Raw genomic sequence first — 144,179 nt, 5'->3', positions numbered from 1 at the left:
TAGCGATACTATTACATTCATCCATCCTTTACATAGCTGTCAACCTGTTATTCCTAAAATACATGTTTGACCTTGTCATCTCCCCACACCATCTTCAAAATCATCAGTGGTTCCTTATATACTGTAGATAAATTTAAAGAAAATCTCCAACTTGGTATTTAAGGCTCTCCAAAATCTTGTTTCTACCTATTTTTCTAGTTTTATTTGCTATTAATCCACTTCACATGCCCTCCATTCCATTTCAGCCTCCTAGATGTTCTTCATGCCCTGAATTCTATTTCAGGCCTCCATACCTTTGCACAGGCAGTTCCCCAAGTCCAGGATGCACTCCTCTTCTTTACCTCCACTTCTTGGAATCCCTAACTTCCTTCAAGATATAGCTCGTACATAATTCCTTTCCAGGTATATCCCTCTCTCCAATTGTTAATGTTTTTATCTTTCTTTACATTAATTAGTATTACTTTGTATTTACTTCTCTGGGTACATATTGTGTCTCCCAAGTAGAATGTATATCCCTGCCCTGCAAGGCAGGGATCTGTATCCACAGTGCCTGACATATCACCACATTTAATACAGGAAGCCCATGATAATTTTTTAACATAATTGAATGAAAAGAATAAATATTGACAACTCATATTTTTATATTTTATCTGTATATCCCAGTGGTTTGTATGCTCTCTGGGTAAATCTGATGTAGGGGCTGTACTGAACTAGCTGGGATGGTCAGAGAGCCAATTGTTAAATTTTCAATGTGAGTATTTATACCTCAGAAATTACAAACACTACAAATCAGGGCTTTTGTTTTTGTTGTTTTGTTGATTTCTAGATTTAAAAAAGTAATAGAGAAATGTGAATAATGCAGATTAAGCTTAAAAGTCCATCATGTGTAATTTTTTAGGGGTGGGAAAGCTGGTTGTTGAATGATAACTAGCACACTCCTGCCTCTGGTGATAAAGAGTGGAAATTATTTAACAGAATCCCAGATAATAGAATGAAATGGTTGCAGAAAAATAAAGGGTACTATCATAGTTGGGTGGAACAAGAGAAAACAAACCTCAGAGCCTTTTAAAAAAAGAGAATGTTCTGAAAGCAAGGAGTTATTATAAAAGAAGGAATATGCAAAATTGTCTTCTTTGTAGAAGGATGAGCATAAAGTTTAATGGATGGTGTTGGTAATGAAATGCCCATTGGCAGGAGAGCAGATTTATCACTTTCTCTCTAAATCTCCTTTGGCTTGAAGATGTTTTTATAATATAAGGTGGAATGGAAAACTGAGACAATCAGATGAACTATCGCAGGTCAAAAGCAATTTCACCAAATTATATCCTCCAAATGGGGGCAAAATGGGCAGTCCTGAAAAATTTGTATAATTTAAAATTTTTCTAATCCTCATTCTTGTAGGGTTCCATAAAGAAGGTACAAACGCCCAAGGCATGTGAAGGCACATTTCAATCCTTCTTACATCTACTTGCCTTTATCACTTAGCTCTGCTGTTACCTCCTATAATAAAGCCTTTCCTGATCTTTTCAGATGGAAGGTTCTCTCTCTTCCAGTTTCACATGGAGCAAGGATATCTCCTTCATCACATTCTGTCTGATATTATTACTATTTGTCTTTAGGTTTTAACTTGTTTTTCAGGCTATAAACTAAATATAAATATATATATATATTTATAAATTATAAATTATATATATAAATTTATAAATTATATATATATTTATATATATAATATATATATTTATATTTATATATATGTATATATAAATATAATTCAGAGAAATATGAGAAAACTTCAATGAAATGGTGCAAAATGGATGAAGTAAGTAGAAAGAATACTAATTAACATGATGACCACAAGATTTAAGCAAAGACAACCCTAAAAGATAGCCGGTCTCTAATTACAAGGACCCTTCTTGCTCCCAGAGAAGAGATAATGAAACTCATCTCCTTTGTGTAGTGGGGAGGTATTGTTGTATACCTCTATGTATAATGTTGGATACACTGTCCAATATGGTAACCTTGTTGCTTTTGTTTGCTTTATTGTTTTTCTTTGTTATAAGGATATTCTTTTTTTGTTATAAGGATTTTCTTTGTTATAAGATTCAATTAAGGAGGAAATAGGTGTTAGAAAATGGCTATAACATAAAAACAAAAGGCATTAATAAAATTTTAAAAATATAGAAAACAAGAAAAGAAAAATGATTATTTAATTCAATTAGTTTGAAGAAATGTAGGGACTGAATGACTAAGGGGCATTTTGGGCCTTGGTTTCACATATCTTTGTTGTCATTGAATAAATCCATGAAAAAACAAGCATCATATGTAATGGGGATACATTAGGAGTTGTTCCCCCCCCCCCAATAAATGCAGGAGCAAAGCAATATTTCCCACTCTCCCAACTGAAGGAATTGTGGGAATTTAATGAATGATACTGAATCCATCTTGTGACTCAATTCTGGAGCTACCTCAGTTACCTTTCTATTCAATTATTGGTCTAGTCCAGGCCTGCACAACCTGCAACTTGCAGGCTGCTTATGGCCTTTGGGCCACTTGTGGCACACCAAAGGATTTCGGGATGTTTTCCTCTACATTTTTCGTGAAATCCTGAAATCCTTTGGAGTGCTGCAGGTTGTGCAGTCCTGGTCCAGTTAAATTTCTGTTTTGTGAGAAAGCTTTATTCAATTATGGGAGTTGTGAGAAAACTTTATTGCATTGTTTGAACCTAGCCCTACATGGCTAAGAAGTTGGACCTTAACTGAAGACCTAGGTTATGTTGACCAGAAACCCAATCAGGTCTGAATATTGATGCAAGGAGTTTTCTCACAATTGTATATCTCAGGAGCTTTCTTACAACTATATATCTCAAACAACCCATAAGTTTTATCCGAAAACTGGCCCCATACTGTCAGTCACTTATTGTTCCATTGTTCCTTTGATCAAATACAGGCACTTGGGTGGGGAAGAGTGGGATACCTCTTTTTCTGATTTCAGGGGCTTGAACCTCTTTGCTCTTCCCCTCCCAGCTTGGAAATTCCCTAATCTTTCTTCCAACTAGAATGTATTAAAATGTTACTGTATCATAAGAAATGACAACTATGAATACAGAGAAGCATGGAAAAACTTTCATGAACTAATGTGAAGTAAACTGAGTCAAGAAAACAATATATGCAATGAGTATAACAATATAAATGTAAAGAACAATAACCATAATCAAATACGAATGTTGCAAAATTACAAAAAACAAGCTCGGACACAAAAAAAGAGTATGAAGTAACCTACTATGTGGAGTTAGGGGATCCACACCACTATACATATTGTCAGTTTTTTTGAAAATATATTGATCATGCATTGTTGGTAGAGTAGTGAACTGATCTAACCATTCTGGAAAACAATTTGGAACTATGTCCAAAGGGCTATAAAACTGTGCATTATCCTTTGCTCTAGCAATGCTATTACTATGTCTATATCCCAAAAAGGAAAGAAGAAAGGAAGAAATAAATGAAAGAATAATGGAAAGAAGAAAGGACATAGGGAAGGCAAGGAGGAAGGAAGAAATTATCAAAGAAACAAATTGCACTATTCTAGAAAAACTGACTGAGTGTTAATTTTTTCCTCTAGTCACATCAAAATAGAGACTGAGAATCGCTGGTTCTATGAGGCAGTGGAAATGAAAACTGAATTATTAAATAAATAAAGGAATACGTGAGATAAAATTTTAAGATACCTGAGCAGTACTGAGTACATTGGATAGTTCCCTTATTTAAGGATGATGATAATACTAGCTAACATCTACATAGTACTTACTGTGTGCCAGGCACTGAACTAAACATTTCACAATTATTATCTTATTGATTCTCACAACAACCTTGGAAGGTAGATATTATTATTCCCACTTTATAGATAGTGAAACTGAGGCAGACAGAGTTTTAGTGATCTGCCCAGGATCACACAGCTAGTAAATATATGAGGCCAGATTTGAACTTGGGTCTTTCTTTCTGCTGGCCTGATGCTCAATCCACTGTGCCACCTAGCTGCTCTGGGCAAGAATTGTCACGATGAGAAGGCATGGAATGAGATTGTAATCTTCATGTTAGAGGGAGTACCTACATCAGTGAGGTAATGAAGTATTATTAATTCCAGCTTTCCTTTTACAAATGGAATATCATGCAATTATCATATCTGGGCTTTTTTGTTCATGTCCAGATGTCTTCAAGCGGTCCTTTGATTTTTTTTTTCAAAGCAAAACATTGTGTTTCTGCTAATGTGACACAGGGGTGGTGAAAAGTTTTGTGGATTGGGATGTGATTTCCTTATTCACTAAACATATTGTTTTCTTTGCAAATTGCCACCTGGAAATTTAAGAGGTGGAGGGGAAAAATGGAAGACTATTAAGAATCATTAAAATAATGTCTCTCTCTTCTCTGTTCTTGCTTAATCACTATTGACCTAGAAAATGATAGACATAGTGTAATAAATCTATCATACTCATAAAATTGAATGGGTTGAGAATCTGGACCACTATCATTAGGCTTGAATACTTCATCAGTTAGTTATCAAAGCAGTATTTTAGGAGGTTCCCATTGTGAAGCATAATTAAAAGGTTATAAATGAGCCAATTAAAGCTCAATTTACATGTTTGAGAATGTTGGTTGGCTTCTGTAAGAGATGAGATTAATTTTTAATATAGCGGTTACAAAAACTTTATACTTTACTTCATTAACATTGATATTTTTATCCTAATTCCCAAAGGATGTTTTAAATTAAAGCTGGCTTATTAGACATTCTACCAATTAAAAATCTTCATTACCTAGCACATTCTCACCAGAATGATTACTGATGCTTTCTTAAATATTCAAGTAGATCTGTGAATTCATCGATTTGGGTGGTCCTTCTAAAGATGTAGATCAAACCCCATCTATGATTGCCCATAATTTGGGATATTTCTCCTCATCCTCTTGAAAGTTTGCCTCAAGGGGTCCACCAATTGTGCTGCCTGGTTTCATCTGACATTATGAGAGTACCAGTGGAGCACTGGTTATCCACCTGTTATTCTTCACTATGGCCATATGACCAACCTGTCTTGTCTTTCTGCCATACAGATTCATGACAATATTCTTTACTTTTGTTCTTCTTTGGCATTTCAGGGCCTCTCCTGTCATCCTGATCTGTATCTTGCCACTGGACACAGATAGTTCTGGAGGAGAAAGTAAGGCTGGTGACTTTGCACACCCCTCCCTCACTTAAATCCTATTCATTTGCATGTCATGGCATGACCTTCCTGATGTCATGGTCCTCCTCTAAAATGAAGGACAAAACAACCTCTGTGAGTAATAGTAGGAGCTGCCCCGCTGGGGACTTAACTGGAACTGGCCAGTTGGGATACACAACTTTCTTTCTTCCTCCCTTTCTCTCTCTCTCTCTCTCCTTCCCTTCCCTCTACCCATATAGAGTATCCTGTGGGTGCTCTTTCCAAAGGAATGTAAATTTTGATCACTGAAACCTCACAAGATATCTTGATGTTTACAGGCTAGATTTCGTTCTTAAGGACCATGCCTAAAACCCGAATCACTGTGCCTCTCACTGATTGGCCAACAATAGCTCCCAGGCCAAGCCACATTTAGTCATTGTTTGGGCCCTGATTGACTCAGAGTGAATGTAAATAGCAATTGTTTCAGAAACTCTGAGGGTCTTCCCCTCACAGATTTTTTTTGACTAGGTAAAAGAGGCCATTCTTTGCTTTATATCTTACCTAGCCTCAATCGCTGAATGGGCATTGCCTCAGACAAACTGAAATATGTTAAAGATTTTAGCTTAAAAAGGCCATGGTCTCCCATTGCACCCCAACCCATCTCCACTTATCCTGATCTATATCTTGCCACTGGACCCAAATGGTTCCAGAGGAGAAAGTGAGGCTGGTGACTTTGCACACCATTTAAGTAAGCCCTCCTTCACTTAAATCCAATTTACTTGCATGTCATGGCATCACTTCCCTGAGGTCATGGTCCTCCTTGAGAATGAAGGACAAAACAACAACAATCTTTGGAATTCCTCCTTGGGTGTATGCCTGTAAGGGCAACCACACTGGCACACCCACGATGGTGGCTAGTGCAGATTCTTAGATCAGCTTTACTAAGGAAAGCAACTTCTTTAATTACATAGAAAAAAATACAAAGAGAAACAAAGACCAAGAGACAGGGCTCTACTGCCTGAATCAAAGCTTTACATCTACCACTGAATGGAGAGAGCCCTTACCTCTGAGGAGTCGGGAGCTCTAAACAGACAGCTACTCAGAGTGTCAACCATTTTTCTCCTAAGTGAGCCCCTGAAGCAAAAGCACACCTTCTAGAACATATACTCTTAAGGCTCAGTGCCTAATTAGAAATTAACAAAAGGTGTGTAAACCTTCCTACAAGCAAGCAAGCTTCCCTTAATGGGCTCCACATGAGGCCTATTAATGGGTGGGGAAGATCTTACACCCCACCCCCCTATTAACATTACATTGTCCCAGCCTGATCACATTTACCATGCACCTCTCCAGTAATCTCTAGGTGAGGCCCATTTTTAGCTATTTGGAAGAAATGGTGTTCTAGGTATGATAAAGGATAACTTTAGTAATTCATAAACATTTTGATTCCTCGACGTACTTAATTGCCTTTCTGATAACGCATCACAGTGTATAGCAGGAATAATGAATTTCAAGTCACATTTTTTTGGTCTACATCTTGCCATTGCTACTGCATGATCCTAAGTCAGTCATTTACTTTATCTGAGCCTCAGTTTCCTCATCTATAACTCATAATTAAAGGGTTAGGGTACATGACATTGAAGTCTCTTCCACCTATAAATTTGTTGATCTCTAATATGCATCCCTAGCTCTTAATTCTATGACTGTGTTTATTTTCTCTTCCCTCCTCTCCCCTCCTTTCCCCTCGGCTTCCCTTCTCTTCCCCTGCATTTATGTTTTAATCAGTGTATGGAATTCCTTGATGTTGATAAGCAAAGTTCTGTAATTTACAGTCTTAATTTTTGCTGATATATTTTCCAGCGTCTTATCCTGCCAGATGAACTTCAGAACCTTCATAAGACAATTCAAATGTAAGCAGTTCAATTTTCTGGCTTGGTGCTGGTAGACTGTCCGGGTTTCAAAGGCATACAACAATGAGGTCAGTACAATGGCTCTGTAGACCTTTGGTTTGGTAGTCAGTCTAATACCTCTTCTCTCCCACATATACTTTTGGAGCCTCCCAAATACTGAGCTAGCTCTGGCAATGTGCACATCAACCTCATCATCTTTGTATACATCCCTGCGAAGTATACCGTTCAAAATTTCTCCATTTGCTGTAACTGATGGTTCCATGTATGGATGATGTCATGATGGCTAGTGGAAAACCTCTGTTTTCTTGGTGTCAATTATTAGTCCAAAATTAGAACAAGTGGCAGAGAATCAATACTCTATTGTGTCTCAGGCTCAAAGGCTGCATTAAGTACACAATTATCTACCAACAAAGTAGGATTATATGTGAAATTCTGAATCCTTAGTTTTCATAGCTTGCTTTTAAGTATATACATATATCTGCACATAATATACATGTGTATAATATTATAATGTTGAAATATCGTACATGTAATAAAATGTGTATTAATCATACATATACATATGCAACATAACAAACTTTACAATAAACTCCAGCAGATTCTTTTTATCTCCAGGATCAAAAATAAACTCATGTAGGGACATTTCAAGCTTTTCACAACCTGGCCACTGATTGTCTTTCTAATTACTCACCACCATGCACCATACTGGCCTATTTCCTCGTATACCATATACCATCTCTCATCTCTGCCTTTTTAACAGTTGCCTTCCCATGCCTGGAATGTTCTGTCTCCTCTTTTTTTCACCTCATAGAATCTGTGACTTCTTATTCAGTTCCAGTACAACTTCCTATAGATGCCCTTTCCTGTTTCCCCAGCTGCTGATGCCTTCCTCTTTAAGGTTACTTTCTATTTACTCTATGTATATCGTACATACATCTATTTGCCCTTCTCTCTACACCACAGAAAGTAAGCTTCTTGAAGTAGGGCCCATTTTCCTTTTGTTTCCATAGTACTTAGCACGGTGCCTCACAAATAGTCAGTACTTAATAAATGCTTGTTGATTGGTTGATTAAATAATTAAAAGAAGGAAGCATTCACTGAAGTAATAAAAGTAGTTAAGTGGTGCATTTAGACACTTAATAGCTGTGACCCTGGGTGAGTCATTTAGCCTTGTTTGCCTTGGTTTCCTCATCTGTAAAATGAGCCAGAGAAGGAAATGGCAAACCACTCCAGTGTCTTTGCCGAGAGTTGGACAAGATTGAAAGTGACTCAGCAGCAACAACAACAAAGTGGTGCTCTGGAGGGTTGGGCCTGCAGTCAGGAAGAGCTGAAGTCAAATTTAGCTTGAGATGCTCACTATCGATATAGTCCTGGGCAAGCCACTTAACTTCTGCCGGCCTTAGTTTCCTCATCTGTAAAATGGAGATAATAAGATCATGTATCGTCCAGGCTTGTTGTGAGAATAAAATGAGGCGAAAATCTATGAAATGTTTTGCAAACCTTAAAGTGCCATATGAATCCTAACAATAATAAGAAATATTATTATTGTTAAGTGTGGGAATGAGTGGTGGCTTCAATGGCTACAATTGGACTGATTCCACAACGGACCAATCACAATATTGAACGTGCATTTGACACAAGCAAGATCGATATTTACTCTGATGCTGATTGGTTCAATGTAAATCTTATTTCCTTAGGTAGAACTTATGCAGACTCTAGTTGACTCAGACAGGCTGTACTGCTTGCATCATTGGATATTGACCCACCTCTGTATGATTAATCCAGTGCATAGAAACATAGCCTGAGGAGGAAGACTGTATTTTATGGGAGGGAGGGAATGAACATTTATATAGTACCTACTGGCTCCTGTATGGTGACACTGTAGTAAGCACTTCTTACAAACATTATCGCGGTTGAGCTTCCCAATAACCCTGCAAGGTAGGTGCCATTACTATCCTTTTTTTTTTTACAATTGAGGAAACTGAGGCAAAGAGAAAATTTTTTTTTAAAGTGATATGTCCAGGGTCACACAACTAGTAAGTGTCTGAGGTTGGATTTGAATTCAGGTTTTCCTGACTCCAGGCCCGGGGCTCTATCCACTGCACCATTAGCTGCCTCCTTGTTGGAACGTAGTTTGATTAAATTCAATTCATCAAGTTTTCATTATATACCAATGCAAGGCACTCTGTTATGTGCAAAGTATTTGGGATATGATCCCCAAAATGAAAAACATTACATTCTCTCAAGAAGCATATACTGCACTGGGGGAATATAAGGGTACACCAAGTACACAGGTTAATAAATATAACATAATTTGAGGAAGCAAAGGATACTAGCAGCTAAAGGGATAGAAAAAATTCATACGAGTGGCACCTTTGTTTTGATAAGGGTTCATCTCCCTTATTAAAGAAGAATACATAAATACATATAAACCACAAAAGTTTTTTCCCTTCAGTCTTTTGCAGAAGCCTGCTGTTAATGCTTTACCCCAATGTCCTTGGGGAATGAGATTTCCCAGTGATAGGTTGCCAAGGCTTTTTGGTCTTAAGAATGTGTTGAAAACAAATGGTGGCATTACTTGCTGATATGTTGCAACTTAAACCGACATTTGCTTTACTTAGCAAAATAAATTCAGTTATTCTAAATTTACTTGCTGAAAAGTGAATCTTCAATTCATTTTCAATTTTATTTCATTTCAATTTTATTCACACTTCTACTGTGAAACACTTTCGTTATATCAATATGCAGAGTCAGTGACATTCATGCAAAATGGTTCTCCCCTGGAGTGAGTCCTGGAGCAGCAGGAGTATGTTAGTAATACCTGTGTGAACCACCAGGTGGTGCTTGAAGTTTGTGTTACAACAGTTCAAACAACTTGGGCACACACCCACAGTGTACACTGCTTGAGGTCTCTTAATCTTTGGATAATCCCTAATGTTATGGGTTCATATTTATAAGGAAGGTTATGAATTAATTGCTCTTTAAAATCATAACTCTCTTTGACTTCTATTGCCCTCATCACCTGAAGTCCCCAAGCTTGCTTCTTTTAAATATAAGCTAAATATATTTTCTATGGTGAAATCAAATGTAAAATATAATAGTTTAAAAATCTAATTAGCATCTTTTTTTCTTCTGGTAAAGTCTAAATTTCCAATTCCTCTCTTCCTCTCTTCTGTCCTTTCTTGTGCAGTGTCTAGGGAGCACAGCATGTTTAGACTCACATTCTAATGGGGCAGAGTTAACACACCCCAATCCTCAAATAATTTTGTCTTTGAAAATATAATTGTTATTCATATGAAGGGCTTTTGATTACTCCCCCTAGAAAGAGAAAATTCTCTCACAATGAACTGGCATAGTAGGATTCTAGCCCTGTGCTATGAGAGGTCATTGTCTCCCATGTCGTTCCCAAAACTATCCCGAGCCCTCATGTCATGAACATAGGAACCCAAGGAAATGCAAAAGATGGGATTAACTGCAGGTGTTTATAATAAATAGTACTAGATTTTTCAGATATCATCTTCAATAAAGTAAAAAGTTTAGAAATGGATGTCAGTAGCACTCAGATAAAATAAAGGGGTCAAGGAGTATCAATTCTTTTCTGTTTTCTTTTTTTGTTTGTTTTTTCTTTCGTCAGTGCTCCAACCCTTTGAACTGGTGCTCGTGATTTAATTTAAAAAAAAGTTTTATACCACACTGTTTTCCCTTTAGCTTTCATTCTCTAGTCAACCAGAGGTGTGGGTCTTCTCATACCTCTTCCAGAGAAAGGGGCCTGCTGATGTTGCCACACCTGCTGCTCCATGCTCCATTTGGGTGGAAGCCTTACCACCTCCTGACTCTCAATGTGTTCTCTTTCCTTCTCTCTCTTGGGGTCTCCTTTTTTAGGCCTGATCCAGTTCCACATTTGTATGACTAATCTAGTGCGTCTATGTTTACTACTTAGAAATAGAAACATAGCCTGGGGTGGAAGACTGTATTTTTTGAGAGGAAGGTCCAGGCATGATTACTTACAATTCCCAGAAAACCAGGGACAGACAAAGTCAGGAAAAGAGACACGGAGACGGAGACACAAAAACAGCGACAAAGAAAGGTACAGAGACAGAGATAGAGACTGAGAGAGGAGAGACAAATTTAAACTAATTTTCTTTTTAAAAAGTTTTATTGCTGCCTTTTAAAATAATATTTTATTTTCCCCAAATTACATGTAAAAACAATTTTTAATATTCTGTTTTTTAAAAAAATTGAGTTACAAATTCTCTCCTTCCCTGTTTCTTCTTCCCCCTCCCTTTGTTAGTAAGGAATCAAATAGAAGTTATTACATATGTGATCATGTAAAACACACAGTGTTTTGTGGAAGAAAACTTGAACAACAAAAAAGAAAGAAAATTTAAAAAGTATGCTTTGATCTGCATTCAGATTCCATCGATTCTCTCTCTGAAGGTGGATAGCATTTTTCATCATGAGTCCTTCAGAATTATCTTGGATCATTGTATTGCTGAGAATAACTAAGTCATTCACAGTTATTCATCATATAATATTGCTGTTACTATGTATGATGTTCTCCTGGCTCTGCTCACCTCAATCTGCATCAGTTCATGCAAGTCTTTCAAAGTTTTTTTTTCTGAAATCTGTTTGTTTATCATTTCTTATAGCACAATAGTATTCCATTACAATCACATACCACAACTTGTTCAGCCAGTCCCCAATTGATGGGCATCCCCTCAATTTCCAAATCTTTGCCACCACGAAAAGAGCTACTATGCATATTTTGGTACAAATAGGTCTCTCCCCCCTTTTTATCTCTTTGGGATACAGATTTAGTAGTGATATTGCCACATCAAAGGGTGTGCAGTTTTATAGCTCTTTGGGCATAGTTCCAAATTACTCTCCAGAATGGTTGGATCAGTTAATAATTTCCTAAGCAAGTATTTCTTAGACTTTTTGAAGATTTAAAAAATATTTGTCATTCAAGGTAAGAAATGATTCAAATCAGCCTCCAAATAAGTACTGTCCTTAGTTCTCCTAGTCTGTTGTAAGTTCTCCCATCTGTAAAATAAAGATAGTGATAGAACCTACTTCTCATAGGTTGAGGTAGGCATCAAATGAGATATATAAAGTGTTTTATAAAACTTAGAGCATTATAAAAATGGTAATAATTATATTTTAACGTTAGGAAAGTTTTTTGTTCATAATTTTAATATCTTTGAAAGCTTCTCTCTGGCCTTTAGAATTTAAAGAAGGGACAAATATTGGTAGCTTTAGACAGCACATTTTAGTCCAGTAAAAGCATTTGTAAATCATAATGACAAAAAGTGTTAAATGATTTATTTCAAACATAGAGGAGCCCATCATTATTTCATTCTTAAATAGAAAGGCAACACTTTTCACTCAGTTTCAACCTCTTTTCATCTATCACGCCTGTCAGGGCCAGACAGCTGCCTGTAGCTAAGCCATCTAAAACATTTGTAGATGAGAACAGCAGGAGACCATGGAGACCATAATGTATTCTGAGATGATCAACAATTAAATGAACCTCTTGATCAAAACAAAAGGAAAACAGCAGCGTTGAGGTTCCATTCTCCAAAGCTTCTAAAATATTTTGTTTGTTTTTGTACTTAATTGGGAATGTTTGGTTATTTTTAAGGGATTCATTGATTACATTTTCCTCTGTGTTAAAGGAGAACACTTAATGTTTATTTTGAATTTGATTGCCTGCATTTTTGTTTTTATTGCAGCTAGAGGCCTTTGGAAAGTGACATTTATAATATTTTCTGTGGAGTCTTTTTTGAAGGGTTGTTGAAAACCATAATTTTCTTTAAGTTCTCAATGAGTTTCTAAGATCATTCCAGGACTAGGACATAAGACATGGGCAAGGTACCCATGAGTTGAAGTGATCTTTTGGTTGAACTTAGTTTGGCATTTATATGCTGTCAAAAAGAAGCTAAAGGTTTGAAAATGCTACCAAATATAGCAGTATTTGACAGGGGCATCTTCATATGTGAATGATGATTTGCAGAAGTTGAAATCTCTTGGAGTATTCAGAGAAGCTGAGGTATCTGTGACACCCCTGGAGTAAAGGTGTCGGGAGAGCTCAGAGTGACCCTGTGACAGCCACCTTGGGTAAGACACTCTTATACTGAGATCCTTTTTGGGATCACATTGTTATTTTTAAAGTTAAAGCTAAAAATGGTATTGTGTGTGAATGTGTGTGTTTATGTGTGAGTGTGTGTACAGATAGATACACACATATAGATATACACACATACATACACATACATATATATGCACACATGTACACATATGTGCATGTGTTCACATAAAATATGTGTATACACATATGTGTATATAACATTTTTGTTTATTATTTGGTTATATTTATCTAATTCTGAGAGAGATATATAGTTCTACTGTCTATAGCTTCACGTAACTCATTTAAATTTTCCTTTAAGAATTTAGATGCTATGCCATTTGGTACATGTATGTTTAGAATTAATATTAATTTATTACACATGGTATCTTTTAAAAATACAGCTTTCCTGTTTATCTCTTTTAATTGAGTCTATTTTGCTGTTGCTTTGTCTGAAATGATGATTACTACCCTTGCTTTTTTATTTTAGCTAAAGAATAATAGATTCAGCTTCATGCCTTATTTTAATACTTTCTCTATCTTTCTGTTTCAAGTGTGTTTCTTATCAACAACATATTGTTGGATTCTGGTTTCTAAACCATTTTGTTATCCTCTTCTGTTTTAGGTGTGAGTTCATTCCATTTACATTCACAGTTCTGAATGCTATGTATTTCCCTCTATGTTATTCTCCTATATTTTTCCTTCCTTCATGCTCTAATTTCTCTTTTAAAAAATTAACATTTTATTTTTCCCCAATTACATGTTAAAACAATTATTAACATCAAAAAGAGTTTTGAGTTCCAAATTATATCCTTTCCTCCTTTCTTCTCTTCCTAATCTGATATACTTACATTTCCTCTTTAAGAGATTGTTTTGCTTCTGAAAAATCTCTCCCTTAATTTACCTTTCCTTTTATTCTCCCCCTTTCCTCTAACTCTTTTTCCTTCTATTTCCCTGTTGGGTGACATGTATTTCGGTACTCAACTACATGTATGTGTATATATTTCCCCCCCTTTGACCAGTTCAGATCAAGTGTCATCTACTCACTACCACTCCCTCCTCTTTGCTGTATGGACTTCTACTTATAAATTCCATTTATGAGATAATTTCCCCCATTCTTTCTCTCCTATCTCCCCTCTCCTAATGTATTCTTTTTCCCCACCCATTCCATTCATCTTTTAAGATAATCAAAAACAACAGAATCACTGCTAGACCCTCTGTCTAATTAGACTCCCTCTAAGACCCCTGATGATAGAATTCTGAGGGGGTACATCTATCATCTCCCCATATAAGAAGGTAAAAAGTTTGACTTTAGTTAGAGTAGATATATAGATTTGGGAATTAGTTGCTTAGAGATTATAATTAAAATTATGAAAACAGATAATATCACTAAGGGAGATAGTAGAGGGAGAAGAGAAGAGAAGAGGCTCCAGGACAGAGCAAAGGAGACTGAGAAGGAGTGATAAGATATGAGGAAGATCAGAGCAGAACATTGTTGTGAGAACCTAGAGAGGGAAGAGTATCCAGGAGAAGAGGATGATCATCAGAGTCAAAGGCTGTAGACAGCTCAAGAAAGATATGAAGTGAGGAAACGTGATTGAATTTAGCCACTAAGAGATTGTTAATAATTTCAAAGTGGGTAGTTTCAGTTAAATGATGAAGTTGAAGGCCAGATGGCAGCTGGTTCAGAAGAGAGAACAGAAGAAGTGGAGGCACATAGTATAGATAAGTTCCTCAAGGAGTCTGGCCAAGAAAGGGAGAAGAGAGCCTGGAAGATAGCTAGTGGCGATGGTTGTATCAAGAGAAGGTTTTTTAAAGATAGAGAAGACACATGAGTGTTTATACACAGCAGAGAGGGAGCTAGTGGATAGGGAAAGAGTGAATATTATAGAGAGAATGGTAATGAAAATTAGGGCAATCTGCTAGAGAAGGTGAGAGGGGATGAAATGAAGGGCTCATGTAGAGGTATTGGCTTTGACATCTCTTTGTGTTAGGAGTGATGGAGGAGATAGTGGGGAAAGGCATTTAAGTGATGTGAGATTAGAAGTAGGGGAAAAGAGTGATCTCATGAAGAATGGCTTCACTGGGGAGGGGGGAAGAAGTAAGAGTTGAGGGTCCTCAGCATTGATATAGGGGTCCTTAACCAAGAGTCCATTAAGTTGCTTTTTTATATATTTTGATAACTTTATTTTAATTTCATTGGTTTCCTTTATAAAGTTATGTGTATTATTTTATGCATAAAAATATTATTCTGAGAAGGGGTCCATAAGCTCCACTAACCTGCCAAATGGGACCACAAAACTAGGTTAACAACCCTTGAGTGGAGAGTTGTGGAACAGCAGCTCAGTGAGAGCTTTGAGGAAGGATGTGATAGGCGAGATAGCGAATTAATTAGGATGGTCAATGCTTTGCTCCAGATTAATGAAATCTAAAGGGTATAAAGCTTAAAATAATGAATCTTAAATATTGTGCAGTTTAAAAATTTGTAATATTTACATATGGATAACATGTATATTCCCTCAATATTATAGTTTATTGGATTGAGATTATCACATTGCTAGCATGAAGAATTAGTTTAATTAGAATGCTATCAGATGGCTTGCATTGTTCTTACCATATCTCTATGAGCCAAGATACTAACAAATTCCCTTTGCTCTTCAGCTGACTTTCTCTTAACTACTGCTTGCATGTTCTTCACCTAAAGAATTTCAAACTTGATTTGAGAATGGCTTTCTTCCTACTATCTCTGGGCACCAAAATTGCTAGTTAAGACTATGCTATTGAGGTAGCTAATGTCTATATTACAGATAAATAAACTGAGGCTCAGAACTTGGGTAAATTGCCCAAGGTCATCAAACTAATAATGTGAAGAATAAGAAATGACAAAGTCTTTTTGATTACAATTTCAACAATCTTTCCACAAAAAATAAAAAAAAAACAGTTACCTTGAGAGGAGGATAAGGAAATTGACTGACTGGTTTGAAAGTAATGTATACTCCACCCATTTGCAACTGAATGAGTGAAGCTTGATCATGGCTGATAAATGCAAGGGGAAACAGATGGTACAGAGGAATGAAAGCTGGATATGGAGTCAGACAGCCTTCATTTAAAACTCAGTTTCCTGTCTCACCATGAGCAAGTCATTTAGACTCTCTGGTCTCAGTTACATAATCTGTAAAATGAAGGATTTGGACTAGAGAACCTCTACAAGTCTTTCCAGTTCGAAATCTACATGAACAGTGATAACAAAATGGCAGCATCTAGGAAAAGGAATGTTTAAAAAAAAAGTTAAATGTTATGGAGGTGGGGCAGAGCCAAGATGGTGGCAGGAAAGCAGGGACTTGCTTAGGCTCTCCCCCAAATCCCTTCCAACGCCTGTAAAAAATGTCTCTGAACAAATTCTAGAGCTACAGAATCCATGAAATAAGAGAGGAAAGCAGGTCTCCATCCCAAGAAGGCCAGATTGTCATTGGGAAGGGTCTATCACACTGTGCTGGGAGCAGAGCACAGCCCAGCAGGGGCTGCACCAGGACAGACCAGACCAGGAGTCTGGCAGAGCAGGTCATAGGGCCCTGAATCACTGAGCTATGGCAGTTACCAGACTTCTCATACACCAAAGACAACTTAGCAGGTCAGTGGGAAAACTTCTGGGTCAGGGTGAGAGGAGTTCACAGTCAGCCCCAGACCAGGGGGCAGAAGAGGTGGTGCAGTGTGGCGACTGCAGCAGCAGCTGCTGCTGCTTCCAGAGCTCCAGCTGCAGTTGCTTCTGGCAGGATTCCAGAGGAATCAAGCAGTGAATCAGAGAGGAAGTGCAAGGAGCACTTTGCTGACACAGAGGCAGTGTTCTCTTGCTTTGTCCTCTTTGGATCTGGGTTGTGGTCCTGATTGGCAGTTGTTCGGGGAGGAGGAACACCAGTGTGGCAGAGCTTGCCATGTAGAAGTAGCTCTGAAAACAGCAGCTTGAAGCTTGGGACAAAGCACTCGCCATTCTGAAGCCAGTCATACCCTGACAAAAAACCTCAAGCATCAAGTAGTTGGCTGGGAACATTGCCAGGCAGTGAAAGACTCAGACTATTAAATCTTTTTTTGGTGACAAAGAAGATCAAAACATACAGCCAGAAGAAGTCAACAAAGTCAAAGAGCCCATATCAAAAGCCTCCAAGAAAAATATGAACTGGTGTCAAACCATGGAAGAGCTCAAAAAGGATTAGGAAAGGCAAGTAAGAGAAGTGAAGGAAAAATTGGGAAGATAAATGAAATTGATGCAAGAAAACCATGAAAAACAAGTCAATGACTTGCTAAAGGAGACCCAAGAATACTGAAAAAAATAACACCTTAAAAATAGGCTAACCCAAATGGTAAAAGAGCTCCAAAAAGTCAATGAGGAGAAGAATGCCTTAAAAGACAGAATTAGCCAAATGGAAAAGGAGGTCCAAAAGACCACTGAAGAAAATACTACCTTAAAAATTAGAATGGAGCAAGTGGAAGCTAGTGACTTTATGAAAAATCAAGAAATTATAAAACAGAAACAAAAGAATGAAAAAATGGAAGACAATGTGAAATATCTCATTGGAAAAACCACTGACCTGGAGAATAGATCCAGGAGAGATAACTTAAAAATTATTGGACTCCCTGAAAGCCATGATCAAAAAGAGAGCCTAGACATCATCTTTCAAGAAATTCTCAAGGAAAACTTCCCTGATATTCTAGAACCAGAGGGTAAAATAGAATTGAAGGAATCCACTGATCACCTCTTGAAAAAGATTCCAAGAAGAAAACTCCTAGGAATATTGTCACCAAATTCCAGAGTTCCCAGATCAAGGAGAAAATTTTGCAAGCAGCCAGAAAGAAATAATCCTAGTATTGTGGAGACACAATCAGAATAATACAAGATTCAGCAGCTTCTACATTAAGGGATTTAAGGGCTTGGAATATGATATTCTGGAGGCAAAAGGAGCTAGTATTAAAACCAAGAATAACCTACCCAGCAAAAATGAGTATAACACTCTAGTACAAAATATGGATTTTCAATAAAATAGAGGACTTCCAAGCATTCTTGAAGAAGAAAAGACCATAGCTGAAGAAAAAGTTTGACTTTCAAAGAGAAATCATAAGAGACTTACTAAACTTGAACTCTTTTGATTACATTCCTACATGGAAAGAGGATATTTGTAACTCATGAAACCTTTCTCAGTATAAGGTAGTTGAAGGGAATATACATACATACATATGTACATATACATGTATACATAAGAAGAGAGAGAAAGAGAGAGAGAGAGAGAGAGAGAGAGAGAGAGAGAGAGAGAGAGAGAGAGAGACAAAGGGAAAAGGGTGAGTTGAATATGAAGGGATGATATCGAAAAACAAATAAGTACAATTAAGTGGTGAGAGAGAAATATATTGGGAGAAGGAGAAAGGGAGAGATAGAATGGAGTAAATTATCTCACATAAAAGTGGCAAGAAAAAGCAGTTCTATTGGAAGGGAAGAGGGGGCAGTCGAAAGGGAATAAATGAATCTTGCAGTCATCAGACTTGACTTAAGGAGGGAGTAACATACACACTCAATTGGGTATCTTACCCTACAGGAAAGTAGGGGGGAAGGGGATAAGAGAGAATGGATGACAGAAGGGAGGGCAGAGCTGGGAAGGAGGTAATCAAAAGCAAACACTTTTGAAAAGGGCCAGGGTCAAGGGGAAAAAATTGAATAAAGTGGAACAGGACAGGATGGAGGGAAATAGTCTTTCACAACATGACTGTTATGAAAGTGTTTTACATAATGATACATGTGTGGCCTATGTTGAATTGCTTGCCTTCTCAAGGGGGGTGGGTGGGGAGGGAAGAAGGGAGAAAATTTAGAACTCAAAGTTCTAAAAACACATGCTCAAAAAAGTGGGTTTTTTACATGCAACTGGGAAATAAGATATACAAATGATGGGGCATAGAAATCTATCTTGCCCTATGAGGAAGTAAGGTGAAAAGAGGTAAGGGGGGTGGGGTGACAGAAGGGAGGACAGACTGGGCAAAAGGGCAATCAGAATATATGCCATTTTGGGGGAGGATAGAAATGGGGAGAAAATTTGTAACTCAAAATCCTGTGGAAATCAATGTTGAAAACTAAAAAATATTAAATAAAGAAATAGAAAGAAAAAAAAAGTTATGAAGGAATAGGGCACTTAGATCCTCAAAACCTAGAGTACTTGGAAGTCCCTTTCAAATTACTATCAGTTCTTAGTTTTTTTTCCCCCTTTCTTTTCTTGACTTTAATCTTTATTACCTCAAGGACCATCATTCAAAATGGATAAAAATAGGATTCTTTACTGAATTTTCTTGTTTTCTGTTTTATTATTCATATTGTAGCATGCTGGAAAACTACTGTGCATAGGGTTTTAAAGTCTCTCGATATGTTCCATATGTTCAAATACATTTTATGATGCTTAAAAGCAAAAGGTGACTCCATGGAATGGCTTTTGGTTATTTTTTTTAAATTACAAAAAGATCATGATTTCAAGAGCTTTATTGGTTAAATAGACTTATGCAGACTTTCCTGGGAACCTAGTCACCATTTGTAACATTTATTCTATGGGAAAATGCACTCTGAGATCTAAACAACTGACTCACAAGTGAACTTTTGGAGCACAACCAATTCATAAGCTGGAGACTGTGTGTACATGCAGGAAGTGACAAACCACGTCTGCATAGCCTTCTCAAAGTACACATTCTGTATATGAGCTAAAGTTCTTTGCAACTCAAGAAGTAAAATTGGGTGATCAGTAAAATATAGTGAATAAATTTTTATAGTCATTAGAAAGACTTAATGTGTGGTATAATGGATGGAAAGCTGGGCATAGAGTTAGAAAGCCCCATGATGGAATCTTGTCTTAGACTTTTATGAGCCATGAGACTCTAGTTAAGTTGACCTAATGTCTTGGGCCTCAGTTTCTTCATCTCTTAGATGGAACACCTATCTTCCAAGAATGCTGTCAGACTCATATGAAATAATGCCAATAAAATGCTACCTATATTTTAGCTTGTTAAGAAATGTAATGACAAAGATTGATCATCAGATGAAGGCAGGAACATGAATACTGCCATCTTTCAACATGAAAGACAAAGATCATAGAATTTTTAAAGTATATAAGCATACTGCATGGAATTGTAAAGGGAGAAAGAAATAGAAAAATGATTATAGTGAGTCTTTGTCTTGGGGAAAAGGTAATTATTGAATTTGGAGTCAGGTGACTGATTTAAAGTCCTGGCTCTGATGCTTAATTGTAGTTGCTTTGGGTGAATTTTACCTTCATGGGTCCCAGTTTTTTCATCTGTAAAATGAGGGGGTTGGATTAAGTGGGCCCTGATGTTCTTTCTAGCTCTAAATTGAATATCCTACATACTTTGCTTTGTATATATTTCATATATGGTGGATGGGTTTCCTGTGTTCATTAATGAGAGCAATTAATTGATAAAAATGGCGGACTATCCACAAATAATTTATAATTAACATTCCATAGTTTTATATTTTTGTTTACATATGGATATATCTAATATTACTTATAACTTCAGACAGAATAATGAAACTGCCTCTACAAAGACCCAGACTTCCCATTCTCCCCTTGTTCAATTTGTTGTGACAGTTATTTTTCATTTTTGACCCCATTTGTGGTTTTCTTGGCAAAGACACTGGAGTGTTTGCCATTTCCTTCTCCAGCTCATTTTACAGATGAGGCAACTAAGGCAAACAGGGTTAAGTGACTTGTTCAGGGTCACACAGCTTATAACTGTCTAAGGCTGGATTTGAACTCAGGATGAAGAGTCTTCCTGACTCCAGGCCTGGCATTCTATCTACTGTGCCACTTAGCTGTCATGCTCAATACTTCCACAGACTCCACCATGTAAGAGACAGCTAGCACCACACTCTTAGACCCAAAGCAGCAACCAAAAGCAGAGTTGACCCATCCCTATGATTTGTGTGGGACACAACTTCCCAAGGGTAGGGAATTAAACACATACAATGCTTGGTTTTTAAAGTATTTCTTTCTAATCCCTGCTGGGTGAACATAAACAGATGTGCTCTTTATATTTAAAAAATGGTTTAAGATTAGGTGACAATGAGAATAAAGGCTTGAAAGCAAAATTCTACCTGGATGACCTATTATACAGGAAATATGCTCCCGGATTATTGACAGTCAACTGCTTTGAGCTGCTGGGAAGGTGTATGTCATATAAATGCAAATATGTTTTCACTTGTAAAAAAAACTATATAAAAACTGTTTTACATAGAATTTGAAGTGAACATTCCAGTTTTTCATCTGATTGAAACCATTGGCTATTTTTATTTACAGATGTTCTTTGGACTTACTACCATCTGCTGCTCATTGCTTGAGCATGCAGAATTCCTGAGATCATGTATCCTTCAGCAGATTTCTTTGTTATGGTTATTGCAGCCTGTTGGTTCAACTTTTCTTGGTAGTTATATAGATCTTCTTGCTGAGCTCTCTGTACTTTGGGTTGCACAACTTTAGCATAATCCGAACTAAAAATTCTAAGTTTCTAGAATTAAAATAATCCTCTAGCAATTATTATGGGTTAAAGGCCTCTGACCTTGACTGTCAGCACTAGTTTGTTTGCTTTTGTTAACAGGATTAGGTTTTCTTTGTTCCTCATCTAAGACTTATAATGTCTGTAGTATCAGAGTAGTATTGGCAAGTCCAGAGACGACTTTACTTAATGGCCAAAAAAGTTTGTGATGAGAAGGCATTAGTGTCCATTTGCTTAGATTATACCAGGCAAATGATGAATTGAGATGATACGTGGGCTGCATACTCCTCCCCCCGCACAATCAATCAATCAATCAATAAAAGAATTTGAGCTAAAACTTTTTTTGAAATGGCTATTAGAGTAGATTTAGCCAGAATTGTCTCAATATTCTATTTTGTACTGCCCTTGGGAAACTACATCCTAAACAACAGATTGTAAAGATATTTAGAATTTCTATAATAATCTGCAATTTCTTGGGTAGGGACTCTCTCCCCATTAATCTAGATTTCGGGCCATCTAAGTCTTCTTAACTTGTGCAAATCTGTTTCAGGTTTAACTGTAAATTCTCCATAGAGATTCCTACCAATTTACTGAAGGCTTCTGTCTTGTTCTTTTTCTGCCATGATTATACAAGAGTCCATTTGCTATTTCTCATTCTGGCTATATAACAAGCTCATTTTCCTTTCTGTTCCAACATAGCTTCAATAATATCTTTTACTCCTTTTTATGCATGAATTGTCATTGGTTATATGCTGAAATAATCTGCATTTTGATTGTTCATTGTGGCATTTGCAATTTTAGACCTTTGTAATAATTACATTATATGATTTGTATTCCTGTAGCATTGTTAAGATAATTGTGATGTTTAAAAGATGGGTTTTTGTAGCGACAGAGAGTTTGGGATCCTTCAAATCACTACAGTATTTTTCAAATGAATTCAACCTGGTTTCCTTTTCCTGTGTTTATAGATTTAGAGGTGCAGGCTATCTTTTCCAAGACCGAATTCATTCATTTTCCCTCCCACGTTACTCCATCCTTGGAGCTTCCTTTTTTCTTGGGATTGAACTGTCACCCCTCTCAATGACCCAAGCTCTCTCCTCTACCTCAACTCACTCTACATCCTTTCCTTTGTAAGTCCTGTGGATTTTATAGTTGATATGTTTTTTAAATCTGTTCCCTCTCTTTTAACTCACACTATACCAGGGAGGCTAGTGCAGGCCCTTATAATTTCTCTCTTTACCTATTCTAATGGCCTCCTGACTGGTCTCTCTGCCTCCAATCTTTCCCCTCTCTAGCCCATCTTTTACAGCAAAGAAGCTTTCTGAAGGTACACTCCATTCCCCTCCTCAATGGCAGCAGTATAAAATGCAGATTCTTTAGGAGAGTATTTAGTGCCCAGCTCAATCTTTCTATAATTTACCTTTCCAACATGATTTCCTGGTGCTTCTTTTCGAACTTATGAACTATAGACAAATTGGACTAGTTGACCTTCCCCGCACTCTCTTTTACTGTGCCTTTTTGAAAAAGCACTTATTAAGTGTTTACTATGGCAGCTAGCTGTTGTAGTGAATAGAGTGCTGGGCCTGGAATCAAGAGGACCTGAGTTCAAATTTGACCTCAGATACTAGCTGTGTGATCCTTGTCAAGACACTTAACTCTGTTTGCCTCTGTTTCCTCATGTGTAAAATGACTAGAGAAAGAAATGGCAAACCACTCCAGTATCTTTGCTAAGAAAACCTCAAATGGGGTCATGAAGGGTCAGACACAACTAATTAACTAAACAACAGCAAGAAGTGCTTACTATATGCTAGACACTGTATTAAACACTGAGAATACAAACATAAAGATAAAAACAATCCCTACCCTCATGAAGTTTACATTCTAACCAGCGAAGACACTAATCGAGAGGTAGTGGCCAGAGAAGTGTGTTTTGGTCTGCAAAGTCACAGCAATGGAGGGGGTGGGGCATACAGAAACTAATTTACTCATCTTTTCTAGTAATCATAGTATTTATGTGATTATTATTTCCAGAGTTAGTGGTAGAAAACTGAGGGGTGGGTAGAACAGGAAAGCATGCATGGGACAACATAATAAAAATATCTAACATTTTTATGGTGCTTTAGCGTTTGCAAAGTACTTTGCGTATGTTATTTCCATAACAATCTTGTGAGGAAGGTGCTAGTGTTACATCCATTTAAGCTGAGGCTGAGAGAGAGGTTAAATTATTTGGCCAAAGTCACATAGGGTCTAGGTAGAAGTTGAACTCAGATTTTCCTGACCCCTGATCAACACTCTATCTATTGTCTCAGCGGGCTGCCTATGTGGGTCATGAAGATGGCCAGAAAGCAGGTAGATGGGTCTGAGTCTAGGATAGATATGGAGAGCTTTCATCAATCAGGAGCCAAGGTGCCTAGGATGGGAGCTAGAGTTAGGGAATTGGAAGAAAGAGCCACTAGGCATGGCATATTGGTGGTGGAGAGCAGTGCTACATCATCTGTGTTGGTAATGAATTCTTCCCTTCTTCCCCATTGATTTCTACCTTTTGACCTCCTTCCCTGCTGTAGCCAGAATGGCCTTTGTTTTCTTTGAATGACTCAGCTTACCTCATTGAGCCTCTGGACACTGTGGCTTGCTCTTCCGGGGCAGGACCAGACAACTTCCTGTGTGATGAGTCATGGGGCTGGCTGAGGGGAGGTGTTAACGGCTACGCTGGGGGGAGGGGCCAAGTCAAGAACCAATCGGCCCTGGTCGTTCAGGCGGTGCTTGATGATGTCAAAAACTCTATAAGAGGGGAGAGGACAGCTTGAAGATCCTCTTTTCCTTTTCCGGTTGGAGCCAGAGACAGTTACAGCGACAGTTACAGCGACAGTTACAGTAACAGCCACAGCCACAGCCACAGCTGAAGCAGGAGCTGCCAGTAGCAGAGCTGACCTACGGGAGGAAGCTGAACAAAGACTTCAGTCCAGTGGGTAATCTTATTACCATAGAGGGGGAAACATGATTTTGCTTTACGCAATCATGCTTCTCTGTAGCCTCCTGGTTACTCTTTCAAGGCGTACTTATTGGGCCTGGAAGCTTTTGATCAATATATCAAAATGGGGTTGCTGGTTCATGGGTTGGTTACTGTGGAGCCTAAATAAATGTTTTGATTCTTCTGCCTTCTACTTTGAGAGTTTCTTATATCCGGCGGTTCCGAACGTTTCAGACATGTTTATGATCCTCTTTGAGATTATAAACTCTGCCCTCCTACTACATTTGGCGACGAGGATGGGATCGCTAGGTATAAGATCTCTATTTAGAAGCAGAACAATTCCAGAGGAAGAGATGAATATCCCAGGATGGGAGGATCCATTTTATTCCTCCCTAGCAAAAGAATTGGCTAAAAAAGCTGGACCCTGTGAAAACTGGGAACCAAGGCTACGGAGAGGAGATCCTAGGGATTTGGAAAAGTGTTTACGAGAAGTTGGGATTCAGTCAGGGGCATCACTATCTAGGCAAAGCTGGATAGTGTTATCAGCCTACCGGCTAGTATACGAAAGATTGAGATTAAGTGAAAGACATGGGGGCACTCCTACCCCACAGGAAGAAGAGGAATCTCAGATAGCAGGAGACCAAACTGACTCAAATGAGAACTTTTCTATTAATGTGGCTAAGAGCAACAGGAGACCAAAAAAGCCCAGAGTGCATTTCAACCCAGCCCAGAAAGAGCCTGACTGCCTGCTTCGTCCTAGCCATGGTGGCAGAGGAAGTGAGTGGGGGGAGAATGAGACAATGTTAGGGGCTGAGGCACAAAACACTACTGGGGTTCAGGATGTGCCTCACACAGAGAATAGGAGATGGTTAAATGATCAGACAAGGGCTCGACCCATACAAAGGAGGAAGACAGAAACCCGAGGTGAAGATTCAGTTACAAGGGAAATTCAGGAAGATTTCTCACCGCAAGAGGTCACAGATATTTTGAGTAGATTCAGCCAAGAATAGGAGAACCATTGGTATCTTGGATGGTAAGACTCAGTGATCAAGGGGCCAGTGGAATATCAGTAGATAGGACAGACTGCATGAGATTCATAGGTATCAGCCATGATCCTCTAGTTCAACAAGCTTTTAGGGAACATCATCAGCAAGGAGATGGTGATAGCAGGACTACTCTGTTGGCATTAGCCGCTGTGGGATGCAATAAGAGATATGCTACTGATTCTATGTGGCCCACTGAGCACAGACCCTGGTATTCACTTAGAGATTGTATCATGAGACTAAAGGAGGAGGTAATGAAGACTGCCATTATGATAGGAACTGCAGACAAATATTACAATGATCCAATGGAACTGCCTCATAGGAATTTAATAATTAGGACAGCTCCCCCTGCTTATAAACAACTAATTTTGAATTTATTACTTGGAGAAGTAGGGAGCCGTCTTACAACAGTGATAAATAAGATTTTACAGTTACATGACTTAGGTGACTGGGAAGGGATAGATCTCCTCGAGAGAGAAGGGTGAATAACCAGCAAACTTGGCGCCAAAGGAGAGTAACAAGGAAAGAAATGTTTACTGCTTTATTGAGAGCAGGGGTAGGTTTTGAAATGATAGATGGAATTCCAACCAATGAATTATACAGAATGTATAGAGGACTTGATAACACGAGAAATAGGGAAATAAGAACTGCTCCTGCAAGCCCACAAGCCACTCAGACTGAAGGTGACCTTGTGTGATTAACGGATGAAAACTTGTACATTTGGGGAAAGGCTGAGAGGACAATCTTAGTCTCTATCTAGGGTGGGATCCTCTTGGCTTCCTCATTATGTTCCTTTTGAAAAGAAACATTTCCCACCTGAGTTTGGCTCTGATGTTGGATCTTTGCATAACTGAAATCTCAACCAAACTTGAGATGATTTTATTTGAAGAATTATAGTCCATACTTGACTATTCTTTTTGTCCTTTGTTTTGGCTAACCTTGTTGCTAGTTTTGTTTCCTTCAGGCTTAAGCACCCTGCACTTTCCGGTGACTGCCTAAGCATGTAGCATTCTTGGAATTCCTGCCAGCTCGTTAAAGAAATGACCTCTGGAATGGGACTTTTTGGGGGCAGGGCCATCTCTACATCCAATTTCAGCATGAAGAAGCTATGGAAAATGAGACCTTCACCCCTCACCCCAAGATTTTGAGCCCCAATCGTTCAAGGGGGGTGGAAATGATGATAGTGTTCTGTTTACTTATTTTGTGTTATCCTTGCTGTGTTGTTTTATTGTTATGATATTATTGATCCTATGTAATGGATACAAGGATTTAGGGGTGGACATTTGAATTATTAATAATTATTTTGGGGATGATTGATTGAAGAGATTATCTTGCTGGGACCTAGGGGTGGATCACATTTGAATCGTAAACCAATATTTAGGAATGTCACCAAATGATATGTTTTGCTTTATAATGAATGATATGTTTTAGTTTCCTTTGTAATTGGATCACAATGTATGTTCTAGGATACATGGCTGATTAGATTATGTATCCTATAACAAGGGGTGGAGTGTAGCCAGAATGGCCTTTGTTTTCTTTGAATGACTCAGCTTACCTCATTGAGCCTCTGGACACTGTGGCTTGCTCTTCCGGGGCAGGACCAGACAACTTCCTGTGTGATGAGTCATGGGGCTGGCTGAGGGGAGGTGTTAACGGCTACGCTGGGGGGAGGGGCCAAGTCAAGAACCAATCGGCCCTGGTCGTTCAGGCGGTGCTTGATGATGTCAAAAACTCTATAAGAGGGGAGAGGACAGCTTGAAGATCCTCTTTTCCTTTTCCGGTTGGAGCCAGAGACAGTTACAGCGACAGTTACAGCGACAGTTACAGTAACAGCCACAGCCACAGCCACAGCTGAAGCAGGAGCTGCCAGTAGCAGAGCTGACCTACGGGAGGAAGCTGAACAAAGACTTCAGTCCAGTGGGTAATCTTATTACCATAGAGGGGGAAACATGATTTTGCTTTACGCAATCATGCTTCTCTGTAGCCTCCTGGTTACTCTTTCAAGGCGTACTTATTGGGCCTGGAAGCTTTTGATCAATATATCAAAATGGGGTTGCTGGTTCATGGGTTGGTTACTGTGGAGCCTAAATAAATGTTTTGATTCTTCTGCCTTCTACTTTGAGAGTTTCTTATATCCGGCGGTTCCGAACGTTTCAGACATGTTTATGATCCTCTTTGAGATTATAAACTCTGCCCTCCTACTACACCTGCCTGCAAGTCTAGCTCAAGCATTACCTCTTCTATTATAAAACTTCTCCCTTTCTCCTATTTGGCCACCCAGGATTGAGCCAGGAGTGACTCTTCTCCTTGTAAATCTCTTCAGCTACCTCATTTGACCTTTTCTAGGTACTTAATCATTTTATAATTTGAGTTGAATTATTTATGTTCATATCCCAACCTCCTGCTGCATTTTAAACTCCTTTAGAGTAAGTAGTCACTTCATCAGATTTTCATCTTTGTATTCCTATATACTAGTAAAGTATTTTTCACATAGAGGGATCTTAATGTTTGCTGAATTTTCATTTTAATTACCATAGACAAGTGATCATTGATAACAGCAATTTTGAAGTTCCTCAGACTTCTCCAAGGAATTAATCACTTATATTGTATCACACAGCTCTGAAATTAACAGATGAGTTATTCAGAGCAAAAAAAAGATGGATGGTGTTATTCACTCTGGAGATTTCTACACATTAATATTACCTGACTATTATTCATAACCATAGCCAAAGGACCTTGATAATAGAGGAAGCTAAATAATTACTAGTAATTATTAGCAGTGATAGAGTCCTGATCATATCCTTTGGTATTACATGTCATAACCTGACTGCATTCACAATGAAAGATCTTTTTCCAGTTCACATTCTAAAATTTTTAGGTCATTGCTCTTTGTTCTTCGGATGATAAAAAATTATCTTTATTGAAATACTTTCTAGATAGGGGAAAAGAAGCCTTTGCTAGGTGGTCTTTATTATGTTCAATTCAATGAAGGAAATATTTAGTAAGCATCTTTGTTATTATTCTGTTGTTTCAGTCATGTCCAACTCTTTGTAACCCCATTTGGGGTTTTCTTGGCAAAAATACCTGAGTGGTTTGCCATTTCCTTCTCTAGCTCATTTTAAAGATGAGGAATTGAGGCAAACAGGGGTTAACTGATTTGCCTAGGGTCACACAGCTAGGAAGTGTCTGAAGCCAGATTTGAACTCACAAAGGTGCCCTGCACTCTGTCCACTGTGCCACTTAAACGCCCTTATTAAGCATCTATATACCAAACTGCGCTAAGTGGTAGAGTTACAAGGAAAAAAAGAAACATTTCCTTGTCTTCAGGAAGCTTATGTTCTACTGAAAAGAAAATACATATACAAAGAAATAAATTTACATATATATACTACACACATGCACACCCACCCACAACCACACAAACACCACCACCCCCCAACACATACACACCATTTCAAAGGGATTCTAACAACTGGGGGAATCAAGAAAGGCATCTTGTAGGAGATGTTGCAATCTGAAATCTGGAAGGAAGCTAGGGATTCCAAGAGGCAGATGTGAGAAGAGAAGAGAAAACAACAGACACGGGGAACAAACATCTATGCAAAACAGAGACAGGAGATAGAATGTTATGTATGCAGAACAGGAAGTAGGTTGCTTTGGCTGAAACAAAGACTGTGCTGGGGGAGTACATGTTCCACTCCACACCTCCTTTCTCCCCCTGAATTAAGTTTGCCCCTCCCTTAATTTATCTGAGTTTGTAGCATCATCTTTTCCCCTGTTAATCAAGGTTTTTTTAGGCTAGGAGTGCAGAAACTTTTCCAAATTGAGTCACAATACCCATGGGAAGAGTCAGTCAAAAGTAATTCATGCTTACTTGTTGAAAGGGGAGGAAGGGAGGAACAAGGGAGAAGGAGAGACAGAGACAGAGACAGAGATAAACAGAGACACAGACAAGGAGACAGAGACAGATAGAGAAGGACACGACAGAGATAGACACACATGCAAACACACACACATACACAAAGAAAAAGACAAAAAGAGAAACAGAGACAGAGATAAATAGTGACACAGACAGGGAGACGGACAGAGAAAGACACGACAGAGACAGACACACGAGCAAACACACACATACACAAAGAGACAGAGGGAGCTAGAGAGAGAGAGAGAGAGAGAGAGAGAGAGACAGAGAGAGACAGAGACAGAGAGACAGAGAGAGAGACAGAGACAGAGAGAGAGGCTAATAGGTTGTCTATCTGATTTTAAAATTAAGTCCTTATTCAAATCGCTTCAATAAACTTAAGTAAGCTCCTACCATGTATAAAGAACTATGCTAGACACAGCTGGGGATACAAAGACAAAGACAGTTCCTGAAGACACAGTTGTTGTTATTCAGTCATGTCTGACTCTTCATGACCCCATGACCCCATGTACTGTTCATGGTGTTTTCTTGGCAAAGAAACTGGAGTGGTTTGCCATTTTCTTCTCCAATGGATTAAGGCAAACAGAAGTTAAGTGGCTTACCTAGGGGTCACACAGCTGGTAAGTATCTGAGGCCAGAATTGAACTCAGATCTTCCTGACTCCAAGCCCAATGCTCTGTCCACTGAACCACCTAGCTGCCTCCACAGCAGCCATCTTCAAATATTTGGAAAGACTATCATGTGGAAGAGGCTACCTACCCCACTTGGTCCCAGAAGGTAAATCTAAATTCAATAGATGGAATTACAAAGAGGCTGTAGATTGGATGCAGGGCAAAACTTCTCAAAGACCTTAGAAAGTTATGTTTCTTCCTCACTAGATAATAGGCTCATAGCTCTAGAGCTAGAAGGTCCTCAGAGCCCAACTCTCTCATTCTATAGATGAGGAATCTGAAGCCCAGGGAGGATAAGTGACTTGCCTAAAGCCACACATGTAGTAACCACAAAGGTGGGCTATGGGCTCAGGTCCTTTGACGCTGGAGCCAGGGCTCTTTTTCTTAGTTTTGTAATAACTCTTCCCTTTCCATTACAGTTTTAAATCTGACAAACTGGCTATCTATGCCTTTGTCCAAGGCAATGATAAAAGTGTCAAACAGAAGACCTTCAATCACTGAACCCCAGGGTACTCAATTAGATGTTTCCTTGCAAGCTGACATAGAAATAATAACGAACACTCTTTGAGTTTGGCCACGTAACCAATTCTGAATCCTCCTGGCTGTATTATTTTCTAGTCAATTTCTCCCTAGTTTTTCAACAGGAATAACAGGAAGGCCTTTTACATCATTTAAACAAGCATTTATTAAGCAGCTACAGTATGCATAGCTGCTTAATAAATGGTTAATAGTCTTCACCATTCTCCTTGGCAACTGTCAAAAAACGAAATAAACTTAGCTTTCAGCAGCATGTTCTTATTGAGGCCATGTTGGTTCCTTTTGATCACCACTTCTTTTAATCTATTTACTCATGTGTACTTTAACAATAGAGTCTAAAATTTTGGCAGGAATCATATATTTTTGCAAACTCCATTCATGCCCCTCTCTTTTTGAAAAGGAAAAAAAAGTTGTTATAAAGTCAACATAGGGTCATTAATCATAAAATCTGAGACCTAAAACGCACCTCAGAAATCATAGCTAGCATGTTAATAATAGCTAGTATTTAATTGGGACTTTTTGAAGTTTGCAAAATACGTTTAATATGCTATCCTATTTGAGCTTTACAACAATTCCATCTGTGTTGTAAATGCTATAGTTATCCCTGTTTTACAGATGAGGACACCAAGGCGAAGGGAGATTAAGTAAATTGCCCAGGGTCCTACAGCCAGTGTGTGATGCAAGAATAGAATGGAAGCCTTCTGGATTCCAAGCCTAACACTCTATCCACTTTGCCATCTAGCCACCATCTGTCTCCAACCTGTACCACAGCAAGAATTCTTTCTACCATGTTCACAGAAAGAGATAATTTCACCTTTATCCAAAGGCCTATAGAGGTCTAGAGTACACTGTCTCCCAAAGCAATCTATTTTGCTTTTGGAAAGCTTGAATTGTTAGGAAGTTTTTCCTTGTATCAAACTTAAATTGGCCTCTCTACCACATCCCTCCCCTCCCCCTATCTTCACCTCCCCTCCCCTCCTCTCTCTCTTCTCTTCTCTCCTCTCCATACATGGAAAGAGATCTGACAACTGCAATTTCAGCACTGTTTAATGAGCAGAAGACTACCTTACATTGACAGCTATAATAATACCACCTTGTCCTTTAAATGGTTTTCACTTAACTTTGGGCATTTTAAAATATTGCAATTTCTTATTTTTTTCTTTTACATAGCAGTGTTTGGAAATTTAAAAAAAAACCCATAGTCTAACCATTATATTCTCACTAGTCATCAGAACAGATTGAAGAAGTCAATTTCATTAGTTGAAGATATCCCTGTTTGTTTAGGAAACTTTGTCTCAAAGGGATACAGATGGCTTTTCTTAGTTTGGACTTGGCTTTTTGCCTAGACCAGAATTCAGAGGAACAAACTTATATTTACCTTTGAGAAAGGAATTTGTGACCTGACTTTTATTGGCCAGTTATGCATTAGTGAAATCCATAATGGCAAGTTTCCAGAATAGAAACAATCTCTTTGGCATACTTCCTTCAATACTTGAAAGCACTCATGACCTCTTCATTAATACTTTTTCTACCAAGGCAGATAGCCATCCATCCTTAGTAGATGGCTTCATAAATTGTCGTGCCTTCCCCTCACCTCCCACTCCGAAAATGTCACCTGGTAGCCACCCTGGTGATGAACCTTTGCAAACTTAATCAGCCCGCTCCTCAGACAACAAATACAGAGTCATCACAACACGTCACATGGTTCCTATTTGAACCTGATCAATCTTAGTTTGACCTGATGAGGTTTGAGCTCCACTGGTATAACATGGAAGTCATGTTCATGTCATGAATGTAAGCTCTTTGGAATCAAGCACTGTTTATTTTTGTCTGTTTCTCTAGTGCCTAGTATAGTGCCTGGCACATTGTGGTGCTTAATAAATTCATAATGAATTGATTTTAATTGAATGAGAGACAGCATGGTATAGTGCATAGAACACTGGACTTGTAGCTAAAAAGACCTGGGTTCAAATTCCTCTTCAGACATTTAGCAGCTATGGGATCGTATGTAAATCATTTAATCTTTTGGTGCCTCAGTTTCCTCATCTGAAAAAATGAGAAGCTCGGACTCGATAGATTCTAAGGTCTCTTCAATTTCTGCATCTTTGATCATACGAAAGTGCAATGACTTTACAGGAAGTATCTGTACATATTAGCAGAAATCATACATAGCATAGATTCAGAAGAAAGTTAACGGAATTGTGTCTGCCATGAGACTATTTTAAACAATGAGATGGTAATCACCACTTTTGGTAAAGGTACTCAGAAGATTAAAAGATTGTTAGGGGGATTGCAGTTGGTATAATTATATAACAAATGTAGAACAAAGAATACATGAAGAGTTTCTTAGGAAGGAGCACTGTGAGTGTGAAAGTACTTCATATTATTTGATAATAAAATCATTAAAATTGAGTAAGTAGTCCTTTAAAAGCTTTAATCACACTCAATTTTTTCATATAGTTGTAAAAATGGGGACACGATTTAGACACTCTTTCCAATCTCTCCCCAAAGGCCTGTTTACTCCAACAAGGAAAAAAACCCATCATCCACAGTGAAATATTTAATAGTTTGCTTTTGGAATAGTGGTGAATAGAGAGGGAGGAGAAATCTAGCCTCAAGAGTTGGAAAATCATTTAAAAGTTCTAAAAGCAATTTAATGATAACAGAGTCAGAATTCCCAAGAATAAACAAGTTTTCCCACTGCTAAGGAGAGGCCCAGCTGTGACTCCATACACTGAATCTATACATATCAAAACCATAGATTTTTCATTGTTGACTGGTGAATGTCTCCTGTAATGTGTAGACCCTTTTGATTGGTGAGGAATTGTCCCCAAAGACAAAATCACAGAAATTTAGAGTTGGAAGGGACCTCAGAGATCATGTAGTCTACTTTATACCTGACCAGGAGTCACTTCTATCACATTCCATGCAAGTGGCCTTTCAGCTACTGCTTAGAGACCTCCAACAAGGAAGAATCGATTTCCTCTAGAGGCAGCCCCATTCTCTTATGGTTCATTATGATAACAATTTGGAAATATTTCCTTACATTAAGCATAAATTCACCATCTTGTGATTATTGCCTATTTCTGCTAGTTTTGCCCTTGGGGCTGAACAGGGCAAATCTCCCTTCCAAGTCACAACCCTTCAGATCCTTAAATAGAGCTATTACACCTACTCCCTACCCCAAGTCTTTTCTTCTCCGGGAATATGCCAGGCACTATGCTAGGTGCTGAACACACATATTGAAGAAATGATACAATCCAGATTTGTAAGGAATTTGCATTCTCACTTTTGAGGAAACAAGGACATACATAAGTATAGATAGAATAAATATCAAAAAGAATAAATATAAAGTAAGTAAGAACAAGGCAGCTTGAGAGGGATGGCCCTTGCAGCTGAGGGCATTAGGAAAGATTTCACATAGAGGTCAATATTCAACTGGGCATGGTGGTGGTGCACATCTATAATACCTTCTACCAAGGATACTGAGGGTGGTTGATTGTTTCAGCTCAGGATTTCTGAACTTCAATGAGCTAAGCTGATCATTAAGTCTACATTAAGTCTAGTACCAATATGGTGAACCCCAAGGAGCAGGAATTAACTAGGGTGCCTAACAAGGGTGGAACAGTCTAGAAATGGAGACAGTCAAAGCTTTTGTACACATCAGTAACCCATAAGTGGTGACTATACTGTTGGCCTGTAAGTGACATAGGGAGAACCAGTCTCAAACAAAAGAACAACTGTACAGTTATTTCAAATAATGCTTATACAGCATGATCTTGAGGCTCTTCACTATCCTGATTGTTCTCCTCTGGATGTTCTCCAGATTCCCAATGTCCTTCTAAAATGAATTCCTTGGAACTGAGCACCATATTCCTGAAGCAATCTCACCAGGGAAGATAGCAATAGAACTATATATCACTTCTCTAGACCAGATACACCAAATGCTTTCAAATGTCTGTATAGAATCTTTATTTAAACTCCCCAAATATTATTACTGTGTGCTATTACTAGCCTTTCATAATATCACTCATTTCTCATTTGAAATTGTTTCTATACCTTACTCAATTATAGAATTAGTGCATTTTACCTCTTAGCCAGACGTGACTACTAAGTCAAATCAATTTGCTTCTCTGAAAAGCAAGCCCAGGCTTGTAAGAGAAGTTAGGGGATATCACTAGATGTGAAGAATTCCTTCTGCACCACTGACTAAACAGGAGAGATTACAGAGACAAGGTCCTCTCCTCTCTACCATCTTGTTAACCTACAGGCATCTTTTGGTACTTTTGCAAAAGCCTAGATCTCTGAGCTTCGTTTCCAAGAAGCAAGCTCTTAATTTCCTCTGACACGCACAATGAAACATATTAGAAGCAATTCAAACACTTATATGGATGAGATAATAAAATAGAGATGGCTTTTTAATTTAGTGGTTGCCCTCTGGGAAAATAGCGTTGAGGCCATCTGATGGATATTTAATTTTAAAAATTCTTAAATCTTTACTTCCTGGTCCCATATTCTAAGCTTGTAATATCATTTTTGTAAGTGGTTCCCACCATATATTTGAACAAATTGGACTAAATATGCCACCTTCCCATAGATCTCTTGCTATTTAAAAGTATGCATTCTCTTCCAGCATGAACTCATCCAGTTGATCTCTGCTGAGTTAAAAAAAATGACTGTAAATATAACTCCCACCTATTCAAATTAAGCTCTTTCAAGATATGGGAAGCTAGATCTGCCTGTAACTCAAAAATGCTAACAATGCTTGTGTAACTTTAGTTCCTCAACATCTGGAACTGATCATCCCGGTCCATTGGTTAAAAGGACTGGTATGATGAGTCCCAGATGTTTAAAAATGGCAATACTTTTCAGCCCAACTGGCCTGGGATAAGGGCTAAATGAAAGGTAAATGTTTAAATTTGAGGGGGCTAAGTGAGCTTTGGAGTAGGCAGCAGCAATGTTTGAGCACTGGCACAGTGGTAGGGTTCTCTCAAAGCTAATAATGAAGTTTTTAAGATCAAGCTACAAAGACAAGGGCTCACTTTTTTGCCACATTCTAGAAAAGCCATGCTTGCTCATTCTGGACCAACTCAGGAGTGCAATTCATCCTCACTGCCTATGACCTGTATTGAGAAAAGAAGACTCTCCATATAGAGTAAAAATATAGGTTGATAATTGCTCAAAAAGATGTTTTACAATATCACTACAAAGTGTGGTTATGCAGTAACAGCTAATGTGTACTGCCAGTATCATTATAATGGCAGAAAGATATTAATATCTGTACGGACTTTTTTATTATTTAGTGAGATCCCAGAAAAACACAGTAAATATTTTAGCTCCTCTTTCCCACAGTTTGATCATTCAAGTACTGGAATGTCTTTGACTTCTGTAACCCCCACCCCCACTTTTTTTTTTTCTTGGTCTCATGAAAGTTCTGTGATATGCCCAGACAAATTTCAGTGATATCCTGAGTTCAAAATGACTTTAGAAATCTTTTGGAAAGAAATATGTAGTTTTATTATACCCTTCAGTATTCATGAAATGGGCTCCATTTCCCTCAAGGAAAACTACTCATAATATGAAGAAGTGTGTATACAAAGAATCCAGAATGTCTAATGGGTAGTGATAGTAGCAATTCATTATCTTTTCCCCCAACCGACCCCTCTTCCCAGTGTTTCTGTTTCCCTAATTAAAATAACTCAGGGGTTTCATATCACATCCAGAAAATTGACAGAGATCACAAAAAATGGAAGTAGTGTGAGCGGAGAGGTTGTGCAAAGTCAGGTGTACTAATACATTGTTGGTGGAGCTATAAATTGGACAGAATTGTGATAAAAGGGACAAATCATTTTCCTATGCCCTTTAACTTGGAGATCCAACTGCTAGGTGTATACCCCAACAGGGTGAAAGAAAGAAATGTCCCACATATATCAAAATATTCATTGCATCACTTTTTTTAGGGTACCAAAGAACTAGAAACAAAGAATGTCGGCATTGACTGCTGAGTGGCTAAATAAATTATGGTATGCAAATATAATGGAATATTATTGTACCATAAGAAATGACATGTAAGGGCAATCAGTGAATGGGAAGATCTTCCCCGCCCATTTGAGTGGGCTTGGGGTGGGGGGGCTCTCAGGGTCCTGGGGGGAGTGGCTAGGACTGGAGCCAATGGAAGCCTGTGGTGCGAGGAGCTTGCTGAACGGTTGGAGCAGAGCTAAGAGGCAGTTGGAGAGGCAGTTAGTGAGGCAGTTGGTGAGAGCAGTTAAGAGCTGAAGGAGAGTGGAAGCAGTCAACTAGCTGGAACACAGCTTGGAGATTGTGGCGGAAGTGGTGGAAGCAGGAGCAACAGTGGCAGGCGCTACAAAAAAGCAGGACTGACCCTCATGGAGACCGGAGAGTGCTGAGCAGGCGCTCGAGGCCAGTGGGTGGTCTTCTTCCTGGAGGGCCCTGGCATTGGGGGGGGAAACACCAGTATGGCTTGGCTTGCTGCCATAATGTTTTCCTGTGGCCTCCTGGTCACTATTGTGAGATATACTGGTTTTGGAAGGTTCTTGCCAGGATGTTGAATTGGGGACACTGGTCTGTGGGACTGCTACTTTTGAGTTTCAATAAATGTTTTAACTCCTCTGCCTTCTACTTAGAGAATTCCTTATATCCTGTGATTCTGGACCATTCAGGCATATTCATTGTTATCTTTGAAGTCATGAATTCTGCTTTACTGATATGCAGGTATGAACAGTCAAAGAAACATGGGGAAGCACACATGAAATTGTGTCATCCAGTCATCTGCCATTCTTCTCATCAGTTGAAATAGCACCCTCTACACTGGACCTCCAGGTCCTAGAGAAATGAATCCTCTTGGCTTTAGAACTCTTACACTGGAGCTACCTTAGCGATGGTTTCATCAATCAAAAAGTGAGAGAATTAGTGAGGGAAAAATATATCCTAGGTCTGATTATTATCAACAGGGAAAAACTGGATGTGGAGGAGAAAATGATGGAAACCTTGGGGAGAAGTAAATCCCTTCCCCTAGGAGTTTTTAATGGTGGCCTTGTGGCAGGTTCCCCACCCCTACATTGGGGTAAAAGGAGAAGGGAATGACCTGTGTTTACCCATCTGGCTAGAGTGTAATATTCCTGAGAGTGGACCTTCTGAGTCTAAGAGAGGGTAACATCTGGAAAACTGATGGAATTCGAAGGATCTTATAGAAGCACATCATTGCCTGATGGCACAGGCTGATGAATTTTCTATCCTATATGACCTAAGAAGGGATCTCATAGATAATGCTGTTCCTGAATGTCTGTCTCCTAGTTATCAGGGAAGATTTCCTAGGAAGTATGGTGTTAAACATACTTTTAGCCTTCTAGCCAGAAGAGTGACAATTCTTGGACAGCTTTCAGGGTTGCCTTACCCATTTGAGACTTTAAGGATCTGACTTTCTAGTGATAGAAAGGTTGTTTCTAAGAACCATGTCCTTGAGGAAAGAAGAGGTTTGCACATGTGGTCCTTCAAAAATGAAAGAGCTGTAGGGAAGTAAATCCACAATATTGGGGAGCAGAGAACCTGTATGTTGCTCCCCAATATTACTGTCAAGTCAAATCAACAAGCATTTATTAAGCATATGCTTTGTCTTGGGCATTGAGTTAAACACTGGGAATACAAATATAAGCAAAAAGATAATCCTTACCCTCAAGGAACTTGCATTCTAATGGAGAAGACAACACTTAAAAAAAGCTGAAAAAAGGATGAGGGTAACTATAAGAGGGTATGGTGAAGAGATAAGTGTGGAGAATCAGGAGCAGAGCTTGGAGAGCAATGAGAACATGAACATATCTGGCATGGTCCCTTCCTTAAAATGGAGTTTCCAGGAGGGACTGGTCAATCAGAGAAAGGAGCTGTAGGGTCTGTGAGTTAAAGACTAGGTGGCTCTGTAGTGCTGGACTTGAAATGAGGAAGATCTGAGTTCAAATCTTGATTCATACACTTGTTAGCCATGTGACCCTAGACAAGTAACTTAACGTCTGCCAGTTTTTAACACTGTGTCTGGCACATAGTAGTGATTTAAAAAATGCTTGTTGACTGACTGAATCTGTCTGCCTTAGTCTCCTTACCTGTAAAATTGGAGTTATAATGATAATAATAATAAATACAGTAATTACTTCACAGGGTAGTTGTGAGAATAAAATGATAAAATATTTTAAAAGAACTTTACAAACCTTAAAGCACCATATAAATGACAGCTATTAATACTATTTGGAAAGTGCAGGTCTGATGGAAATGAAGTTAGTTACCTGTCCAATGGCCCCAAACAGTATTTCTTCTAGGGGAGTTCAAACCACTAGGTGGCAATATGATTCTTGGGAAGACTTTATGGAAGAGCTATGTTTCACTGGAATATCATGATTTTTCCTTGCTGGCTAACCCAAGTTCAGTTCCCTTCCAGGGGAGTCCAAAGCATGTGGTGTTATTGAGTCAAAAGGAATCTAAGATCTTAATCCAAAAGAGAGATGTGTCAGAGAGGAAAGAGAATTGTGTTGATTGCTTATGGGCTACTGTGTGTGTGTGTGTGTGTGTGTGTGTGTAGGTTAATATAAGTTTTTTTGAAGCTTCTTGAGCACAGGGATTGTTTCATTTTTGTCTTTGTATCCTCAGGACCTAGAATAGTTCTTTATATAGAGAATACATGTGGACCCTGTGATGTGCACAGTTTTGATACTCCTGTGAACAGACTAAGGAATATAATAATATAATAACTTGACTAATACTTTCCTTAGTACTGTTGATCATGTGATCATGTGTAAGCTTCTAAAGTCAAGGCCTTAACTCACTCTGGTGGTGGAATGTGGTGGGAGTAATATCCTAATTCCTACCCTCTTGCAAGTTAGGCTATTCTTTAAATTTAAAAAATAATAGCTAGCATTTATGTGACACTTACTATGTGCTAAGTGCTTTACAATTATTATCTCATTTGATCCTCACAGTAGCCTTGGGAGGTAGGAGCCATTATCATCTCCATTTTATAGGTGAGGAAACTGAGACAAACAGAGCTTAAGTGACTTGCTCAGAGTCACATAGCCAGTAAGTATTGAAATCATTCTCAAGATTTGGTTGGCTCAGGGGACTAAAGGCTTGTGCTGATGACATCACTTCCTGACTGTCTTACTACAAAAAAGGTAGAAGGAGTTCCAGTTCCTCTATGAAGCTTGACTGGTGGACCATGATGAGCAACCCAGGCAAGGAAGCATCGCTCAGCTGATTCAACTTGGCAAATCCTCAATATCCTCAATCCTTGGCATATTCTTACTAAATACCCTTCTTCTATGGCTAATTAAATCCCTTTTGTTACCTTCTGGATGATCTAATAACATCTCATTTCATTTTGGTACCTGAAAGAGCAAGGCAATAAACACAACATCCATAATAATCGTGAATATGCCTATGTAGTTCTGTATCGCAAAACGTGAAAGACTCTGTAGAAGAAGTAAAACATTTATTCAGACACCAGATAAACATATCCCATAACCAAAAAATCTGCTCCCACAACCAGTAAGCCCACTTTATCATAACAGCACGAAACTTTAAACACAATATCACAACATGGAGCCTCGCCATCCCATAACCTTCTGCCTCCCTGCTGGGACCTTGCCAAAAACTCACAGTACAGCTACCACAGTCTGCTCGGCTATCGCAGTTCTACTTTCTTTACCTCAGCTCTAATTATCATGAAGGCCATTAACAGCCATAACTGCTCTCAGCATTTCCTGTGACACACTTTCCTTTTCCTGTCAGGGAGCTCCTCCCACCACATGTGACTTAGGCTTCCTGTGACATAAGCAGGTCACATGGCCTATTAATGGGTGGGAAAGATCTTTGAATCTAAATTACTATTACGGTATCAAACCTCAACAACCAGGGGACTAGCCTGGGCTAGCTAGAACCTAGAACAATTGGTGTAGGTGTGCAGGGTTAGAACAGGATTATCTCAGTGAAGTGATGGATGGGCAGCTCAGAAGCAGGTAAGCTCAGATTGATCCTCATGCTTTTGGAGGTGTTTTTGGTGATGCCTTTAGACATAGTGGCTTCTTACCCTCAAGCACACCTACTGGGAGGTTAGAGAATAAACTGTCTGTGGTGATTCATTAAGGAGAGACAGATGTGAATGTGCTTGATGTCCTTAAGAACTCTACTTTGAAGATAATTGAAGTAAACCGTCTTTTAGGTCCAAAAGCTGTGTTATCCCTAAGTCTTCTAGTTCTACTAGGGAATTTCCATGAAACTCAGTTTACCTTCAAAGCAACTAGAAAGAGATTAGATTTTCTTTTTCTTTTTTAATCCCAAAAGTGACTTTCCCTTCACTAGAAAAGGATAGATGCAGAAGAATGAGGTATGCTTTGCTCTGGAATTGTGGATGCAGACAAATAATGCCAGTTGCACCCAAGTTAATTTTCTGAGAATAGGGAGGGGTGATCAATCAGTTTTAAAGTTTCTATTCTTACTCCTGAACTATGAATGGCAAACTATACTTTTCTCTCTGGCCTTTATGAACTGCAAAGATTTGACATAAATATGTACCTTATCATTTAAATTCAGGACCAAGTTCTTCTACAGTGTGTGTATGTGTATTTGTGGCAGAGGGGAGGGGGGGAGGGTGGTGGTGGGGGAGATGAGGAATGAAACCTGCGATTTTTGGTCTTTCTTATCTCATATTCAGTTACTTCTTCAAGGGGCTGTTAAATGGCTTTATTTTGTTTTTGCTACGTTTCTGTTTTAGTTTTTCTTTTCCACCTTCAGTGCTGCCCATATGTTTATTGAATCCTTGACATTGGGGTTGACCAGCAATGGCTCTAAAGTCTTGCAAGTGATGACAAGTCCTGAAGAAGACCTCAAGGACCTCACTACTGCATGGAGTGTGATTAAGAGCAATAGTGAAATCCCTGAGGCCATTTAATAAACAGAGTGCAAGTTAGGCTAGTTTTAATTTTTTCCCTTTCAAAGTGATTGAAATAATTTTCAAGATTTGATTGGCTTGGGGGACTAAAGTCTTAGGCTACTGACATCACTTCTCAGTTACCTGGGTATAAAATTTCTACTAGGAGCTCCAGATACCCTCTGATGCTTGGCACCCACAACAGGCAACTTAGGCAACTTTGCCCAGCTGAATCAATGTCCTCAATGCACATTCTTATTGAATACCCTTCTCTTGAAATGACTAAGTGAATCTCTTTTGGTTAACTATGGAATGACTTATTGTCTCATTTCATTTCAAAGTCAAGCAATAAATTACTCCAAGACTGGACTGATTCAGGCCCAGCCCAGGAGAGGGACCATTAACAAAGTAGTAGCAAACATACAATCAGGAATGTACTGGGGCTGCTTGCCTATCTGGTCACTGACAAGGATCTTGGACTTCCAACAACCTATTATGGTTAGTGGAATTGTCAGTCTGGTCAAGGAGTAGGTCTATGTCTCTTTTCCCTTTGATCTGACCTGGAACATCACTCTCTATTGTTGTTGTGGCATCCCTTTACTTCCTTTCTCATTCCTTTAGGCCAAAAATCCCTGGTGCTCCTTGTAGTAAAGATACTAGTGCCTCATATTTGATTAATAAATATCTTGTGTATACCTATGTATACATGCACATCTCTTTCTGCATTTATCCATCCATCTATTCATCTTTCTCTCTTTCTTTCCCTTTCTACCTTGTTTTCTTCTTTCTTTATTTCTTCTTTTCTTCCTTTTTTTGGTGAGGCAACTAGGATTAAGTGACTTGCCCAGGGTCACACATCTAGTTAGTGTCAAGTATCTGAAGTCACATTTGAACTCAGGTCCTTCTGACTCCTGGGCTAGATCTTTATTGACGACACCACCTAGCTGCCCCTGTTCTTTCCTTTCTTCTCTTTCCTTCTTATTTTTCTTTCTTCCTTTTTGTTTCTCATCATTTCTTTTCTTCCTTTCTTTTTTCTTTCTTTTTCTCTTCCTCCCCGTTCTTTCCTTTCCTTTCCTTTCCTTTCCTTTCCTTTCCTTTCCTTTCCTTTCCTTTCCTTTCCTTTCCTTTCCTTTCCTTTCCTTTCCTTTCCTTTCCTTTCCTTTCCTTTCCTTTCCTTTCCTTTCCTTTCCTTTCCTTTCCTTTCCTTTCCTTTCCTTTCCTTTCCTTTCCTTTCCTTTCCTTTCCTTTCCTTTCCTTTCCTTTCCATCTCCTCTATTAGAATATAAGTTCCTTGAGGACAGAAACTGTTTTGCTTTTTTCTTTAAATCCTGAATGCTTAGCATACTGCCATAGGGAACACAATTGTGAAGTAGAAAGCAATACTACACTTTTAATTGAAACTCCTATTATATGTTTTATAACATTGATATAACCTTGATCAGTTTCACATTTATCTCCTATTCCTTGTGACAATTCCTAAGCTATATGCTTATTATATAAATTTTTTCATGAAGTAACTTTATGTGAGGAAGATAATTTGAGTTTTTTTTTCAAAATTTTGTAACTTTTAAATAATACCCTGGTTTTATTTTATTGTGAAGTTAACTTAATAAATATTTGCCAGTTGATTGATTAAGTAAAGAATAGCTGCAGTCCCAGATGACATTACAAATTATTATGGGATAGAGACTGATGATTTCATTGATTTTGTTGGTATGCAGAAATCTTAAGTAAGTAAGCTTCTTCTACCAGTACCATTTGGCATCTTCTCTGGAATGTATAGTCTTAGAGAACCACCTGGAGTACTGAGGGAATAGGTCACCTGCCCATGGTCGCACAGCCAATGTACACCAGAGGAGAAACTTGAACCCAGATTGTCCTGGATTTGAGATATCTCACTATTCACTTACCCATACTGCCTCTCATTTCAAAATTACATCAAATGTACTTGTTTAAATGTTAAATTCCCCAACTAGAAAGTAGGACTGAAAACCCTAAAAGATCCTTTAAAAAGCAAAAACAAACTACAACAAAAACCAATACAATTTATCCTTTACTTTCACCCCCAACTAAATTTTCATAACAAGTATGGCTTAGATTTTTTTTCAAAATGTTCCAAAAAATAATCATTTTGAGCTGAGGAAAATCCTGGAAAGTTTCAATCCCAAACAAAATTTGGAAAGTTTTGAGTGAATGCAGGGAATGATAATGGAAACCATTGTGGAACTTAGCTATAGCATTTACAGCTGCAAACTCCATAAGAATAAGCTTCCTATGTTTATATATTCACCCATGGTTGTTATTGCCCCTGTTCTAGAATTCTTTATGTCTCTAGTCTTTTTCAGGCACTTCTGTTTTATGACAGGAAAGCTTTCTCTGTTACTCTTTCAGTGACTATGAAATAGCCTTTATACCTTCCTTTGAATTCCTGACTATTGTTTATCTGGTTTCTTTCTTCTGTTACAGTACAAATTCTAAATTTTCCTCTTTTGCTGTCTTCTTCTGGGTGAATAGTGGGCTGATTCAGTGTTTAAAGTGAGGGGGATGCAGAATGAATGATCACCTAGAAATGACCATTTGACTGGAATTCTTCATATTTTATGCCTCCACAAATTGGTTCCCATCCACCTTTCCCGATGTTTCATATTATTCTCCTTCATATATTCTGCATGTCATCTAAAACTAGTCTGTTAGCTCTTTCTAGAACTCATCATGTCATCTTTTATCTGTCACCCATACCTGAAATACCCTCTCTTCCTCTTAGAATCGCTATCTGCCTTCAAGTCTCAGGTCCAGTGAGTTCTAAGTTCTACAGGAAGCTTTTCTAGAGCCCTCCCTTGTTAGTGTACTTTTCCTACTGATGTTACTTTTTTATTTACTTGACTATGTCCCAATTATCACCCCCGCAGTGGAATATGCACTCCTGGAGTACAGGGATTATTCATTATATTTCCCATTGAGATTATATCCAATTTATTCTGTATATATCTTGATTGTGCCTAGTCGTTTACATGTGGGCTCCCTCATTAGACTGTAAACTCCTTCAGGGCAAGAACTTTATTTCTTTCTTTGTATTACCAGTGCTTAGCATAGTGCCTGGCACTAATAAATTCCTAATACGTGCTTGTTGACTTCACTTATCTTTTGTAACAACAATGTTACTTGCAGCTACTATGGATGTGTAAGGCCAAAAGCAAGACCAACAACACCAGCACACAGGAGAGCTACTAGCACAGTTCTTTGATCTGCTCTTCTAAGGAAAGCAACTTTAAGGGGTTTACAATCTCACTTTAATTAAATATATATTTATCATTCACTTAGTTCAGGGGAAAAAGTCAGCACCCTGAACTTCAGAGAAAACACAAACCAAAATTACAAGCAGAAACTACATAAACAGAGCAAAATAACACAAATCAGCAGACAAGCTTCTAGCTGTCTGTCCAAGACATTACATACATAGTTATCAGAGAGAGAAGCACCAACAACTGAGTTTTCAAAGTCAGGGCTCCTTAACGGCTACCCAGACTCTCCACACCAACATTCTTCCAATGAGTGAGCCCCAAACAAAATGCTAACCTCGGAATATAGTACACTTTTCAGGGTCAGATGTCTTCACCCCTCTCCAGGGCTTCATACCTCTTGTGACCTAATTAGAAAAAGGGTGTGGGTCTTCCTACAAAAGCAAGACTCAATTAAAGGCACTTGATTGCTTTAATTCTGAGAAGCACTCCAAAACAAAAGACAACAAAAAGTCCCACTTTGCTTGCCATTACATCTCTGTAAACTCAAATCTTAGTACAGTGCCAGTAGTATGACTGTGCACTAATATAGAACCAAATGATAGGCACTTAGTAAATAATTATTGAATTGGAATTAATTGTTAGAGACATTTTTATTTAGATTAATGAGTCCTTGGGAAATATTTCATATGTGTAATCAAATTTGTCTGAATTACTCTAAAAATACTTTTGCTGCTTTATTCTAGAGGAGTAGCTAAACAGTACAAAGGGATAAAGTCAGAGTGATTGGTATTCAAATCTAGCCTCAGACATTTACTAGTTATTTGACCCCAGACAAATTATTTAACCATTATCTGCCTCAGTTTCCTCATCTGTAAACTGGGGATAATAATAGCACTTACCTCCTAGGGTTGTTGTGAAGATCAAATGAGATGATATTTGTAAAGTGCTTTGCAAAATTTAAAATCCCATACAAATGTTAGCTAGTATTAACTGTCATTAAGTTATGGATATAGAATTTGAAGTGACCTTGAGGGTTCCCTCATTATTTTAGACATGGAGAAACTGAAGCAAGGAGATGTTAAGTATCTTGCCCAGGATTAGAGAAAGGAAATATCTGAGGTCTTTCTGACTTCCTACTCTTTCTTTTCATCATGCCTCTTGTCAGGTTGAGTGAGTCAGGACTAAGCAGAGATTCTGGTGTTACATGGACCCATCTACTACCTTTGGTGACTCATTTCCTTCATCTGAACACTGAAAGTGTTGGATTAGATTGTTTCTGACGTCAGTTTTAGATCTTAATAATTTCATTATTTCTATGTAATTAATAAGATGGAAAATGTTTGATAGATAATCAAAATACTTTTTTAAAAAGAACACTTGATTCACTTCAAGTATCGAGCTTTTTCAGAGATTGTTTTGATTTTCTGTACGAATGCCTCAGTTCTATTACTTTGCACATTGTAGAACCTTGCCTTCTTAGCAGTTTCTTTGCTATATTATTTAACTTAGTGTTTTTTGTTCCTCTGTCTAAAAAAAGAGAATTCATTAAACCCTAGACTAACGGTGCCTTGATTTGAAACTCTTTTTGTATCCAGAGAAGAGAACTCTACAGGTGTTCTCTCCTTTGAACTTTGGCAGTCTTGCTAGACACTAGATGGAAAAGTGGGTGGAGAATAGAGAGGATTGGATTTGCTGACATTCCCAGGTCTAAACTATGAGAGGCACCAAAATGAGGTCTCCCCATCTTTGATAGTTAGGAAAAAAGAATAAATAGATCCTTGTTTACATGATGTGTTGGGTGAGCTTTTGGTATATATTTGTTTTGTTTTAAAATGCCCTTTCCAAGTATACTGCAAAACATAGAAAAAATAATTTGAAAAGATGCTTGCAAAGTTTTCAAATGTTACAGGCCTTTCCAAATATTTAATACATTTAATAATGGAATTTTAGAAACAAAAGCTGTGGAACATTAAAGCAAAAAAAAAAATAAAGGTTACAACTTTATTTGAATAAACATTCAGGAGAAAATTTAAATTAAGCTAAAATAATTATCAACAGTTTAAGTAACTTAAGACCAACTCAAAGAAATTTAATCCATCATGGTAAAATAAATAATGTTAAAGATTACAAAGATACCAGAGTTGTTTATTCTTAATATGAATGAGACAAACTTTCTTTTTGGATGTTTCAGAGATAATATTGAGATTCATGATATAACCCAAATTGGAAAAAAAGCAAGGACATTAATTAAGTGCTCATGGCTTTTGGGCTTTTTTCTAGATCCAAGTTTTCTAACATCAGTACAGATTTTTATATACCAGAAATGACTAATAAAGAAGACTATTAAGAAGAGTTTATTTTACAGATGATCAATGTGTCCCTTAGTTAGTCTTAGTCATTTGGCTCATTTGAACTTGAATGTGGAAGACCTAGATTTGAAATCCAGTTCTGACACTTATTCCCTGTGTATCCTTGGACAAGTCCTTTTACTCCCTTGACTTTCAGTTTCCTGGTGCCATATTTTAGGAGAGATATTGACAAGCAGCCATTGGCATTGAGGCCCACTAGGGCAGGAAGGGAAATGGAGGCTAAGCCCTACAAGGATTGGTTCAAGACCTTAGGAATGTTTAACCTGGACAAAAGAATACTTAAGGGGGGGGCATGATAATTGTTCTGTGAGGGCTCCTTGAGAACAGTAATTGTCTTGCTTTTCTATTTGTGTGCTCAGAGCTTAACATTGCACTTTGTACCTAGTAAGCACTTAATATATGTTTTTCATTCATTTGTTGGAGATTGGGCATCTTAACTCCGGAATGAAAAAGTAAGGAGCAGTAGTGGAAGTTGCAAAGAGGCAGATTTAGACTAGATATGAAGGGGAAAAAAACATCCAAACTTTTTAACATTGAGTTTAGAACTGCCTCTTTGATCTTCCCAATTATCAGTGCTCGTTTTTTCTCAGATTATTTTGTTTTTACTTATCTGTGTACATGTTGCATCCTGTTGTTGTTCCCCAACCTCCAAGCCCCCAGTACTATCTTTTGGGGTATTTGTTTTGTTTCCCATCATCTACCATAATACCTTTCACCGAGTAGGTCAAAATGTTGACCTACCCAAATGTTTGTTTCATAAATGATTGTTGAATTAAATTGCATTACTCTTCATATTTAAAAATGGCTCTTCTTCACTTGGGTTCATAATCAGATAATTCAGAAGGTGCATATAGACTCAGTTTTTGCAAATAAAATCTTTCCTTTGAGAATGTTGATTATTGTATTTGCCTCCCGGCATTATGTTTTTTAAAAAGACTCATATTTTTCAACATAGTATCTTAGAATTTGGAGCTGGAGGGGATCCAACAATCATCTAGATGTACTTTCACCTGAGCAGCAATCTCCCAACATCCCTAATTGCTAATTTTAGTCAATGTGTGAACATCTCTAGTAAGGTGAGAACCGATACCTATGAAGGTAACCAAATCTAATTTTAATTTTTTTTCTTCTAGAAGTCCATCTGTGAAAGTGAGGAGACAGACTTAAAGGGTCAAATTGACAAAAAAAGAGGCAAAGGAAGATGGAGATGGAGAGGGGAAAGAGGAGAAGAAAAAAGGAAAGAAGTAGAAGTGGAGAGATGGGGAGGGAGAGAGAGACAGACAGACAGAGAGACACACAGACATAGAAAGGGAGAGAGAGAGGCACAAAGAAAGAGAAGGAGAGAGGGAGAAGGAGGGAGGGGGAAGGGGGTAGAGACAGACAGACAGACAGAGGGATAGACAGAAGGACAGACAGAGACAGAGAGAAACAGAGACAGAGAAAAAGAGAGAAAGACAGAGAGAGAGAGAGAGGAGAGAGAGAGAGAGAGGAGAGAGAGAGAGAGAGAGAGGAGAGAGAGAGAGACAGACAGACAGAGACAGAGAGAGACAGACACAGAGAGAGACAGAGAGAGCTATAGAGAGATTTTTTTAAATATGAGGAAACTTGAATATATTTTAGAACAGAGAAAAATCCATTGGCCCTTGGTGTCTTTGCTTATCTTTTCCATGAATTTTTACATGAACACATCTCTTTTGTTTTCTAAACACACTATTTAAGAACTCTTTTCTGAGGGTTAGCAATTCTTATTCTGATAGAATACTTTTCCCCCAAAATATATTGTTCTTTCTGTATTTCACTTCAAGAAAACCAAAGGCTTTCATTTTAGCTCTTATTAAGCTAAGCGTCCACTGAAAGATACTATGGGCCCTGGAGATTTGAGTTTCCATGTAAATATTAGACACAAATGGGTCAGCATTTGGTAATTCATTTGTAGCTCCCAAATGGCATTTATTTTCATCACAAATGCACGTATGGTAATCTTTTATAGAAAATGACACATCACAGCAGATAAATCATCTAGTTAGTCTTATAAACTTCTTTTGAAGGTGCTTTGCCAGATACTGTCAAAGGAAAAAGCTTTAATCATAACTCAGCTGTTCAATATGGAGGACATTGTGGTAAGGGAAAGACTCTCTATATTCCCTCCTTGCCACACCTCCCCACCCCAGACAAGAATGAAGAGAGTTGATTTGTTAAATTGAGATATCCAATGCACAAGAATCTCAGGAAGTGTCATATGAACATAGAGCTATTGGAGGTCAGGGTTGGGGTGTGAGGAGCAGTCTGCTAAATTGAATTATTTTGTAATTTGGCCATATCTTCAGATTGATTATACATGCCTTGGAACAGACCTGATATGATTGCCGTGCTCTCAGGCTGTGCTTGGATTGGCAGGGGCAATGGAAGCCAGAGAGATTATTCCACATTGCTGTTGCTCTGTTTTGGAAAGTACTATGCTAAGTCTTCACTAGTTTGGCCTGGCTGGGAGAAAGCCTACTGAATTCAGTGAAAAGTCTGAGTCGTGTATTAAAAAAAATTCAATGATTATTACTCTAAGGTTTATGTAGTAGCTCAGAATGGGTTGCCACATAGAATTCCACAAGGAATTGGCTTCAAAGAGCAGATAAAATGAACTATAATACCTTTATAATGTCAGCTATAAAGGCAATGTGATATAGTAGATTAAGAGTTGGGTTCAGGGTCAGGAAGATCTGTGTTCAAATCCTGCTTCTCATAAGCTGTTGGACTCTTGGTAAGTCACTTAACCTCTACATATTTCAGGCAATGGCCTAGGATAACATACTGAATCATGGATCAGTTTTGATCTGCACTGGTTGAAGGAATTTCCTACATCAAAGAAATAATAGATTCTTCAGTTATTTCTAAATTTCAATTGTGTGTGGCTCTGGATGCTTCTAAAATATTTGAGCCTATTTTCCTGATTTCTGTGGTCTGAGTTGACCTTCTGGTTGGTCCTCATTTGTGTCTCTCTATTTCTCCTTTCTGGGTCTTTACCCTAGCTGCCATCCATGCCTAGAATACCCTCCTTATTCACCTCTCCCTCAAAAAATAAAATCAACCACAGCCAAACTTCTTCCTTCCTTCAAGACTTTATTAGTCAATAAATACTAATTCAGTGCTTATATTGTGCTATGTGCTTGGGGAAAAAAATGAAAACTTCCTGAACTCTAGGAGCTTATATTGTAATGGAGAAAACAAGATATACATAAATATACATATGTAAAGCCCTTCCTGATCCCCGATTGTTACTTCCCTTGTATATATATTGTATTCATTCTTTATATTCCTATATACTATCTGGGTATTTTGTTTCTCCCAGTAGAATAAGATCCTTGAGGGCAGGTACTGTTTTTTTTTTTTTGTATCTTCCGCGGCTAGTATAGTGTCTAGAACAAGGCTGTCCAATCTTAGGTTTTATTTACATAATAGACAATATATCTTGATCTGCCATTTTAGTGAGAGCTCTGTAGTAGTTTGGCTTCCTTTACTAAAGCATTGATGTAAATTTCTATGCTTGTAGGCAGGCCGCATAAATCACACTGCAGGCCTCCTAGGGTCCCTGGCCCCATTTTGGACAACCCAGGTTTAGAATATGGTAGGGACTTAACAAATGTTCATTAATTGATTGATTGTCTGAAAGCAACTTCCCTGTTAAGTACTTCAAGTATCGCCTCCTCCCTTGTTTATGCTGTTTGTACAGTCTTTGAAGAAAGGATTTATCAAGAAGCAAAGTTTTACCTAGGTGGCACAGTGGATAGAGCACTTGGACTGCAGTTAGGAAGACTCCTCTTTTTGAATTCAAATCCAGCCTCAGACACTTACTAGCTATGTGACCCTGGTCAAGTTACTTAACCCTGTTTGCCTCAGTTTCCCCATCTGTAAAATCAGCCAGAGAAGGAATGGCAAACCACTCCAGTTTCTCTGCCAAGAAAACCCCCAATGGGGTCACAAAGAGAAAGACACAACTCAAAAATAATAAGAAAGTTTTACTTTGCTCATTTCCCAAAGCATAAAAAAAACTCTAATCAGTGGAGCCTGAAAAAAACTAACAAAAACAACTAGAACTATCTATACCAGAAACAGCTCGGCTTCATAAAAGTAGACATTTTAACATTTAATATACTTTTTGGAAATACTTTAAAATTTTTATTTTCTTAAAGGAAATTTTATTGATATATTTTTAAAAATCATTTTTACAACCCCTATATTTCTCAATATATCCCTTCTCTTATTCCCTCCCAGAGTCATTCCTTATAATAAAGAATAATAAGAGAGGAAGTTCAGCAAAAGTAATCAACATGCAAAAAAACGTTCTGATGTTATAGTGTTCCAAACTTATAGTTCTCTATCTTGGCGAATAAAGAAGGGGCTATGTAATCTCTTATCTCTTCTTTGGGATCAAGTTTGGTTATTATAAATTTTGTAGCTTTCAGTTTCTATTGGTTTGGCGGTACCCTTTCAATTGACATTGGTGTAGTCATTGTGTATATTGATTTCTTGTTTCTACTTACTTTGATTTGCATCATTTCATATAGCTTTTGATACTTTATTTTTTTCATTATTTCTTCAGTAATATTCTATGATACTTTTGTACTACATGTTTATCTACTCTCCAAATGGTAGGCATTTACTTCATCTCAATTCTTTGCTACTATGAAAAAAAATACTGTTTTGAATATTTTGGTGCATTGGTCTTTTTGTCACTGAGCTCTTTGGGTTGTAAGCCAAGAAGTGTGATCTCATGAAGGGCATGGATATTTTGGTTATTTTCTTCAAATAATTTCAAATTGTTTTACAAAATGGTTGGAAAAGTTCATAGCTTTGCCAAGAATGAATGAATGTGCTTGTCTTTCCACAACCCCTCCATCATCGACTACTTCCATCTTTTGTCATCTTTGCCAATTTGCTTGGTATAGTTTTAATGTGCATTTCTCTCTCTTTTTATTTTTAACATTTTTATCCAAACATTTCTTTTTTTTCCTTATTTTTATTAGGTTTTTTAATTTTTAGTTTGCAATACTCAGTTCCACAAGTTTTTGAGTTCCAAATTTTCTTCCCCTCCCTCTCCTCCCTGCTCCCCCACAAGGCAGTGTGGAATCTGATATGTGTTCTACATATACTTTTGCATTAAACTTATTTACACAATAGTCAAGTTGTAAAGAAGAATTGTGAGCAATGGAATGAATCATGAAAAAGAAGAAACAAAACCAAAAAAGAAGAGAAAAAAAGAGAGCAAATATTTTGCCTCAATCTGCATTCAGACTCTGTAGTTCTTTCTCTGGATGTAGATAACTCTTTCCATCATGAGTCCTTTGGAGCTGTCTTTGAATCTTGTATTGCTGAGAAGTGCCAAGTCTATCAAAGTTAGTCATCACAGAAGCAATATGACTGTGGTTGTGTACATTGTTCTCCTGGTTCTGCTCCCCTCATTCAGCATCAGTTCATGTAGGTCTTTCCAGGTTATTATGAAGTCCGTGTGTTTCCCATTTCTCACAGCACATTACATTCATATACCACAACTTGTTTAGCCATTCCCCAATTGATGGGCATCCCCAATACTTTGCTACCACAAAAAGAGTTGCTGTAAATATTTTTGTACATATGGGTCCCTTTCCACTTGTGTGATCTCTTTGGGATGCAGCCCTAGAGGTGGTATTGCTGGATCAAAGGGTATGCACATTTTTATAGCCCTTTGGGCATAGTTCCAAATTGCTCTCCAGAATGGCTGAATCTGTTCACAACTCCACCAACAATGTAACAGTGTTCCAATTTTCCTATATCCTCTCCAGCATTTATCATTTTCCTGTTTTGTCATGTTAGCCAATCTGACAGGAGAGATGTGGTACCTAAGAGTTGTTTTGATTTGCATTTCTGTAACCAACAGTGATTTAAAGCATTTTATCATATGCCTACAGATATCTTTAATTTCTTTCTCTGAAAACTGCATGTTCATATCCTTTCACCATTTCTCAATTGGGGAATGAATTGTATTCCTATAAATTTGGCTCAGATCCCTGTATATTTTAGATATGAGACCTTTATCAGAGACACTAGTTGTAAAGATTTTCTCCCAATTTTCTGCTTTTCTTCTAATCTTTGTTGCATTGGCTTTGTTTATACAAAACCTTTTCAATTTAACATAATCAAAATTATCCATTTTGCATTTTGTAATTCTCTCTATCTCTTGTTGTGTCATGAATTCTTTGCTTTCCCATAAATCTGTGTGTTGGTAAACAAAATGGGCTCTTAGCACTCAGTTCAACCAAATGCTCTTGGAGAGTTTGGCCTTTGTTTCCTTGATTAGATTGAGAGTCCTTGGTGACCTCCTGCCTCAGGGGAGGGCCTAGTTTGCACATGAGTTTGAGTGGCACATTTGGGACATCAGAGGCTTTTAGGCCACGTGGGTTTAAGTTGCGTCTTTGTGATGATTTTAGGTCACATGGGTGAGTCGCATGTGTGACTCACCCTTGACCCTGAAAAAGATATAAAACCAGGGATTGGCTTTCTCTTTTTTGGACCTCTTACCCACAGCAGTGGTGACTCTTGTGATTCTGAGCCAGCCCTTGTTATGAGCTCCCGGGCTGAACTTAGATGTCGGTAACTATGAATTGTATTTGGTCTGTCTGTTGAAGTTTGTAATTTGTTTGTATTTGCTTTGAAGTTCAGGGTGCTGGCTTTTCCCCCTGAACTAAGTGAATGGTATTTGTATGATGAATTAAAGTAAGCTTGTTAACCCCTTAACATTGCTTTCCTTAGTTAAGCAGATCAAAAGAACCTGGGCTTTTGCAGCGTGCTGATAGTGTTCTTGTTGCTGGGCTTGTGTTGGTCTTTCACCCCCACAACAGCTGCTAGCTGGATTGTTGAAACAATCTGATAAGTAAACTATTCCTTGCTTTCCCGAATTGCTTATAGTATCGGCCTTTATTCCTAAATCATGAACCTGTTTTGACTTTACTTTGGCATATGGTGTAAGATATTGGTCTATGCCCAGTTTCTGCCCTACTGTTTTCCAATTTTCCCAGAAGTTTTTGTGAAATAGTGAATTCTTAGCCCAGAAGCTGGATTCTTTGAATTAATCAAAGAGTAGATTGCTATAGTCGTTGACTTCTGCATCTTGTGTACCTAACCTATTTCACTGATCCATGACTCTGTTTCCTAGTCAGTACCAAGTAGTTTTGATGACTGCTGCTTTATAGTACAGTTTAATATCTGGTGTGGCTAGGATACCTTCCCTAGCATTTCTTTTCATTAATTCCCTAGATATTCTAGACCTCTTGTTCTTCCAGATGAATTTTGTTATTATTTTATCCAGCTCTGTAAAATAATTTTTGGTAGTTTGATTGGTGTGGCACTGAATAAATAAAGTAATTTAGGTAAAATTGTCATTTTTATTACATTGGCTCAGCCTAGCCATGAGCAACTGATGTTTTTCCATTTATTTAGATATGACTTTATTTTTGTGAAAAGTGTTTCATGATTGTGTTCATATAGGCCTTGGGTTTGTCTTGGCAAGTAGACTCCCAAATATTTTATAGTGTCTGCAGTAACTATAAATGGAATTTCTCTTTCTATCTCTTGCTGTTGGGGTTTGTTAGTAATGCATAGGAATGCTGAGGATTTATGTGGGTTTATTTTATATCCTGCAACTTTGCTAAAGTTTTTTTTTTATTATTTCAAGCAGTTTTTTACTTGATTCTCTAGGATTCTCTAAGTAAATTATTATATCATCTACAAAGAGTGATAACTTAGTTTCTTCTTTGCCTATTCTAATTCCTTCAATTTCTTTTTCTTCTCTTATTGCTACAGCTATTTCTAGTACCAAGTTGAATAATAGGGGTGATAATGGACATCCTTGCTTCACCCCAGATCTTACTGGAAATTCACCTAGCTTATCCCCATTACATATAATGCTTGCTGATGGTTTTAGGTAGATGCTACTGTATTGGGAATCAAGATGGGCTCTTAGCACTTATTCAACCAAGTGCCCTTGAAGAGTTTGGTCTTTATTTCTTTGATTAAATTAGGAGTCTTTGATGACCTCCTTGCCTCAAGGGAAAGCCTAGTTTACATGGGTTTGAGTGACATGCGTGTGACATCAGAGGCTTTTAGATCACGTGAGCTTAAGTCATATTTTTGTGACGCATGGGTGAGTCACATGTATGACTCACCTTTGACCCTGAACAAGATGTATAAACCCAGAGGTTTGGCTTTCTCCCTTGGAACTCTGAGCTACAGCAGGAGTGGTGCGTGACTCTGGGTCAGCGGTTGTGGAGCTCCCGGCTGAACTCAGATGTTGATGGTTCTCGGTAACTATGAATTGTATTTGGTCTGTTTATAAATGTATGTTTTTAATTTGTTTGTATTTCCTCTGAAGTTCAGAGTGCTGGCATTTTCCCCTGAACTAAGTGAATGATATTTGTATGCTTGATTAAATTGAGACTGTTAACCCTTTAATGTTGCTTTCCTTAGTAAAGCAGATCAAAAGAACCAGTGTTGGCAACTTTCTGTGTGCTGGTTGTTGGTGGGTCTTATACCCCAACAGCAGCTGCTAACAGATTGTTTCAACAGCTACTTATCATTTTAAGGAAAACTCCATTTATTCCTATGCTTTCTAGTGTTTTGAATAGGAATGGGTGTTGTATTCTGTCAAAAGCTTTTTCTGCATCTATAGATAATCATATGGTTTTTGCTAGTTTTGTTGTGGAATGATCGATTATGCTGATAGTTTTCCTAATATTGAACCAGTCTTGCATTCCTGGAATAAACCCTACCTGGTCATAGTGTATTATTCTCATGATAAGTTTCTGCAATCTTTTTGCTAATATTTTATTAAAATTTTTTGCATCAATATTCATCAGGGAAATTGGTCCATAATTTTCTTTCTCTGTTTTGACTCTTTCTCATTTAGGTATTAGTGTCATATTTGTGTCATGAAAAGAATTTGGTAGGACTCCTTCTTCAACTATTTTCCCAAATAATCTATAAAGTATGGGAATCACTCGTTCTTTAAAGATTTGACATAATTCACATGTAAAACCATGTGGCCCTGGAGATTTTTGACTAGGGAGTTCATTTATGGCTTGCTCAATTTCTTTTTCTGAGATGGGTTATTTAGGTATTTTACTTCCTCTTCTTCTGTTAACCTGAGCAATTTATATTTTTGTAAATAGTCATCCATTTCCCTCAGGTTGTCAAATTTATGGGCGTACAATTGGGCAAAATAATTCCTAATTATTGTTTCAATTTCTTCTTCATTGGAGGTGAATTCACTCTTTTCATTTTTGATGCTATTAATTTGGTTTTCTTCTTTCTTTTTTTTAAAATCAAATTGACCAAAGGTTTATCGATTTTAGTGTTTTTTTTTGTAATGCCAGCTCTTAGTTTTGTTTATTAGTTCAACAGTTTTCTTCATTTAAAATTTATTAATCTCTTCTTTTCTTTTCAGTGTTTCTATTTTAGTATTTAATTGAGGATTTTCAATTTGTTCTTTTTCTAGCTTTTTCAGTTACATGCCCAATTTGTTGATCTCCTTTTTCTCTATTTTATTCATGTAAGCATTTAGAGATATACAACTTCCCTTAAGAACTGCTTTTGCTGCATCCCATAAGTTTTGGTATGCTGTCTCATTATTGTCATTCTCTTGAAAGAAGTTATTAATTGTTTCTATTATTTGTTCTTTGACCTGCTCATTCTTTAGGATCAGATTATTTAGTTTCCAATTAATTTTTAATTTATCTTTCCATGGTCCTTTATTACAAATAATTGCATCATAGATGGCAGCTGGAAACCAGGGACTAGCATGAGCTCCCTGCCGAGTCCCTCCAAAAACCTATAAAAAATGGTTCTGAATCTATTCTAGAACTGCAGAACCCACAAAATAGCAGAGGGAAGCAGGGCTCCAGCCCAGGACAGCCTGGATGGTCTCTGGGTGAGGTCTATCCCACACAGAGCTGGGAGCAGAGTGGAGCAGAGCCCAGCATGGGTGGCGCAGACCAACCAGACCAGGAGCCAGGTGGAGCAGGCCCTAGTGCCCTGAATCAGTGAGCTGCAACAGTTACCTGACTTCTCAACATACAAACACCAAAGACAACAGAGAAGGTTAGTGGGAAAAGCTGCGGGAGTGGAAGGAGTTCGTGCTTCGGCTACTGCCTCGGGGGCAGCAGAGGTGGGGTAGCTACAGAACTATAGCTGCAGTTGCTTCCGGCCCCAGGCCCACCTGGTGGGAGGAATAAAGTGGTGGATCAGAGCAGGAGTGAAGAGCCTGCTGAAGATCTAAGTCCAGTCCGGGTTGGGGGTTCTTGTGGAAGGAGGAGTGCTGGTGTGGCAGAGCTGGCACATCCCCCCAAGGTTGGAATATAGTTCTCTTAACTCTACAAGCAGTCATATCCTGCTGAAAAACTCAAGGATCAAGTAAGTTGGCTGGGAACATGGCCAGGCAGCACTAACGCACCCAGATTCAGTCTCAGACTTTGGAATCTTTCTTTGGTGACAAAGAAGACCAAAACATACAGCCAGAAGAAGTCAACAAAGTCAAAGAGTCTACAACAAAAGCCTCCAGAGAAACATGAACTGGTCTCAGGCCATGGAAGAGCTCTGAAAGGATTTGGAAAAGCAAGTTAGAGAAATAGAGGAAAAATTGGGAAGAGAAATGAGAAGGATGCGAGAAAACCATGAAAAACAAGTCAATGACTTGCTAAAGGAGACCCCCAAAATACTGAAAAATACACTGAAGGAAACAACATCTTAAAAAATAGACTAACTTAAATGTCAAAAGAGCTTCAAAAAGCCAATGAGGAGAAGAATGCCTTGCAAGGCAGAATTAGCCAAATGGAAAAGGAGGTCCAAAAGACCACTGAAGAAAATACTACCTTAAAAATTAGATTGGAGCAAGTGGAAGCTAGTGACTTTATGAGAAATCAAGATATTATCAAACAGAACCAAAGGAATGAAAAAATGGAAGACAATGTCAAATATCTCATTGGAAAAACCACTGACCTGGAAAATAGATCCAGGAGAGATAATTTAAAAATTATTGGACTCTCTAAAAGCCATGATCCAAAAAAGAGCCTAGATATCATCTTTCAAGTAATTATCAAGGAGAACTGCCCTGATATGCTAGAGCCACAGGGCAAAATAGAAATTGAAAGAATCCACTGATTGCCTCCTCAAATAGATCCCAAAAAGAAATCTCCTAGGAATATTGTTGCCAAATTCCAGAGCTCCCAGATCAAGGAGAAAATATTGCAAGCACCCAGAAAGAAACAATTTGAGTATTGTGGAAACATAATCAGAATAATCCAAGATCTAGCAGCTTCTACATTAAGAGATCGAAGGGCTTGGAATACGATATCCCGGAGGTCAATGGAGCTAGGATTAAAAGCAAGAATCACCTACCCAGCAAAACTGAGTATCATGTTCCAAGGCAAAATATGGATTTTCAATAAAATAGAGGACTTTCAAGCTTTGTCAGTGAAAAGACCAGAGCTGAAGAGAAAATCTGACTTTCAAACACAAGAATCAAGAGAAGCATGAAAAGGTAATCAAGAAAAAGAACAAGAAAAAGAAATTGCAAGGGACTTACTAAAGTTGAACTGTTTTGTTTATATTCCTACATGGAAAGATGATATATATGCTTCATGAGACCTCAGTATTAGGGTAGCTGAAGGGAATATGCATGTGTTTATGTATATATATATATGTATATGTGACTGCGTATGTATGTATATATGTATGTGTGTGTATAGATATATAAATATATATGTACATATATATATAAATGTATATATATATATATATATATATATAGAGAGAGAGAGAGAGAGAGAGACAGAGAGAGAGAGAGAGAGAGAGAGAGAGAGAGAGAGAGACAGAGAGAGAGACAGAGAGAGAGAGAGAGGGCACAGGGTAAGTTGAAGATGAAGGGAAGATATCTAAAAGAAATAAAATCAAGGGATGAGAGAGGAATATATTGAGAGAGGGAGATAGGGAGAGATAGAATGGTGTAAATTATCTAGCATGAAAGTGGCAAGAATAAGCAGTTCTGTAGGAAGAGAAGAAGGCAGGTGAGGGCGAATGAGTGAATCTTGCTCTCATCAGATTTGACCTGAGGAGGGAATACCATACATACTCAATTGGGTATCTTACCCCACAGGAAAAAAGGAGGAAGAAGATAAAAAGGGGGGATGATAGAAGGGAGGTCAGATGGGGGTGGAGGTAATCAAAAACAAACACTTTCGAAAGGGGACAGGGTCAAGGGAGAAAATTCAATAAAGGGGAATAGGTTAGGAAGGAGCAAAATATAGTGAGTCTTTCACGACATGAGTATTGTGGAAGGGTTATACATGATGATACGCATGTCGCCTATGTTGAATTGCTTGACTTCTTAGGGAGGGTGGGTGGGAAGGGAAGAGGGGAGAGAATTTGGAATTCAAAGTTTTAAAAAGAGATGTTCAAAAACGAAGAAAAAAGTTTTTACATGCAACTAGAAAATAAGATACACAGGCAATGGGGCATAGAAATTTATCTTGCCCTACAAGAAAGGAAGAGAAAAGGGGATGGGAAGGGAGTTGGGTGACAGAAGTGAGGGCTGACTGGGGAACAGGGCAACCAGAATATATGCCATCTTGGAGTGGGGGGGAAGGTAGAAATGGGGAGAAAATTTGTAATTCAAACTCTTGTGAAAATCAATGCTGAAAACTAAATATATTAAAGAAAAAAAAAACAAAAAAAGAAGAAAAAAGGAAAAAAATCCAAAAAAAACCCCCAAATAATTGCATCATGATCTGAAAGGATGCATTGACTATTTCTGCCTTTCTCCACTGGATTGTGAGGTTTTTAATCCCTTAGTACATGGTCAATTTTTGAGTATGTGCCATGTACCACTGAGAAAAAGGTATATTCCTTTTTATTCCCATTCAGTTTTCTCCAGAGTTCTATCATATCTACTTTTTCTAAAATTTTGTTCACCTCCTTAACTTATTTCTTGTTTGGTTTGAGGTTAGATTTATCAAGTACAGAGAAGGGAAGGTTGAGGTCCCCCACTAGTATAGTTTTGCTGTCTATTTCTTCCTGTAACTCCCTAAACTTCCCCTCTAAGAATTTGTATGCTACACCACTTGGTGCATATATGTTAAGTAATGATATTGCTTCATTGTCAACAGTGCCTTTTAGCAGGATATAGTGTCCTTCCTTATCTTTTAATTAGATCTATCTTTGCTTTTGGGTTGTCTGAGATTAGGATTGCTACCCCTGCTTTTTTTACTTTAGCTGAAGCATAGTATATTCTACTCCAGCCTTTTACCTTTACCCTTTGTGCATCCCCCTGTTTCAAATGTGTTTCCTGTAAAAAACATAATGTAGGATTACAGTTTTAATCCATTCTGCTAACTGCCTCTGTCTTATGGGAGAATTCATCCCATTCCCATTCACAGTTATGACTACTATCTCTGCCTTTTTCTCCATCCTATTTGCCCCCATGTATGTCTTTATTTCTCCCTTCTCCCTTCCACTCTTCAAAAGAGTTTTGCTTTTGACTACTGTCTTCCTTGATCTTCCCTCCCTAATGACACCCCTCCCTTATCTTACCCTTTTCCCTTACTACTTCTTCCTTCCCTTCTATCCACCCCTCCCTTTTCTTTCCCCTTTCTCCTTCTACTGCCTGTAGGGCAAATTTGATTTCTATACTTATCAGAGTATACTATTCCCTACTTGAACCAAATCCAACAATAGTAAAGCTCAAACCCTGCTTTTCTCCCTCCTTTCCTTCCCTCTGTTTTTGTGCCTGTTCAAGTGGTGTAATTTACCCTTTTCTACCTCCTCCTTACCTCTTCTTCCAGAACAATCCCTTTGTACCCCTTAATTATGTTTTTTATCATCACATCAGTTATTTTCTACTGACATCCTCAGTCTATGTATATTCCTTAAAATTGTCATAATAATGGTACCATTGTCACAATTCACACACACACACACACATATGTATATATATATATATATATATATATATATATAATTTATAAATCAGTGTAGTCCTATATAAGGATGTAAACAATTTTCCCTTATTGAATAACATAGTTTTTCCCCCTGTTTACCTTTTTAAGTCTCTTCTGAGTTTTGTATTTGAAGATCAAATTTTCCATTGAGCACTGGCCTTTTCATCAGGAAAGTCTGGAACTCCCTTATTTCATTGATTATCCATCTCCTTGCCTGAAAAATTATGCTCAATTTTGCTGTGTGGTTGATTCTTGGTTGTAGTCCAAGCTCCTTTGCCTTTTGGCATATCATATTCTAATTCCTCCTTTCCTTTATTGCAGAAGTTGCAAGATCCTGTGTGATCCTGATTATAGTTCTGTGATATTTGAATTGTTTCTTTCTGGCTGCTTGCAGTATTTTCTCCTTGACCTGATAATTCTGGAATTTGGCTACAATATTCCTTGGAGTTTTCAATTTGGGATCTCTTTTAGGGGAGTGATTGGTAGATTCTTTTGATGACTATTTTACCCTCTGGTTCTAGGACCTTCTGGCAGTTTTCCTTGATTTCTTGGAGATACTATCCAGGCTCTTTTTTTCATCATGGCTTTCAGGTAGACCAATAATTCTTAGATTATCTCTCCTGCATCTATTTTCCAGGTCAGTTGTTTTTCCAATTAGATATTTTATGTTTTCTTCTATTGTTTCATTCTTTAGATTTTGTTTGACTCATTCTTGATGTCTCATAGAGTCATTAGCTTCTACTTGCCCAATTCTGATTTTTAATATATTGTTTTCTTCATTTAGCTTCTCTACTTCCTTTTCCATTTGGTTAATTTTACTTTTCAATGAGACATTTTCTCCATTTATATTCTGAACCTCCTTAACCATTTTGCCAATTTTACTTTTCAAAGATTTGTTCTTATCACTGAATTTTTTCCCATTTTTTCCATTTTTTTCTTTTACCTCTCTAATTTGGTTTTTAAAGTCCTCCTTGAGTTCTTCCAGGAATGCATTTTGGGCTGGAGACCAGTTCATATTCCCCTTTGAGGTTTCAGATGTGGGTACAGCGTCAATGCTGTCCTCTTCTGAATTGGTATTTTGATCTTCCCTGTCTCCATAATAGGAATCAATAGTCTTTCGTTTCCTAATCTGTTTTTCTCATGGTGTTTGTTTCCCGCCCCTTTCCCCCCCCCAGCTTCTAAAGTGGATCTCTGTTTCTGGCACTCTGTGGGTTCAGTCCCAAGCTTCTTGTGTTGGGAACTGTGGATCTGCTCACTGGTTTTGTGCTCTGTGGCCTCTCATTTCGTGAGGTAAGAGGGGGGTGGTCTGGCTGCTGGAAGTCTCCTCTTCCCCTCAGGCTGCTCTATAGCATGGGTGGTCTCAGCTGTTGTCTGTGCTGGTGTCTGCCACTTCCCCTGGCTGTGCGAAGGTTCATCTGGGGTCCTGGTGTTGATGTTTCTAGCTCCACCGCCTGGGGCTCAGGAACTGCTGCTGTTATGATGAGGTGGGGCCTATTGGGGCACCTCTCTTCCTGCACTAGTCTCCTTTCACCACAACAAGAAGGGCCCTCTCCCCAAGTTCTCTCACTAAAAGGCTACTGAAGCCCCACTTCTGGCTCCTCTATTTCAGGATTTCTCCCAAGGGAGTATTATCTGGGTGAGGAAGGGAGGAATGAGAGCCATTTTACCTGGTTATCATGGCTCCCAGAAGTTCAAGAGGGTAAATTTTAAACCTTTAGACTGTGGACTGGAGTTCCTCAGGGGTAGCTGCTCCCATGGCCACAGGCTCTGTGCTGGTGTCTCCCATACCTCCAAGAGACTCCTCTCCTGAGCTGAGAGGTCTGGGGATCGATTGCTGCCATAGCCAGTACTTCTGCCCTGGGCCTGCTCCTGCTCCCGCGTTTCTCAACCCCAGTGCTCTCCCAAACTGGCATGCTGGCTGGGTTTGTCTGCTGTTCCTGGTTGGTGTCAATGTGCATTTCTCTTATTGGTGATTTGGAGCATTCTTTTATTTGATTGTTAATAGTCTGTAATCATTTTGAGAATTCTATTAATAAATTAAGTGTGGTCTTTTAAATTTTTATTTTGTGTCCATGTTTCTTGGATATAAGACCCCTAACAGAGATATTTGATGTAGCATTTTTTCCCTAATTGACCCCTTCCTTTCTTATCCTAGTTGCTTTGCTTTGTATTTGTTCATGCAATAGCTTTTCAATTTTGTGCAACTTAAATTATCATTGTTTGTAAATACTTCCACCTCTTGTTTTGTTCAAAATTATCCTTCTAAGCTTGACTGTAAAAGATAAAAATGATTTACTTCTCTTCCAGATTTTTAATTGTGTGATCTTTAATATTAATGTTGTATATCCATTTTGAATTTATGTGATTTGTGTTGAAAGGTATTGGTCTAACATTAATTTCCGCCAGATGGCTTTCCAGTTTTCTCAGAAATTCATATTAAACAGGGAATTCTTTTCTAGAGAATTATGCCTTAGGATTTACTGAACATCATTATTGAGTTCAATTATTTATTTCTAATTCTTCCTTGTCTGTTCTCTTTCTTGATCTACTTTTCTATTTTTGCCCAGCGACAAGCAACTTTTTTGATCATGACTTTATAATTGTCTGTCAACATGCTTCATTCCTACATTTTCACCATATCACTTGATAGTCTAAATTTTTGTATGATCAAATGAGTATCATTATTTTGTCTAATTTTGTAAAGTATCTTCTTGGCAGTTTTATTGGCATAATACTAAATCTTTGAGTTGACTTGGTGTATTATCATTTAATACAGCCATGAGCATTTAATGAATTTTGATCTTTGATTAGGAAGCATTTTGTAATTAAATTTATGCAGAGATTGAGTGAGCTTTGATATATTAACTTCTAGATATTATTCATTTTGCAATTATTTTGAATTGCACTTTCCTACCTATCCACCATGCATGAGAAGTTCTCCATTCTCATCTTTGGCTTCCTTCAGATCCCAGATAAAATCTCACCTTCTACAGGAAGACTTTCCCAGTCCCTTTTAATTCTAATGGCTTTCTTTTGTTAATTATTTCCAATCTATCCTGTATATAGTTTGTTGGTGGTTTTCATGCTCTCTCCCCATTAGATACTGAGTTCCTTTAGATCAGTGACTCTCTTTTACCTTTCTTTGTATCTCTAGCACTTAACACAGGGCCTAGGAAATAGTAGACACTTAATAAATGTTCATTACTTAAGAAGGAGAACATTCTAGGCATGAGGACAGGCTTTTTCAAGATGTGGAGGGAAAGGATGGAATGTCCTGTATAGGGAAGAAAAACAAAATCAATTTGGCTAGAGTATATTACAAAGACTGTGAAGGTGGGATGGATGTGAAATAAGCCTGGAAAGGTAGACTAGAATCAGATGGTGAAGGCCTTTAATTACCTAACAAAGGAGTTTATATTTTATCCTAGAGGCAGTAGGGAGCCACTGATGCTTCTTTAACAGGAGAGTGACAAAGGCAGATGTGTTTGTTTTAGGAAGATTATTTAGTGATGGTATAGAAGATATTTTGGAGAGAGGGACTGAAAATCAGAAGACTAATTTGGAGGCTTTTAGTTCATCAAAGAGGTAATAATAGCTTAAAATGAGGTGGCAAGGGAAGAAGACAGATCTGAGAGAAGGTAGAATTGACAAGACTTCCCTAACAATTAGCTACAGGGATGTATACAGGGATGAGGAATAGCTCATGTAGCATTCCCACAAATTTCATGTAGCACTCTTTTCTTGTTTTCTTTTCTTTTTCTTTTTTTCTTAGCAATCTTTTTTATTAATTTATTTTTAGTTTTCAACAGTCACTTCCACAAGATTTTGAGTTTCAAATTTTCTATCCATCTCTCCCCTCCCCCCACCCGAAGACAGCATGCATTCTGATTACCCCTTCCCCCAATCTGCCCTCCCTTCTATCACCCCAAACCCTTCTCTTATCCCCTTCCCTTCTATTTTTCTGTAGGGCAAGATAGATTTCTATACCCCATTACCTCTATATTATATTTCCCAGTTGCATGTAAAAACACTTTTTTACTTTTGTTTTTAAAACTTTGAGTTCCACATTCTCTCCCTTCCTCCCTCCCTATTCATCCTCATTAAGAAGGCAAGCAATTCAATATAAGTTATACATGTGTAATCATGCAAAACACTTCCATAACAGTTATGACATCCTATCCTTCCCCATTTTTTCTATTCTCTCCTTTGACCCTGTCCCTCCTCAAAAGTGTTTGCTTCTGATTACACCCTCCTCTCATATGCCCTCCCTTCTATCATTTCCCCCTCTCTTATCCCCTTCCCCCCCACTTTCCTGTAGGATAAGATAGAGTTTCATACCCAATTGAATGTGTATGTTATTCCCTCCTTAAGCCAAATCTGATGAGAACAAGGTTCATTCATTGCCTCTCACCTCTCCCTTCTTTCCCTCCATTATAAAAGCTTTTTCTTGCCTCTTTTATGTCAGGTAATTTACCTCATTCTACCTCTCCCTTTCTCCTTCCCCCAGTACATTTCTCTCTCATCCTTTATATGCAACTCACCCTGTGCCCTCTATCTATTTATCTGTTTCCATATCTGTCTATCTATCTATCTATCTATCTATATTCCCTCCAACTACACTAATACTGAGGAAGGTCTCATGAGTTACAAATATCATTTTGGTAGAAATGTAAACAGTTCAACTGTAATAAGTCCCGTATGATTTCTCTTTCCTGTTTACCTTTTCATGCTTCTCTTTATTCTTGTATTTGAAAGTATTTTTTCTAATCAACTCTGGTTTTTTCAACAAGAATGCTTGAAAGTCCTCTATTTCACTAAATATTCATTTTTACCCCTGAAGCACTATACTCAGTTTTGCTGGGTAGGTGATTCTTGGGTTTAATCCCAGTTACTTTAACCTCTGGAATATCATATTCCAAGTCTTACAATCCCTTAATGTAGAAGCTGTTAAATCTTGTATTATCCTGATTGTGTTTCCACAATGCTCGAAATATTTTTTTCTGGCTGCTTGCAATATCTTCTCCTTGACCTGCGAACTCTGGAATTTGACTATAGTATTCCTAGGAATTTTCCTTTTGAGATCTCTTTCAGGAGGTAATCAGTATCTTTCAATATCTACTTTCCCCTCTGGTTCTAGAAAATCTGGGCAGTTTTTCTTGATAATTTCTTGAAAGATGATGCCTGGGCTCTTTTTTTGATCATGGCTTTCAGGTAGTCCAGTAATTTTTAAATCATCTCTTCTGGATCTATTTTCCAGGTCAGTGGTTTTTCCAATGAGATATTTCACATTGTCTTCTATTTTTTTTCATTTTTTGTCTTGTTTTATAATTTCTTGGTTTCTCATAAAGTTATTAGCTTCCATTTGCTCCATTATAATTTTTAAGGAATTATTTTCCTCAGTGAGCTTTTCAAGCCCCTTTTCCATTTGGCCAGTTCTCTTTAAGGCGTTCTTCTTCTCATTGGCTTTTTGTACCTCCTTTGCCATTTGGGTTAATCTATTTTTTAAGATGTTATTTTCTTTGGCATTTTTGGGGTCTCCTTTAGCAAGGTGTTGACTCATTTTTTATGATTTTCTTGCATCACTCTCATTTCCAATTTTTCCTCCACTTCTCTTACTTGATTTTCAAAATCCTTTTTGAGCTCTTCCATGGCCTGAGACCAATTCATATTTTTCTTGGAGGCTTTGGATGTAGGAGCTTTGACTTTGTTGTCTTCTTCTGGTTTCATGTTTTGATCTTCCTTGTCACCAAAGCAAGATTCTATAGTCTGATTTTTTTCCCCACCATTTTGACTTGACTTTTTAGCTCTTTGTTAAGGTAGGTCTCTGCTTCCAATGTGGAGGGTGTATTGTCCCAAAATTCAGGGGTTTTGTGCAGCTGTTTTCAGAGATATTTCTAGGGACTTGTAAATTTTCAGTTCTTCCAAGGTTTTATGATCAAATGAGAGATGTTTACTCCTCTCCTGGTCTGTGCTCTGGTCCACAAATACTCTTTTCTGGTTTGGAACTGTGAGGAGGATTCCCTCTCTACAGCTACCACAAGCTGTGCCATGTCAGCATTCCTCCTTACCCCAGGACTGCCACCCAGGGCTGCAGCCAAGATCCAGACATGGGCAAGCCACGAGAATCCTCCCCTAGCTCCAGCAAAGAGATGCCTGCAATCTCCCTCTGATCAGCCTCTCAATCCCTCCACAGTCTGTGAGCTGAGAGCTCCAGAAGCAGCCACTCCCACTGTCACCACCACCATCCTGGGGCTGGGGCTGGACCTTGCTCCTCTCTCACTCAGGTCTGAAAGACCTTTCCTACTGACCTGCTAAGTTGTCTTTGGTGCTTGTGGGTTGAGAAGTCTGGAAACCACCACAGCTGCCAGTGATTCAGTGCCCTGAGGCCTTGTAACCAGAATGGACTTTGTTTTCTTTGAATGACTCAGCTTACCTCATTGAGCTTCCCTGGACACTGGGGCTTGCTCTTCTGGGGCAGGAAGCCCAGCGACCATGCCAGGAATCAGAGAACTTCCTGTGTGATGAGTCATGGGGCTGGTTGAGGGGAGGTGTGTTAACCTGGTCTACACTAGGGGGAGGGGCCAAGTCAAGAACCAATCGGCCCTGGTCATTCAGGCAGCGCTTGACGATGTCAAAAACTCTATAAGAGGGGAGAGGACAGCTTGAAGATCTTCTTTTCCTTTTCCGGTTGGAGCCAGAAACGCCTACAGCCGAAGCTGAGCTGCCGGTAGCAGAGCTGACTGGAGGCCAGTGGGTAATCTTCTTACCGTAGAGGGGAAGCATGTATACGATTTTGCCTTATACTATCTCACTTCTCTGTGGCTTCCTGGTTACCCTTGTGAGGTGGACTTATTGGGCCTGGAAGCTTTTGATGAAAATATCAAAATGGGGATGCTGGTTTGTAGGCTTGTTACTGTGGAGTGTAAATACATGCTTTAGTTCTCCTGCCTTCTGCCTAGAGAATTCCTTATATCCTGCAGTTCTGGACCTTTTAGGCACATATGAGATTCTCTTTGAAATCATAAATTCTGCCTTCCTAATATAGGCCTACTCTGGCCCCGTCTGGGCTGGTGCGGCCCACTCTGGACTGTGCTTTTCTCTCATACTGGCACAACAGACCTTTCTAGTCGACCTTCCAGGTTGTCTTGGGCTGGAAATTTGATTCACACTTTCTTTTTGTGGGTTCTGCTGCTCTAGAATTTGTTTAGAGTAATTTTTTTACAAGTATTTGGAGGGGTTGGGGAGAGAGCTCAAGGAAGTCCCTGCTTTTACTCCTCCATCTTGGCTCTGCCCCCCCCCCCCACTTTTTTTCTTTTTTTGCACCTCTGTCATGAATTTTTGTTTTATCTTCTCTAACACCAAACACAATGCTGTACACCTAACAGATATTTTATAAATGTTAATTGAATTAGACTGGATTGAAGTTACACAGAGTTCAAATTGTAACCCCAAGAAATGACAACTCGTTCTGATATTTTGATGGATTTGTTATCTCGTTGATGTAGGCTAACTACAAATGGGCAAATTGAAAGCACTCTTACCTTCTCAAACTGTGTGATTTTTGACTACTTTTTAAAATCCACAGATGATACACAAAATTTGCTGGAGACCTTTTTTTTAAAATGGATATTTGGACAATACTTGAGCTGCCCATCTATTATTCCTCAATCTCGCTGTGTAACTCGACCACTTCTTCTAGTCATATATATCCTTTATGTAGCAATTTCTGCCATCATTATACATTTTAACCTGTGTTCAAAAGATGCTACCACATGTTCCATAGCTTTCTGGGTAATCCTTGGTTTTGATTATTCAGAGATTGTGGATTTCCATGATTCACATGCGAACCATATAGCATCACTAGAAATTTATTGATATATAATGAAATTGACCTTTTGCATTAGGGAGAAGCTTGGGATCCTTGCAAGCATGATATAATTTCCAAATAATAATGATAGCTATCATTTATGTAATGCTATAAAATTTTCAAAGTGCTTTACAAATAGTTATCTCACTGTATCCTCACAAAAATATTTGGGAGATAGATGTTATTATTAGCTTTATTTTATAAATGAGGAAGACAGAGGTTAAGTGACTTGCCTGGGGTCCTACAGCAAGCAAGTTTCTGAGGCTGAATTTGAATTTAGGTATTCATGAGTCTAGGTCTAGTCCTTCATTCATTGCACCACTGAGCTGCCTCTATACAACCCAGTTTGCTCTCTTGTGCTAAAGAATTAAACATATACTCTGTGTTTCTTGGTTAGTCAAAACTTTCTTTATTCTCTCAGTTACAAGGGAAGATCTAGACCACAGATATACTGTAGAAAGCATTACCAGGTTCTTGAGCTGAGTGAAATCTGCACTGGATAGAGAAGACAAGAAGACAAATGAAGGTAGTTCAGAATAGGATTACCATGGCACAGTGACCAGATTGTGTTAGCAACACATGTGGGAACAGACATAATAGTAAATGGTTACAGCAAATTGTACAGGTATATCCCTTTGATCTAACTAGAGACAGCACAGTTTCCCATGGGAAAGGCATTTTCCCAGAAGGCATTATCCCAGAGCCCTTTGCAGCAATATAAAGCTATAAAAGTCCTGAAAAGAATCCTGTTTCAACACTTCATGGTGACCAATGACAACACTTGGCCCATAAAAAAGAAAGAACATTAGGATCTTACCCAGAAGCAAGCAGGTCATTTTCATGTAATCTACTTAGATCAAATAAGTGATCCACTACCTGTAATCTGCTAATTGGTCTGTATAACCCCCTGGTTGGAGAAACTCTGCCATAATTTTTGCAGCAACACCCATCAATAATAAGTGACCTGACTCTTGTGGCCTTGGGGTTAGCATGTTCCCTCATTTCAATTCAACAAACATTTATTAAGCATCTTTTGTGTGCCAGGTACTATGAGAGGCAGTAGAAATACAAAGACAAAACACTTTTGCCATCCAGGAAATTTCATTCTACTGGAGTGAAACATGCACAAAGATAATAGAATAGAAAAAAGTGACACCTCATTTGATCATTCATGAGCTTGTGAGATAGGCACTGTTACTCTACCCTTTTTAATAGATGATGAAACTGAGTCCCAGAGAGTGTAAGTGATATGCCTATAATTAAGTCCTGAACTAGGTTCTGCTTATGCCCCTGTCAGGGTCCATTGTTTAGACTATTGGAGCTTTGGAAGAAGATATAGATGAGCCCTTTCATTACGGTGGGTCCTTTCCTTTTTGTTTGTTATTTTTTTTTGTCTTTGAAGGTTAAGTCTTTTTCTACCCTCCTCATTGATCTTGTTCCTTGTAACACTCATCACAAGTACTCACAGTCTGGGTTCTCAGATGGAACATTTTCCCTGATCTCATTGAGAACTGCTGAAAATGGAGTGAAGCCCCTATAAGAAGAGAAGTAGTAATCAGATCAGACCAGTTTCAAGACTTCAATGGAATCTTCCCCAAATCAAAACATCATGTCCCTAATGTGATAATGTGCAGTTATAAACAAAGTTTTGTGGCTCATGCTGTGGAGAACTTATGCAAAGGGCTGCCAATAATTTTATTGCCATAAAAAATGGAAGAGTTGATTAGCGGGTTACTTAAAACTGTAATCTTATCCTTCAGGGGATTTCTTTAAATCCAATTAAGAAAGTGTTTGGGGTAGGGGTTTGTGAAATAATTTTCTCCCAATATTTATTTTAACACAATTTACTTAGATATTTGGGTTTAGCTGTTGGCACTTTAAGGCTACCTGGCATTCTCCCAGTGGGGTCATGTTTCCCTTGATGCCAATTTGTCACTGATGAAACAGCCATCTTGAACTATGCATCTGCATTTGGATAACTATGGGGCAATTGGATTCCATTATTTGTCCAGGTGGAAAGAAGGCTAGCTAAGATTCCCTAGCAGTGACAGATGGTCACAGGTGAATGGTTCTGAGGACTTGGGGATGCTTTCTTGGATTTCGATTTATTTCAAAACACAATCAGAAGAGGATAAATGTGCTTTTTCTGGACCTCTGCCCCCACATCACATCCCCATTTCCCCTGGAAGCTGGGAAAACATTTACAAGTTGTATAGTATTCTGTTTCATGGGGCATTTTTATAGTGAGAACAAGAGATAATAGAGAGTCGGTCTGAGTGCTGAAACGATATTCACAGAATAGTAAAAAAGAATTAGGGCTTGGATTCCTCTGTCAGGGAAATGTAGAAAGATGTGGACAAGGATCATACGTGTTGAGAAGTAGAAAGGATTTGACGTATGCAGGGGGAGGGTGTGCCTATATCACCATCATTGATCAACAGAAAAATTATATATATATATATATATATATATATATATATATATATATATATTCTGTACCAACTTTGTAATTAGAGGACCCTGACTCAAATTCCACCTTTAATGTTACTACCTGTGTGATCTTGGGTAAGTTCCCTAACCTACCTGGTCCCCAATTTCTTCATCTATAAAATGAGGGTGTTATAGTATATGGCTCTTTTAAGCTCTAGATCTTTGATCCTATGATCCCATGAAAATGATAATGATAATGATGTTCAGCCCTTTTTCAGTTACGTCTGACTCTTCATGATGTTATTTGGGATTTTCTTGGCAAAGATACTGGAGTGGATTACCATTTCCTTCTCCAACTTATTTTATAGATGAAGACACTGAGGCAGACAGGGTTAAATGACTTGTCTAGCAGCACACAGATAGTGTCTAAGGCTAGATTTGAACTCATGAAAAATGAGTCTTCCTGATTCCAAGCACGGTGCTCTATCCACTGTACCACCTAGTTGCCCTTCCCATGAAACTACATACTTCTAAAATCAGAGTAGAAAACTGCAGAGAATGGATATTACCAAAGATGTTTACTGAGCTTCAGGAATAATGATCTTCAGGTCATGGTAAGAGTAGAGCTTTGAAGGGAGGCATCCATTATTGCCTTACAAGAGACTGTCCTTTGAACTTGGCATACTATTCTCCCCTGTTCTTACGGCCCTTCCCAGATCCAATGGGTGAGACTGCTGGGGCCATAGTCACCGTGAGCATCAGGACAGCATAAGGAATGCATAAGAAGGCCAGAAGTTTTATAGACGGGGCAGGAGCTTATTTAAGTGCATCTGATTGGTCTCTGACTTCTGATATCACAAGCAGGGGGGTGACAATAAGGGTGCATAGCTGACAGAAATCTCTCATATCTCAGTGATTCTTAAAATTTACTTGTGTCATGGACCCCTTTGGCAGTGGGGCGAAAACTATGGATTCCTTCTCAGGAGAGTATTTTTGATGCATAACATGATTCATAGTACTACAAGGGAAACTGATTATATTGAAAAATAGTTATGGAAATAGTTTTAAAAAGTTGGTAGTTTAAATACAATATTTAAATAGGTAAATATTTTAAATGATATTTGAATATTAAAAAAAACTTGATAGTTCTTAAACATATCCATTTAAGGTAAGGCTAAAGGGTTTAAGAGCTCCTTTGCTTCAGAAAGACATCATGATATGGTAGGTACAGTACTGGACTTGGAAGCAGGTTGATATGAATTCAAATCCTGCCACAGATATTTACTAGCTCTGTAAGCCTGGCAAATTCTTTCTGAGCCTCAGTTTCCTCATTCGTAAGAGAAACACAGTAATATAATTACTTAACAGGGTGTATTGAAGATTGAACTAGCTAGTATATGGAAAGCAGTTAGTAAAATCTTAAAATACTAATACAAATGTAAGCTATCGCTGTTTTGTGATCATTGTCATGAAAGGTCCAAGATATAGAAGAGTCCCAGAAAGGCGAAATGGTCATGAGTAAAGTACAGATCAGCCTGTCACTCGATAGTTTAGGTGGCCAAACCAGAGAGTTTCCTTTTTATTCAGACTACCACAGACACTTTCCTAAAGCATGTGAGCATCTGAATACATACTCTACAACTGTATTGAATATTTGCAAACATAAATGACCCCTATATTTTTAATTTTAAGATACTTTATCCAAAACAAATAGAGGTTGTCTATGTATCCTGAATAGAAAGTGAATTGTAAACTTTAAATATTTTATAAATGCATATTCATTGATCATCATCCTAATAGCTCACATTTTAAAGTATTTTCCACTGCTTAAGTCTTGTTTATCATTATGATGTGGCAGTTAAATTTGTTTCTTGATCAATCAGTAAGCATTTATTAAGTAACTAATAAGTGCCAGGCATTCTGAGGATACAAGTAAAAAGAAAGAAACAATTCCCATTCACAAGGAACTTATATTTTAGCAAAGAAATATATATATATATGTATATATAGCATAAATGTAAAGTTAATAAATACTGATTTATACAAAGTATTTAAATTCAACGTAATTTGGGAGGAAAGACACTAATAGAGGGATGAGGAAAAATTTCATGCAAAAGATGGTGATTGAGTTAATAATAATAGCTAGCATTTATAAATCATTGTAAAACATTTCACAAATATCTCATTTCACACTCACAACTCTGGGACATAGATGCTACTATAATTACCATTTTACAGATGAGGAAACTGAGGCAGACAGAAGTTAAGTGACTTGCCAAATGGAATCTGAGATTCCATTTGAACTCAGATCTTACTAATTCCAGGTCTAGTGCTCTATTCACTATGAGAGACTCTATGAGGTATAGCTAAGGAGGTATTACATTCTAGGCACATGGGATGGCCAATGTGAAAGCATGAAAGGGACTCATGGATTATCCTGAAGGAGGAACCTTGAGAAGGCTGGTTTAACTAGAATATGGAATGTGGGAGGGGGGAATAATCTACAATAAGGCTGGAAAAATAGGTTGAGATTTATTGTGAAAGGTTTTAAAACCTAAACAGAGTAGTTTGCTTTTCCTCAGGGCCATAGGAAGCAACTGAAGTTGATTGAGTAGGGGAGTCAGATCTGCATAGCTGCACTTCAGGAAAATCATTTTGGCAGCTTTGCGGAGGATGGACTGAAGTGGGGTGAGACTGGATGTGAGGAGCCCCCTTAGGAGGCCATTGTAATAATCTAGGTGAGATGTGATGAGGGCCTGGACTAAAGTGGTAGCTGTGGCAGCAGAGAAAAAGAATTAGATGTTAAAGATGTTGTGGATGGCAAAGCTTGGTCATTGCAATATCACAGCATTCAGTCTTGTTTATTTTGCTGTTATTCTCTGCATTTATCCTCATCATCATTATGCATTTGGCTTTTCTGGTTCTGTCTCCTTCATAGGTTCATAGGATCATGGCAACAGAGCTGGAAGAGATCTTTTAGGGGACTGAGTCCAACTTCATTTTACTTTTATGGAAAGTGAGAGCCAGAGAGGTTAAGTAACTTGCCAAGGATTATACAGCTACTAATTGTCTGAGGTGGAATTCGAATCCAGGTCTTCCTGATTCCAAGTTCAGTTTCCAGCAGATCAAAGAAGTCTTCTCAGGATTCTCTGTGGTCTTCATCGTAATCATTTCCTATAGCACAATGATACTCATTTACATATAGTGGGGTTTTTTTGGTAGCAGTTTCAGACCTCATAGCCTTCTCTGGACACCAAGATCATTCCTTTATTTTGACTTCTTTCACTCTGCTCACAACAAAGAACCTATCACCATTTCCCCCCGTGCTTATGGATCCTTTGCTAGGAGTTTCAGGTATATCACTTCTCCTCCTCCTATAATCAAGGTGTGTCTCATTGGACTGGCATAAGGCAAACAGAGCCAGCCTCAGAGTCAGAAAGATCATGGACTATGTGAACGGGAGAAAATTACTTCATCTGCTTAAATCTAGCCTCTGACCTTTACTACCTGTGGGACCTTGGGCAAGTAACTTACCATCCCTAGGCTTCACTTTCCTGAGTTATAAAATAAGGGGGTTGGATTAGTGAAGCTGAATCTACTGCATCCTAAAACTTCCTTTAGTTTAAGCTTCAGGTGCTCTACCAAAAGTCAGTTTCCTACCTTAACAATTATGTTCAGTATACATTCTGTAGATTAAATGTACTAAAACTAATAATACAAGGACACTAACAGTCTAATGGAGAAACTGGGCACACAAATACAGATTTGATATAAACACATGCACATGAAACAAGTATATTGTTTTGGGTATTAGCAATGTATGAACCACATCCTTTCCAGTGGTTGTGGATTACTTGGCCAAGAATCACTCAGAACCAGCTCATGGTTAGCCTCTCTCCCTTGGGTTTTTTCTTCTGCTTCTTCCAGATTGCCCATACATCCAGATAGCTTTTTATTTTTTTATGTTCCCACCTATGCTTTCCTGTAGCTTTGTCTCCTTTCAAGGTAGTGCCTTCAGAGTACCTGGTTGCCTCCTTGGAGAAAATTTCCGGCTTTCCAAAACAGTTTCATATCTGTCATCTCACATCCTCATAACTGTGAGTTCTGTAGTTGTCAACAAATGAATTATCTCCTTCCTTATTTGGGATATTAATTATCTATTAGCCATTTTTTCTTATCCTTTCCAGTTCAGAGATCATTCTCTTTGGAAGAAGAAAACAAAGCAAATAAAAAGTTATAAACCCCCGCCTAATTGTTGTCTTTTAGCATCCTCCCATACACCATGAGCAGCATGTTTATCTCTTCTTTGCTATTCCTCTTTCCCCCATTATAAATTTTGAATAATGCCCTTTTTGGGAAGGTTGTTTTAGGCTTCTTGGCCAAGCTCAACTTATTCTCAGTTTTAGCTTCCCTGACACTCTTGTACAGAATTGTGTCATATTTTTTTGAACCCCTCACTCAGTACCTGCCATAGTTTCCATCTTTTGTTCTTGTATTTTTATAAACTAAGCTGGTTTGTGAACATTCCAAATATCTGTGTTGATTTCTTTAAACAACTTCCCTTGTTCCTCTTCACTGAAATTGTTCCTTTTTGTGTAGTTAGAATTTCATTCTTTAGAGTTCTCACCTTGCCTAGATTCATTTTAACTGTAGAATTTAATCCATTGGGATTTTTCCTACCCTTTTGAATCCTCTGAAATCTGGGTTTTCCTCCCAAAAATCTAAGGTGCATGTCAGATCATTGTCTGACTTTCCTCTCCGTGATCACAGATTCTAAGATGAAGTGGTCATTTCCTCCCATTATTCCCATCATTTCTACCACAGCTACAGTTCCTCCTTGTTGGTGAGAATTGAGTCCAGACTATAATTTTTCTTTGTTTTTTCTGCTTTTTGAAAGATGGAACTATCTTCGAGGTAAATAAAGGTATATTAGCTGCTCTGCTTTTGGTAGAGAAAGAGGCCTCACAAATGTCCAAATAATTGAAGTCCCCTAACTATGTGACAGGTTTTTAATATGTTTCATAAGATCTAAATTTATTTCTTCTTTCTGCCTGGATGGTCTATTTCATTATCTGATGATAATATAATCAGCTTCTGACTCCACTGTTTGTTATCTAAATGCTCTTCTCAGTTTGCCTCTTTTGATTCCTGGATTTCCCCATATTCAGACATTTTCTTAATATGAAGTGTTACATTGACTTTCTCCTGATCATTTTCCTATTTTGTTCTTTTTAAATTAAACATATGTGCCTTTCCAGATACATATACCAGCTACGAGTCTCATATTACCAAATTTCACTGGGATACATGAGGTCAAATTTACCAACTTATACTAAAATGTCTTGTTTATCTTGACTGTTACACATATTTTGTGCATTTGTGTATATTGGCTTAATCTCCATGGGATAATGCATTGATGATAATTATTAAGTATGATATTGAATTGGAAGGCTTACAATGTTAATATCTATTACCTCTGATCCTCCCAACAACACTGGGCATTACTTAGAGCAGGGCTGTCCAAAATGTGGGCCGCAGGCTGCATGCAGCCCGCAGTGTGATTTATGCAGCCACCTACAAGCATAGAAATTTACATAAATGCTTTAGTAAATGAAGCAGAGCTACCACAGAGCTCTCAATAAAATGGCAAATCAAAATACATTGTCTATTGTTTCAATAAAAACCTAAGGTTGGACAGCCCTGACTTAGAGGTCTCAATAACAGGTAATAATTAAGTAGAGAAAGGGAGTGTATGTTGGATTTAGTCCTCTGTCTTTGGTCTAGAGAAGTCTTTCTTAACTTTCCTAACCCTCAGTAGAGTCCCAATATGACACTTCCTCTTCACCTGAATCATTGATCCTATCTCACCCATGTGAGCCACCATTTACATCTATAAGTGGTGGATGGTCTCATATGTGTGCTTATATGACAGTGATCTGTCTCTTTAGGCATCATCCATTTTGGGAGGGGAAAAAGCAGTAAGGTAGAGAAGGAAGAGGAGAGCATGGAATTTTAAAAGGGCAAACCATGCTAGACATAGAGCCAAGAAACCTGGATTTAAATCTCACTTCCAACATTGTCTAGTTGTATGACTTTTGATTAAGTCATCATTTCTCTGAGTCTATTTCCTCATCTGTAAAATAAGAAAGAAAATAAGAGCTGGCATGTCTATCTACTTCATATATGCCTATATGTACTTATATGTGTGATTTTTCCATTGTCATCCATCCATTTTCCTGATGATTTTTGGTAGAATTTGATTAACTCCTATACTGGCAACAGGTATTCACAATGCATTGTATTTTAAGGTGTTGGGAGCTCACTAGAATTATTTTCTAGGCTGTCCACTTGCCCAATCTTTCAACTCCGTGGTATGGGATCATTTTCAGTAATTCACTGTCTTGTGTTTTACCTGAATTCCTTCATACCACAGTTTCATGGTGTAACACTATCCTCCTGTTGGAGTTCCTGGCAGAAGACTTCAACAACATACTGCTACTTGCATTTCCCTGTACTCTTTTGATTGAGGTCATAGCTAAATGTGAGGACTCTATCAGCCAGTTTCTCAATGGAAAGACATACTGGTTGTGAGTCTATGTGAGTCTTTGGGTATTAAGTCAGAGGCAGTTGGATATCACAGCAGATAGATAACTGCACTTGGAGTCAGGAAGACCTGAGTTTTTTTTTTTTATCAGTCCCCAGACATTCAAAAGCTGTGTGACTCTGGGCAAGTCACTTAATTTCTGCCTGCCTCAGTTTCTTCATTTGTAAAATGGGGATAATAGCACCTATCTTCCAGAGTTATTGAGAGGATAATACAAGATAATGTTTATAAAGCAAGTTGCAGATCTCAAAGTGCTATATAAATGCTACGAATATATTGATGATGGTGCCTTCCTCATCTTCTTTGTCTCAAAAACACAGACTTAATATGTAAGTGTGGCTTTGTCTAAACAACAGCAGATGTGAAATGCAGCCTGTGGCATCATTCTTAGTGGAATTACATGTATGAACTAGAAATGTTGCATTTTTCCTTCCCTTGATCTTCTTAAGCCCAAGGATCCATAGCATGATCAATTGTATGCAATGGGAATGCTATGGGTTTCTTGACCCACAGGTACAATTCTAGATTTCTTTTTTCCTGCTAAAGTCAATAGCTCCTTGAGCAGTTTGCCCTCATTTCTTCACTTTAGTCAGAATAGATCCTGGCAGGAAAACATAACCAGAGAAATCTTTCTTCCAAATGTAGAAACTTTCTGGTTCCTGCACATCCTGTGTTAATGTTCAGGCACTATTAGGATATTGCTCATATTGTTCCTATCTCCTTCCAGAGACAAAAATGACTATATATGCAAGCTCCAAGGGCTTCCTGATCTTTAAAGTATCCATACAAACTGTTCAAAGGAGTACCTTGACTTTTGGAACAGAGAGCGGAGATTCTATATTTCTCATGTACAGCATCTTGGTGTGATGTTCATGTGATTAAAGATCTTCCCCTCCCATTCATCCCCTTAATAGGTTTCAGGTGGAGCTAGTTAAGGGAAGCTTGATTAGCAGAGGTTTGTTTGTGAGCAGGCCCATACCCTTTTGCTAACTAGATGTGAGTCCCGAGGCCCACACCCTTGTGCTGATTAGGTGTAAAGCCCTTGGGACCTAGAAAGGGTATATATCCTGAGCGTAGCCATTAAGCTCAGAAACAGAGAGATGCATAGATGAAGAGATGGAGAGATGCAGAGATGAAGAGATGGAGAGATGCAGAGATGGAGAGAACTGCAGAGAGAGAGAGAGAGAGAGAAAACTGAAAGGGGTCTCAGAACTGCAAGCTCTCAGAACTGGAGGAGGAGAGGATTCAGGCAAGCGGACAGCTAGGATTTGTGAGTGAGTGTTTATGGGAAGGTCCTAGCAGAGGGGAAGGTTGCAGAATGGCTTAGCTCCTTGCTGCTATGTTGAGTTTCAATTTCCTTGCTGTTATATTGAAGTGGACTTACTGGTTTTGGGATGCAATTACTGCTATGTCGAATTGGGGTTATTGGTTTTGGGATCTGATCCTCTGGTGTCTGAGTAAATGTTTTACTTCTTCTGCCTTCTATATGAAAAGTCTCATATTCTGCAATACTGAACTGCAAAGACATATTTGTGATCATCATCGATATCATGAATCTTGCCTTACTGATCCACTTGGACCTTTAGAACTTGTTTCATACCTGCCCCGGCGATGTTGTCTTAGCCTGAATGTCCAAAATTATCATTCAGTACTTTCCTGAACTAAAGTAAAATGCCTTGGGGAGCACTAACTGTTTCCCTATGGCCTGCCATATAGTAGGTGTATGATGAATTCTTGATTTATGATACTTTGTCATAACTATACACCATTTTTTCCCTTTTAAACAGAATAAAAGGGAAGAGCGCTCTGAGCATCAAGTAATGTGTCTAGAAATATGATTATAAACTAAAAGGACTGAAGCAAATGACCCAGAACTTGTAAATACAAGTAAACATCATCATCAAAGTCCTCAGCTGGCTACTCATCCATTCCATTGATTCGGTCATTGTACGGGATGCTTCTGGAACTCCTTTTGGAATTGCCTTCAGAGCCTGTTTATGAACCACTCAAAAAATTCCATTTCGTTACAGCCACACCTCATTTTTCTAAACCAAAAAATGTTACGGCCTTGCCTCATTAACGACGTTAATTCACCAGACGTGATATACTTCTGCATATTTCCAAAGTCTAAATATGCCATCAAAGGATTCTGACTTACTAAAAATTTAGATATTTAAAGGAATGTGGCATAGATTCAGAGATTTTGCTCATAGTACTGAGCCTCTTTCTTATTATTGCTGGTGGCCCATGAATGCTACTCAGACCTCCTGCCTGGATTTTGACATGTTGCCCAGAATCTTTGACCTAGGCCTCTGACCTAATGTTACCCAGAACTTCTGTTTGAGTCCAGGGCACTTTGCTCCCCAGTCTCCTACCTTATATTTATGATCCTCACTGCCTGATGTCCCTGGTGTCTTGCCTGCTGAGACCTGTGACAGCTGCTTACTCTTACCTGCCATTGTTGCCTTCTCTGGGATTGACTTTTGACCTGCCTAGCCTGTGGTCCCAGCCATTCCTCCATAGTCTAGTCAAATTCTGAGATCTGTTCTTTTTGGCTTTTCCTGTCCTATTGTTGTCTAAGTCTCAAGTGCCACTCAAGCTTCAGGTCAGTCCATGGCCAAAATTCAAAATTCCTCATAGGAGACTTACCTCATCTGTCAACAACTTCCTTCCTCTAGTGATATCTTTCTCTGACTACAAATCAGAATAAAATTTGATCTCTATGGGCCCTTCCAAATAATAGTTAATGTTTATAGGGCACTTTGTGTTTTACAAAGAGCCCTCCATAACATTTCACTTCGTCTTCACAACTCCTCTGTGAGGTAGATAGGTAGGCCAGGTATTATTTTCTTTTTTTTATTTTACAGCGAGGAAATAGACTCAGAGAAATGATGTGTTAATCTAAATGCATACAACTAGAAAGTGTTGGAAGTGAGATTTAAGTTCAGGTTTCTTGGCTCTATGTCTAACATGATTTGTCTTTTAAAAATTCCACGGTCCCCTCTTCCTTCTCTATCTCTTTCCCTTTAGCCCAACCAATGTGGCTGATGCCTAAAGAGACAGATCACTGTCACAAAGCTAGATGTCCATATTAATTAGAATATGCAACCCTGTTTCTAATTTTTCCAATCACAGATTTTCTTATTAGTCTTTTTGTGGAAAGAGTAGAATTCCTTCCTTCCCTCTCTCCTTCCCTTTGTTCCTTGTTCCTTCTTCCTTTCATTCCTTTGTTCATTTATTCCTTCTTTTCTTCCATGGCTAAGATAAGTATAAATTGAAGTTTATGTACAATTCTAAAGTTTACTGACTAAACATCTGGTTTTATTTGCTTTTTAGTTAGAGGTCCAGTCTTCTTACATTTATTTGTTCATGTATAGAGGATGTTGAATATTACTGCCAACTGAAGCCTCATGAGTAGTCTTGTCTCCTGCATTGGCCAGGTGATTAACAGATCTGAAAAAATAGGTATGGATTCTCTGAGCCTGAGATCTATCTAATGGCCATTCTTTTGTATCTTCAGAGTTAGGATATGACATCTTACTTCTAGCTTCTCTTTCCAATTCATTCTATAAACTACAGCAATCTCTTTAAAATATCAGTTTCATTATAGAATCTCTCTAGTGGCTATTGCCTATAAGATAAACTTAAAATTCTTTACTTGTCACTTAAGATCTTGGTTTTATTTTTGTATATAATTTTCTCTTCCACTTATTTCCCAATATCTTTAATCTACCTCTTTACTTAGCTGGGTCCTCACCATTCCCTAAGTATACCTTTCTCATTCTCAATCCTGTGGCTTTTTTCAGTTTATTCATCTTTTGAGATCCTAGTTCCCCACCCCCTACACACACTTCTACCTGCCACCTAGCTAGCCAATTCTTACCCAGCATTTACGTCAAGTTCAAATTCCTTGGTTGATCTTCTAAAACTTATTTTAATCTACACTAATCTCTCCACTTAAAAAATTATTATAGCATTTATTACTTGAACCAAGCATTTCAGTACATTGTCACATGCTATTCATTATTTTATTCTTTTATGCCCATATGACCTTTTGGAGGTCAGGAACTACTTTTGTTATTTCATTCAGTTATTTGCATGAACTAGTTAGCAATGTTCAATTAATTAATAAATTACAAATGTGATAGGAGAAGCAGAGCTGTATAATAGGGAGAGTGCTGAGCTCAGTGAAGAATTTGTTTGTTGTTCAGTCATTTTTCAGTCATGTCAGACTCTTCATGACCCCATTTGGGGTTTTCTTGGCAAAGATACTGGAGTGGCTTTCCATTTCCTTCTCTATCTCTTTTTATAGATGAGGAAACTGAGGCAAACAGGGTTAAATGACTTGCCCAGGGTCACACAGCTAGTAAATGTCTGAGGCCAGATTTGAACTCAGGAATATGAGTCTTTCCAACTCCAGGCCCAGTGTTCTATCCACTGCATCACATAGCTGCCTAGATATTCAGGAAGGAATACCTAAGTTCAAGTCCTAATTCTGTCACATCCTGACTGTGTGACCTTGGGCAAGCCATTTAATTTCTCAGTGGTTGTAGCAATTCTCTAAGACTCTAAGTCACGGAACAGAAAAAAGTCATTGGTAGAGGAAATTTATTCACCACGAATTACCTGTTCCAATAAAATCACTGGTACCATCCAGAAAAACAAAATCCCAAAACAAGTTCAATGACTCAGTCAAGAAAGCCAATTCTTAAGCTTCGTTAAGGAGGCCATAGCCTCAAGGAATAAGGAGGTGATAATGTTGCTATATTCTGCCCTGTTAAAGCCACATGTGGATTATTGAGTTTAGTTCTTAGCACTATATTTCATGAATGACAATGATGTTTTGGACAGTGCCCAGAGGAGGGTAACCTGGGTGATGATGTGTATTCAACTTATGTTACAGGAAGATCATTTGAAGGAAATCAGGATGTTTAGGCTGGAGAAGAGAAGTTATGGTGGAGGAATAGTAGCTGACTCCAAGCCCTGTAAGGGCAGTCACACAGAAGTGGGATTTGACTTGCCTTATTTGATCATAAAACTTCCCCCTCTCTTACTTGAGCCCTACTTTTTAATGCATAGACACAGTGGCTACATGGTAACAGCATTACCATAACTGTTAATTACTTTCCCATCAAGAAGTTGAGGGAATTGAATGGAATAGCTAAGTTTAGCTGATGTACAAAGAAATAATTTTTCTTTTTAAGCAACCTCTTTTTATTCTATTTGTTCATATTTGTTCTAATTTATTCATTGAATAACCCATCTACGTATTTATCCATCCATTCATCCATCCATCCAACATTTATTGAGCACCTTCTTTATTTAGGACACTGTGCTAGGTGATCCTTTAGGATTATAGTTAAGGGAAACTGAAATTCAAAATAAAAAAAAGTCTTTTCTTACCCTCAATGCTGTGTATTGGCAATCAAGATGGGCTCTTAGCAGCTATTCAACCAAGTGTCCTCGAAGAGTTTGGCCTTTATTTTCTTGATTAAATTAGGAGTCCTTAATGACCTCCTTGCCTCAAGGGAAAGTCTAGTTTACATGGGTTTGAGTGACATGTTTGTGACATCAGAGGCTTTTAGACCATGTGGGTTTAAGTCGAACTTTTGTGATACTTTTAGGTCACATGGGTGAGTTGCATGTATACTCACCTTTGACCCTGAACAAGATATATAAACCCAGAGGCTGGCTTTCTCTTTTGGATCTCTGAATTGTATTTCATCTGTTCATAAATGTATGTTTGTAATTTGTTTGTATTTGCTCTGATGTTCAGGGTGCTGGCTTTTCCCCCTGAGCTTAGTGAATGATATTTGTATGTTGAATTAAAGTAAGAGTGTTAACCCCTTAATGTTGCTTTCCTTAGTAAAGCAGATCAAAAGAACCTGGGCTTGCAGTGTTCTTTTATTGGGCTTGTATTGGTTTTTCAGTCCCGAAGCAGCTACCAGCCGAATTGTTGAAACATGTGGATGTGTTGTAGATTATCATTATTACTTAGTAAATTCTCCAAGAAGCTGGACATATTTTACATATAATAAAATGATGTTTTATTTACTGTGGTTGGTTTAGGATTTAATAATTTCTAGGTTTGCTCAAGTGATCTTCAACTAGTAAGTCCTCTGGGGTCAAGAATGGGGAAACCACATGAACACCTTTATACAATACACTTCAGTAAGGAGAAGTATGGTAGTAGATAGAGTCTTGTATTCAGGAAGACCTGGATTCAAGCTCACAGTTGTCACATTTTGGCCAGGTGAACATAGACAAGTTATTTAACTTTTCAATGCCCTGAACAGCTCTCTAGGACTGTAAGCTGCAGCATAGTTCCCAAACTGTATTGATAGAGGAAGTTTCCCCTACTGGGAGTTCCTTCCTCTGCCATCTCAATGAAATAAGAGTACTGGAAAAACAATTGAGGGGATACCTTTGACTTATATTTGACAATCTAAAGTAATAAGGAAAAGAAGAAGGAAAAAAAAACCCTACCCAAAGACTATTTCTACTTAATTTAATATTCTTATTTGCTACTTTAACAGTGGACATTATGAAAGGTAAGACAAAGTGAAAATGTAACCAAAACACCAAAACAACCAAATGAATGGAACAAGGTGTGCTGCTGAATTTGATTTATTTTCATTTGGTTGCCACAAAGGCTCTGTTGTAATTAGTCTGAATGGAGAAGGCTGGATTGAACTTGGAACATGGGTTCTATTTCATGTTATCTTGCTAATTCCACAAATGTATAAATATTATGCATGGTATAGAGTGGAGAGAAGTGAAGAGAGATTTCTGGCAAATGTGTTTTAGATTATGGACTTTTCGAGGCTTCAACTTTAAGGTAGAATTCGACATTGGCATGAATTCTCATTTTCAGAGTCTTGTTTATAGTGAAGAAGTGATAGTGTGTGTGCTGTCTGTGTGTATGTGTGTGAGAAAGAAAGTGTGTGTGTGCATGGCAGGTTTTTTCAGGTCCTCTCATGTTACTTTGCTGCAGATTGAGGATGTAGCAGAGTCTTTATTCTGTGATCTTCTAAGATTGCGTGTGCGTTGCTTTATAAGTCTCTCTAGAAGTACTGGTTATTATTAGTGGAGGGCTTGATAGAGAAATTTAAAATGTGTAATAAATAGTGTTTGTTGATTGTTGTCGTGAAAACAGTCTCAGTAAAATTTTAAAGAGAAAGTTAGATAACTTAAAAATAAATAGCAGTTATGGATCCATTTATTCGAATCTAATGGAAGGATTTATAAGAGCACGAATTGTTTAACTTCAATCTTAAGGGATTTTTCCAAGTCTTTAATCTTTAAACGTAGAATTAGATGTTATTCATCACAAGATGTTAACAAAACCCCACCTATCTGATACTATTTTGTCTCTGAAATATCCTTCTCATATATTTTCTTTTTCATTCCCTCCACTGACACAAAGTTCAAGTCCTTATTTCCTCTTGCCCAAACTATTTCAATAGCCTGCTAACAGTTTTTTCCCACCTCTACTTTTTCCTTGATCCATTCCAATCCACCAATCATATAATTACCAGGATATTTTTTTCTAATGTACAGCTCTAATCAGATGACCCCCTTGCTCAAAACATTCTCAGTGCCATCCAATTGCCCGTTTAATATGGTCCAGATTCCTAAGTCTAACATTCATGACCTTGTACAATGAATGTTCAGTCTAGTAGAACTGACCTGGTATATTGCATTGGGCACTGCAGTCAGAATTAGGATGACCTGGATTCAGATTTCATCATGGACACTCATTAGCTGAGAAATCCTAGGCAAGTCACTTAACTTCTCTACCTCAGCTTCCTCATCTGTAATATGATGGGTGTGGACTTGATGGTCTCTTCATACCCACTAGCTCTAATTCTCTGATTTTTCTTTTCCAGACTTATATAACTTCCTCATACTGAATTATGTGATATTTTATAAGCTTTTCTTGACCTTTCCCACCTCCTTGCTCATGTTTGCTATGGCCTGTGACTGGAACGTCCTCTTCATTCCATCTCTTCCTCCATCTATATCTTTCCATCTTTTAAGGCCTACAATAGATATCATCTACTAAACAAAACCTACTTATATTTCTCTAATCAGAAGGAATCTAACCTTCCTTGTCACTCTCATAGCATACTATATACCTCCACTATTAAAATAATGTTTTCAAATATCATTTGTTTTCAAATCACAGACATTTCATTATAAACTTCTTATTCCCCTACTAATCCTGAGAATTTTACTATGTAATGGAAAAAGTTTCAAAAAAATTGAAACGACCTCACCTGCTAGAGTATGAAAGATTTTAACCCCCATAGTCTCCCACGTCTCCAATGAAAGGAGAGATGCGCATTTCTTTACCTCTTCTCCAGGGCCAAGACTGGTCCCTATAATTACCCAGCATTTAGCTTTATTTTTATTATTTTTCTCATTTTCATCATTGTGGTCACTGTTCATATTGTTTTACTGGTTTTTCTGACTCCATTTCATAAATACAAGTATTCTCATTATTCTCTCAATTCATCATATTTGTCATTTCTTACAATGAAAAAGTATTCGATTGCATTTAGGGACCATAGTTTGTTAAGCCATTTCTTATACACGGACTTCATTTTGTTTCTAGTTCTTTGACTCTATGAATATTGTAGATGGTGCCTCTTTTTTTTGTCTTTGGACTCCTTGGAATATATTCTTAGCTGGGGAACTCTCTGTCATCAAAGAATATAAATAGATTATTCAATTTTCTCATGTAATTCCCAAATGTTTTCCCTGAATTCCTGCATCAATTCAGAGCAACATCAACAGTGTATTAATAAATGCCTATCTTAATGCAGATGCTTTTTCCATCTTTTATCATCTTTGCTGATCATATGTGCTATCTTACCTTAGAATCATAGATTTAAATCTAATGGAGATCTTAGAGTCCATCTAATATAATCCCTTTTTATTTTGTTGTTATTGCTAAGTCATTTCAAGCATATCTGGCTGAAGCCCATTTAAGGTTTTCTTGGCCAAGATACTCTAGTGGTTTGCCATCTCCTTCTTTAGCTCATTTTACAGATGAAGAAACTGAGGCAAACTGGGTTAAGTGACTTACCCAGGATCATACGGCTAGTAAGTGTCAGAAGCTAGATTTGGAACTCAGGAAGAGAAGTCTTCCTGACTCCAGACCCAGCACTCCATCCACTGTACCACCTTATAGGTGAGGAAATTGAACCTTAAAGAGGGTAAGTGACTTCCCGTGAGTCATACAGGAAGAGGTAAGATTTGAACCCAGGCATTCTGACTTCAAATCCAGTTCCCTTTCCATTGTTCCTTATTTATAGGGAGAATAAGTTTTTTCAATGGCCAAGATACAACAGCAAAGCCCGATTGTTTTGTGGCTCTATTAGCCTTCCCTGGTAATTTTCAGCCAATGAAAACTCAGTGTCCCCACATATTTATTGCTAAATTATCTCCACTACTAGATATATGCTCCTTGACAGCAGTGGCCCTTTCTTACTCACCTTTTTGACTCCCTTGCACCTATCACAGTGTCAAATATGTTATGTGTGCAATTGTTTGTTGAATTGAAATGTCAACTGATATATATATATATTTCTTCAAGTGTAGACATTTTCTGAATAGCTAACATATACAAATATGCTATCTCAGATCACTGTTTTTTACTCTTTGCTCTTTATCTCCTTCTCCCCAAGATAATTAGATTATGGGAATTTGTATGCTCTCTTTTTGCTCACGACATCCATTATTTTCATTTTTAAACTTCATTGCCCCTTTCCACATGGTGTGATATTTGGCTGACGTAACAAGTTGGCCACATTAAAAGTTTCTCATGTTATATATTGTTAAAATACATTTTGTTATTGATTCCAGAGGTGTTTATATGTCTTCCTTGTTCTCAATTTCTGGAAATTAATTCAACTAGAATCATTCCTTTCTTTGCAGCAAGGAATTTGGGAATCCCTTACTGTGTTTTTTCTCCCTTTACTTCTCATAATTGGAATTGGATGAAACTGACTCAGAGAAAATAAAATCTAATCCAAGTGGTTACGGGAGGTAGAATTGCAGTCTAAATCAAAGGAAACCCTTTTGGAAGTCTGAACAGTTCAGAAAAGTTATAGTAAAAGTATTTATTTTTATCATCCTTTGAGGTTCTGGCTACAAATTTGGCTACAATAATGAAAGAAAATCTCTTAAACACATTCAAATCATTGACAACAATTGTTTGATATAAAGTTTCTGAAACCATAGTTGGGTCACCATTTGGCCTGAAAATAGTTCACGGCGAGGTCCGAGTTGCTTATGCAGTTCAAATGGATCTGTCTCTGTGATGAATGTTGACTTGAATCATTAGCAGTTAGTAAGCAAAGTCATGTCAAATGCTACTTACTATTTCATTAAACCTGAGTTCCGTTGTCAACCCAGTGAGCTTCGATCATAATCATCTCACTTGGATCTCAATTCTTCTCTATACATTTTCTCTTATATAGACTCATTTTTCAATCTCTGAAGGATTTAAAAAAAATTGTCCATCAGGGTTAGTGATATAGTCCCTGTGGAAGGGACATTGAAATTTTTGCTTTTATTTATTTTTTCTTTTTAACTTGGCATTTAAGACCCTATATAATCTATACCTAATTTACATTTTCAGGTTTATTTTATACTATGTCCCTTTAGGAACTCTACATCATAGCCCAACTTGAATATTAAGTGTTTTTAGAACCTATTACTTCATAATCTGTTTCCATGCATTCACACAAGCCATCCTCCATTCCTGGGATGCACTCCCTCTAGATTTGGAGTAAAATGACCTGGGTTCAAACCCATGTTACCTTTGTGACTTCAGGCAAGTCACCTAAACTCCCTATGTACCTCATCTGTAAAATGAAGAGGTTAGTCTAAATAACCTCTAATATCTTTTCTAGGTCTAAGTTTATAATCTCATGATCATCCCCTCAGGAATCTTATCTTCAAGGCTCAACTCACATGTCACTTTTGTTTTGTAGTCTTCCTTATTTTCCCTCCACACAGTGATTAGAAATTTCTTCTTGAACTTTCTTCATAATATATTTATTTATATACATGTTGTATTCTTTCAGAATGTAAGTGCCTTCAGAGTAAGGATAGTTTAATTTTTGTTTTTGTATGCTCAGCACATAGCAGAATGCCTGACATTCACTAAGAAATGTAATTGTCAAGCTCCAGGGTTCATAGGCAAAAGAGAAAATAGTGCAGCTGGTTAAGAAAAAAAACACATCATATGGCAAGGAGTTCTAGTCGTATTCACTCAGGACTACATGTCAGAAATGAGGAAAAATGAATATTATAACAGTATTTTCCTAAGGGGAAAGTCATGAATGAGATGAACTCACCCATAAAATAAAGGAGGGTGACAGAATGTATTAGAAAATAAAATCCTAAATTTCATATAAAAAAGAAATATATTAAAATAATCTTAAAATTAAGGGCTAGAGTAGAATTCATTATGGCTGAGATGAATCTGAACAGGCATGTGTGACAATCATAAGATCAGATTAGTTAAGGATATGATTTTGGAAAGCAGGCAAACAAACTGTGTTACATTGAAAGTCACCATACCTAATTTAACAACTTTATAGTATCAATCCAGTCATGTTATACCATTCACACATTTTTCTAAAAAATGCTAGAAAAAGAGTGAAAAAGGAGAATAAAAAGAGGGAAAGACAGAGAAAAAGAAGATGATGGAGGAGGAGGAGGAGAAAAAGAAGAATTTATAGTGTAGTTCATTTTATCAGTCATGAGCATAATCCTGAAATAAGCAGAAAGCAGAGGATGTGTGTCTGCTTGCTACCAACCTCCAGCATACCCTCCCCACTTCATGCCCTTTTCCTTCCCCTAGGACCTTCATTGTGAAGGAGGAAGGGAAGACAATATGAGACAGAAAGCAAGGACATATTAAAAGCCTATTTCTTCTATAAGTCTTGCCCAGTTCCTTTTCAGAGTCAATCCAACTGATTCATCTCTTAAGACCAATGCTTATTTCAAAAACATCTATCTTCTTTCCTATCTTGTTCTAACATGTCAGAGGCTATTTGCCTTAAGCAATTTTTGAGGAGAGAGAGAAATTTCAATTATATGTCATTTTTCCTTTGTACACTAACTTGAGAACTTGATCTCACTATAAGATGTAACTCTACTGTATTAAATACATGTGCAACTATTTTGCTCAATTACATGCTAAAAAAACTGATAATTTAGAGGAAATGGATGAAATAGACTTTTAAATAATCCAGTGTCACGAAAGGAAATAGAACAAGTCATAATTAATACATGTTGGGGGGGAGGACATCAGAAAAAAGATGGATTTATGGGTGAATTGTATCAACCATTCAAAGAACAATACTGTTTTTAATAAGAAGAAAAGAAAGCATATTTCCAATCTCTTTCTATGAAGTAAATATGGCCTGGATTTCTAAATCAGGGAAAGATAAAACAGAAAAAATATACCACTCTCCCTAATGAATATTGATGAAAAATTTAAATAAAACATTAGCAAGTAGGCTACATTAATGTATTAGAAAAATTATATACTATGAAGAGTAACCCCTTCATAGAATTTTTCTAATATGTTTATTTCAGGAGTTCAGAGTTGAATCAACATGAGGAATATGACAAAAATAATAGACTATGTTAACAATATAAATAACAAAAAAAATCATAAGATTATATCATTAGATAAGGCGTGGGGAACATGTGGCCTAGAAGCTACATATGGCCCTCTGGGTCCTCAAGTGTAGCCCTTTGACTGAGTCCAAACTTCACAGAACAAGAAGTTTTTGAACTCAGTCAAAGGACCACACTTGAGGACTTAGAGGGCCACATGTGGCCTTGAGGCTGCAGGTTCCCCACCCCTGCATTAGGTGCTGAAAAGACTTTTGGTAAGAACCCAGTACTTTTTCTATTAAAAACTCTAAATATCATCGGAATTAATGGATTTTCCCTTAATAAAGTAAAGAGTATTTTTCTAAATCCAAGAACAAACATTATATGTAATGGAGAAAATTTAGTGGCTCTTCCAGTAAAGTCAGAGGAAAAGCAAGGATGACCATTTGTTTCAACAATCCAGCTAGCAGCTTCTGTGGAGGTGTAAGATCCACCCACAGCCACCACCCAGAAAGCTGCCAACAGCACAGGTTCTTTTGATCTGCTTAACTAAGGAAAGCAAGGTGAAGGGGTTGACAAGTTTACTTTAATTCAGCATTCAAATATCATTCACTTAGTTCAGGGAAAAAACAAGCCAGCACCCTGAACTTCAGAGCAAATTACAAAGTACAAACATCAACAGACAGACCAAATACAGATTCATAGTTAACAACATCTAGGCTCAGCCCGGGAGCTCAGAACAGGGGCTGGCCCAGAGCCACGCGCGCCACCACTGCTGTGCCAAAGAGCTCCAAAGAACAGACAGCCAACCCCTGGTTTTTATATCTTTTTCAGCATCAGGGGTGAGTCACACATGTGATTCACCCACCTGACCTAGAATTGTCACAAAGAGGCGGACTTAAACCCACGTGGTCTAAAAGCTTCTGCTCTCCCAGAAGTGTAAACTAGGCCCTCCCAGGAGTTAACCCCACCTTGAGCCCCACCTTAGTTGCCAATCCACACCCACTAAGGTTTTACACCTAATAGGGGTTTGGGCCTGGGGCTTAGCACCTAGTGAGGCTCAATGAATTACTCAAAAGGGAACAAAAGCCAAACTCTTCAAGGGCACTTGTTGAACTAAGTGCTAAGGAGTCCATTTTTGCTTACCAACACACCATTATCATCGCTATTATTTAATATTATTTAATATAGCATTTAAAATACGAACTAAAATAATATGATGAAAAAGAAATTGATTCAATATACATGGGAAAAAATGATATAACTTTTTGCAGATAATATGATAATGCACTTAGAGAACCTGAGTCAGCTAAAAATTAATTAAAATAATTTAAAACTTCAACTAAGGAGACTAAAAGAATTTAAAACTTCAACTAGGAGATAAGATAAATCCACAAAAGATATGAAAAAAGATACATGAAACAAAACCTAGCCTGAGGAGCTAAAAAGGGAAATGCCATTCAGAATAACTACAGAAGCTCTATAATATTTGGAAGTATTTCGACTAAGATTCATCCAGTGATTATCTGAATTAACTATAAAACATTCTTTGCACAAATATAGACCAAAATAATTAAAAAGAAACAAAAATTATTCATGAATAGGTCATTCCAGTCTAACAAACAAATGGCGACACTACCTGAATAATTCACTTATTCAGTGCTCTACCAAACTCTCCAAAATATATTATAGACCTAGAAAAAAATAATAATGAAATTCATATGGAGGAACAAAGGATTAGGAATCTCAAGAGTAAAAATAGAAAAAGTAGGAAAGAAGGGGATCTATCAGTACTATATCTTAAACTACAAAGCATTAATCATGTTTTTAAAATGTGCTACTGGTCAGAAAAAAAGAGGTCAATCAGTATAACAAATTAGATACACAACATACAGAAGCAAACAAGTATAATAGCATGATGTTTTATAAACCCCAAAACCTCAGTTAATGGGGGAAGGACTCACTATTTAACAAAAAAAATTGTGGGGAAAACTCAACAGCAGTCTGGCAGAAATTAGCTTTAGATCAACACTTCACTCCATACAGCCAGATAAGCTCCAAAAGGAGCCAGGAACCAGATGTAAAAAGTCACATCATAAATAAATTAGAGGATCAGGGAAGAAATTGTCTTTCAGATCTATGAATGGGAATAGGGATCATGACTAAATAAGTGATAGACAGGATCACACAAAAAAGTAAACAATTTTGGTTATGGAAAATGAATACGATTTTGCACAAACCAACCTAGTATAGCAAAAATCAGAAAGGAAACAGCCAACTGAGAAAACTTGTAACAAGTTTCTCTGACTAAACCATTTTTGAACAGATAGATGGTCAAAGGATATGAACAACTTTTCAAAACAAGAAATCTAAATTACCAATAATCATATGAAAAATATGCTGTCACTAAAAATTAGAGAAATGCTAATTAAAGTATTTTTTTTTGTTTTACTCCACAACTATCAGACTAGCAAAGTAGCTAAAAGTGGGAAATGATAAATGTTTTAGGGACTGTGGTTAAATATGTTAGTATATGGTTATTTAAGCTGTGACATGATCCAGTCAATCTGGAAAACAATTTGGGACTGTGGCAAGAAAGTTACCAGACTGTCCAATAACCCATTAATCCAGCTATGCCATATACTAAAGTATACATAGTCCTATAACCCAGAGACATCAAAGAAGAAAAGGAGCTATAGACACAAATTTTTACAACATCTCTTTTTGTGATAGCCAAATATTGGAAACTAGGAAGATGTCGTTCTATTGGGGAATGGGTAAACATATTGGGGTATATGAATGTAAAGGAATATTATTGTGCCATAAGAAATGATGAGAAACAACAAATCCAAAAGGAAAAAAAAAGTTGAAACATAACATATCTCCTGATAGAGGGGTGATACTTTATTTGGTTTTATAGGGGAGTAGATAGGGGGACAGGTCAATTAAAGCCTTGCTGATTGAAAACATAAAAGTTTAAATAAGCCTCTAATAGTCAGGTTGATATCTAAGTCAACTATTAGATAAAAATTACTAGGAAAAAGAGTAATAGTTGGGGGCTTCAATATGCTTCTTTAGATATGGACAAATCTGACAGAAAGATAAGCCTTCTGCACTCATTAAATAGTAATATTAGAGAGTGTACCTATTTTTCTGTATCACACCTTCATGAACTTGACTGTGTGCTGGAACATAAATACCTCATAAAAATGTGCAATGACAGAAGTGTTAAATGTATTTATGATAGATCATAAAGTAATACAATTTATGATCTATTATAGACATATGAACAAAGAATGTAATTAAAGACTAATTAATTGATAGTGTTATCTTAAAGTTATAAATGGACTAAATAATAAATCATAGAAATAATAAATCATATTAATTAAAATGATAACAATAAGACTACATATCTGAATTTGTGGGATGTAGCTAAAGCAGTCCCTAGGGAAATTTTATTTCTTTTAGGACATGTATTGTTTTAAAAAAGAATAATAAATTAGTACTGTTACTAGAAAGAAAAAAAGTCTAGAAAACCAACCAATTAATAATCACCAAACCAATGCAAAGTAAAACCCCTAAAAATCAAGGAAGAGATAAATATATTTGAAAAGAAAGCTGATAAATGGGTAGTTTTTGAAAGAAATATAAAACCTTCTTTTAAGCATCTAATTTTGCTTGAGAGTAAAAAGTAATTATTAAAATGAGAATGGAAAATTAACAACTATTTAAAAGGCAACAAAGACAATTATCAGAAACTTTTATGCCATGATGTATGCCCATAAAATATGAACTTAAATGGAATCAATGGCCGTAAAATATTAAATGACCAAATTAACAGATGAGTAGGTAGGGAATTTGAATAAAACCTAATTTTAGAAACTGAAATTGTAAAAATAATAAAAGCAAATAAGCAAATAATGAAAGCAAATAACAAAAACCAAAAGGAAGAATAATTCCATTTAAGATTACATAATACTTTAAATACTTGGGAATTAATGCAGAAAGACACTTATAATATCTGTATAAACGCAACCACATATCAGTTTTTATAGGAGTCAAAGAAAACCTCAATAATTGGAAAGTTATTGAATATTCAAGACTGACTCATGCCAATATAGTGAAAGTGGTGATACTATTAAAATAAACAAATTAGTGTTATACCAATTACCCTACCATACCAAATGGATATTTATAAGAATTTGATAAAATAATTGCAAAAGTCATTTTGAAGAATAAAAGGTTAGGTATATCATGGCATATATTGGAAAAAATAGGATGTAGGACTTGGCCCTAATAGAGCTCAAACTATATCACAAAGTATATTATACTATACTGTATTATACAAAGTAGTATAGTTATACTACTATACTAGTAGAATACTATAGGCCAGCTAGGTGGCACGGTGATTAGAGGGCTGGGCTTGGAGTGAGGAAGATCTGAGTTCAAATTCAGAAAATGTGCTCAGCCCAACCAATCAACACATTGAAAAAAATCCATTGTTATGTGCAGTGTTCCTCATCTGTGACTGGTCACCATTTCAAAGGAGTAGAAGGCAGTGCATTAAGTCTGGGCCTTATTTGAGCCAGTTAGTTCAGGTTGAATATTGGAATGAAATGGGATACTTGTATGTCATTGAACAATTAACAAGAGGAATTTTACTTTGTCCCACCATGGAAAGGGCATTAATAATGCTGTGGTGGCACTTGTTTTGTTTTCCATTCCTTTTACTATTGGTAATATTTTCATATAGCTGTTAATATGTTTATAATTCTCCTCTTGGGAATTGTATATTCCTATTATTTGACAAATTTTCTATTGGGGAATGGCTTTTGGTCTTATAAATCACTTTCCTATATAGCTTCAAAATTAATCAGACCTTATCTGAGAATTTAGATACAATGATTTTTTTCCTCAGTTAAATTCTTTTTTTATCATCTTTGATGCATTAACTTTATTTGTACAGACACTTTTACATTTTAGGTAATATAAGTATTTTACCTCTTATAATTGTATTCCTTTTTTGGTTAAGAATTCACTTCTACCCAGAGATATAAAAGTAATATGATGAGTTTCTCTTCTAATCTCTGTTTTAAATGCAGTGCCTAGCACAGAGTGAACATTTAATAAATGTTCTTTGTCTCTGTCTCTTTGTCTGTCTCTCCCTTTCTACCCACCTTTCTCTCCAGAGGAAGAGTCTACAAATTAATATGAAATGATTCCTACTTGAGGGTAAGGTATCACCTTTAACATTTGGGAATATAACCAAAAATATTTTCAAATAAATTTACTCAAAGATAAATCTTTGGGTTTAAATATGAAATATTTTTTAAAAAAATGTATTTTTTCTAATCATGAATTTAAATCTACCTTACTTATCCCACTGGTTAAACTTGTTCAGATTTTCTTCCATTTTTTCATTTATGCATTAATCATTTATGAAGTACCTACCACATCTAAAGCATTATGTGAGCTAGTCAGACAAGTGAAAAGAGAATCAAGAAATAGTTCATTCCTTGATAGAATTTACCACTTAGTCATAGAGTTTATAATCATTGTAATTTTCAAGTTTGTTCATTGTCTAGGATTATACTTTGCTTTCTTATTATATTCATTTTATTTTAAATGTCCTATTTTAAAGCTCACTTTTAATTTGTCTTGCTGACCTCACCTCAAAGTTCTTGTCTTCGCCTCCAACCTCAACCATTTCTGTTTGTTTTCTTGATATTATTGAACTTGGACATTATATGGACATTATACTAATGTCAACTTTCTGCTTGAAACCACCAATGGTGAGGAGCTCATCTTGTCCAGTGATGGCTATTATTCACTTTTATTTCTTTGAAGATTTGAGGATAACACTGTATTTCTTTTCCATGCCAATAAACTTGGCCACTGGCCATTCTTAAAAAAACAGAAAAAAAAGTAATATACCAAGTTTTGCTTGGACATGGTCTAAGCTAGGCCAAGCTTGGGGGCTTTGGCTGGACTATTTTACAACAAGATTCAAGCCTCAGTTTCCTTAACTGGTCTATAGTCTATAGTAGATAATGTTCAAAGTCCTCTTTCCAGATCTAAATCCAGGTTTAAATTCTCTCAGCCTATGAAATGGCAATATTTGTGTTTATACTGCATTCATTTTGGAATTTTTACAGGGTACCAATAAATGAAACTTCCTCTAAGTTACAATGTGAACTTCTACTGGATTTTTATTGTTCTTTTTTAGAGGTTGGAAATCATTTCTACTTTGTAGTGCTGAAGTGTTTAATGCCTTTCAGAGACAAATACTGAGCTGTTGCATCATTTGGAGCAATTTAGTGACAGCTCTTTTATGGTAGATCATTTCTGGAGGAATCAAGAGAGAGGAGCCTGGTTGCTAGGAGTCATTTCTAGGGCTATGTAGAGAGATGAATGTTTATGAATATCTGTGTACAGAAACATTTTTTGTGAGATCTGTTGCAGATGCAATAAGACTCATGATACCAACCTTCATGTGAGGGGATGCCATTAGGCAGCTAGTACATGGAGTGAATGACATGAAGAAGTACTTGGTATATAGGAAGAAATCATAAATAATTCCAGATGCAGTTAAGCTGAAGTGTTGGTAGAGAAATTATATCGAAGCTAAGTTTTTATATCAGATACATGACTTGATCTATGGATAGTCCAATTGGCATTTAGCAGCCAACTTAGATGGCCCTTAACAGTGGAATCTCAAGGTCAATGGTCATGGGGTTCTACTTATCTCCAGAACATACATGATCACAGGAGTATGAGGCAACCCTAGGAGAGAATCTTCTTTATACCAGGCTGCCTTCTCCATGACCATACACAAACTTCTAAGCCACAGTTTTATGGGAAATCCAGAGCAATGTAACAAGCATTGATTATTTGACTACTATGCTTATGGTATTGTTCCAAGTGATGGGGACACAAAAATAAAACAAAGCAGTCCCTGTCTTCAAGGAGTATACATTCTATAGGGGAAGGAAAGGAAATTTTAGGCAACTCCCTGGGAGGAAAGTCCCCCATCAATGAGGTCGGACACTTTTACTGCAACTTATAGAGTCTTAGAAAGCTGTCGAGAGCTACGAGGAGTAACTTGCCCAGGGTCACATATCAAGTATGTGTCAAAGGCAAGACATAAACCCCAGTCATCCTGGCTCTGAGGTTAGTTCCTTATCCACTCACTGTATCTTAGTTATCTCTAACAGGGCAGACACAACATGTTAAAAAAATATACCTGGTTATTTTTGGAAGGGGAAATTAACATGAAGAATTTGGAGGATCATGGGAGGTTTCATTTGAACATGAGAGGTGACACATGAACTGAATCTTGAAAGAAGCCAGAGGTTCAAAGTACTGGAGTTCAGGAGTCACAGCATAAGACACAGCCTTTGCAAAAGCACAGAAGCAGGGGATAATCATGCTGAGTTCAGAGAATAGCTTGAAGGCCAGTTTGGTGCCCTGATGAGCACTGTAGCAAACACACTTTAATGTGAGAAGTCTGGTTAGTTGGAAAAATTAAGCTCTTTGGATGAAGGGTAAGGTTTGATGAGGTGAGATTTCCTTCTGAAAATCAATTCCCAGTCACTACTACAATGTTATCTGTAGTGTATATTTCTGATAATAATTGGTGAGACAAAAACTCGAGTGAAAAACCAGGATCCATAAGAAATGCTTTAGGAGTTTTGCTATATGTTAAATTTAACATTTTGTTGTTGTTTAGTCATGTCTGAATCTTCGTGACTCCATTTGGGGTTTTCTTGGCAAAGATACTGGAGTGGTTTGCCATTTCCTTCTCCATCTCATTTATAGATGAGGAAACTGAGACAAACAGGATTAGGTGACATGCTTAAGGTTACACAATAAGTGTCTGGGGCCAGATTTGAACTCAGGAAGATGAATCTTCCTGACTCCAGATCCACTAAGCCACCTAGCTTCCCATCTCCTGCCAAATAATATTTGTTCATAATTGCTTTCTAACTTATCTTGCCTGTGAAATAGTTAGCTAAATATTTCTAAAATCAAGTTTCCAGAATTTGGTGGGACTATGTTATGAAGTAACTAAGTCAAACTGTGAACCTGATCCTCCTCCCCTCCCTAGTGACTGAGGTTATTTGTGTGTGGGGATTATGTTCCCTATGTGTTGGGGAAGGTGGTGATTTTTTGCATGTTTAGTCTTTCTATACCTTTGAAGTAAATATTCCTTTGTAAAAGTTTATCTGACTATTAAGTCATTAAATGGAATTAGCATAAAATATAAAAGACCAAATAGGGGAACAATGTTAGTGGGGCCTTGAGCCAATGCAAGAGAGTCTTTCATCCTCAAACTCTCTTATGGATCCTGGAGAACCCTGGATAGAGGGGTAAATGTACCATAACTGGCTTTCAGGCAGGGTAGGTCAGGGTAGTCATTTATGTTGTCATGAAATTATATACATGGTATATTTTTAATGTGTCTTGTGGTCTCTTTAATACTCTGATGAACCTGTGATCTATTCATTGTGGTGACAGTTCTCACTCACTTCCCATTTATAAACCTGTGCCAGTCTTTTCTAAGAAAATCTTGGGGTAGCTCAAAGCCATGTGCAATATCGTAAAGACAATTCAGCCCACTTTCCCTACTTCTTGCATCAATCTGGACTCTATTCAACTCTGAAAATTGAAAAAGCCAGCAAATAAAATTCAAATATGGATGCATTCAGTGGAATAAAAGCAAATTAAATGCCACTGTAGGTCCAATGCTGTTATTTGCATGTTAAGATATATATATATATATATATATATATATAGGTAGTATGTATATTATGTGTATGTATATGTTATATAAATATCCTATATGCATATGTAATAAAAATTCATGAAGGTACAGATGAAACATGGAGATGATACAAGATGCAAGGTTTCGTTGTCTCTGGGCAGTAAGAAATTAAGACATCTCAGTTTCTCCCTTCCTACTAAGATATCAGCAGTTGGGGAAAATAATAATTCTCTCATATGCAATTCTATCTCCCACCATTAGTCCTAAAATTACATTGGGATGTGGCAGATGTAAGAATAGCCCAAAGATGAATAGCAGTAATGATGCGATACTCAATTAAAAGAAAAAAAGTTGCCCTATTGAGAAAGTTGGCTACTCCCTGTTCACTTTAACAAAAACCTACAAGCTCATGATAAATGGCTCTAAACAACTGAAGAAAATGAGTGAATGAAATAGCTTTTTGTTTATCATCAGTGAAACTCTCTATGGCATCTCTGCTTTGACAGCCTGACACTTTAGATCCATCCTATGCAACTGTTTCCATCTGGAATCATTGCTTTTAGAGAGACTCATACAATTTTTGTGTATTTTCCCATTTTTTTTCTTATCTCGGTAAATGCCAAGCCATATAGGATTGTGCTTTCCTGTTTTCCTTTGGAACTTAGGTACCTGTATTGGGTATTTTGGCATGTGTGTGTGTGTGTGTGTGTGTGTGTGTGTGTGTGTGTGTGTGTGTGTGTGTAAAGAAGAAAAAACATTGTGGGACTATTAGTGGAGGCTAAAATTTCAACTGAAACAGCAGTTTTTAAACTCTTTGGAGAGAGATGTGTGGAGAGAGGTAGAGAGTAGATAGCAGCTGCAGCAGCAGGAAGCAGTAGCAGATGGAGGACCTTTCCAGGGGCATGATTCTAAGTCTCGTGGCTGCTAGAATATTTGCTTCTCCCTAGCTCAACACTCAGCTTATTATGACAACAAGGCAGAGAGTGATTAAACTATGTCTACTTGAAGAAATTGCTGGAGCAATGTGGCATTTATCCCACTCTGTTTCTACTTTCTGTTCTGTTGCTGCATGTAAAAGGCAGCATGGTTCATTACTAAGTGTTTTCCTTGTATTTTGAAGTGTGCTTACTGGCTATTCGTATTTTTAATGATGGTTTTCTAGATAAAGCTAAGGTAATGTGAGCTATGCTCCAGTTTTTTGGTATAGACTGTGATAAAGCAGAGAGACCTGTGGATACTTGATCCACCAAATTTTACTGGCCAAGAAATCATGTCTCTGGCCTGGTGATCAACAAAATTGCCTGGGAGCACAGAGCTTTATGAATTTTGCTAATGATATGTATTTTTAAGCTTTCTACTTCACAGATGTGAAGAGAAGAGAAAATACATGAAGCTGATGCCTTTTCCTTGGACTAAAAATATTCCTTGAGTGGTCCTTCCTATGTCCCAATGCCTTTAGCTTTGCTCCACATTTCCACTCCTAACCCAAAGGCAAGGAAGTGGAGTGGGAGTAGAGGTAAGGAACTTTCAACCTTCAGAGAAAGTCAAAACCTGAGTTGGCCCTAGTGAGTGGAGACAAGGAGAGTCAAGAAGAATCAATTTCACCCTCTCCTTCAAAGGGATGGGGAAAGAATACTACTTAGCCAAATGGGCCTCCGCACTGACATCTGCTGTGCAACCCTATTGTTTACTGAGGCTGAATGGTTATATTTCTGAAATGCAGTGGTCCAGTCTATCTGTTCTATACACAGTGGATCTTTTTTTATTGTTGGGGAATGTGAGGTTTTTTATCAAATATTCTAGGCAATTTCATCAATTCTATACATAAATATACATAGATCCCAGTTTTTGAAAAAAGAGTACATTAAAATACACGACACTAAAATATTTCTTTGATGATTCAGAAGGCACTTTAGGATCTTGTAGTGTCTCAGTCATCATTTTGAATATCTCCACTTATTGGATCACAGATGTAATGAAGTGGACTCAGAGGAGTCACAAAATCTGAAGGTTGAAAGGAACCTTGGGGATCGTCCCATTTAAGCCCTATTTTTTTTTACCTTTATAACAAATGATGCCCAGGGAGGTTGTGTTGCTTAAGGTCATAAAACTAATTGTTGGAGGTTTAGGGCTCATTATTTTAATGAGGTCATCTGGCTACTGTATTTCTCTTTGGAAGGCTGAAATCACATTGCATTCCTATTCTCTTACCCAGAGGAGCAAAGATGAGAATATTTTTGCAGCTGACTGTAACTGTTTAATCATTTTTAGTCATGCCCTGCTTTTTGTGACATCATTTGGGGTTTTCTTGGCAAAGATATTGGTGTGGTTTTCCATTTCCATCTCAAGCTCATTTTACAAATGAGGAACTGAGGCAAACAAGGTTAAGTAACATGCCCAGGGTAACACTGCTAGTAGTGTCTGAGGCCAGATTTGAACTCAATAAGATAAATCTTCAGGCCCAGCACTCTATGCACTGTACTACCTAGCTGACATCTGATTCTAAGACATCTGCCTATAGAAAATCGTCACTCTTTGCTCTGTGTGAAAAGGGACTTGAAGAGATAGGAAGTAGTTCCTTTTCATTTGGAGCCTTGGGGGCTTTGACTCTTAAGATATAATTCTACAATATATTTAGAACCTGATAAATGTATGAGGGTTACATTTTCATTTAATTCCACTGCTAAGTTTCTAGGCTAAAAGGATACAAACATATATCTTCATTTAAATTCATTAAGACTAGGTCTATACAATAAACTTGTTAAAAATTTGACAGGCTAAGGGGGGCAGAACCAAGATGGCAGCTGGAAAGCAGGGACTTGAGTAAGCTCCCACCCAGATCCCTCCAAACACCTATAAAATGGCTCTGAAAAATTCTAGAGCTACAGAACCCATGAAATAGCAGAGAGAAGCAGGGCTCCAGCCCAGGACAGCCTGGATAGTCATGGGGTAAGGTCTATCACACAGACCAGGGACTGGAGCAGAGCAGAGACCAGCATGGGCCAGGAGACCAACCAGACCATGAGCCAGGTGGAACAGGACCTAGCACCCTGAATCAGTGAGCTGTGGCAGTTACCAGACTTCTCAACCCACAAAAACCAAAGGCAACAGACAAGTATAGTTGGAAAAGCTGCTGGGACAGAGTGAAAGGAGTTCAAGGTTCAGCCACCACCCCAGGGGCAGCGGAGGTGGTGCAGCTAAAGAATTACAGCTGCAGTTGCTTCCGGCCCCAGGCCCACCTGGTGGGAGGAATTAAGTGGCAACTCTGAGTGGGAGTGCAGAGCCAGCTTAGATCTGAGTCCCTTCGGTCTGGGTTGGTGGTTCTTGGGGGACGAGTAGCGCTGGTGTGGCAGAGCTTGCTGTGTAGCTCTGAAAACAAGAGTGTAGCCCCTCAAGCTTGGAACAAAGTACTCTATACTCTACAAGCCATCATAGCCCGATGAAAAACTCAAGGGTCAAGTAAGTTGGCTGGGAACATGGCCAGGCAGCCAAAAGGGACTCAGATTCAGACTCAGACTTTGGAATCTTTCTTTGGTGACAAAGAAGACCAAAACATACAGCCAGAAGAAGTCAATAAAGTCAAAGAGCCTACATCAAAAGCTTCCAAAAAACATGAACTGGTCTCAGGCCACAGAAGAGCTCAAAAAGGATTTGGAAAAGCAAGTTAGAGAAATAGAGGAAAAATTGGGAAGAGAAATGAGAGTGATGTGAGAAAACCATGAAAAACAAGTCAGTGACTGGCTAAAGGAGACCCCCAAAAATACTGAAGAAAATAACACCTTAAAAATAGATTAACTAAAATGGCAAAAGAGCTCCAAAAAGCCAATGAGGAGAAGAATGCCTTGAAAGGAAGAATTAGCCAAATGGAAAAGGAGGTGCAAAAGACCACTGAAGAAAATACTACCTTAAAAATTAGATTGGAGCAAGTGGAAGCTAGTGACTTTATGAGAAATCAAGAAATTATAAAACAGAACGAAAGGAATGAAAAAATGGAAGACAATGGGAAATATCTCATTGGAAAAACCACTGACCTGGAAAATAGATCCAGCAGAGATAATTTAAAAATTATTGGACTACCTGAAAGCCATGATCAAAAAAAGCCTAGATATCATCTTTCAAGAAATTATCAAGAACTGCCCTGATATTCTAGAACCAGAGGGTAAAATAGAAATTGAAAGAATCCACAGATTGCCTCCTGAAAAAATATCCCACAAAGAAAACTCCTAGGAATATTGTTGCCAAATTCCAGAGCTCCCAGATCAAGGAGAAAATACTGCAAGCAGCCAGAAAGAAATAATTTGAGCATTGCAGAAACACAATCAGGATAACAGAAGATCTAGTAGCTTCTACATTAAGGGATCAAAGGGCTTGGAATATGATATTCTGGAGGTCAATGGAGCTAGGATTAAAACCAAGAATCACCTACCCAGCAAAACTGAGTATCATGCTCCAAGGCAAAATATGGATTTTCAATAAAATAGAGGACTTTCAAGCTTTCTCAGTGAAAAGACCAGAACTGACTAGAAAATTTGACTTTCGAACACAAGAATCAAGAGAAGCATAAAAAAGTAAACAGGAAAGAGAAATCACAGGGGACTTACTAAAGTTGAACTGTTTTGTTTACATTCCTACATAGAAAGATGATGTGTACAATTCATGAGACCCCAGTGTTAAGGTAGCTGAAGGGAATATACATACATATAGAGAGACAGAGGGCACAGGATGAGTTGAATATGAAGGGATGATATCTAAAAAAATAAAATCAAATTAAGGGATGAGAGAGGAATATATTGAGAGAGGGAGAAAGGGAGAGATAAAATGGGGCAAATTATCTCACATAAAAGTGGCAAGAAAAAGAAGTTCTGTAGGAAGAGAAGAGGGGGCAGGTAAGTGGGAATGAGTGAATCTTTCTTCATTGGAATTGACCTGAGGAGGGAATAACATACACACTCAACTGGGTATTTTACCCACAGGAAAGAAGAAGGAAGGAGATAAAAAAGGGGGGATGATAGAAGTGAGGGCAGATAGGAGGAGGAGGTAATCAAAAACAAACACTTTCAAAAAAGGACAGTGTCAAGGGAGAAAATTGAATAAAGGGGGATAGGATAAGAAGGAGGAAAATATCATTAGTCTTTCACAATATGAGTATTGTGGAAGGGTTTTACATAATGATACAGATGTGGCCTATGTTGAATTGCTTGCCTTCTTAGGGAGAGTGGGTGGGGAGGGAAGAGGGGAGAGAATTTGGAACTCAAAGTTTTAAAAAGAGATGTTCAAAAAGCTTTTTTTGCATGCAAGTAGGAAATAAGATATACAGGCAACGGGGCATAGAAATCTATCTTGCCCTACAAGAAAGTAAGGAAAAAGGGGATGGGGGGAGTGGGGTGACAGAAAGGAGGGCTGACTAAGGAATGGGGCAACCAGAATATATGCCATCTTGGAGTGGGGGGAGGGTAGAAATGGGGAGAAAATTTGTAATTCAAACTCTTCTGAAAATCAATGCTGAAAACTAAAAATATTAAATAAATAAATAAATGATCCAAAAAAAAGAATAAAATGCCCCAAGAGAGCAGTGTTTGTGGCAGATTGGCAGAGCTATGATTCACCCCCTGACCTTCTGACTCCAAATCCCATGCTCTTTCCATTCTTCCAGTCTTAGTACAGTTACAGACTCAAGTGCAATTTATGCATGAAATATATGGAATAGAAGAATTTATACTTGAAAGAAAATATCTTCACTTCTTACCAATTTCTATTTCAATACCTGTTAAATGAAAATAAACCCTGCCCCATGTAATGGAGGTAAAAAAAAATCAGAATGATGAAATAAAAATCCTTATAACAGACCCCCCCCTTCCCACCCTCAATCCCCATTTATTTGGTGTATTTTGCTCCTTCTCTAATAACTTTATATTTGATTTTCAAGGGAATCTGTATCCTCCCATGTTCTCCCACCTCTTCACAAAGAGGAGAGAAATATATTTCTTCTTATTTTCCCTGGGACCAAGAATGGCCATTGCAACTGATCTGAGTTTAGCTGCATTTAGTCTTGTTTTCCTTTCTCTTACTATAGTCACATATGTTAGTACCTTGGTTCTTGGTAAATCCCCAGTTAATGCCTTTAAAGCCGAGGTGAGAAACTCTTTTCCACTTAATGAATCAACTGAAAATTTTAAGTGCTCCCCATATACTTCTTGAACTCTTTCTTGGAGGTAAATGTTCCAGGGCTGCTCGTAAGTGCTTACTCTCTATAGAAACCTACCTGATTCTGTTGCTCATCCAAGTCCCAGCTCTGTGACTTTGGGCGGGGGGGAATCACCTCAAGTTTTCACTTACTCAGTATGTTATGATTTAACTTGCTTTAGAATCTATAGAATTGGGCTTCATGTTGAGGCTTGGTATTGTTTATACTTTAGTCTTCAGCATGAGGCAGTTATTTTCCTAGGGCTACAAATGTCGGGTAGATTTGGGATAGATGTACTTACATTTCCCAAAGCATTTTCAAATCTGAAGGAAAAGGGCTTGTCTTTAACATACACGTCTGGCTAAAGGTTAGTAAGGAATCAGAGGGGGTTTTATGGTGACCTATGGCTCTTAACTAGCAAGGACATCATTCTTGGTTTCCAGAGTAGCTCATGATTTATCCATTCCTTTTGATATTCTTAGTGATGAGATTCCTTTGTTTTTGTCCTTGGTTCCCTGGTAGGCCTGTCAGATATTATGCCATAACTTGGTTAACATCATCTTTACTTAAGTTTACTATGTCACAGATCAAATATCTAATTATATGCTTGCTTGCTTCCTGTGATCTAGCACTGTTGGTCTCCTGTCAACACCAGTTTTAAAATTGAATTCCTCTGGCAGCTCTGCCCCTGAAATTTATAGTTCTTGCACTAGCATTTGGCCTTCGCTTGCTCAACATCTGGGTTTTAATCAAGATTTTAATTTTATTTATTTTCCTTGCAGTTTCCAATGGTAAAGTTCTTTCTCTCTTTGGGAAACACCTTGGGAGTCCAACATGAAGGGCATTTTATGTTCCTTGTTTATAACAATGTGGTGGGTTTGATTTCTTATGTATAACAGAAACTGGGGATTGATGCTCAGGTATGGGTGTTTTTAGCCCCCATTTCCAAAACTGAATCTTGCTATTTTATTTTTTACATGTCAAAAATGGTAAGTGATTCAGAATCAGGTCACACAGCACGCATTCAAGACAGGGAATTAACTTTTAATGGTGCGGTATCTCTGACAATCATGGCTTTCTGGTGCCATTGTACTTCAGGGGGTGGGGAAAGGTGCTACGGACAATGATAGGGAGCCAAGAAATAATGAAAACCATTCAGAATCACACCCTTTCATCTGTCTTAGCCAGGAAATTGCTGGCTTCCGGCCTTTAAGGCTAAACCTGATCATTGTTGATACCGTGTTTCAGTGAGGTACACACTTGAACCTTGCAAGAACTCAAAGAGGGGAAGTAGTGGGTTCACACATGCTGAACGTTTCTGCTTATTCACAGAATACCAGAATCCCAAAGTTGGAAAGGCAAGCAGAGACTATCTAGTCCAACTAAAAGAAACAATGTGCTTGAATAATCAACTCTTTGACATGGCTCAGAAAAATGTAATATGGGGTTTCTAAGTAAGGGCATTCAGGAAAGAGATGAATAGGAGATAGGACAGGTTCCTATTCCTTAAACATTTTCTTCCAACAGGGCAAATGTGACTTTAAAACCTGAGTGAAGGTATGGTCTTGGAAAGATCTTCATCACAGGTAAAGGCCAGAACCACAAGGCAGAGACTACTGAACACAAAAGCCAGAGTCTCGTTAGACAAGCCATTTGTGATCTATCTTTTACAAAACACTTTTATGGTACCTGATCAACATTTAAGTGGTCTTCTCTGACTTATTGCCATATGGAAAACTTCAAAATCAACTCCCTGTAACAGAATTTCCCCTAGTTCCACTTAGAATATAACCAACTAATGACTTCAGCATGTACAATAAGAACCAGAGAAAGGGGAAATTTAACATACAGCCAAAGTGATTTATTTTAATATAGACTGAATCTACATGTATGGTGACAGGCTGGTTCTCTGAACTGTTCTGACAATGACTTTTGTCTCACACTAGAAAGTGGATTCTGCCCCTGTGGCGGGGGAAGTAGAGGAAATGTCACTTCAGCGTTTGCACAGATCACACTGATGTCTAGACTGTCTGGAGCAATCGATTTGATTCAAATTTACAGCAGAAATGTTTCTAAAAACCTTTATCCACAGTGCTTGTAGTCAGCCATTATGTTCCTTAACTATCACTTTTACATTTCTTATTTACTTTTACCCTTACTTCTCCTCTGATTAAATCAGTTACCTCTAGTATCTCCAGCCTTCTAATCTAGGCTAAACTTCTCTAATTGGTCTCTGTTGACCAACGGCACCAACTGGTGTAGACAGGAGAATATTGACACCTAGTGTTTCAGGTTGATCATAAAGTTTCAGTTGATGGTGCAAAGCAGGGAGAGATGGTGTTCTCCTTCCAACCTACACTCATAGAGTTTCAGAAGGCCCAGAATGCAATCAGAATTCTGCTACCTATCTTAGTTGATGTAGCCAACAAATGTAGTCACACATGATGAACTCCTAATAGTTTAGATATATCTAGGCCCTGATCCATTATCAGATGCAATATCTTCTCTAATTGGGTCAAAAAAAGAACAGCTTCACTGACTTGAGTAATCAAGCTAACCCTATCTCTGAGGGCTTACAGGGTGGACCATTGGGTAGTTTCAATTCAAACTGGAAGAACCAGGCCCTTCAGAGGGTTTTGCTCTTGGTGGGAGGGAGGGGTGAGGAGGAGGATAAGGGAGGATGCTTTTTCTCTTTTTTTCTTCTATTCTCACATGGGCCATTTTGCTTTGAAGGAAAGCTGCTTGATTAGTAGGAGAAACTGCATCCAGTAAAAAGCAGAGACACACATTCTCAAGTAGCAGTCACAGATCAGAGAGACAATCAGACAAAGGAGCAAAAGCTCCAGGGAAAATGACCCCTAGCATTAGAGACAGTCAGATGATGGAGAGATCTCTGGGAGACTATCTGGGCAGCTTATCCAACAGAGATGTATTCTCAAGGAGCTATGTGAGAATTGTAGAGAGATAAAGGACTTCTAGGCCCTAGCGTATAAGGATTTGAGAGTAGCTTTGGCCACATGTGCTCTATACACATGTTCCTTTCTCCTCCCCTTTCTCCCTCTCTCCTTTCCTCCCTCCTTCCCTTTGCTTCCTCCTTCCCTTTCCTTTCTTTCCTTCCTTCCTTCCCTTCCTTCCTTCCTTCCTTCCTTCCTTCCTTCCTTCCTTCCTTCCTTCCTTCTTATACCTGTTTGTATATGTTGTGTATGTCTAGTTATTCACATGTTATCTCCCCCATTAGAAGGTGAGCTCCTTCAGGGAAGGGACTAGTTTGGCTTTTGTTTTTGTCTCCGGTGTTACCACAGTGCCTGGCACACAGCGAGCACTTAAATGTTTGTTGACTTTCTGACTTTCATTTTTCCTTGTTACTATGTTCTAGAAAGCTTTATAAAGCACTGACTATGTGTAGAGCACTGTTCTAGGCTATGGAAAACAAAATAAACCAATTCAACCAAAATTAGAAGGAAAGTAGAAAGCTGTGAAACAGTCTTTACAGCAAGTGTCTCTGATAAAGGCATCATTTCTCAAATATATAGAGAACTGAGTTAAATTTATAAAAGTACAAGCCATTCACCAATTGATAAATTGCCAAAGGATATGAACAGGCAGTTTTCAGATAAAGAAATCAAAGCTATCTATAGGCATATGAAGAAGTGTTCTAAATCACTTTTGATCAGATAAGTGTAAATTGAAACAACTCTGAAATATTGCCTCTCACCTACCAGACTGGACAAAATATGACAAAAAAGGGAAATTTATAAATATTGGAGAGGATTTGGGAAAATTGGGACACTAATGTACTGTTGGTAGGGTGGTAAACTGATCCTACCATTCTGGAGAGCGATTTGGAACTATGCCCAAAGGGCAACCAAACTGGGCATCCTCTTTGATCCAGCAATACCACTACTAGATCTGTATCCAAAAAGAGATAATAAAAAAGGGAAATGATCTATAAGTGCAAAAATATTTATAGCAGCCTTTTTTATAGTCACAAAATGTTGGAAATTGAGGGTGCTGCCCATCAGTTGGGGAATGGCTGAACAAGGTGTGGTATATGAACGTTATGAGATACTATTGTGCAACAAGAAATGATGAGCAGGGAGACTTCAGAAAAAAAATGGAAAGACTTATATGAACTGATGCAAAGTGAAATGAGCAGAACCAGGAAAACATGGTAAACAGTATCAGAAACATTGTATGACGATCAGCTATGAATGACTCAGCTCTTCTCAGCAACAAAATGATCCAAGACAAGTACAAAGGACTCATGATGGAAAATGTTATCCATATACAGATAAAGAGCTGATGGATTCTGAATGCAGATTGAAGCATATCTTTTTCACTTTATTCTTTCTTGGGCTTTTTTTCTTTTGTTCTGTTTGTTCTTCAACAACTGTAACTAATATGGAAATATGTCTTAAACTTGAGTACAAAAAAGACCATTTCACAAGTATAAGATGAGGGAGGCATGATAGATGTTAGCTGTTCTCAAAATAGATCTGGAGTAATTAGTGAACTTCAAACTCAATCTGAGTTATCTGTATGATCTGGTAGTCAAACAATAAAACATTGGGCTATGTTAAGAGGGGCATGACTTAGAGGAATAGGTAGATGATAGCCCACTGTACCTTACCCAATCAGACATCATTTAGAAGATTGTGTTCAATTCTGGAAATCGTAGTTTGAGACGAACATTGGTAAACTAAAAATATCAGAAGAAAGAAAATCAGAATGGTAAAAACTGTCATATGGGGATCATTTGAAGACATTGAAAATGTTTACCCTGGAAAAGAGAAGATTAAGGTGAACATAGCTACCTTCAAGTATTTGATGAGCTATCATGTGAAAAAGAATCATTGGCTCCATAGGGCAGAACCAGGAATGACAGTTGGGAGTGGCAAAGGGGTTAATTTATGTTTTATGTCGGGAAAAATTTCCTAACAATTAGAACTATGCAAAGGAAGGATGGATCACTATATGATAGGTGGGTTCCTGCTCCTTGGAGGTCTTCAAGATGAGGTTGGATGATCACTTGTGGGGATTCCTTTAGGGTGTAGGTTGGAAAGTCCCTTCCAACTGTGATTATATGAGTCAAATTAATTAAAATTTAAGAAAAAAAATCATGGTATTTAGAATTAGAAGGAACCTTAGGAATTTTCTATTTGAACCCATTCATTTTTAAGAAGAGGAAATTGAGCACTAGATAGGTTAAGTGGCTTACTCCAGGTCATATAGATAAATAACAGTGCCAGAATGTGATCTTAGAGATACTCTGACTCCACCACTACTGCTTTTCCCCTTGATATGATACTGTCTATCAATAGGTACAAAGCTTTTAAAATTTTCATTCAGTCATTTAAAAAAAATTATATTAATACTGATATGTCAAAAATCCTGAAAGATTTTTAAATTAAATAGCCATACTCCTTTCTAAGTTCAAGCCCTCTACTTATGCTCTTTATCCTGTCCCTTCCTGTCTTCTCTGGGATCATTCTCCCTGTAGCATTCCCTCCCTTTTTCATCTTCCATCTGTCCTTATCCACTGGCTTCTACTGACACTGCAAGTACACTCAAGTTTTGTTTGTTTTTTACCTTAAAACAAAACAAAACAAAACTTTCTGCTTGATTCTCTCTGCCCCACACCAACAATAATTCTTTACTCTTTTGCATGTCACAGCTAAGTTTTTCTTCCTTCCTTCCTGCTTCCTATCTTCCTTCCTTCCTTCTTTCTTTCCTGCCTTCCTGCCTTCCTATCTTCCTTCCTGTCTTCCTTCCTGCCTCCCCTTCCTTCCTTCCTTCCTTCCTTCCTTCCTTCCTTCCTTCTTTCTTTCCTTCTTTCCTGCCTTCCTGATTTCCATCCTGCCTTCTCTAAGGTAACCAGTGTTCTCAATTTATATGTTCAATGACCTCTCACTATCCAACCTCTTTGCAGCTTTTGACACTGTCAACCACTCTTTTCTTCTGGGTACTCCTTGAAGTGTAGTACATTACTCATCTCTCTCTCTCTCTCTCTCTCTCTCTCTCTCTCTCTCTCTCTCTCTCTCTCTTTTTCTCTCTCTCTCTCTCTCTCCTTCCCTCCCTCTCTCTCTCATTTATCATCCATTTCCTACTTAATAAGTATGTGTATGACCTGAATCTCTGTCCTGTACCCTCTTCTCTTTTTATGTTCTCTCTCATAGTGACCTTACTGGCTCTTTTATAAACAAGTATATTATGTCTACACACACATATAGATAGACAGATATAGATATAATTTTATGTACGTGTGTGTTTGTGTGTATGATATATGTATATTTACACAGAGTTTTAACATCTCTCCAAACTCTGATCCTGCATCACCTGCTGCTCCCCCAAAATGTCGAAGCAGCACCTCAACTTCATTGGGTCTATAATGGAACTTGCTGGCTTCCCCTCTCCTTTCTCAGATTTTTTTTGTGGATCCCTCCATCTTTCTGTCACCCAAATTTGCCTCATCGCCTCATCAGAAATATCTCCTTCACCTCACATATCCAGTCACTTGCTGGGTTGTGTTGATTCTACTATACATCTCATGTCCAGTACCCCTCTCAGATGTCCATTACTTTAAGTGTCCATTGCTTTGCACCTACTAATTAGTATCTTTGAATTCAACCTCTTTGATCTTCAAGACCTCTTCCACATGGCCGCCAAAAGCTCCAGTGATTTTCTATTACCTCTAAGACAAAATACAAAATCCTCAGTCAAAGATTTAAAGCTTTAACAATCTGGCTTCTACCTACCTTTGGTTTCTTTCCTGTTAATCCTTTACATGAGAGGGAGAAGGGAAGAGAATAAATATTTATATAGTACCTACTCGGCAACAGGCACTAGGCTAAGCACTAGTTGGTTTTTTTTAACAAGTATTATCTCATTTGATCTTCACAACAGTCCTGCAAGGTAGGTGTTGTTATTATCCCCATTTTACAGTTGAGGAAACTGTGTCAAACATGGGTTGTGACTTGCCCTGGGTCATGCAGCCATGCAGGCCAAATTTGAAGTGAGGTGTTCTTGACCAAGTCCAATAAATCTTAAAATTATCTTGTATTTACTTGAGAGTAAACATGTTGCATCCTCAGTTCCTTGCAGACAGTAATAGACATTTATTAAATGCTTGTTGTGTTGAATTAGATGTATACTAGCTACCCTATGAATAAATAACCCCCAAGTCTTATGTGATATTAAGAGATCCATGTGGAAACCCAAATGGGTAATATACATTAAAACAATAGGCACACATTGGGGAAATGCACCAGCTTTATTCTTAAGCACTTTCCCTTTCTCCCTGCCCCCTCCAGGACTTGGATTTCTAGGCATTACCCATAACAACTTGCAGCAAGTGAGAAAAAATATAATGGCTTTTGTTTTGTGTTATTAGCTCATTTTACATTGGCTTTCATGATGAAATGAAGATCATTTGTTGGCAACTTGGGGAAAAATGATATTCAGCTAGAACTTAATTTCCCCTTGCCTTAGATTGGCCTCATACCTATTCTGGCTCTACGCCTCAGGACTTGTCCCAGAGTTCATATGAAGACTGCTGTGTTTCAGAGTTAAAAGATATCCTTGTCAAAACAGTTGAGTAGCTTTGTGACAAGAATAATAGCTACAGATAGATGCATATATATGAGACTTTGACAGATTTTTTAGTATGAAAATTTGGCTGATTAGCAACAACATCAAAAATTCCAATTTGCCAGACCCAGGAAGAAGCTACATTATAGGGGCTTTATTGAGTTTTGTCCATGGTATTGCTACTGATCTTAAGTGGAATTTTCTATTTAGGCTTTACATTATTCTTCTCCCTTAAAGCCTCTTTATATTAGAAATTTGGTATTATTGGAAGATATCAGTCCATAAAAAGAAAGGGGATCAAACTTATTTATTAACTCATTCCAGAATGCATTTAACCTAATAAAAATCCCTTTAATAGATGTAGTAAAGTCTCTTTTGAACTTCTGAATCCTAATTAAATCTATAAGAATCCAGTTCAGACTCCAGACAGATGAGTCAATGAAGAGCAGACTGGTAAACACACCTCTGGTTAGTTCAATGATTCTGGTAAATCTCTCCCAGTCAGCTACTGTGAGGTAGAGGGTTACAGCTATACTTAATGGCTTTTTTGTTGTTGACTCTGTAGTTTTTTTTCTAAAATGGTGAATTATAAGGCACTGTAACTCACTTGTACAATTTTATCACTGACTCTGACCTCATTTCAATTTCATTGCTATTATTCTGCAGTGGGAGAGAGCTGTTTGCCAAACCTCCTTTATGTCTTCTACTAGTTACTTGCTGACTTTTTGTCCTTCCTGGCTCTTTGCAAAAATGGCACAGGATTGTTTTTAGCTGCTTAAAGATGAACTTGTAATATGTTGCTTCTTTGTATAAGTGACCAAAATGAAAGCTTTTCAGACTTTCATTTAAAGTCAGGAGATTTTGCAAGAGAAGTACAAAGGACTCCTGAAGGAAAATGCTATCCATATCAGATAAAGAACTGATGAACTCAGAATGCAGATCGAAGCATTTTTTCATTTATTCTATTCTTTCCCCTGCTTTTATTTCCTTTTAAACTGTTTCTTTTTCCACAACTGTGATGAATATGGAAATATATTTTACATGTTAGCACATGTATAAACTATATCAGACTGTCTACCATTTTAGAAAAGGGGAGTGGGGGGAGTTTGGAACTCAGAATCTTGTAAAAATGAATGCTAAAATATTTTGATATGCAATTGGAAAAAATAAAATACTATTTAAATTAAAAAGAGAAAAAATAAAAGGAGATTTTTCTGTAAGAAATTTTGGCATCAACATTATCTTGAGTGAAGTACATCCATCAAAAACCTACTGCTGCTTTCTGTGTTGTAGTGTCATGTGTTATAGTGAAATGAATACTGGGTTTGGAGTCAGAGTCCCTCAGTTTAAAACATGGCCCAGCTTCTTATACTGTGGATGGTCTATTTACTTTTAAGAATTTTATTGTATTTTTAATTTATGGAATAAAACACGCATTTTCATAACATAGTATAAGAAAGATGATTACACATGAAACTGCAGATCTATTATGTACAACTTGCTATTGCTTTTTAAATGTACAATGAAGTTATCATGTAAATTTATTTTTTCTTTTTTTATTCCCTCCCCATCCTGAGATGGCCACCACTAGACACACATAAGTATATACATATGTGTGTTTGTGTGTGTGTGTGTATGTGTGTGTGTGTGTGTGTGTGTAAAATTATTGCATACGTACTTCTGTTTATCGGTTCTTTCTCTGGGCGCAGATAGCATCTTTCTTCATATATCTTTTACAGTTAGTTTGGGTATTTCTAATAGTTAAAATGACTTATTCACTCAAATTCAATCTTAAAATAATATTGCCCTTACTGTATGTAAACAATGTGCTCTTGGATCTGCTCATTTTGTTCTTCATTATTTCCGGCAAGTCTTTCCAAGTTTTTCTAAGATCCTTTACTTTTTCTGCCCCCCAATGTCCTCATCTGCAAAATAAGGGAGTTGGACTAAATGAGCTTTAAGCTTGCTCTTAGCTCTAAATCTAAAATTGCACATTAGAAAAATATAGCTTCAATGTGATTACACCAAAAAGGAAGAAACAACCATTCAAAGTAGAGTGACATAGCATTTCAGAAGTGGAGGAGGCAGAGAGGGTATTTAATCTAATATCCTTTATTTTAATGGATGATAAAAATGAAGTTTCAGAGATGAAGTGATTTGCTCGATGTCACAAAACTTGTTAATTCACAATCTGGTACTAGAAACCAGTTATTCTCAGGTCTAGTCCAATGCTCTTTTTACCATAGAAATTAAAGAGAATGGAATGCTGCAGTAATAATACTGATAATAATTGCCAACATTTATAGGGTACATTATAGTTCACCAAGAACTTCATATATATTATACCATCAAATCTGGTGATAACCCATTTAACAGGAAAATGAGCCTGAGAAAAGTTAAATGACTTGCCCTGGGTCACATAGCTAGTAACTTCCTGACTCCAAGCCCAACAAAAAATAGAAAAGATATAGTAAGGTAGAACAAAATTTGATATTTCACCAGTATGGATGGCCAACATCTATGACGGAGTACTCTTGTCTGTGTTTTTTTGAATTAACACTCAGTAATTTAAAAAATTCCAATTTTGAATGGTTATTTAAAAAATCCAAATAACCAACTTTGAAAAAGAGATAGAAGATTACTTGATGCCTGAAGTTTCAAATACTGAATAGGCTTCATTTAAATATCATCCTGATATTGGTAGCCTCTAGTCAATAAGCCAGAGCAAATCTTTGACTTATATTGGTACTCTAAATCCTCCCCACCCTGATGTTCCCCAAAGTGTTATTTTGTCATGCTTTTCCAATTTTGTACTTGTGAGATTGACAGTATTGAAATCTCTCACTTGCTCGTGTACCTCCTCTGATTACCACTGTTTCAGCACAGAATATATTTTGTATTATTTTTTAAATTGATTGACTGTGTTCACTGCTTCATGCTCAGAAGAGGATAACAGTGGGATTCAGAAGAACCACACCAGTGGGCATGATGCTATTGGCCTGGGGGATTTTGTGGTGTTTTGAAGGACAAACAAGAAGAGACATAATCACCAACCAAGTCAGAGAATTTCCTTCTCTTGCTGTAGATGCTAGATTTATGGCTGTTGGATTGTAGTCACATGGTCAAATAATGGAATCTTTTGACCAATGTCTATGGACATAGGGAAGTTGATCAGAGTTCAAGGTCAGGAGGAGCAGCAAAATATGGCCAACAGCAAGGGAGTTATCACCAGCAACAACCTGAACAGGGAGTAGCAAGAACTGAGACACTGAGGGCAAGGTCCTCTCAGATCTAGCCAGTTCTGTGATGAGAAAGCAATTAGATATCCTAAGTTCTAGATGAATTTCCTGCCTTTTCCTGTCCATAACTGGCAGGGGTTGAGGGTTGATCAAAGTGGAATGGGATTTGAGATCAAAGCATGTGACTTCATGAATGGTACATGAGAGCTGATGTAGACCTCTTAAAATTGTTTTCTTACCATCTACTTTTACATCTTCTACAGTTCCCAAAATATATGCCCCCTTTCTCTTCTCAGAGATTAATATTTTCCTTATAATAAAGAAGAAAAAACCAAAAACAATCAAGTCCAACATTATAAGCAGTGGTCCACACCCAAATGTGCTCATCTCTTTTAAAAAAGGGAAATATATTCTCATATCCCCTATGGGGTCCAAGTTTGGTCATTATTATTTCAAAGAATTCATTTTCATTTTTGTTTGTTGTTATTTAAAAAATTATGTTGTTATGGTCATTGGGTACATCATTTTCTTGGTTCTGCCTGCTTGTCATTGTATTGGTTCATCATAATGCTTCTCATGTTTCTCCATTTTTATCATATTCATGGTTTTTCACAGTGGAATAGTTTTCTATTATGCTTGTGCATTATAACCTGTTAATTCATTACTAATCAGTCGGTACTTACCTTATTTCCAGTTTGTTGTTATTTTAAAAAGACCTCATAAAAATAATTTGCGGTCTATGAGATCTTTCTTTTTATCATTGACCTCCTTGGATTATATGCTTAGCAATGAGATGTCTGGGTCAAAGTGTAGGGACATTTTAGTTACTTTCTTAGAATTATTCCAAATTGTTTTCTAGAATGGTTAGACCAATTCTTAGCTCCACTGATGGTGAATTCATGTTCCCAACTTTCCACAACATTGACTATTTTTATGTTTTCACCTTTTTTATTGACTCCAACATTGACTATTTTCATTTTTTGTCATCTTTTCCAATTTGCTGAGTGGGAAGTAAAATATAAGGATTATTTTAATTTGTATTTATCTTATTATTGGTGTTTTGGAGCATTCTTTAATGTGGCTTTTAATAGTTTGTAATTATTATTTTGAGAACTGTACATTCATGTTCTTTGACCACTTGTATCCATGGGAGAATGGCTTTTGGTGCTATATATTTGTGTTGCTTCCATATAAATATACATACATATATATTCAACACACATCTTGGCTATATGACCTTTATCAGAAACACTTGATGAAAAATTTTTGTTTCTTTAAACCATAGTCAACTGTTTCCCTTCTTTTCCTAGTTTTGTTTGTGCAAAAATACAAGCCTCTTTTGGTATTCCTATTTTATTATGTTTTTATTACTTTGAGTAAACATTTATCCTATCTGTGTATGGGGGATATTGAGCAATTAGGAAAGGGTGGGAAGAAGAAACTGCAGGAGAAGAATTTTCCAGTCAGATGGGAACTAAAGCCACAAGAGGTGGTTGAATCAATCTACAGTAAACTCTTTGATGAGCTGGAAAAGTGCTGACACCAACAAAGGGATGCAGATAAGGAAAAAGAGGCAGACAATTTTTTAAATATCAGAGGAAGTTTGGCAGTTATTCCCAGAGCATCATCTGATGCCAAGTACAGGTGGTGACTGATAGCATTTGATCATTACTATTGAATTGGGACAGGTAATGATCAGCAACTACCCTTGGTGATTATATAAGCAATAAGTAAGAGAAAACAAGGTTGTGGTAATTTTCACTTCTGATATCCTCAACTTTTTGTCTGTCATTTACCAATTCCAGATCTAAACAAAGACTTTCAGTTTGAGGCACGCAACTGTAGACTTGCACGCACTGGTATATTTTTAAGTGTTCTCTGGGACTAAAGATTATGTTTACAAAAGTATTTGTGTTGTTTTGTTAAGTAAAAAATATTGATGTAAACATCAACACATCAACAAAATGCATCTTTGGAGCATTGTCTAAGTAATGCTGGATAAATAATCAGTTTGTCTTAAATATACAATTGAATGATAAATATCAACAGTTCTCAGAACATCTAAGTTTCTACGAGCTTTAGCAGTTGTATTAGTCTCTGGAAGGCCACAATTTCTTAAAGATGGCTTTTGCAATGGTAGTAACAAAGCCACCTCTCAGATTTTCTAGGAAACCAGTATATATGTCCACATACTTTAGGGAGTATTTTCTTTACCATCAAATTGCACCTTAATTTTATCCACCATGTGTAAAACCTACCCAGGAATATTCACAGGACCATGGATTCACAGAACCTCAGAGTTGGACAAGATTTTAGAGGCCATCTTGCTCAGCCCATCCCTTACAGGGAATCTCTTTTACAATATATCTAATAAATGCTTTACCCAGCAGCTGCTTAACCTCTACTGCTTAACTGCACCAGCCCATTCCACCTTTGGAAAGTTTTCATTGCTAGACTGGAGAGTATCATCCAAACAGAATAAAGGAAGGTTGGGTTGAATGAAAGAAACAATGAATGATTTAAGAAAAGGTAACCAGGCTTATAGTGAAAAGAGCAATGGACTTGGAATCAGGAAAACCTAAATTCAAATCTTGTCTTGGACCCTTATTAGCTATGTGACGCTGGGAAAGTCACTTAATTTCTCTTAGTCACAGTTTCTTCATCTATAAAATGAGATAATAATAGTACGTACTTCACAGGGTTGTTACAAGAATCAAATGAGATAATATATGTAAAAAGCTTTGCAAAGCATAAATCACTATTTAAATGTTATCTCTCGGGGCGGAGCCAAGATGGCGGCTGGTAAGCAAGGAATAGTGTGAGCTCTGTACCAAGACCCTCCAAAAACTTATAAAAAATGGCTCTGAACCAATTCTAGAACGGCAGAACCCACAAAACAGCAGAGTGAAGCAGGGCTCCAGCCCAGGACAGCCTGGATGGTCTCTGGGTGAGGTCTATCCCACACGGAGCTCGGAGCTGGGAGCTGGGAGCTGGGAACAGAGTGGAGCAGAGCCCAGCCTGAGCGGCGTGGACCATTCAGACCCAGAAGCCGGGCGGAGGGGGCCCTAGCGCCCTGATTCAGTGAGCTGCGACAGTTATGAGACTTCTCAACCCACAAACACCAAAGACTGCGGAGAAGGTTAGTGGGAAAAGCTGCGGGAGTGGAAGGAGTTCGAGGTTCGGCTTCCAGCCCCGGGGGCAGCGGAGGTGGGGCAGCTACAGCTGTTGTTACTTCCGGCTCCAGGCCCACCTGGTGGGAGGAATTAAGTGGCAGATCAGAGCAGGGGTGCACAGCCTGCCGAAGATCTAAGCCCAGTTCGGGTTGGGGGTTGGGGAAGGAGCAGTGCTGGTGTGGCAGAGCTGGCACCTCCCCCCCAAACGTGGAACATAGAACTCTGTAATCTACAAGCAGTCCTACCCCACTGAAAAACTCAAGGGTCAAGTTAGTTGGCTGGGAATATGGCCAGGCAGCGAAAACGCACCGAGATTCAGTCTCAGACTTTGCATTCTTTCTTTGGTGACAAAGAAGACCAAAACATACAGACAGAAGAAATTAATAAAGTCAAAGAGCCTACAACAGAAGCCTCCAAGAAAAACAGGAACTGGTCCCAGGCCATGGAAGAGCTCAAAAAGGAGTTGGAAAAGCAAGTTAGAGAAGTAGAGGAAAAATTGGGAAGAGAAATGAGAAGGATGTGAGAAAACCATGAAAAACAAGTCAATGACTTGCTAAAGGAGACCCAAAAAAATACTGAAAAATACACTGAAGAAAACAACACCTTAAAAAATAGACTAACTCAAATGGCAAAAGAGCTCCAAAAAGCCAATGAGGAGAAGAATGCCTTGAAAGGCAGAATTAGCCAAATGGAAAAGGAGGTCCAAAAGACCACTGAAGAAAATACTACTTTAAAAATTAGATTGGAGCAAGTGGAAGCTAGTGACTTTATGAGAAATCAGGATATTCTAAAACAGAACCAAAGGAATGAAAAAATGGAAGACAATGTCAAATATCTCATTGGAAAAACCACTGACCTGGAAAATAGATCCAGGAGAATTTAAAAATTATTGGACTACCTGAAAACCATGATCAGAAAAAGAGCCTAGATACCATCTTTCAAGACATTATCAAGGAGAACTGCCCTGATATTCTAGAGCCAGAGGGTAAAATAGAAATTGAAAGAATCCATCGATCACCTCCTCAAATAGATCCCAAAAAGAAATCTCCTAGGAATATTGTCATCAAATTCCAGAGCTCCCAGATCAAGGAGAAAATACTGCAAGCAGCCAGAAAGAAACAATTTGAGTATTGTGGAAAACCAATCAGAATAACCCAAGATCTGGCAGCTTCTACATTAAGAGATCGAAGGGCTTGGAATGCGATATTCCGGAGGTCAATGGAGCTAGGATTAAAACCTAGAATCACCTACCTAGCAAAACTGAGTATCATGTTCCAAGGCAAAATATGGATTTTCAATAAAATAGAGGACTTTCAAGCTTTCTCAGTGAAAAGACCAGAACTGAATAGAAAATTTGACTTTCAAACACAAGAATCAAGAGAAGCATGAAAAGGTAATCAAGTAACGGAAATTGCAAGGGACTTACTAAAGTTGAACTGTTTTGTTTACATTCCTACAAGGAAAGATGATGAGTATGATTCATGAGACCTCAGTATTAGGGTAGTTGAAGGGAATATGCATATATATATATATATGTTTATGTATCTATATAAGTGAATGTGTAGGTATGTATGTATCTATGTGTATATGTATGCATGTGTATGTATGTATATATATATATGTGTGTTTATACATATATATATATGTAAAAGAGAGAGAGCAGACACAGGGTGAGTTGAAGATGAAGGGAAGATATCTAAAAGAAATAAAATGAAATTAAGGGATGAGAGAGCAACATACTGAGAGAGGGAGATAGGGAGAGATAGAATGGGGTGGATTATCTCGCATAAAGGTGGCAAGAGGAAGCAGTTCTGTGGGAGGATGGGAGAGGGCAGGTGAGGAGGGAATGAGTGAACCTTGCTCTCATCAGATTTGGCCTGAGGAGGGAATACCATACATACTCAGTTGGGTATCTTACCCCACAGGAAAGAAGAGGGAGGAAGATAAAAAAAAAAATTAAAGGGCGGGGGATGATGGAGGGGAGGGCAGATGGGGGTGCAGGCAATCAAAACAAACACTTTGGAAAGGGGACAGGGTCAAGGGAGAAAATTCAATAAAGCGGGATGGGTTGGGAAGGAGCAAAATGTAGTTAGCCTTTCACAACGTGAGTATTGTGGAAGGGTTATACATAATGATACACATGTGGCCTATGTTGAATTGCTTGACTTCTTAGGGAGGGTGGGTGGGAAGGGAAGAGGGGAGAGAATTTGGAACTCAAAGTTTCAAAAACAGATGTTCAAAAACAAAAAAATAAGTTTTTGCATGCAACTAAAAAATAAGATACACAGGCAATGGGGTGTAGAAATTTATCTTGCCCTACAAGAAAGGAAGAGAAAAGGGGATGAGAGGGGAGGGGGGTGATAGAGGGGAGGGCTGACTGGGGAACAGGGCAACCAGAATATATGCCATCTTGGAGTGGGGGGGAGGGTAGAACTGGGGAGAAAATTTGTAACTCAAACTCTTGTGAAAATCAATGCTGAAAACTAAATATGTTAAATAAATAAATTTAAATTAAAAAAAATGTTATCTCTCATTACAAGAGAAGGTCCCAGAGAACTCAGCATTACTTTAGAATGGAATTCCAAGGAATATTTTTGTCTAGTGGACAGAGTACTACTACAGATACCAGACATCATTAATATTTTCCTTCTCTTTTTTCTTAAACAGACAATTCCATATTGTCATTTTACTCCCCACACAACATAGCCACCTGTGCTGATCTGTTCAAGGCTTATCATGTGAGCTCAGATTCAACAGAAATATTCTAAGTGGTGCTTAAATTGCTGATTCTTAGTAGCTTCCAAAAATTACTATAAGGTTCTTATAATTTAAAAATACCCATTTTGCTTATCTCTATTCCCCAGCACTTCTACCCTTGGACAGGTATGATCAGATCCCCAGAAAAATGCATTTGAGGGAGTAGACTTACTGTAGACTGAGGAGACTTAGTACAGAATGGACTGTACTTTGAACTTTCTGTTGTCCTGAGGGATGTAGAGAAAAACCACAATTACCTGGAATACGGTAATTCCCTATTAACTAACATCTGATTAACTAATAAGTGACTTTCCTGGTTTCCTTAATGTCTCAGCTAAAAATCCCACTTTTTATTGGAAGCTTTCCCCAAACCCTCTCAATTTTAGCACCTTTCCTCTGTTAATGATTTCTTATTTATCTTGTATATAGTTTGCTTTGTAATATTTATTTGCATGATGCCTCCCTCATTAGATTTTAAACTCCTTGAGAGCAGGAACTGTCTTTTGCCTCTTTTTTATTTGCAGCACTGTGCCTGGCACATGATACATGCTTAATAAATGTTTGTTGATTTATTAATCTCCACTCCCCCACTTTATTTTTTTGACTTAAAAAATAAAACTTAAATGACAGGGAGCAAAAAAGCTGACATCATGAATATAAAAAGAACTTCCAGGGTAACCCCTAGAGCCTGAAGATATTCAGCCCACTTTCCCATATGTTATGTATCTACAATCCTCTAAAATTATTAATGATTAATGTTAGGAGAAAGCAAAGGCACTGCAGCATCCTTAATCAACAAAGACAAAATTCGATGTCCTCTCTGCTATACTTACTAAGGCAGGAAAGTGGGGTTAGAAGAGGGTGTGGAGGGACCTGGATACATTTTACAAAGATAACTTGTATTGAATTTTTAAAAAAAAATGTTTTCTGATTAATGAACTTCCAGTTAGATAAAAGCAACAACAGTACAACTCAAACAACACAAATTAAACCTGAGCATTCTGGTAAAGCAGACTTTACATAGAGGTAGATGGAACATTGGGAATGTTTCTCAAGAAGTCATCAACTTTTAGGAGTCTTCTTAACAGAATGTCTCCCTTTCCAAACTAGACACTTTGCCCTTTGGATAGTTTCTGAACAGAAAATAGATATGTTGTTAAAGAAATTCCTTTTACAAGGAATGCTAAAACCTTTGAAGTCCTTTATCATTTAGGTGCCAAGGTTCAAAATTCAAGATTTATGATATTATATTGGGAAATTTGGTAGTGAACAAAGAAACTCACAGAAACACTTCCTTGATTAATAGTGTTATGCTCATCTCCCAGTAATGAGAAATAGAGACAAGAATTGCCCTCTGAGGTAGCATGTTGATGTAAAGAGGGAGCAGCAGAACAAACTTAGAAAGGCATAAGGGCACTATTCCTTAGGAACTGTCTAAGGACAGAAGTCCTTGGATAATTTTATATTCTTGGAATTGCTAGGGAAGGATGGAGATTCACTTCTCCCAAGTCAATCTTGGGTGAGTTCAGGAAGTGGTTCAGATAGGCTTTGTCACTAAATGGGACAAACTTAACATAATATAACAGAAATCTCATGATCTACTACTAACTTTGTTATGTCATGTGACATCTCTTTTGTCAAGTTCTCCTTCATGCTATCCCCCAAACCTTTAGTGTTAGTGCTTATTCTGTCTTCCATTTTCCTTGTACTGTACTGATTTGTGTAAATATTATTGTGTAAATAAATAAACTCTACCTGCCTGTGTCATCCCCTTTCCAATAAATAGTAAAAGTCTATGAGAACAGAGATTGTTTATTTTGTTTCTATCTGCAGCACTTAATGCAGTGTATAACTGAAATTATGTGCTAAATAAATATTTGTTGAATTGAATAATTAGAGAATCAACCAAGGGGACATACCTCTTTACTGCAAATTATATATTACCTTGATCCTTTATTTCCTAAAATCCATAATAAAACTCAGAATTCTCAAGAATAACTCTCAAACATTGATATCTCAATAGTCAAATCCATAGTCAAGTGTCCCAAGATCTAGATTCACATGGACTGGGTTTAATATTAGATGCCACCTACAAAAACACTCAGTCCTTGGCTCATATTGTTTCCACCCAGAGTTGGTTATGTGAAATCTCTGAATATAGTTTATGACTAACTCTCCATAAATGTGGATAAAATATGGTGCAGTGGCTACAGCACTGGGCTCAGAGTCAGGAAAACTAATTTTCATGGATCCAAATGTGGCCTCAGATACTTACTAGCTATGTGACCCTGGGCAAGTCACTTAACCCTGTTTGTTTCAGTTTCCTCATCTGTCAAATCAACTGGAGAAGGAAATGACAAACCACTCCATTATCTTTGCCAAGAAAACCCCAAATGGGGTCATGAAGAGTCAGACATTACTGCTGTGACTGAACAACAGCTATCGTTTAAGTTCTGAAGGAAATTATGTATATGCCAGGAATAGGATTGTCTTAATTCCACTCTACATAAAATATGAAAAATAAAAAAATAAAGTACTCACAGTTCACTATACATAATTGATATACTTCTTTGCTCTCTAGTGACTCCCTTCGTGGATTGAACTTTCTTTTTGAAAGAAAATGCACTTGTAATTGCTAGAAGGGCAACCAATTTTCCTCACTCTGGTGAATCCCACCTTTTCCCTTTGAAACCTATACAAGCATCTACCCTTATGTTACCTCCATGAAGACTCCCCTAGTAAAGGAAATGAAATCAGGCTTGCTAGGCAAGAAACCACTTGACATTTTGGCAGATCCCACTATCTACCCCAATGGTATATAGCCTTCCAAACTTATTATGGTACTACCCTGTGGTTTGGACTTTTTTCAGATGGGAAATGAACTTGCAGTTACTGGACAGGCAACCCCCTTTCTCAGCAAACATCCACTGTCCAAATTAATCAGGGTAATATAAGAGAACAAAGTCCAGGTCTTTTACTCTCATTTGTATCTGTCTGCCCCCTTTCCCTAAATCTCCTGCCCACTCTCCCATTAACTATCAGTCCTTTGTGCACAATTATTTTGGGAGCTATGTGTACAATACTCTTCATTCTCCAAGAGGCTGGTACAACGCAGGAAATCCTTCCTTTTGCTATAAGTTTGGATTCTAGGATTGTGTTTCTGTGGAACCCTTCCTTCCTCTATCCAGGAGGCCAAGGGGTCAGGGGCTCTCATCACTTGATTATTGTTCCACCTTCCACAGTTGCCAATTTTCAGGTTTGGAGGTTACACCATTACTTCCCAAAGCTGGGGCCAAGGATTTGTGGGTTCAGCAGCCCTTTCAGAGTACATGATAATGTCTATCTTAAATTCTAAAATGGAATTTTCAGAGAAGTTTATATGTTATTACATGTTGAGAAACCACTAAATATTTATGTGCTCCTATATATGCTTACACAGAGTTTTTCTAGTTGTTCCTTTTTTCTCTCCATATATTTTCTGTATCAGAATAATAGTTAATAAATGCTTCTCCCATGCAGAGTGGTAGTCTAAGATGTTCTTGCCCTATATGAGATTTTATGTGTATACATATATATATTTACCTAATCTAATATTGAAAGCAGATAATTAAAACATACTACATATGCTTTGATAGATATATAAAATGAGAAAGCGAGAAGATATAAATTTGCTCATGTTCCTTTAGCTATTTAAAAAGGTTTTTTTACATATTGGCCTCTTCATAGGCTTATATGAAAGATATTTTTATTATATGCTCTCTGCAAATAGTATGTTATTAAACTGCTTCAACTTTATGCAAATAAATGTTAATATTAAGAAAAAACATCATCAGTGAGAATAATTTTATGCACCATATGTGGCAAAGCATATTTTTAATCCCAGCTGTCTATTGAGATGTGGAACCTGGTGAATCCCTTGGCTTAGAGATTCTAAACTACAGTGGGCTCTACAATAAGTTTGGCATCATTATGATGAGTATCAGGGGTCTAGAAGCCACAAGGATGCCTAAGGAGAGACCAAATGGTGAAGGTAAGAGAGGTCAAAGCTGCCATGACCAACACTAGTAGAATTGGGCCTGTGACCAGTCCCTAGATTTTTAGACTGGTCAAAATAGGGAAATCCAGTCTTTCAGAAGAAAGAAAACCTTTATGAATCTTTATTTTTGTACAAATAGAGGCAGGATTCCCCCCTCCCCCATGATTATTGACACACTGGAAAAGAGTAGTTTATATTCTTAGTCAAATTGTCACATTTTTGCACCATCTGTTAGCAGCAACCATTGTCCTCTACTTCAAATAACTTAATATGGTTTGGTCCTATTAATGTGGTAATATTACTAAGATCATCCTATTACAAAGCTTGAAATTTATTCCAATAGAATGCTGAGAGATTTCAAAACATTTTTAAAAAGGGAATGCAACAATTAAATTGGTTCCAATTTGGGAATGTCCATTCTTTTCTTGGAAGAAACCCAATAAAACTAGCCATATGGAATTTTTTGCTTGTAGAATCAAATATAGGAGGTTTAAAAATACATCTCAGCACATGATTTATTTATTAGTGCTTGATAGAATTCACTACAGTAGAAAATCCTTCAGATTTGGTATTTTGCCTTTTGACATAATTCTTCTCAATGGAGACCAACCCAGTGTAAGACGCCATCTTCTTTTACTGTAATTATATGCCTCACAGCCATCTAATCAAGTGTTTCCTTCATCATTTCATGGAAGCCATTGCTCACCAGAGACAGGACCTGACAGTTTACCAACAACTCAATTCTATTCAGTTTGATTTAATTCAATTCAACAAATACATATTAAGACTCTGTTGTGAATGGAGCACACATCCCTTCTCAGAGGGAATACAAAGTTCAGTTAAGACTCTAGTCCCTTTCCTCATGAAACTTATCTTAGTGGATATTCCAGCCATATAAATAGGGAACCTCAAAGCTGGCAACGTTGTTAAACATGTACCTACTTAACAGTAGGGATTGGACTGGATAAGTGATTTCACTGATATAGAGAACTCCTGGATAAAGAGCCATTTTATTCAAAGCCATTTTACCTCCTTTGTCTTTGCAGTGAAATGTCAATGTAAAATCAATTATTTTCCTTCTTCATGAGGAGGCATAGGCAATTAATGACTAAAATAGTGTTTTTTTTATCCACAAGATTTCTTCAAAATCATATATCTGCCATTATTTATTAGGCCCTTAAATATTCTTCAGGGAATCATAAACTTAGAAATGGAAGGGACATCTGAATTCATCTAATTCAACTCTCTTAGTTTACCATTGAGGACACTGAAGTCCAGAGTGTTGTGACTTGCCTAAGGTCGCACAAGTATAAATTGCAGTACAATTTGAACCCAGCTCCTATGACTCCAAATACAATACTTTTTCCACTGCATCAGCTTTCTTCTCAAAGGGTTAGTGTAAGTTGATTAAATAGTAAATATAATATACATAGGAATTACAACTTTACACAGTAACATATAGTATGTACAATATTTTAACAAGCACATGTGGAAAATAAAATGTTCTGTTCCATAATTTTAAGTGGTGGGTATAGTTGATAATTCTGAAAGTACACTGAACTCTTCTGTTTTGAATTCTCATTTTAAAGCCCTGGGAATTAAAGGAGGTCTGGTTAGCCTAAAGCTTTGCATGACTTATTCTCTCAGTAGCCTGGTTATTCCAGGGAGGTTCAAAGATAAAACAGATTGTAATCTGTCAGAAAACACTTATTTTATAAAATGTTCCTGACCAAGTATTTAGGTTTTAGCTTCTTTTGAGATAGTATTGGAATCTGCAAAAATTTTTGTGATAGAAGTTGAGCTGTGAACAAAGAGACAAACCTCTTATAGTAGGAAGAGGCAAAGATATGAAGAACTTTAAGCTACAGAGGACATTATATTTTGTCCTAGAGGTAATAAAACCCTCTGGAGTTTATTGAGTAGTTGTATATGTGTGTGTAAAGGGGTAACATGGTCCCACAAACTTTAGAAAAATCATTTTGGCAACTTGTATAGGATAGATTGGAGAGGGGAGAGATCTGAGGCAGAGAAACCAATTAGGGAGCTTAGAGTACCCTATGGAGAGGTGATGAAGGCCTGAATTAAAATTATAAGTGAATGAGTTGAGGGAAGGGAGCATATGCAAAAGATATTTTGGAGATAGAAATGACAAGATTTGGCAAAGATTAAATATATGGGATGAGTGAAAGTGAGGAGGCAGGGATGACATCATTGTTATGAACTTGCATGACTTCAAGGGTTGTGAAACCCTCAACTATAATATGAAAGTTCAGAAGAGGGAAGGAGTCTAGGGAAATAGATAAGGCTTTGAAAATGTTGAACTTGACATACTTACAGGACATCCAGTTGGACAATATCTAATAGATAGTTGGTGATGAAGGATTTGAGTATATAGATATAGGAGTTATCTGGATAGTATTGTTAATTGAATCCATGGGAGCAGGCAAGATCATCAAGAACAGAGGACCCAGGACAGACTCTTAGAGTACACTCACAATGGGAATGACGTGGGTGAAGATATAATGAAATAAACTAAGAATGGTCTGACAGGTAGGAAGAGAATAAAGACTTCAATGTCACATGCACAAAATCCAGAGGAGAGACAGTCTCCAGGAAGAGAGATGTTCAGCAGCGTCAAATGCTACAGAAAGGTAAAAAAAAGGGATTGAGCAAAGACCATTTAAACTGGCAATTAAGCATTCATTTCTATCAGTTGTCAATAAATAGAACCTATTACTACCAGATAGTGTGCTAAGTGTTGTAGTTATAAACATGAAAAAGAATTACACTCCTTGCCCTCAAAAAGGTTACATTCTAATAAGGGAAAACAACACAGAAAAATAAAACTTTAATTCAAGGGAGGGGATATTGGAAGAAAGGTAAGATATTCAGCATGGAGAAGTTCAAGGAGTCCAAAAATGAATGTATCTGGGAGGGAAATGAGGAGATGGCTGTCCTAAGCCCTCTTCTTAAATGGAGATTTTGGACTTCATGGCTCTGCCCTCCAAACAGAGGGACAGAAGGCACCGATGACATGTGAGTGTCAATGCTGATTTGATATTACAGGATGATGAGATTTCCCTATGATGAGGTTGCTGGGGAAGTTAAAGTAGTCTAAAAGGAGTGTAGTGAGTTGGAAAATGAGGAGATGATTATATGTTTGGTTCAAATTTCTCTCCCTAACCAAAGATCTATAAGGAATCACCTTCTATATTCTTTTAATTGAAAACTAATTATTTGACCTTCTGCCTTAAGTTAAAGTATCCATTTGGAACTTAATGGCATATATTGTAAGAAATATGGCATCCAGGTGTCACAGTGGATAGACCTCTGGGTATGGAGTCAGGAAGACTCATCTTCCTGTGTTAAAATCTGCCCTCAAGGGGCAGCTAGGTGGTGCAGTGAGTAGAGCACCGGCCCTGGAGTCAGGAGGAACTGAGTTCAAATCCGACCTCATACACTTGACATGTGTACTAGACCTTGGGCAAGTCACTTAACCCCAATTGCCCTGCCAAAAAGCAAAAAACAAAATCTGGTCTCAGACGCTAGCTATGTGCCCCTGGGCAAGTCACTTAACTCTGTTTGCCTCTTTTTCCTCATATGTAAAATGAGCTGGAGAAGGAAATGGAAAAACCACTCCAGTATCTTTGCCAAGAAAAGCCCAAATAGTATCCCAAAGAGTTGGACATGAATGGACATGAACAACAATAACAAGAATTGTAAGACACTGGTCTAAATTTATATAATGCCAAATTTCTTTTCCTTTCCTTTTTCTTTTCTCTTTCCCTTTACTTTTCCCTTTCCCTTTCCCTCAACGGTTCTTAAATGAAGTCTTTCAATAGTTTGTATTCTTAATATTATTGAACACTGTGCCACCATGTTTGTTTACTTCTGGGTTTTTGGTTATCTAATATGTGCCACTGATCTACTTTTCTGTTTTTCTCGCCTCTTAACCAGTACTTCTGATGCCCTCTACTTTGTAATATGGTTTGAAATAATATGGTTTGAGATCTGGTAATACTAGGCTCCCTTCAACCTTAGCAAATCTGACGAAATGCCTAGCTGAGTTGAAAAAAATGTCGTTATATCATCAAGTGATAGCAATCTATGTTCTGGAAACTGATCGAGGATTATTTCACCTTCCTCTTTTTCAGTTCCCAACTTTGGTGGGGATCTATGAGTCCTCAAGAGAGCAAGTTAATGCTAATTCTTTCTAATTCAATATTATGACTTAATGCTTATTTGCCTCAAATATGGATATAGTATAAACCTCATATTTTCATGTAATTATCTTTATAGGGTGGCTTTTCTCCCTCATTTGAACCCCTTTTCTTTTATAAAAGAATTATCTACAATCCTAGTAATGGAAAAAGACTTACAGAAAATCAACAAAAAAAATAACCTACGTTAGGCTAGAACCAAATTCCTTTGAAATGGGAAGCAGATTTCTTGATTAGCATTCATATGCCATGCTATTTTCCACAAATTCAGCAGAAATATATCAAATGGTTAAAAAAAGTAACCATTAAAATAAAGATAATACACTATTAGCTTGAAGAATAACCAACTACAATGAGTATATGCCTAAAATGAATATTTTTTAATAAGGCCAATCTCACCAAAAAGCTGAAATTGTATTTCTCCTGCCCCTTTAAACCTCATTTTTCAGATTCCAAAATGATGACTCTTCGAAGGATATTTGCTTTGCAAACCTTAAAACTATAGATTGAGAAACTAGTTTGGATTATACAATAGAATCACAACTCTAGATCTAGAAGGAACCACAGTGGATATGCAATCCAATTCTTTCATTTTACATATGAGTAAACTGAAGCCCAGAGAGACTGTGACTTGACAAGGTCACGCAGATATTAAGTAACAGCTGGAGTCTGAATCCAGGTTATAGTGTTATGATTTAGATGTGGAAGAGACCTTAGAGGCCCCCCATTTTACAGAGGAAGAAACTGAGGGACAGAAAGATTAAGTAACTTAACTATGTATGACATGGTTAGCCAGGAGTCAAACTTGAATCCTCTGACTTTGAATTCAGGTTCTTTGACTCCAGAACCAATGCTTTTCTCTCCCTCCCTTGCCCTTTCCCCTGTGTCTCAAATACAGAGAGATAATGAGGAGTGGTTTCTTTCCCATTTTTAAATCAAGATTTTGAGCATATTCACCAATGGGCAGCCCATATGTTCCACTGTTATCCACACATTGTCAAGAGATTTAGCAAAAGTCCCCAAGGAGGTTGGGTGTGCTTATTAGGAATTATCCGGAGGAATAGATGGATAAGAGTCATACAAACGTGGGCACAGATGACATCAAGTCAACTAACATTTATTCAGTGCCAACACTATGCTAAACTCTGAAATCTCAAAAACTCAAATGGGTCTGTGAACTCATCATTTTGGATGTTCCCTGTGAGGATCACAACCAAGCAATGCCTACCTATCCAGTACAACTACTGCCCATGCCCTTTCATCACTTTGCCACAGGGTAATTACTAAACCTGGGAGTGGCCTTTCTAACTTTCTCCTAACAGGTAGGCTGCCAGTAGACAACACAGGCTGTCCAATGGTCAGAGTGCCTGACTTTGTTTGACTGATCAATTCTGTCATGCGATCATCTCTTCCTTTTCAAGCACACATTTTGGGGCATGATGAAACTTACAATATGTGAGGAAATTACTTTGCAAACTTTTAAAGCACTTTAAAAAATTGTCTGATTCAAAGAAGTTTTTTTTGATAGAGACCAAGAAAGGGAAGGATCATTATTGATGAAATAATGTATTCTGACCAAGCTTTTGTTATAAAATTCTAGGAGCAATGAGCGTTGGCTTCTTGGTATGGTTTCCATTGACAAGCACTGCCTTTACATCCATGCAAAGGCTTTAGCAATTACTGGTATCTGGCCAGGAAACTCTGGGTAATGATTTTATTTTTCCTTCTTTTGGCATAGTTCTGTAATTTCATCAGTACTAGGGACTCCCAGTGAGGAAATTCTGTTTATCGATGCAGATTGACAATTGTTCTCCAGCCAATAGTTTTAGGGAGGTAGCTGAGGCAATGAGAAATGCAGCGATTTACTTGGGATCACTCAGCCAATACGTGTCAGAAGTGGTGCTTGAACCTGAGTCTTCCATGAATCAAAGACTAATGCTCTATCCACCAATTCTTCTTTATCACAATGCCTCTTGCTATAATGCCATTCTTTCAACTTATGAAATAATAATCTTATTTTGAGAGCCATTTTAAACTTTCCCACATCTATTCAATTTGTAAAGTGGTGAGGATGAAGTAGAATAAAAAGTAGATCAATCCTTGTCCTCAAGGAGCTTATATTTTACTAGACAGAAACAACATGCAAACCAAAAAATTAAATTAATAAGTTAATGAATAAGTTAATGCTATATAAAATAAGTACAACTTGAATATGAAGGGGGCAGTTACAATTGGCAGAATAAAGCAATGAAAGTCCATTTAGGTTCATCTTTAAAGGGAGCTAAGAAATCTAAGTGGCATGGGAAGAGAGACAGAGAAAGACAGAGAGACAGAGAGAGACAGAGAGAGACAGAGACAGAGAGGCAGCAGAGAGAGAGAGAGAGAGAGAGAGAGAGAGAGAGAAACATTCTAAGCATGGAGAACAACATGCCCAAAATATTGTATAAAGGGGAAAAGTAAGCAAACCAGTTTGTCTGGGATGTAGAATTTGTAAAGTTGATTAATGTGAAATCAAACTGGAAAGATAATCTAGAACCTCATTGGAAATAGTTTTAAAAGATAAGCAGAAAAAGATTCTATTTTATCCTATTTATTCTATCAATCAGTTAGGTGGTACAGTGGATAGAGTGCCAGATCTGGATTCAGGAAGCCTCATCTTCCCAAGTTCAAATCTGGCCTCAAACACTTCCTAGCTGTGTGACCCTTGGCAAGTTACTTAACCCTGTTTGCCTCAGTTTCCTCATTTGTAAAATGAGCTGGAGAAGGAAATGACAAACTGCTCCACTGTTTTTGCCAAGAAAACCCCAAATGGGGTCACAAAGAGTCAAATGCAACTGAATAACATTGAAGCTTCTTGAGTGAGGAAGCAATATAGTTAGATGGGTGCTATAGCACCATCAATTTGGCACTTGTGTGAAGGAGGATTAGAGAGGATAAACTGGAGGCAGGGAGACCAATTAGTAGATTATTGATGGAGCCTAGGTCAAAGCAAATGCATGCCTAAAACAAGGAGAAGATCCTGTAAGTGGTGAGAAGTGGATAAATGTGAGATGATGTGAAGATATAGTGGACAACTCTTAGAAATGAATTAGATGTGGGTGGACTGATACAGCAGTTAGAGTTGTAGATCTGGCTTAGTAAATGTTGATAGTGTCCTTGACAGAACTATGAAAGATAGGAGGATGGTTGGATTTTGAGAGAAATATAGTGAATTATGTTAATAAATTCACATAAATTAACATCTGTGATTTCAAAAAATTGTCCTATAGTGCAGTGGTTTTTTTACAAAGCTCTTCCCTCAGGACTATAACCTAATGTCATTTGCTTGTGTCCTTTGATGATATTCCACAGACTTCTCACTACTCTCACACCCCACGTCACACCCCACACCAAAAAACCACAGAGAAACAGCTCTCATTATAGAATAATTAGCAGTGGGACTATCTTCTACTAGTAGCACAAGAATCATTAGCAATGTCTTTGCTTTTCTTTACATAAAATTACAAAATGTTTCTTCTTTCATTGAGTTAAAATCCTGGGGACAGAATGACTTAGTCACACCCACTTTTTTAGCAGTGAGGGGAACTTTTTTTCCTTGCCCAAAGCTTATCTCTCTATTTAAAGCTTGCTTCTCAATCCACCTTAGTCTCTGTGACTAACATGATTATTCAGGGATCCATCTACCTGAACAAGATGATTGGAATGGGTTGATCACTACACTTCTGTCCATTCATTTGGAGTACAGAGACACAGGCTCTAACCCATTTTATGTCATCATAATAGAATTTAGAATTAAGATAATAAAAGAAATAAAGATGATGGTTTTTCTATAAGGACAACAACCTGATTATTGAGGAATTTTTCATCTTTGATTTCTCCCTGATTCTTGCTCTCTATATGAAATCAGTTTCTAAAACCTGATGATCATTATCTGGAAATATTTCTTGAACCCTTGCCTTCTTTAAAACTCCACTCTAATTTAATTAAATAACCATCCATTAAGTGCATATTATGGCACTGAAGTAGGTGTGGGACATGTGGAATTTGAGATGTGTATGGAACACTCAGTTGGAGGTGTCCAGCAGGAGTTAATGATGGGTGACTGGCATTCGGGAGAGAAATGGAAGCTACAGATATACATCTGGGAGTCATATGTAGAATGGTGTTAGTTAAACCCATAGTAGCTGGTAAGAGCACCAAGAGAGAGAATGTAGAGAAAGAAAAGAGGTCCAAGAACAGAACCATAATGCAACTCTAACCAATAAATCCAGACTACAACATATCAAAAATGGTCATCCAGGCTTTGCTTGAAGGCCTCTACTAGAGGGAATTCCTGAGGAAACTCACTACACTTTGGATAGATCCAATTATTACAATTTTTTCCCCTTCCATCAAGCTTATATTTACCTTTCTGCTATTTTTATCCTTTGGTACTCATTGTATCTTCTGGGACCAAAGGCAGCATGACACTGTGGAAAGAGAATTGGCTTTAGAGTTAAAGTATTTGTGTTTAAAATCTAACTCTGCTACTATCTGTGACTTTGGATGACTCATTTAACTTCAGTATTTCCTCAATTTTAAAAAAAGGGGGATTAGATCAAATCACTTCCAATGTTGCTCACAATTCTAAATCTATAATTGAATGACTGCTTATTCAATTTAACTGAATCTGAAATCAGAAGTGGGATTGAATGCTGCCTGTGTCCTACACTTATTCTGTGTGTGCTTCCATCAGAAACTTAATTTCTGTGAGTTGCAGTTTCCTCACCTTTAAAATGTAAGTAATATCAGCTCTACCTGTCTCACAGAGCTGTTGTGAGGAAAGCCATTGTAAAACTTTAGATTTATATTAGTCATTACTATTACCATTTTCTATCCTTCTGTGCATGTAGACCCCTAACTTTGAATTGCTTATTTCCTGACAATGTCTATTACACAAATATTCAACTATTATTTGTTAAATGAATGAAAATAGCAAAGTGAAATGCTTCTAATTTTCCAAATGATTAATTTTGTCATTAAAAGGGGACATATCTTGCCTTAAAAGTATATTAGATACATATGAGACCATCTTCTTTACAAATCCACTTGGACATATAATACAAAATTTTATTTCTCAAAATAGAAAATGATTTGTCATACATACTTATTCTTAAAGTATTCTTATAAAAGTGGGACATAATTAACAACTTTCAGGTAAAGGTAAATTAAAAAAAACATGCATACAATCATTCTAGGATGTGATTAGAGGAAATCTTAAAGGACGTTCCAGATCTGAAGTTGTTATGAGTGTTGGGACAATGTGAGAAGATGAGGTGTAGATAATTATTTTGAGCCCTGCTTCTACACTAAGAATCAAAAGAGCTAATAAATTCCTCCAAATGGTTTCCAGAGACAAAGTACAGTAAAAGCTATTGTAAATCTAGTCAAAATGAATAGAATTTTAGTTTATCACCTCTGACAGTCCATAAAATAACTCCCTAACATTTATCATCATGCAGCCAGTCTATATTTTAAGGATATAAAGTCTAGGGTGATTCTTTGTTATTGATTTTAGAAAATTGACAGAAATATTTTCATTCAACTTTCTTTTTAGGATAATCAAACACTTCCTTTAACCTCTGGAGATTTCACTCAAAAGAAAAACTATTTCACCTAAAGGAAGTATATACACATGAATACATAAATTTGTTTATGTATATTTGTTTAATTTATATGTCAGTCAATAAATATTTGTTAAGCTCCTACTTGTATGTGTTAGGCACTGTGCTAAGTGCTAAGGATGCAAAGAAAGGCAAAAGACAGTCCGTGCTGTCAAGGAGCTCACAGACCAATGAGGGAGACAACAAGCAAACAACTGTGTACAGACAAGACATTTTGGTTGTTGTGCTTCATTCTTGAAGAGAACCAAAATGACATCACTATGCTAGAATCAATTTACAGTGTGTCTGACTATGACTGATCAGACCAATACAAGCTGGGAATGCTCTACCATAGGTCAGGCACAAATATTCCATGTGAACATTTGGGATGGATTCTCCAAATTTATGCATCTTGCATTTCTTTGGAGCTTGTTCAATTCTGTTTTGCTCATAGAACACAGTGTCTTCTCTGGTGAGGGCATGCCATGCTAGGTGGTCTTGTGCTGGTGTCTCCAATATTACACAATCAATTCTAAAGTTCTTGAGAGAGAGAGACCTTGAGAATGTCCTTTATTGCTGTTTCTGACTACCATGTGAGTACTTGCCCTGTGTGAATTATCCATAAAAAATGTCTTTCGGGCAAATGTATGTTTGGCATTTGAACGACGTTAGCCCATTGGAGTTGTATTCTTTGCAGTAGAGTTTAAATGCTTGGCAATTCAGCTCAAGAAAATACCTCAGTGTCTGGTATCTTATCCTGCCAGATGATCTTCAGAATCTTCCTAAGATAATTCAAATGGAAGGGATATAGTTTTCTGGTATGGCATTGCTATACTGTTCAGGTTTCACAAGCATACAACAATGAGGTCCATACATGATAAATTGGGGGTAATCTCAGAGAGAAGGCTGATGTATTAAGGGGGGGATATAGGTATATACATACATATACATGTACACACACATATATATACACATACATACATATATATATATATATATATTTTACAAAGATATGCACACATTCAAGTGTGTATATGAAAGCACAGACATTGATTAAGTATATACTCCATGCTAGTCATCAAGTATAGAAATAGAAAAGTGGGACATTCCTAGCTCTGGAAAGATCTTACATCCCATTGTTGGGATACAGCACATCCATAGATAAGTAAATAGAAGCTACATACAAAATAAATATAAATTGGAAGAGGGGGGATGAACTAACAACTGGGAAAATCAGGAAAAGCCTTGAAAGAAGTATCACTTGTCATTCCAAAATGATTTCCATAAATATATAACTAAAATATTACAAATAATTTTGTTTAGGGAAATATGTATATACATAATGTATGCATCCTGGTGGGGCAACATATTTTCACTTATGAATTCATACAAGTTGTATAGAGATAAGAGATCAATGATGCCATCAGATAAAATGAAATTATAATAACAAAAATGGAGTTCTGACCAAAATGAGCTGTAATGACCATGGTGGGTAGGCAATGAGAACTGAATGTAACAATATCAGGTGGCCTAGAAAACTGGCTCTGACTGGTTCTTCTGATTCTTCAAAAGTAGTGAGCTGATTCTACCACTAAACTTAAAGTCTCCCAGAGTTTTTTGGTTTTGTTTTTAGTATGATTTAAGTTCTCTAGTTAGAGTGTAGATGTTATCAATCCCAGGTTCCCAGAAAGGCCTAGTGAATTTTCCCTCCAAATGTCCTCAGGACTGACACCTCTCAATGCAACTATACTAACTGGATCTACTACATGTTTATATTTTCTAATCTCAACTTGGCTGTCACTGGAGCAAGACAATCTTTTTACTCCCTAATTTATTTTCTAACCCATTCACCACAAGAGCTGTGTTACAAATCTTTTCTTCTTTCCTCTAGTATCATGTCAAGTAGTCTTGATCATCTGAACCTAAATAGTTTTGGAGGAGGCTGGTGACTTTGCATGGCCCTCCCTCACTTAAATCCAATTCACTTGTAAATCATGACATCGACATGGTCTTCCTGATGTTGTGGTCTTCTGCATGAATGAAGGATAAACAACAACAACAAGGTTCCCACAGCACCTCTTTCATTTACCATCTCAGTTACAAAAACTGAGTAGAGGCTGAATTGGACTAGGCAGAGAGTGAGACATGGAGACCGACGAAAAGGCAGTGTTAGATGAGAGAAGGGGACTTAGAGGAGAGATGATAAGGTAGAAGCAACAAGATTTGGCAATGGAATGGATGTGTGTGGTGAGTGAGAGTGGTGTCAAGGATGACCCCAAGGTTGAGCCTTGGTGACTTAACAAAAAAATTTAAATTTTCCACTGTGAGCTCTCTTTTCTCTCCTTGTGCCCTTTGAACATAACTCAGTCCTCTTCTTCCACTATCATGGCCTTCATTCCTGTCTCTCAAGAAGTTGCTCTTTTCCTTGCCAAGCCAATTCATCTACATGCACCCCTGATATCATCCCCTCATGTCTTCATCAGAAGATCATCTGTGCTATCATCCCTATCTTTTTCCTAATCTACCACCTCCTTCACTGCTGTTTAAAAATACGACCATGTTTCCCCAATCCTTACAAAACCCTTGTCTGTCTCCAATAGCTAGTCCTCTATATTTTTCCTTCTTTTTGGACTAAACTTCTTGAGAAAGCATCTATACAGGTGCCTTCATCTCTACTCCACCCATTGTCTTCAAAACTCTCTGCAATCTAGCTTCTGACGTCATCATTCAACTCAAACTTCTCTCTTCAATGTTACCAATGATCTCCTCATTACCGAGTCTAATGGCCTTTTCTTAGTCTTCATCCTTCTTGACATCTCTGCATCATTTGACACTCTAGATCCTCTTCCTCTCAAGGTTTACATGATACTACTCTCTCCTGATTCTCATCTCTATTTGACCACTCCTAAGTGTTCTTTGCTCTTCTTCATCCATGTTGTGTCTATATACCATGGATGTCCTTCATGAATTTGTCCTGAGTTCTTTTCTCTTTTCCCTCTATTGATCTCATCAACTCCCATGTATTTAATTTTCATCTGTAAGCACATTTTCCTAAAATCTATATATTAAGCTGCAGTTTCTCTCCTGAGCTTCCATTAAGCATTACCACCTGCCTTTTGCACATCTTGAACTGTATGTCCCATAGGTATCTCAAATTCAACAGAACTCATTATTTCCTCCTTCAAAATTTTTCCCCTTTCTAATTTCCATATTACTGCTGAGAGTACCGCAATCCTCTTAGTCACTAAAGCTTAACTTTGATGTCATCCTTGACACCACTCTCACTCACGCCACACATCCATTCCATCACCAAATTTTGTTGCTTCTACCTTAACATCTTTCCTCTCAGTCCACTTCTCTCATCTAACACTGCCTCAGTCTCTGCCTAGTTCAATTCAGCCTCCTCTCAGTTGCCAAAGACATTTTCCTTTTTTATATGTAAATTTATTTATTTTTAATTTTCAACATTCACTTCCATAAGATTTTGAGTTCCAAATTTTGTCACCATCTTGCCCCTCTCTCCAAGAGGGCATGTAATTTGATATAGGTTCTACATGTACATTCATATTAAACTTATTTTCACATTAGTCATATTTAAAGAAAAATTAGCACCAATGCAAGAAACCATGAGAAATAAAGAAACAAAAGAAGAGAGAGAGAGCAAATAATATGCTTCGATCTTTATTCAGACTCCATAGTTCTTTTGCTGGATGTGGACAGCATTTTCCATCATGAATCTTTTGGAATTATCTTAGGTCATTGCATTGCTAAGAAGATATGTCTATCAAAGTTAGTTATCATACAATGTAGCTGTTACTATGTGTGATGGTCTCTCGGTTCTGCTCACTTCACTCAGCATCAGTTCTTATAAGTCAAGGACAATTTCCTAAAGCTTAAGTCTGTTTATGTCACCCATTTCCTGAGTAGGAAAAATAAGAAAGCCCCAGGTTATAAAGAGCTTTAAACGTTATACAGAATTTATATTTGATCCTTCACAACCAGGTCCCTTCCTATTTTTCAGACTTCTTACAATTTTACTTCTCTCCACATGCTCTCCAACGTATATTTTGCTCTTTTTCCCCTAAGACACCCCAACTCCCAAACCAGTACCTTTGCACTGAGATGTCATCCATTGTTGGAATCCTTTTCCTTCTTGCTTTTGCCTTTCCTTTCTTTGGTTCCCTTCAAGGCTTAATTTAAATCAAGCTTTCTGCGAGAGGCCTTTTTTGACACTGCCCCCCCCTTCTCAGTCTGCCATAATACCATCTCTCCTGAGATTATCTTCCATTTCTTCTTTATATAGCTTAAATGCACACCTACTTAGGCAAATCTTGTCTCCCCCACTAGACTGTGAACTTCTTAAGAACAGACAGTATTTTTTTTTGTACCCTCAGCACTTAGCACAGATCCTGGCATGTGGTTTGCATTTAATGAATAACTTGTTGCCAGATTGGCTGACACATGGTTATTTCATATTGTTATTTTCTTTTCATTCATGTTCTGCATCTTCAAGTATACTGTAAACTCCTTCATAGCAGTTACTGTATCTTATATCTCTTTGCATGCCAGGTGCCTAGAACAGTGCTCCGTTTCTGCTCAAAAAGTTTGTGTCGATGTTATTGTTATGCTGAACATTATTGCTTGTGGGGGATTTATATTTATTAAACTTAGCAGAAAAATCTTGCTACTTGAGATCAAATATGGGAGTTTCAAATACAAAGCAAATTCAAGTTTATAAATATTTATTCAAAACAGCAAATTTTGCAGCCTCTGAAAAAAATCTTAACATTGTATACATGAATTGATAGAAGATAAGTGTGGACAGTTGCCCAATATAACAGGCTTATGAAAAAAAGACTTGAAAATTGCAATGTGTATGCTGATTAATAGATGTGTTTAATAATCCTCTAATTTATGTCATTGTCTTTAGTAGAAACAAAAATAATTTTGTCTAATATCTTTCTTGACTAAATGAATTTCTTATAGCAAACTCTGTAGTCATGAGCTTATTTGTGAGTCTCCATAAATCAAGTTGAATAAAGTGACTTAGAAGGTAACCTGAGCCTAGTTACCACTAGACCAAGAAAACCTCTGGGTTTTTCTGTGAACCATGTTTAATCAATTCCGGTAATTCTAATTCAGACATTCCTTGTGTCCAGATGAAAACTAATAAAGATGTCATTTCCAGGCATCCTATTTGGACTAAAAATATTATTTTTCATATTATAAAAATGTAATGGAATAAGACTATACTGAACATTTTGTCAGCAAAACATATTGAAAATCAATTCATCTTTAGGTATTAGAAACATGGGTTGCCTTCCTCCCGGAATGTTAACGTTCATTTTAACCCAGAGATGCTCTCAACATTAAAACTAAATAAAACTGCTCAGATTTTCATGGAAATTTAAATTTGTTGAGCCCTCTTGTCTCTTTCTATTTCTGAGGATTTATACTTGAAAAATACACTTGCAGTTTCAGATTGTTTTAGGATAGACTATGCTAAAATCCATGTGCTCTCAATATCATGGTGACAGTAAGGCATAATTCAAAAAATTCAATATTAATTTCTTTTCGGTTTTGAATTCTCTGTCTTCTACCTCCCACTCCCCCACTTAGTGAGAAGACAAGAAAAACATAATCCATTACAAATACATATAGTTAGGTAAAGTACATTTTTAGAAAGTAATGGTTATTTCCTTGTTTCATACATAATCCCAAAGAATTTTTCATACTTTATTCAAATTTGAGTTTGGGATCTTTCCCTTAGCATTTTCCCTGCTCAGCAGTCTTATGCACCATCTGTAATCATCAGTTCTTTCTGGAAATATTCCGACTCAATGCCCAACTAAGCTGTGGCTAAAAATGGAAAGGGAAGTATGAAGTCCAGTTACTCAGTTCAATTCATCCCTCCTCCCTCTCCCAAAACCTTTATCCTAATTATTTGGACATCTCAGGAAGAGTCACTCTCAAAAATTACTTCTGTTTTTTAACAATATCTTTATTGTCAGGTCAAAAGAATTGGTCCTCACCATGCATTAGTGGTAGCTAGGTGGTACAGTGCTTAGAACTCTGGGCCTGGAGTTAGAAAGACCTGAGTTCAAATCTTGTCTCAGATACTTGTGTGACCCTGGGCAAGTCACTTAACCTATTTGCTTTAGTTTCTACTTTTGTAAAAAAACAAAAGGGGGGGCATAATAATAGTACCTACCTCTGAGGGTTGTTGCAAGGGTTAAATGAGATAATATTTGGAAGCGCTTAGCATAGTACCTAGAACATAGTTGGTGCTATGTAAATTCTAACTATTATCATTGTTATTTTTTGTTGTCATCATATCATATCCTATGGACAGGTGGCCATCTTCATTCATATACCCACAGATATGGTCACAGATCTATTATATTATGTGGATATGGAAGTATCATATCTTATTTAGCCACATTTGTTCTTCTATTTTTTTGTGCTTGTGGACATTTGATATCTGTGTGAATTGTTACCATATTGTATCATATCTGCATATGTTTTTTCAAAAAATCTCGTTAATTGGATTTCATCAGTGATTAACCAAGAAATCTGTTAGAAATATCCTAGTTCTCTAAGCTGAGCTGGAGCAGTCAAAATTTCTGGCATAATATAAGCAGAGTAATGAAGATACTTTCTATCACTGGGTGAAAGATGGCAGGAGATTATAGAAGTGGCAGGATAAGGGGTTGTTGGAGTTGGGGGGTGAGAGGAGAACAAATAACACTTTTGACAGTGTTATTCCATTGGCGTCTTTCCTGCTTAATTTAAAACTTGTGGCTAATAGGTCTTATCACCTTCCTTGACATGGAATTGGCCAGAGGCCCAGATATGGAGAGCCTTAATTGGCTAGATGTTATTAGTCCTACAAGCAGTATAAATCAAAGGATTTGCAGAATGGGGTATTTATGCTCATCACAGTTGGTAGTGTAGTCAACTGCAGTCTCTGCCCCATTCACAGCCCATGTATTAACATGAGCTTGGCTGTGTTCATTGTACACATGAGCTCTAAGTTGCCAGAGTTCAGGCTCATGTGGTTACCCAGACAGTTCCACTACTCAGATTCCCAGGAAGGTTGATGCAACATTATCTGAGAACCACCAGATGTCGTACAGACATTGCTCATTATGTGCTGGATTCCTTGTGCACACAACTACCTAGTGTTGCTATTGCTAGAAGGTGTTATTTTAGGATAGTACTGAGTTTAGCAGCAATATTTTCCTCAGAAGATTAAACTACAGAACATCTAAATGAATTGCTGCCACATATGCAGGGCAAACCTGCTCATTTAAATCAAGGAACTGCTAACTGCATCTGAAATGATGGTCCAATTATATAAATATCATTTATTCCACTGAAAATTAGAATGAATGAATGAAAAAATACTTATTAAATCCATATTATCTGTAAAGCACTAGGTATAAAATATAAAATAAAAGCTGGTTCCTGTCCCTGAGCTCGGATTCTAAAGGGGAGAGAATATATGTGGAAGAGTAGTGACCTAGGAGGAGAATATTAGTGTTGTATCCTACCAGGATAGTGAGTGGAATCATAGGGGAGTA

Source organism: Trichosurus vulpecula, chromosome 1 (genome assembly GCF_011100635.1).
Source record: "Trichosurus vulpecula isolate mTriVul1 chromosome 1, mTriVul1.pri, whole genome shotgun sequence".
Classification (NCBI taxonomy): Eukaryota; Metazoa; Chordata; class Mammalia; order Diprotodontia; family Phalangeridae; genus Trichosurus; species Trichosurus vulpecula.
Note: the sequence above shows the minus strand (reverse complement) of the source record.